The 119,782-nt window shown below is 45.0% G+C and overlaps 4 protein-coding genes across 9 annotated transcripts; 3 read left to right on the top strand and 1 right to left on the bottom strand.

Moving 5' to 3' along the window:
* Positions 1-6,039: 6,039 nt before the first annotated feature.
* LOC133381431 (zinc finger protein 383-like) lies at positions 6,040-16,841 on the bottom strand. Its single transcript, XM_061620539.1, has 7 exons — positions 16,730-16,841; positions 13,322-13,872; positions 13,037-13,157; positions 12,743-12,825; positions 11,470-11,596; positions 7,598-8,793; positions 6,040-6,142 (listed from the first exon to the last, which is right to left on the bottom strand). Exons 2-6 carry the CDS (start codon positions 13,739-13,741, stop codon positions 7,628-7,630), a joined length of 1,917 nt encoding a protein of 638 aa, XP_061476523.1. The 5' UTR covers positions 13,742-13,872; positions 16,730-16,841; the 3' UTR covers positions 6,040-6,142; positions 7,598-7,627.
* A 5,647-nt stretch (positions 16,842-22,488) lies between these two features.
* LOC133381420 (zinc finger protein 420-like) lies at positions 22,489-53,973 on the top strand. Of its 3 annotated transcripts, XM_061620522.1 has the most exons (7): positions 22,489-22,624; positions 26,105-26,612; positions 26,801-26,927; positions 29,462-29,544; positions 31,099-31,225; positions 32,785-33,975; positions 53,106-53,973. In XM_061620522.1, exons 2-7 carry the CDS (start codon positions 26,208-26,210, stop codon positions 53,900-53,902), a joined length of 2,730 nt encoding a protein of 909 aa, XP_061476506.1. In that variant the 5' UTR covers positions 22,489-22,624; positions 26,105-26,207; the 3' UTR covers positions 53,903-53,973. The 3 variants fall into 3 exon arrangements, with proteins under 3 accessions (XP_061476506.1, XP_061476504.1, XP_061476505.1); XM_061620520.1 differs by lacking the exon at positions 53,106-53,973 and having other exon boundaries at positions 26,110-26,612; positions 32,785-38,678; XM_061620521.1 differs by lacking the exon at positions 53,106-53,973 and having other exon boundaries at positions 32,788-38,678.
* A 1,732-nt stretch (positions 53,974-55,705) lies between these two features.
* On the top strand, positions 55,706-73,360 carry LOC133381410 (zinc finger protein 24-like). Of its 4 annotated transcripts, none has more exons than XM_061620497.1 (7): positions 55,706-55,793; positions 62,991-63,495; positions 65,471-65,597; positions 66,719-66,798; positions 67,385-67,511; positions 68,551-68,982; positions 69,784-73,360. In XM_061620497.1, the coding sequence occupies exons 2-7, from the start codon at positions 63,088-63,090 to the stop codon at positions 71,616-71,618; spliced, it is 3,009 nt and encodes a 1,002-aa protein (XP_061476481.1). In that variant the 5' UTR covers positions 55,706-55,793; positions 62,991-63,087; the 3' UTR covers positions 71,619-73,360. The 4 variants fall into 4 exon arrangements, with proteins under 4 accessions (XP_061476481.1, XP_061476483.1, XP_061476480.1 ...); XM_061620499.1 differs by lacking the exon at positions 55,706-55,793 and adding an exon at positions 56,989-57,033; XM_061620496.1 differs by lacking the exon at positions 55,706-55,793 and adding an exon at positions 57,675-57,838.
* Positions 73,361-80,859: 7,499 nt separating this feature from the next.
* On the top strand, positions 80,860-108,899 carry LOC133378929 (uncharacterized). The gene is made up of 7 exons (XM_061613542.1): positions 80,860-81,014; positions 86,167-87,227; positions 89,007-89,133; positions 91,484-92,571; positions 99,627-100,457; positions 102,322-102,448; positions 105,501-108,899. Exons 2-7 carry the CDS (start codon positions 86,418-86,420, stop codon positions 106,565-106,567), a joined length of 4,050 nt encoding a protein of 1,349 aa, XP_061469526.1. The 5' UTR covers positions 80,860-81,014; positions 86,167-86,417; the 3' UTR covers positions 106,568-108,899.
* Positions 108,900-119,782: the final 10,883 nt, after the last annotated feature.

The raw sequence follows: 119,782 nt of genomic DNA, 5'->3' as shown, positions 1-119,782 counted from the left end.
TCCCATTTGTAACCGAACCTCCCCTGCTCCTATCTATCCTTTGTTCCTCTGACTCTGAGTGCTTATCTCAAGGTCGTATAAACTATGCAAGTCTATGTCTGACAGAAGGCAAGATGTTCCTGGCTTTTGTTATCCTAAGCACCCCTTTTTCCATCTTAGATATTACTATGTCTAGCAGTGTTTTCTATTCTTTATGACATCCGCTCCCCACTTTTGTAACTGTTGGGGAAACTATATATATCCTGTGTTATCAATAAACGTGGTTCCCACTTCTGAAAGGCTACTTGCTGGCAGGTCTTGGGACCCCTTTGCAAAGGTAATATTGTGTGTTATTTCCTGGCCTCTGGCAATAGGTTCTTGCTCTCAACTCCGCACCTTCCCAGGTGTATGTGAGCTGAGTAGACAGTGACAGCTTGCGTGTTGGGTTTGGACCTAACAGAACCATGAGCACTGGCATCTTACTTTATCTTTAAGGGAAGGGGCCACAACTCAGTGGTGGAGCTCCTGCTTTGTATGCAGAATGGTCTAAGCCTCAGACCTCGGCCTTTATCCCCTTTATCCCCCTGGGATAAAAACCAAAGAAATGACGAAATTTTAAAAGGGGTAGGCCTAGAAGTAGGCATTGTGAGAGCAGGGGCACAGGATATAAATTCAGAAGAGCAAAATTACCACAGGCCTAACCACAAGTGCCAAAGACACTTGAAGAGAGACACTGCTTACAAGTGCCTGTACGCTAATGCTAGGAGCCTCCGAACCAAGATGGGAGAACTGGAGTGCTTGGTCTTAGAGAAGAGCATTGATATAGTGAGCATAACGGAGACCTGGTGGAATGGAGAAAACCAGTGGGATATGGTTATCCCTGGATATAAACTATATCGGAAGGACAGGGAAGGACGTATTGGTGGCGGAGTCGCTCTATACGTGCAAGAAGGCATTGAATCCAGCAAGCTCGAAACCCCCAAAGAGGCTGACTCCTCCACAGAATCGTTGTGGGTGGTGATACCGTGCCCCAGGAGGGACTTAATACTGGGAACGATCTATCGTCCCCCTGATCAAAATGCTCAGGGAGACCTTGAGATGAGATATGAAATTGAGGAAGCATCCAAACTAGGAAATGTGGTAGTAATGGGTGACTTCAACTACCCGGACATAGACTGGCTGCATATGTGTTCCAGTCATGACAAAGAAGCAAAGTTTCTAGATATTCTAAATGACTATTCCCTAGATCAGTTGGTCATGGAACCGACCAGAGGGACGGCAACCCTGGACTTAATCCTCAGTGGGGACCGGGACCTGGTGCGAGATATAAGTGTTGTTGAACCGATTGGGAGCAGTGACCACAGTGCTATTAAATTAAACATACATGTAACTGGCCAATTGCCAAGAAAATCCAACACGGTCACATTTGACTTCAAAGGAGGAAACTTCACAAAAATGAGGGGATTGGTAAAAAGAAAGCTGAAAACAAAGTCCAGAGGGTCACATCACTCGAAAATGCTTGGAAGTTGTTTAAAAACACTATATTAGAAGCTCAACTGGAGTGCATACCGCAGATCAGAAAAGGTACCGCCAGGGCCAAGAAGATGCCAGCATGGTTAACGAGCAAAGTCAAGGAAGCTCTTAGAGGCAAAAAGTCTTCCTTCAGAAAATGGAAGTCTTGTCCGAATGAAGAAAATAAAAAAGAACACAAACTCTGGCAAAAGAAATGCAAGAAGACAATAAGGGATGCTAAAAAAGAATTTGAGGAGCACATTGCTAAGAACATAAAAACCAACAACAAAAAATTCTATAAATACATTCAAAGCAGGAGACCATCTAGGGAGACAATTGGACCCTTGGATGATAAGGGAGTTAAAGGTGTACTAAAGAACGATAAGGAGATTGCAGAGAAGCTAAATAAATTCTTTGCATCTGTCTTCACAGTGGAAGATACAGGGCAGATCCCTGAACCTGAACTAACATTTGCAGGAAGGGATTCTGAGGAACTAAGACAAATAGTGGTAACGAGAGAGGAAGTTCTAAGCTTAATGGACAATATAAAAACTGACAAATCACCGGGCCCGGATGGCATCCACCCGAGAGTTCTCAAAGAACTCAAAGGTGAAATTGCTGATCTGCTAACTAAAATATGTAACTTGTCCCTCGGGTCCTCCTCCGTGCCTGAGGACTGGAAAGTGGCAAATGTAACGCCAATCTTCAAAAAGGGATCCAGAGGGGATCCCGGAAATTACAGGCCAGTTAGCTTAACTTCTGTCCCTGGAAAACTGGTAGAAAGTATTATTAAAGCTAGATTAACTAAGCACATAGAAGAACAAGCCTTGCTGAAGCAGAGCCAGCATGGCTTCTGAAAGGGAAAGTCCTGTCTCAGTAACCTATTAGAATTCTTTGAGAGTGTCAACAAGTATATAGATAGAGGTGATCCAGTGGACATAGTGTACTTAGACTTTCAAAAAGCGTTTGACAAGGTACCTCACCAAAGGCTTCTGAGGAAGCTTAGCAGTCATGGAATAAGAGGAGAGGTCCTCTTGTGGATAAGGAATTGGTTAAGAAGCAGAAAGCAGAGAGTAGGAATAAACGGACAGTTCTCCCAATGGAGGGCTGTAGAAAGTGGAGTCCCTCAAGGATCGGTATTGGGACCTGTACTTTTCAACTTGTTCATTAATGACCTAGAATTAGGAGTGAGCAGTGAGCAGTTTGCTGACGACACTAAATTGTTCAGGGTTGTTAAAACAAAAAGGGATTGCGAAGAGCTCCAAAAAGACCTCTCCAAACTGAGTGAATGGGCGGAAAAATGGCAAATGCAATTCATAAGAACATAAGAACATAAGAAGAGCCTGCTGGATCAGGCCAGTGGCCCATCTAGTCCAACATCCTGTTCTCACAGTGCCCAACCAGGTGCCTGGGGGAAGCCCGCAAGCAGGACCTGAGTGCAAGAACACTCTCCCCTCCTGAGGCTTCCGGCAACTGGTTTTCAGAAGCATGCTGCCTCTGACTAGGGTGGCAGAGCACAGCCATCATGGCTAGTAGCCATTGATAGCCCTGTCCTCCATGAATTTGTCTAATCTTCTTTTAAAGCCATCCAAGCTGGTGGCCATTACTGCATCTTGTGGGAGCAAATTCCATAGTTTAACTATGCGCTGAGTAAAGAAGTACTTCCTTTTGTCTGTCCTGAATCTTCCAACATTCAGCTTCTTTGAATGTCCACGAGTTCTAGTATTCTGAGAGAGGGAGAAGAACTTTTCTCTATCCACTTTCTCAATGCCATGCATAATTTTATACACTTCTATCATGTCTCCTCTGACCCGCCTTTTCTCTAAACTAAAAAGCCCCAAATGCTGCAACCTTTCCTTGTAAGGGAGTCGCTCCATCCCCTTGATCATTCTGGTTGCCCTCTTCTGAACCTTTTCCAACTCTATAATATCCTTTTTGAGATGAGGCAACCAGAACTGTACACAGTATTCCAAATGCGGCCGCACCATAGATTTATACAATGGCATTATGATATCGGCTGTTTTATTTTCAATACCTTTCCTAATTATCGCTAGCATGGAATTTGCCTTTTTCACAGCTGCCGCACACTGGGTCGACATTTTCATCGTGCTGTCCACTACAACCCCGAGGTCTCTCTCCTGGTCGGTCACCGCCAGTTCAGACCCCATGAGCGTATATGTGAAATTCAGATTTTTTGCTCCAATATGCATAATTTTACACTTGTTTATATTTAAAAGGGGTAGGCCTAGAAGTAGGCATTGTGAGAGCAGGGGCACAGGATATAAATTCAGAAGAGCAAAATTACCACAGGCCTAACCACAAGTGCCAAAGACACTTGAAGAGAGACACTGCTTACAAGTGCCTGTACGCTAATGCTAGGAGCCTGCGAACCAAGATGGGAGAACTGGAGTGCTTGGTCTTAGAGGAGAGCATTGATATAGTGAGCATAACGGAGACCTGGTGGAATGGAGAAAACCAGTGGGATACGGTTATCCCTGGATATAAACTATATCGGAAGGACAGGGAAGGACGTATTGGTGGCGGAGTCGCTCTATACGTGAAAGAAGGCATTGAATCCAGCAAGCTCGAAACCCCAAAAGAGGCAGACTCCTCCACAGAATCGTTGTGGGTGGTGATACCATGCCCCAGGAGGGACTTAATACTGGGAACGATCTATCGTCCCCCTGATCAAAATGCTCAGGGAGACCTGGAGATGAGATATGAAATTGAGGAAGCATCCAAACTAGGAAATGTGGTAGTAATGGGTGACTTCAACTACCCGGACATAGACTGGCTGCATATGTGTTCCAGTCATGACAAAGAAGCAAAGTTTCTAGATATTCTAAATGACTATTCCCTAGACCAGTTGGTCATGGAACCGACCAGAGGAACGGCAACCCTGGACTTAATCCTCAGTGGGGACCGGGACCCGGTGCAAGATGTAAGTGTTGTTGAACCAATTGGGAGCAGTGACCACAGTGCTATTAAATTAAACATACATGTAACTGGCCAATTGCCAAGAGACTCCTTGCCCGAAACCCTGGGGAGCTGCTGCCAGTCAGCGTAGACCATTTTGAGCTACATGGACCAATGGCCTAACTCGGTATAAGGCAGCAGGGTGCATGCTTCACCCGCAGAAGGCCTCAAGTTAGATAAGCCCCAGAGAGCCTCTTGTCTCAGTATAAAGCAGCTTCATATCTCCCTTGCTCACCCTCGCCTACCTCACAGGATTGTTGTGTGGGTAAAATGGGGATGGGGAAGGTTCAGTCCCCCACTGAGCATAGGGAAAGCCCAGTCCCAGGGAGATTAAAATCTTCCTGCTAGAATATGGGGGTCATTACTTCTCTTGTTGCTATCTGAACATACTACGATAATAAGACTTGTGCGGGCACGTACACAGCAATGAAGATTTGCGCACATCACAACCTGCCTGCCTAAATATGCTGGAAGGCATTAATGTTAGCATCAAATCCAGCAATTTGTTACCATTTCTGATTGCTGCAACAGTTAGCTGTTGCACTGGAGGGTTCAGATCTGGGCTTGTAGTTTTTGCTGGTGCTAAGGGGCAAGGAGGCTCTGGAGAGATTTCATGCAATATGGCACAGCTTTATTGAATCTCTTGGAAGAGAATCACACACACACCCTTCAGAGGTAGAGACAAGCCTGCCTGTTTGGGGGCACTTTGAACCCAGAACCGATGGATTCTGACCTTTATTTAAGCCTTTCATTTGTTAACTTATTCAGATAAAGCTTTTGATAACAAAAAATATATATATTTTTTACTGCACGCCTGCCTAGAATTCCTCCAGCACTTTCAATAATCTCAACACAACCCTACGGAACTGTGGTGATTGTTATCCTCAGAGGAGATGGGCACTCTGCATGCATTCAAAGGCCCTTTGTCTTTAGATCCATTTTCCTGTAAACAAAACAAAACACATGCATTCCTTGGAGCAAACAGGCAGATGATGGGGATAAATGACTACACAAAGTTGTCTGCCTGCTGGCCAAACAAAGAGTGTGTCTATAGCTCTCAATGTGGCATAGGTGCTAAATTGCCTTCTTAAGCATTTATAACTGCCCAATATTTTTAAAAAATATCTTAAGTGGTGTGCAATACCAAAACAATAAACAATGTCACTGAAACAGAACTATAGCCTAAAACCAGAAGCAAAAAAAAAAAAAAAACCCACACAAATAAAAGCAGGGTTTCAGGAATTCAAATACATAAAACAGGATCCTGGACAAAAAGGTATTCCTGAAGCAACTGAGGGTTGATGTTTCACCAATGGCAGAGGGCAGGGCATTCAGCTGTATAGGGGTAACAGCAGAAAATGCTCAACAGCAGAACATTTCCTATGATACTCTGTAGATTACGGTACAATTTCCCCAAATGATCTAAGCAGTCTTACAGGTCTATACAGGCAATGCACATAATTATTCATTATATTAATTTTACATCCTGCCCTTTCTCTAAAAGAGCCTAGAGTGGCAGACATATTAATACTAAAACAAGCACTGAAAACGTCTTAAAACAGTTAAGAACAACCTTCTGCAAACAGTTAAAAACTCCTGTGCGTTTGTTTGCATTTGTGTATGTCATTATTCCTCCTCATTACTTGCATCTTGGAATATTGCTTTCTTCTTAAACCTTTCAGAAAAAAAAACAAAATAGGTATTAAGAAACTGGCAACACAGAGACCATTAACCACTGTTAAAGGGCTTATCAAGCCCACCATCCTTCATAAAAACTACAGAAACTGGTCCACGGAGGCAGACATACTGTGTCTAAACCTGGAGGTTCCATATTGCCATTATGGCTAGTAGACCTTGATAGGACACATCCTTGAAGAATATATCTAAAACCCATGGAAGGCAGGGGCTGACATATCTTGCGGGAACAAATTCTGTATGTTTTGTTGTTGTTATGTGCCTTCAAGTCGATTGACTTATGGCGACCCTATGAGTCGGCGACCTCCAATAGCATCTGTCATGGACCACCCTGCTCAGATCTTGTAAGTTCAGGTCTGTGGCTTCCTTTATGGAATCAATCCATCTCTTGTTTGGCCTTCCTCTTTTTCTACTCCCTTCTCTCTTCTCATTATGTGTCCAAATGTTAACTATACCTATTCAAGGAAGCAGTACAATTTCTTTTCTTGTTCTTTTCTTTTGAGAATTTATTTTTGCATTTTCATAAAGAACAACAAAACGGAACCCCAGTTCAGCAACCTTCCCCCTTCCCCTCAGTCAGCACCCCCTTTGTGTCCAGCCATTGCGCTCATTCCCCCAGGAAGAGATTGTAATATTGTCAACATGAACTGCAGAAAGCAGACATGACATCCACAGTCTGGTAAAGGGTTTGAGGACTTTGTTGTTGCAGTATGTTCTCCGACTGGGATCTACTACCTCTCTATTTTAGTGAATGTGACTCTCCAGGAAAGATTACCTTGGGTTTGGAGTGGATAATTCAACATCAACACCCCTAGATTCATCAGCAGTGAGAAAGGTGCATTCCACGGTAGGAATCAGCAGAGGGAAACTGAAAATATAATGGATTGGAGCACCTCTCTTACTTGTCTGATTTTTTAGTTTAGAACAGTGGTGGGAAATCTTCAGCCCACAGGCCTAATTAGACCATCTCAGGCCTTCCCTGAGGCAGTTCTGGTCAAACCACGCACACCTGCCCTACACCTGATGTCAGGTGTGGGGCAGGTAAAGACTTGGCGGGGTGAAAAGTGGGTTTGCAGCACCGCAATCAGTTCATCTTTGGGACTTCCAAAACCCAAACCCAAGCATCATAGTGATGACATCATTGTGAAATGAGATGACTGACAGGTGGGCAGCCCCAGCCCCCTGTCAAACTTGGCCTATAAGGAGATGGGGGAAGGATTTCGCCTGCATGCCATATCCAGTTCCCCACCCCTGGTTGGGGGGGGGGAAGAGACAACATGAGGGGCATGACAAAAGTCAAATAGTTCTTTTATTGTACGTTCTTTTATTATAAGATAGGGAGAAGACTCTTTTCCCCACCCTCAAACCTGTATAAAAAGGCAAGATGTTCTGTGAAATCTTTCTCTGTGATCTGAAAAACTGAATAATTACTCGCCTTTGTGAGTTCTTTGTTGTGGAGTGAGGATCACCCTGAAGCTCCCTTCAGAGTCCCTGTTACTTCTCTGATCCTGATTGGCTCTCGGCATTTATATGATTTCTCTATTGTATGGGCTCTTTGATGGGAAGTAAGGCTTGAGTTCACAGTGTAGCTTTTTCCACACTCCAGGCATTTATATGGTTTCTCTCCTGTGTGCTTTCTTAGATGAGTAGTAAGGCCTGAGCTAACATTGAAACTCTTTCCACACTCCAGGCATTTAAATGGTTTCTCTCCTGAGTGAATTCTTCGATGTGAAGAAAGGCTTGTACTCTGAGTAAAACTTAATCCACACTCAAAGCATTTATATGGTTTCTCTCCCGTGTGGATTTTTTGATGCGAGGAAAGATGTGAGCTCTGAGAGAAGCTCTTTCCACATTCAGAGCATCCAAATGGTTTATCTCCTGTGTGAATTCTTTGATGTGAAGTGAGGTGTATCCTCTGTCTGAAGCTCTCTTTACACTCTAAACATTTATATGATTTTTCTCCAGTGTGAATCTTAATATGTTGTTTAAGGCCTGAGTTACAACTGAAGCTCTTGGTACACTCTGAGCATTCATATGGTTTCTCCCCAGCGTGAATTCTTTGATGTGAAACAAGGCTGTTACTGTGAGCAAAGCGCCTTCCACACTCCAAGCATTTATATGGTTTCTCTCCTGTGTGTATTCTTTGATGAGAAGTCAGGCTTCCCTTCACGTTGAATCTCTTTCCACACTCCAGGCATCTATATGGTTTCTCACCTGTGTGGATGCTCATGTGTTTTTGAATACTTCCTTTAGCGAGGAAGCCCTTGTCACAGACGGAGCATTTGTATGGTTTCTCCCCTGTATGAATGCTCTGATGTGAAAGAAGGCTCACTTTCTGAGCAAACCTTGTTCCACACTCCAGGCATTTAAATGGCTTTTCCCCAGTGTGGATTCTCAAATGACGTTTTAAGCCTGATTTTCTACTGTAGCACTTCCCACACACTGAGCATTTACACCTTTCGTTTTGTTTGTCAATTTTCCCTTGGACGTCACCAGCCCAAGAAGCAGAGGATTCATTCGTCTTTCGAGTTCTTCCCATTTTTCTTTTTTGCTGTTGTCTTGGATTATATTCAAGTCTTTCCAATAGCACTCTGCAGAGTCTCTCCACTTTCTTGGTTTCCTTCACATTAGCTGTTGAATTCAGAGGGGGGGGGGAACTGGTAAACGCAAGTGAGATTTGGAGGCTCAGATCAGGGAGACAAGCAAATTAATTAGTGTGAATGACTAGCTATGCACACACGACATTTTATTATAGAATCAATGGAGGCTGAGTACTTGTTTTTCCTACATAGTCCACACACAATCAACCTATTGCATACCCCCCCCCCCCGGAAAAAGTGTTTCTTGAAAAACTGGTTTCATTCTGAAAATAAAAGCTAATTGCAGATTGATTCTGCATTACCCTGCAGTTTGTCCATTTGAAAATGGATGTAGGTGGTCTTGGCAATGCAGGGAGGGCGTTTCCACACCTCCCCAGTGATGTTGTGGGTAGGCACATGCTAAGATCAAAATTGTAACTTCTTCATTCACCTGGGGCATGTGCAGAAAGGAAAAGGGGTGGATCGCCTGATCAAGGGGAGGGTTTTCCAACACGGATCCAGGAACTACACCTACCCTTATGGACCGCAGGATGTACAATCAGTCCAGACTGAAAGCAGCCTGTTGGACACGAGGATGAACAATTCCAGATTAAGAACAAGGACATGTTTGTGCTACAAACAGGTTAGCATGAACGCAGCCAGAATAACCCGTACACAGATTGGAAGCCATCCTGCTACATTTTAAACATTAGCATGAACTGACCGGCAGTATGGTGTAGAGCATAGGTGGGGAACCTCAGGCCCCAAGGCCAAATATGGCCCTCCAGGACTCTGTTTGGCCCTTGGAGTTCTCTGCCTAGCCACACCCCTCACTACTCCCACCACTACATGCTGGAGCATGTCCTTGAACTCTGGGTGTGCAGACCTTCTCTGAGGGGTTTTAGCCTGGCTGGAGCATGTCCTTGAAGACAGACAGAGAGTGTGTCCTTGAGGTGTGTGTGTGTTAGAGAGAGAGACAGAGAGCTCCTAAGAGGAAAGGTGGGATATACATGTAATAAAAATAAATAAAAATAAAATTCATATCTGTTGCTCCACCCAGTTTCTGCCTCTGCCCCTCCCCCCATTGGTATGTGGCCCCTGGAAGGTTGTCCAGAAGGCAGTATGACTCTTGGACTGAAAAAGGTCCCTCACCCCAGCATAGAGTGCTGGACCTGGATTCCGCTTCCAGCTCAGACAAGAAGCTCCCAGCATAGCTTGGGCCCAGTCCATATTTCTCAGTCAAGCCCACTTCATAGGGTCGGTGTGCAGATAAATGGAACAAATCCATGCATGTTGTGTAAGAAGGGTGGGATACAAATGTGTGAAATAAAAAAGGCGCAAGTTCATCACTCAGTGGCAGAACATGTACTTTATACACATGCTAAAGGCTCCAACTCCCTGGGCAGAGACCCCTCAAACCTGAGTGGAAGAAGATGATTTACTGGGCTATGTGGAAGAGAATTGTACACCAAGGAGTCAATGTTGGTCAACCACACTTGCTCCTTTCATACCTAGAGATCCCTCTGGGCCGAAGTCTTCTAACAGGTTAATTCTTATTTTCGTATTATTCTTCAAAATAATAGTTCTGTGTGGAGACAGCCCCATTGAGGAGAGCCTGGGAATGCTGGCAATTTATCTCGCAGGAGAGAAGCCTAGCATAATCCCACAGTGTCCACCTGGGACTACAGGCATACCCTGCTTAAACGTTCGCAATGGGACCGGAGAGTATACTTTAAGCAAAAATAAACTTTAAGTGAAGCAATTGTCTTTACTTGTACTGCACGCAATCACCACTAGATGGCAGCGGCGTCATGGCAATAAAGTGTATGTTATTGCGAAGCGCGCGCAAATGTTAAGCGGGGTATGGGGAAGTATGGAGCATGTACATTATAGCGAGGCGATGTTAAGTGAAGCAACGTTAAGCGGTGTATGCCTGTAGTTAGTACAAGGCTGGATAGCCTGTTAGCTATCTATTTTGGCTGTTCGCTATAGAGGAAGTGCTCTCTTGACTTGCGGATGTATAAGCATTGTCAAGGCAGCAGATGGTATAGCCAAAATAGCAGGTGTGATTAATTAAAACCTAATAGTATATAAAGCCCTGCAAATCCCTCCAATACTAGAACCTCAGCATAGATCAGAAGATGCTATGCACCAGACTTCACAGGAGTTTGGCCCTCACTGTTCTGAGGGGTTCCTGGTGACTGTAAGTACATCTCCTCGGGGAGGGGGAACTCAGCGTAGACCAGAGACCCCAGGATGGTGCTCTGAGTCAGCTTCAGGAGTTCGTCTGCTGTCGTTTCAGAGGGTCCCCAGGCAGCAGAAGGAACGTAAGATTTGTAATCATCGTTCTTTGTCCGCTTTTCTTAGTTATTCAATAAAACCTTTAACTTTCACCTCATTTCCTCTTCTCCCAGGCATTTTAGCATGTGTTTTTAAATTGTTTTTTAAAAAAATTAAATTGTGTTTCTAATTGGTTTTTTTGTTTTAAAATTTGTATATTTGTTTTTATTGCTTTTAATTGCTGTAAACCACCCAGAGAGCTTCGGCTATGGGGCGGGATATAAATGTAATAAATAAATAAATAAATTTGTGTGATAATTGCCTCGAGATCCACTAAGAACCATTGCCCTTTGGCAATCTAGATGGTGCAGAAACCAAGCCAGAGTGCAAAAAGGGAAATGGCAAACTTTATATACTAACGTCAACCAAGAGAAAAAGGTATCTTTACCCAGAGAGGCTACATTTGCAGAATTCTCAGCCATGACTTCCTGGTGCAGAGCTCTCTGGTCAGGATCCAGCAGAGCCCACTCCTTTTCCGTGAAATACACAGCCACATCCTCAAAGGATGCCGGACCCTGAAAGAAAGGGAAAACATTTTCTCCTCACAGGTAATGCATGTTTTTCTGCTTCTGACACCATTTGAAAGGGCAATGAAGATTTTTGTTGGGGCAGGGGAATAAAGGCATTCTGCTGCAGGATTCAGGCATTCATAAGCACTACTCAGGGCCTTCCCCATGGGCAGCTTTGATATGGACAAAGGGAAAGAGGCAGATTATTTCAGGTGAAGGGAGATTTGCCTCGGAAAGATAGATTCTTTCAGCTTCAGAGAGTCTTGACTGGGAAAGGGACAAATTATTTCAAGCCCAGGTAAATATGAAAGTAATAGGGACAGATTTTTCCAGTCCCAGGAAGGCTTGCATGGAACCAAGGAGTCCTCTGCTTTTCATAGAATAATAGTGTTGTTAGGGGCCTATAAGGCTATCTAGTCCAACCCCCTGCTCAATACTGGAATCCAACTTAAAGCATACCTGACAGGTGGCTGTCCAGTTGCCTCTTGAATGCCCCCAGGGTTTATTTATTTATTTATTTATTTATTATTTAATTTGTATCCCACCCTTCCTCCCAGCAGGAGCCCAGGGCGGCAAACAAAGCGCTAAAAACGCTTTAAAAATCATAAAAACAGATCTTAAAATACATTAAAACAAAACAGCATTAAAAACATTTTTAAAAAAACAACTTTAAAAAAGGGTTAAAAACATTATTAAAAAAACATATTAAGCAATTCTAACACAGACGCAGACTGGGATAGGTCTCAATTTAAAAGGCTTGTTGAAAGAGGAAAGTCTTCAAAAGGCGCTGAAAAGATAGCAGAGATGGCGCCTGTCTAATATTCAAAGGGAGGGAATTCCACAGGGTAGGTGCTGCCACTCTAAAGGTCCGTTTCCTATATACAGAACAAACCTCCTTGTACAGAACAAACCTCCTGATAAGTTGGTATCTGCAGGAGGCCTTCACCTGCAGAGCGCAATGATCGACTGAGGATATAAGGGGTACGACGGTCTTTCAAGTATCCTGGTCCCGAGCTGTATAGGGCTGTGTACACCAAAACTAGAACCTTGAACTTGGCCCGGGAGCAAAGGGGCAGCCTCTCGGTTGAAGAGCCCACCACCTTCCTGGGGAATTGGTCCCATTGTTTTACTGCTCTGACATTCTTTTCCTACCTCATCAAGCTGCACTGACGCTGCATCCATTCTACCACCAAGAAGAATTGACCCAATGCCTGTTGCTGGCTTCACTTTGTCACCTGAAAGGAAAACAAAAGGTGGCAGGAAGAGGTTTTATCGTTCCTATGCATTTGGCATCTTTATACACATTTTATATCTCAATTGTAATTGGGGGGAAACTCTCCCCATATTACTTTTCCTACGCAGATGGATTGGGGGGGGGGATTGAAAAACAGGCCAATGCTCTTTAAAGAGTGGAGATGAAGTAAAAAATATCCCAACAGTCCTTACCCAAGGAGGCGCCACCTCCATCCTCCTGGCCAATCTCTCTGAACGACATGTTCTGTCCAGGGTCTGAGGATGGGTTCCCTGCCTTCTGGAAACTACCAGCTGCTTCTGACTGCTCCCGCACCTGGGTGAAGAGACCATACAGAAAAGGAGGATTTAAAAAGAAATGGTACAAGAAAATGCTGCCATGATTTTTTTTTGGGGGGGGGGGGACGGCGGCACATGATTTATTGAAAAAAAACCAGGCTAGTTCTCAGCGCCTTGGAACTCCCTGGATGAAACTCTCACCTTTTGCTCTTCCCGCTTCTTCTCCTCTGGCTGGCTCAGGAGGAAACCTTCGGCCAGGGCCACCGCCTGCGAACTGGTTTCCGCTCCACATTCCCTCACCCAGCTCGCCATCTCCAGTGGGAGGACAGCCAAGAACTGCTCCAGGATCACCAGGTCCAGGATCTGAGCCTTTGTGTGCCGCTCTGGCTTCAGCCACTCACGGCAAAGAAGGTGGAGTCGGCTGCAAACCTCTCGGGGGCCCTTGGCTTCTTCCTGGTAGGGGAGCCGCCTGAAACACTGGCGCTGCGCATCTGAGCTGAGGGAGTCCTCCTGACTCGGCATCTGCAGCATGGCTCTGTCCCAGAATCCCCCACTGCTCCCGGCCTGGATGACTTTGAGGCCTTTTCCTCCTTCGTGGTCAGCTGAGTTTTGCCTTCGCATCTCCAGTCTCGGCTCTAAGGCAGCCTCCAAACAGACTGAAGGACCTCTTGGTGCTTCTGCCGATTTCCTTCTTACGGCAAGGGAGGCCTCCGACGGTTGGGCTTTTGTCGGTCAGACAAAGCCAAGGCGACCTTCACAGCAAACAAGGCAGGAAAATGTTTCACTGAAACTGAGACTCTAGCTACAGACTGCGGAAAAGGCATGTACCAAGATGGAGAGAGACTGGGAAGGGCCGAAGCTCAGTGATAGAGCCCCTGCTTGGCATGCAAAAGGTCCCAGGTTCAACCCCCAATAATAATAACTGTTTTAATTATGGGTTTTTAAATTGTTATAACCTGCCCTAGGACCTCTGGGTGAAGGGAGGGTAACAAATTCAATTATTATTATTATTGTTTGAATTTGTTACCCTCCCTTCACCCAGAGGTCCTAGGGCAGGTTACAACAATTTAAAAACCCATAATTAAAACAGGTAAAAAAAACCTAATCAGCATCACAGACAATAGGGCGGGTCCTAAAATTATACCTCTCAGGTGTCGAAGGACAGATTAAAGAGGTCTGTCCTCAGCATTCACCGAGCATTGCATTATTTATTTATTTATTGCATTTATACCCCGCCTTTCTTTTCATGATAGAAACCCAAGGCGGCTTACATATCGTTCCCAGGCGGTCTCCCATCCAGGCACTGACCAGACTAAACATAGATTCAGTTTGAAACTCTCCAGGCCAACATGCCTAGGAAAATATAACATTCGTTTTCCCACAAAAGCAGAGTGGGGTGGGTGATGGTGGAAGTGAAAATGAGGAGCAGGGTGGCCATCTTTAAGCGTTTACACTCCGGCTCTCTCTCCAGATTCACTCACCTGGATTTTTTCTCTCTCATACTCCTCAGCTAAGAGCCTTTCCTTCTGCAGATGCTGCCCTGAACATCGCAGAGATTCTCTGTTTTACTGTTTTATGTAAATCACTTAGAAGTTCTTCTTTTAAAAAATAATTAAGTGGTGGTATCAGAGCTACACTGGGACCTGGGAGACCAGGGTTCAAATCTCCACTTGGCCATGAAGTTCACTGGGTGACCTTGGCCCAGTCACCATCTCTCAGCCTAGCCTACCTCACAGGGTTGTTGCAAAGATTAAATGGGGGTAAGAACTGTGTATGCCACCTTGAGCTCCTTGGAGTGAAGGCGGGATATAAATGTCATAGTAGCAAACTTGTTAAATAGGAATTTAAAATGTTTTCTGACAATCAGGCAACATAACCCTTCTTTCCCAAATACCCATTTTCTAACTTTCCATCTTCTCTCTTCCCCCCCCAAATCTGGCAGTCTCTTTTCAGTTAAAACCAGTGTGGTATGTAGTGGTACCGTTAGAGTGTTGAACTAGGACCTGGGAGACCAGGGTTCAAATCCCCACTCAGCCATGAAGCTCACTGGACAACCTTGGGCCAGTCAGTGTCTCTCTCAGCTTAACCTACCTCACAGGGTTGTTGTGAAGATAAAATGGAGAGGGAGGAGGATCATGTTTTTTCACCACCTTGACCTCCTTGGAGGAAAGGGGGGGACAGGAATGTAATAAGTAAACAAACAAATAAAATACTGACCCCCTTTTTACTATTCTGCAGATCTGGATCTGGGAAGGCAGACAGATTAGGCAGGAGGAAAGCAATTTAAAAACAACCTAAAATCCCCAAATAGGGTGGGTCCTAAAAATGCATGCCTCAGGTGCCAAAGGCCAAGGTATGTATTTTGCTGAACTACAACTCCCATCAGCCCCAGCCAGCATAGCCAATGGTCAGAAATTATGGGAATTGTAGTCCAGCCACATCTGGGGACCCAAAGGCTAAGAAAGGCTGACTAGATTATTTCTTTTGTAATACTGAATTTATGCTATGTTTGCTAAATGGATGATTGTTTTGGTCCTGTTTGAATGTATTGATCTGTTCTGTAAACTGACCTCTCCGCCCCCCAATGTTTTGTATTTTGAATGTTTGTTGTAAGCAGTTTGGGCACAGTTCACAGGGAGGGGTGTGTGGAAGGATGCAGCATGTAAATAAACTTAATCAATCCACAGGATTTTTTCCAGAGGGAAGAAGGGAAATGTAAAACACTGAAGGGAGAGGGGGCAGTCTAATTTCTCAGAAAACAAAACAGCCGCCCTGGGCTCCTGCTGGGAGGAAGGGCAGGATATAAATCAAATAATAAATAAATAAAATAAATAAATAGAATAGAATCTGCACATTTTGCCTCACATCTGCGGTTCTACAAATGCTAGAAACTTACTTTTTTAAAAGGAAAGCTGGGAATCTGGGGATTAGGATTCATCCACAGGGGCAACTGCCTCCCTCGCCTCCCCCCCAAAAAAACTGTGGAGGATAGATAGATGGATGGGCAGGAATGATAGAAGAGCCTCCAATGATATCCATTTCCAAATGTAGTTAGATGAAATTCTGTTTGCTATTATAACGAGGGCTGGCTATTTTAATTTTTTATTATTACATAGTGATTAAGAAATGAATTGATGTTCTTTTGTCTAATTCATCATGTTTAACAATAAGTTTGATTTTTTTTTAAACGCGATTTTTCTTTTTAAAAATTCTTGAAGCCTAGGGGATATTTTGTTCAGCCTACTAGGTTTGTTATGATTTTTCCTTGTATTTTTTGGAGTTCCTTTTTACATGCAATGTTTATACTAAATGTTGATACTAAAGATGTTCTGTTCAGTTATTAATTGTATTTTATAGATTGTGCAGTCATGTGCAGTCACTTGTGTGTATGCGTGCGATTTAAGATGTTTTAACCTATATTGTATACCGCTTAGTTTTATTTAAATATAAGTGGTGCATATAAATTGTCTAAATAAATAAATAAATAAAAATAATAAAATAGCATTTGGAAGGCTCCAAGTTGGCTACCCCTGTAGGGTTTCCACGTCTCCCTTCCCAAAGGAGCAAGGCTACTCTCTGCAGCCCCCCACTTTGACCCCATTTCCTTACCAGATCAAGAGGACCCCATTTTACGGACTGCAGACTCCATCCTCGTCTTGAGTGACTCTCTGTCTCCCTCCCTCCTAGCCTTAAACCCAGAGCTTAGAGAGCTCCGCCCCCGCCCAATGCCAAGGCTGGAAGGTGAGCCAACGGCCAATAACAGGGGGAGGGCGGGCTCCCATGGCCCGTCCCATGGCCCGTCCGCCGGAGTAAGGGCTGCCTCCGTGGCCCCCACAGGGTCGCGGGGTTCAATGCCCTGAAATGGCTCTTCTGGTGTTGGTGGTGGCTGGGTGGCTGGTACCACTTGCGGGGAAGCTGGAGCAACAGACACTTCCGGCTCCCAATCGAAAGTTTGCAAGCATTTGCCAGAGGACCAAAGTGGCTGCGGGCAACTGAGTGCTGGATTTGGGCTGAACTGCAAGGAAGTGGCGGAGCAGGAGGGAACTGGAGAAGGCTGACCTTTTGCTGCAACCAGAAGGGGTTTTGGGGGGGTAGGGGGGGAAGGGCGCCCCGGCATCCAAACCAGTCGCGAGGAAATCCATGGAGGATCAAGCGATCAGTGGCTCCCAAGTCAAGTCTCAGCCTAAAGAACCTCCAGAGTCAGTCGAAATATAACTGTGAATACCAGTTGCTTGGAAACATCAGCGGGAGTGAGCTATTGCCCTCACGTCCCGCTTGGGGGGCTTTCCATTGGGGCATCTGGTTGACCACTATGGGAAACTAGGTGCAAGGCCAGAAGGGCCTGTTCCAGCAGCCAGGCTCCTCGAATGTTCACTACGGAAAGTGATCAAGTGGGATATAACAGCCACAGCAGCATTTTTAAAATACTAATTAACAGTAGTGTAGTGGGAAATCTAAAACAGCAGGGTCCCTTCACAGCCACACACCCCTTTTTTTTTTGCTGCGGGGTTGAGAATGAGATCCTTGTGAATGTCTTCTCCCACGATGACAGAAGTCCCTCAGAGCCATTCAGCATGAAAGGGGAGAGTGTTAGCTACTTAAAGGAGTCTTCTCAGTGCCTGACTCAGCTCTTTTCACTCTGGCTTCAATCAGCATGAAAGGACAAAGAAGCATGGTAGAAGACTCTTCTCGGTGGCCAACACACTGCCCTTTCATGCTGATTGGCTTGTAAATGTAAATGTACTGCCTTCCAGTCAATTCCAACTTATGGTGACCCTATGGATAGGGTTTTCATGAGGAAGAGAGGCAGTGACTGGCCCAAGGTCACCCAGCGAGCGTCATGGCTGTGTGGGGATTCGAACCCTGGTCTCCCAGGTTGTAGTCCAGCACCTTAACCACTACGCCACACTGGCTGTAGTGAATGGCTTGTAGGATCCTGGAAACATTGGGTCTCTGCTCTCAAAAAAGTAAGGGTGTAAGACCCCTCTGAGACCCTGGACGACTACACCCCCGCTGACAACTGTTCCCTGGGGCTTGTGTGTATGTGTATGTTTAAAGTTAACAGTTAGAGGCACTGGGGAGTCGTGATTATCCAGAAGAACATAAAGAGAGCTTGACTGCTGGATGAGGCCAGTGGCCCATCTAGTCCAGCATCCTGTTCTCCCAGTGGCCAACCAGATGCCCCAGTGGGATGTCCACAAGCGGGACCTGGGTGCAACAGTAACTCTCACCTCCTGTGGTTTCCAGCAACTGGCATTCCAAAGTATATTACCTCCAACAGTGGAAGAAAAACATAGCCATTGTGGCTAATAGCCATTGATCGTCTCATGCCCCATAAATTTCCTAATCATCCTTGAATTCCATAGTTTAACGAAAAGTACTTTCTTTTGTTTGTCCTGAATCTTAGGTTCAATTTATTTGTTTTTGCTATGAAAATGTATCTTCTCCTCCTCCACCACCAATATGAACATGCTGCAGGGTTGCTGCACATTCTTTTCCAACCTTTTCTTTCCCATAATAAGGGTATAAACAATGCTGTTCTTGCTAGCTCTCAGCTGGAGCTCCTCCCATCTATAATCACACAGGGGCAAAGGGACTGTATGGGTATGATAATTTTAATGCCTTTAGAAGGGGGAAAACCACACACACCACTTTTCATATGAAATAGACTGGAATTAGGCACAACAGGAACTCCTGGCATTGGCTGCTACATTGTTGTTTTTGAATAGGCCATTCACAGATATGCTAAAATCCTGCAGGTCACCATTGTTTTCCACGAACAGCTCTCAATTCTGGCTTGGGGAGAGGGGAAACAGCACATTAAAAGGAAACAGGAAAATTCCCTTTTAAAAATATATCCTTGCAAAGGCATTTAATGCTCTAGGATTTGATGCACTCTTTTAATGTGTTCCTGGTGAAATGTCTAAAATATTTGGTTATTCAAAACAAGATGTTCAGTGTACTCCACAATTAACTTTACTGACCTTTTTTAATGAAGAATGAAAGGATCTTTTAACATAAGGAACTGATCACATTCCTTCTATAACAAAAACTTGGAAAGGCCTGCATAATCCATATCTGGACATTTAGGGACAAAAAGTGTGGTCTATTGCTCACTGTTATTGTGAAACTTAACAAACAATTAAAACCTCTGAATGGTCAACAGAAAGATAATGATTTCAAGGAGCCATGGTGTAACATTACTTTTCCTCCCAACAACCCTGTGAGGTAGGTTAGACTGAGAGACTGTGACTTGTTCAAGGTCACCCAGCAAGCTTCACAGCTGAGTGCAGATTCAAACGCTGGTCTCCCAGATCCTGGTCTGACACTCTAACCACTACACCACACTGGGTGACCTATATCTCAGGTGTCAAAGGCCAGGTAAAGAGGTGCAACTTCATCACAAAATGGAAGCCATACAATGAACGTGCCAGATGCACCTCTGTGGGGAGGGAATTCCACAGCTTAGGGGTCACCACAGACAAAGAATGTCCTCTCCTGGGCCACTAGTCCCCAAACATCTGAGAAAGATGAAACTACCACGAGGGCCCCTCTGCTGATCATAACACCCAAGAGGTCTGTAGGGAAGGACTTTGACATATTTGGGGCCTAAGATATTTGGGACCTAGCTACCTGTCACCAGTCAAAAGGGTCACACGGAAGTGGCATATAATGGTGCCTGGGAAAGGTAAGGAATTTATATGTGTTCTTGTGTGGTGCAGTGGTTTGAATGTTGGACTACAACCTGGAAGACCAGGGTTCAAATCCACACACAGCCATGACGCTCACTGGGTGACCTTGGGCCAGTCACTGCCTCTCAGCCTTAGAGGAAGGCAATGATAAAACCACCTCTGAATACCACTTACCATGAAAACTGTATTCATAGGGTTGCCATAAGTCGGAATCGACTTGGAGGCAGTCCATTTCCATTTTCCTGTGTCCCCCAAATCTACGACTGCATAACCAGAAAAGTGACGTTCCCCCTAAACAGAATAATGATGCATTCTCACCTTTATTGTAAAAATCCAACATCAGAGACCTTTGCTATTCACTAGCAAATGGTGTGAGTGAACTAAAATGGACAGGAATGAGACATTTCCAATCAGGCAACTACAAAATATTTTATGCAGGAAATGAGAAATTAAGAAGAAATGGGGTTGCTTTAACAGTGAGAAGTGATGTAGCAGAGCAATTAGGAGCTACAACGCAAGGTCTGAGCGAGTGATATCAATGAGATTAAATGGGAAACCTATCAACATAACCATCATCCTAGTCTATGCTCCGACGGCAAACGCAGAAGAGGAGGAATTGGAGAGATTTTACACAGAAGTACAGGAAGAAATTGATCACACACCAAAACAAGATGTGCTGATAATCATGGGGGATTGGAATGCAAAAGTAGGGAACAGAGAAGAATTAGGAATTGTGGGGAAATGGGGCCTAGGAGACAGAAATGAAGCAGGAGAAAGACTTATTGAATTCTGTGAAGCCAATAATTTGTTTCTTGCAAACACATTTTTTGAACAACCGAAAAGACGACTGTACACATGGACATCACCAAATGGTCAATATAGGAATCAAATTGATTATATAATTGGTAGCAGAAGATGGAGAAGTTCCATACTTTTTGCAAAAACAAGACCAGGAGCAGACTGCGGTACAGATCATGAACTGGTCGTATCGAAAATCAGAGTAAAGCTAAAGAAGAAGAACAAAGACTCATAATGCCAAAATACAATTTAAAAAACATCCCAGAAGAGTTTAAAAATCAAATAAGGAACAGATTTGAGGCTTTAAACTTAGTTGACAGAGAACCAGAAGAACTATGGAGTGAAGTCAGAGACATTATCAGGGAAGAATGCAAAAAGACAATACCTCTAGTTAAAAAGAGAGAAAGACCTCAATGGATGACTGAAGAAACTCTTCAAATGGTTAAAGAGAGAAGGAAAGCAAAAGCAAAAGGAGATAGAAACACGGTCAGAACCCTAAATGCAACAATACAGCAACTAGTATGTAGGGACAAAGAGAACTATTACAATAGTTATTGTATAGAAATAGAAGAGGACAACAAAAAGGGTAGAACAAGAGCCCTGTTCCAAAATATTAGAGAAATGAAAGGGGAATTTAAACCACGAGTAGGTATGTTGAATAATCAACAGGGGAACACACTGATTTACTGAGATGAAATAAAAGGAAGATGGAAGCAATACACTGAAGAACTCTGTAAAAGAGATGCCAGGATGACAGATTCATTCACGGAGGAACCATATGATGAAGAACCAGAAATTTTAGAATGCGAGGTGAAAGCTGCTCTTAAAATACTTCCACCGTGAGCTTTGGCCAGTCACACTTTCTCAGCTTAACCTACTTCACAGGATTGTTGTGACAATAAATTGAAGAACCACAGACTCCACCTTCAGGTCTGAAGATGGAGGGGCAGGGATAAGGACATAAAATATAAATAGAAAAGAAAAGAAACAGGCCAACCCTTTGCATGACAGGGAGAACTGCAACAGGCATAGCTCATCCTTTTATTAATAAATCTGTTGAATATCTGTTTAATTTCTGCCTTATATGTACTGCTAAAGGCAGTGTGGTACAGTAGTTAAGGTGTTGGACTAGGACCTGGGAGACCAGAGTTCAAATCCTCATTCAGCCATGAAGCTCACTGGGTGGCCTTGTGCCAGTCACTTTCTCTTAGCCTGGCCTACCTTATAGGGTTGTTGTAAGGATAAGCTGGAGAAGAACCACATACACCACCTTGAGGTGGGCTATAAGTGTAATAACAGATAAATGAATAAATAAATAAACGTGGGAGCACTCATGACAGTTTGTCCCAATAGTTCATGAATCTGGACAGGGGTGTACTGTAGTTTCCAGGGTCTCTGGAGACTTAGACCTCTTATTTTTGGGGGAGCAGAGTCCCGGTAAGCTCCCCAAGTCTCCAGCATCTTACAAGCCAATCAGCATGAAAGGGGTGGGGGAGTGGGTTAGCCACTGAGAAGAGTCTTCTAATATGCTTCCTTGTCCTTTCGATTGAAGTGAAAGGAGGTGAGTCAGCCACTCTTCTCAGTGGCTAAGACTCTCGGCTTTCATGCTGAATGGCTCCTACGGACGCCTGTTGTTGTGGGAGAAGGCACTAACAAGGATCTCATTCTCAACCCAGCATAAAAAAACAAAGGATGGGAGGAGGCGTGACTATGGCTATCATGAAGGGACCCTGCACTTCTGAATTGGCCACTACTCTCCTGAATCTGGAACGAGAGTTGGGAGCGCGCTTGCTTTTTCCTTTTTGCCAGTTTGGGCGACGTGCCCTCTTAGGGTTAAAGCCAGGGCGTTCGTTGAGATTCCTAGAGGGGCATAAAGGAAGGAAAGAGAGCGACATCCGCTTTCCTGTCCCGCCCCTCCCTTCTCTTCCCTGGGGGGGAAAAGGGGGAGGGGGGGTCTTTGTCCCTTTTTTTCCTAAGCGCGAGGCGCTTTTTAGCACGCCTGGAAAGGAAGCGGGTGAGTTGGAAGCGCCTTTGGATGGATGGATGGATGGATGGATGGAAGGGGGGGGGAGAGGGAGGTTTGCTTGGAAAAGGCATAAGGAGAGCCTGGGTGCTGGAAGGAGAAAAAAGCCCTTCTAAGAGCGTAAGAGCTTGGCTGCTGCAAAGGGGGCCCATCTCGCGTCCAGCATCCTGTTCTCACAGTGGCCAGTCAGATGCCCCAAAGAGAAGCACCCAAGCAGGATCTGAGCACAACAGCAGCACTCTGCACACTTGCGGTTCCCAGCAACCGGCGTTCCAAGATATGCTGCCACTGAACATGGAGGTTCTATTTAGCCACCGTAAGAAGAGCGTGGCTGCTGGATCAGGCCAAAGGGATCTAGTCCAGCACCATGTTCTCGCGGTGGCCAGCCAGGTGCCCCACAGGGAAGCCCACAAGTAGGACCCGAGTGCAACATTCTCCCTACTTGCAATTCCCAGCAACTGGGATTCAGAGGCATTTACTGTCTCCGACAGTGGAGGGAGAACAGAGCTATTTGTGGGTAGTAGCCACTGATAGTAGGCTCTGAAGTAGCACTCTCCCCACTTGTGAGTCCCAGCATCTGGCATTCCAAGATAGGCTGCCTCTGAACATGGAGGTTTTATTTACCCAACATAAAAAGAGCCCAGCTGCTAGGTCAGGCCAAGGGCCTGTCTGGTCCAGCATCCTGTTTTCACAGTGGCCAGCCAGATGCCCCAAAGGGACGCCCGCACAAGCAGGACCTGAGCGCAACAGCAACTCTCCCCACCTGCAGTTCTCAGCAGTGGGGATTCAGAGACATTTACTGCCTTCAACAGCAAAGGGAGAACGTAGCCATTATTGCTAGTAGTCATTTGTTTGATCCTCTTTTAAGGTCACCCAAGTTGGTGGCCATCACTGCCTCTTGTGGGACCAAATTTCATACTTCCAACTATGAGCTGTGCAAAGAAGTGTTTTCTTTTGGCTGCCCTTGATCTCTGACTGGCCAGCTGCATAGGCCACCAGTGCCCAGACTGAAATGTGTTGGAAGGGGCACTTTTTTTTGCACTTCTCAGATCCCCTCCCAATCAGCAGATGATTCCCCCCCCTGCGCCTTTTGTCTCCACCCCTCATCCCATTCCCTCATTGGGCGCCTGTCACATTGGGGCCTTCACATCCACAGACCTGCTTGTGTGGCTTGATGGCTGTATTCTCAAGGCATGCAAGCTGAAAAGTGCAGGAGGCGAAAGTGCTCTTGTACTTTGGTCCTGCTGGTGAGCTGCCCATAACCATCTGGTTGGCCACTGTGGGGACAGGATGCTGGGCTAGGTCCATTGGTTTGATCCAACAGGGCTCTTACACTCTTAGAATTGTTTCCCCCTCCGTTCGGCAAAAGCCAGGAGGTCCCTTGAGTTTTCAAGCTAGTTTACATTTGTAGGACGTATATGTTGTAAAGGGGGGTTGGGCTAACCATGCTTGCTTGACCTATATTGGGTGGTATGTGTTTTTTTAATCGGAAAAGCTGGGATCTGCCCACTGAAGTGAGCCCCAAAGCAGTGACTTGAAGGGTGGAGCATCCTTCAGTTTCCTGCTCCACCCTATAAACTCTAGAAATGTGCCTGTGAGTTGCACCTGATCACCGATTGTACCTTCAGCCCTGAAAACGAATGCAGAACTAGGTGGGCCTTTGGCTTCATCCAGTAGGGATCTTATGTTTGAACCAGGGGGAACTGCAGAAAGATTTGGTCAAAGGTAAGTGATTAATATTCCCATTTTATTGCTGAGGAACACTGAGGCTTCCTAGTCTTTGAAGAAATGTCAGATAAGTGGATGTTTGTTTTTCATTAATTTTCATTGTTAAACAACCTCTAACCAAATATGGAGTTGAAAAAAAGATACCTCTTGCACTGAATGTCTGTCATTTCAGTGGGAAAATCAGACATGGGTGGGATTTCAGTGAGGTTTGTATAGTGTTCAAAGTTTAGTATTAAAAGTTTAGGGTTTTCTTTAGTTTGTAGTTTATTTATACATACCACTTTTTGGCCAAAAGGCCCCCAAAGTGGTGAACAACATATTAAAACATATTACAAAAAAAAGAAAAGAAATTACATAAGAAATAACCAGTAAAAAATATACAGTAAAATTACAATACACTGAAGAACTCCACAAAAGAGATGACAGGATGACAAATTCATTCACGGAGGAACCATATGATGAAGAACCAGAAATTTTAGAATGTGAGGTGAAAGCTGCTCTTAAAATTCTTGGAAGAAACAAATCACCAGGAATAGACGGCATACCAATAGCGTTGCTACAAGCTACTGAGACTGAATCAGTCCACATTTTGACTAAATATGTGGCCCTCCATGCCTTTCTCTCTGGCCCTTAGGAGTCTCCCTAGACCACACCCCCTCCCCAGGCCACACCCTCCTTCTGTGTTTTTGCCTGAATGGAATGTGTTCTTGAACCCCAATCTGGCCTCATTCTTTTGTGGGCAAGCTTCCAGGGGCAACGTGCTAGGTGTGGGCAGGGCCAGAGGCAAGCGGGCGGAGCAATAGATGCAACACTGCAATAGGGTACACGCTGCTTGTGCATTAAATGTCAGAGGGTTCTACGCAATCTCTCACCCCTCGATCCAAGCAAGCAAGGCATTGTCACCATTAAGCACTCAAGGAGTGTGGGACTAGAGATGTAGAGATGTGAAGGCCTGGGGGGGAAAGGAAAAAATAAGGAGAGAAAAAAATCTTGTTTCTGTTTTTTCCCCAAAGCCTTTTGAAAAATATTGGGTTATGACTTGGGAAAGAGTATACAAGCTTGTTTCAGTCTGCGCAAACCTTCCAGTTTTCAAAGTCCATGATAAATAATGTTTTAAATTGTTTTAATTCTGTAGATAGTTTAATTACATTTTAATCATAACTTTCTCTACGTTTTACTTGTATGTTTTAGCTGGTTTTTTTTTTACATTTTTGTAAGCCACCTTGAGTCCCAGTTTTGGGGGAAAGGCTGGATATAAGTGAATTAAAATAATAATAATGATGATGACAAAAATGAAGAGGCAGAAACTGACAGTGGTGGCTCAGAAAAGGTAACCAATTAAATTTTGTGTGGTATTCAGTGACTTAGCTGAGTGCTTTATGTCTGCTTGGAACAGTGGAGGAGCAGACATAATAATTTCCAGAATTCATAATTCCCCCTTTTTTTTACTGTTAAATAACATTGATGGTTTCCTTCTCTTTTGACTGTTCTTTCCTGCTCCTCATAAACTGGCAAATTGAGACGTTACGTTCTTTACAGTTCAGCAGCATTTAAAGAACCCTCACTTTTCATTTTAATTTCACTTTTGATTGGCATTTGAACACTCCTGTAAGACACAGGAGTGACTTTCTCAATGTAAGCGGTCAGTATGTCCAAACAGATATCCAAATGAGATGGACAGTTATATCTTACTGCTTTGGTAGTGTAATGTATCGCTTCAGAGTACACCTTTGCTGTCTGCAGCTTAGAAGGCCCACCAGCTTGGGCCCTCTCACAAACGAAGGTGGAAGAAGAGGAAGACAGCCTTTCAGCTCTGTTGGAGGCATCTTTGGCGCACCGCTTGGAAATGGGAGAGCAAGACTTGGCTGGGCCAGAAGCGGGAAGAGGCTGGCATGCCATCCAGGCTGACAGCAGTGTGGGATCCTGGGAAAGAACCTTGCAGAAGATTCAGGACAAGGAGGGCACCCTCAGCTCAGATGCGCAGCGCCAGCGGTTCAGGCATTTCCGCTACCAGGAGGCCAAGGGCCCCCGAGAGGTTTGCCACAGACTCCACCATCTTTGCCGTGAGTGGCTGAAGCCAGAGCAGCACACAAAGACTCAGATCCTGGACCTGGTAATCCTGGAGCAGTTCCTGGCTGTCCTTCCAGCAGAGATAGAGACCTGGGTGAGGGAATGTGGAGCAGAGAGCAGTTCGCAGGCAGTGGCCCTGGCTGAAGGTTTCCTCCTGAGTCAGAAGCAGGAAGAGCAGCAGGTGAGAAGGTTTCATCCCAGTAGTTCCAATGTGAACAAGGCTAACCTAAAACTCCTCACTAGCTGCCCACCGTTCTTCCCCCTTGCAATAACTCAAGGAGACACCCCAGCCCCCTAACCCTTTCTTCGTACCCTTCTATTTCTAGTCCCCATCCCATATCCTACACTGGATTCTCATTTCTCTTTCAGGTGGAGGGACCCTTAGCGGAAGTTGCTCCTGATTCCCCTGAGGCAGTGCCGGCTGCGTCAGCTCCCAGGCGGAGGCCGCTGTTCAGGTGGATCGTGCAAGAGTGTGACAAAGTTGCCACCGCGCTGGGTAAGGATAACTGGAGCATGTTTTGGTCTTACATGAAAGAGATGCCTGCTTCCAGCCCTTCGCAGTTCCACGTTATTGGTTTATTGAAGAAATTTACATACCACCTTTTGTCAAAAAGCCACAGGGTGGTTTACAAACGAGGAATATAACGAATAACATAACATACGTATATGACATAGTATTCCTCTAACGGACAAAAAGTTAACAAACAAGATAACCAACATATTGTACATAACATCCATAGCAGACAAAAATGCGTAACATAACAAACAAGATAATGGGAATATATAACATTCATAGCATTATTGATATGATTGCTTCCTCCCTGCTAAAACAAGATCAGCACAGCACATGTCTTGTTTCTGTTATTTGGGCTGACTGCAGGTGTTGGCACCACTCACCATATGCTCAGAGGCATGTGTTACCACATTCTTCCAAGCTACACAGGAAATGGATTGGACTGTGAAAGACCAACCCAAATGGTGTTTGCATTTTGACAAATTTGTAGGGCAGTACAATATCTCAGAGAGGAGGTCAGGTCTCCTGCTCCCCTGGTGCATTCACTATAGCTGCCCAATTTCCCTGCTTTTTAAAGTTTGATAGAAATATCTGTGGGCTGTAGGTGCGTTCTTAAACCACAAGGTTTTTTTTGCCTATTAGTGAATATGTAATTATGTTGTTTGTTATGTTGCAAATTACCCTGTGGCCTTTTGGTGAAGGGTGGTATGTAAATTTTTAAATTAATCTTTAATCAAACCATTCATAATAAGAAGTAGTGTCAAACTATTCGTAATGTCAGTCCAGCAATAAACTCCACAGCTTGACCTATTCTCTATTCATTCATCTCAGGTGCAACTATAAAACATCATATGTGTATAACAGCAGCAGCAGCATTTTTATTTTTTAAAAAAGCATAAAAAATAATCAGCAACGGCAGCTCTAAAGTGCAGAAACAGTGTACAAGAGTGGTCACCAACCTGTTGCCTGTCCCATGAAAGCATTCAATGGTGCCCCCAGTAGGTGGCCCAGAATCTGAGCTTTAATTTTTTTAAAAAAGGTAAATCTCTAGCCCTCCTAGAAATACAGTTATAGAGCAAAACATGCAGGCACCCTTCTAAGCAATTTCTGTGATGTAAGCCAGCCTGGCTGGTGCTACCTGTAAGTCTTATTAGCCAATGAGTGAAGTCAGATCTGTGATTGATAAGTGAGTTGTTTGCACACCAGGCAATCAGAATCCCTGGGGTCCTAAAGGGCTGCTGTTTTCCCCTCCCTTTTAGAGCACACTTCCTGCTTCTGTCTTTTTTTCCAGTCCTTGGACTCCACAGTTTTTCCTTGGCAGCCAGGATACATCTTTGCTCTGCTGGGTTCATCTGAGATCAGGTAGTGCCCAGAATAGAGGTTCTTAACCTGTGGTCCATGGACTCTAGGGAGTCCATGGATGGACTCCAGGGGGGTCCATGAATGGGATACAAAAAACCAATTTCCAATGCAGTGAAATTAATTGTATTTGTTTATGGGGGTCCATAGCTTTCATCAGATTCTCAAAGGGGTTTGTAACCCAAAACAGGTTAAGAACCACTGGCCCAGAGGTTATTTTCTGCAAATACCACTACACAGTAAGTGTGGGGGAAAGTTAAAGAATCCCCCTCCCCGCCAAAAGGCAAACTTGAAAATTTGCAAAGAGGTTTAGGCATGTCTCCAGCTTTGCAGAAGCTAAAGACCGGGAGTCATTAAGAATTCAGTTAATTTACAATACAATGGTATATACGTTAAACTTAGTCTCTTTGTGTTTAATGGGGCTTACTTCCAGGTAAATGTGTACAGGATGGCAGCCTAGTCTTTAGTTTAGGGTTGGCATTAAGGAAAAATGGGGTTCTTGTGCCAGTGTGGAGTAGTGGTTAAGGTGTTGGACTACGACCTGGGAGACCAGGGTTCGAATCCTCATATAGCCATGAAGCTCACTGGGTGACCTTGGGCCAATCACTGCCTCTCAACCTCATGAAAACCCTATTCATAGGGTCTCCATAAGCTGGAATCGACTTGAAGGCAGTACATTTACATTTTTTTGTACCTTGAACAGCTGTGTGGCAGGCAGAAAATAAATAGGTCAAGCATTTTCAAGTATGGAAATATAATTATGGGAAAAGCTTCACCATGAGTAGTATAATTTTCTGTTATGCCATGCCCCCATGGCAGCCATTTTGTGACTGGTGCCCCAACATTCTCTCAACATTTGAAATCCCTCTGGTCCAACAAGGTTGATGACCTCTGCACTAAGCCGTGGTTAACATTTATGGAAGTTTACCAACTACAAGCATTGGTTAACAAGAAATCTTTAACCATAGTTAAGAAACCATTGTTAAGCTGTTGAGCTGGATTCACAAATAACGCCAAGCTACGGTTTAATAACCCATTGTTTAGTAAACCATAGTTTAGCGTTACGTGTGAACCAGGCCACTGTATATTAAAAGCAGGCGAACAAGGTGTGTAAAGGGGGATATAATATCTTCCCACCATTTCTGTGTCCTTCACAGGCAGCGGAGTGACACCAGCGACCCACGCTCTGTTGTCTCCTCTTTGTGGTGGAGTGGAAATAGTTGCTGTGCAGCCTGATCAGGTAGGTCGGAATAAATCTTGGAGGAATCAGTGGACGCAGATTGGGTGTCTTGGCCAGAAAGATTTTATTTCTGTCCCGTTGCTCTGTTGAAAACAGATGCTAGAAAGCGTGGGAAGGGCCCTCATGACATCCCCACCCCATCCGCCAAGCACTTTGCCACAGCTGGGGTTTCAGATTGTGAACATGAGAAGAAGAGCCTGGCTGTTGGATGAGGCCAGTGGCCAATTTGGTGGCCATCGCTACATCTAATTATTATTATTATTATTATTATTATTATTATTATTATTATTATTATTATTATTATTATTATTATTATTATCATTATTATTATTATTATTATTATTATTATTAATAATAATAATAATAATAATAATAATTTATTAATTTATATGTTGCTTAGTGCCAAAATAGGCTTCTAGGTGGTTTTCAAAATATATTAAAAAAAAACAGTTTCACAATAATTGTTAAGATACGCAATAATTACAAATACGCAAGAAAACAATCCTATTAAAATATAAGCAAGAACTCAAATATGCAAGAAAACAATCCCATTAAAACAGTGCAGCGGCTAAAACAGGAGACTCAGCTCGGGAGATCAAAAGAATACCTGTGTAAGCAGGTGCGTCTTCAAAATCTCATGGGAGTAGTTTAACCACGGGCTGTGTAAAGAAATCCTTCCTTTTGTCTGTGGTGAATATCCCCAAATTCAGCTTCGTTAGAGGCAGGGCTGTGGAGTTGGTACACCAAACCTTTGACTCCGACTCCAACTCCTTTATTTTTCTACTGACTCCGACTCCACCCAAAATTGCTTCCAACTCCACAGCCCTGGAAAGGGCTGTAAATGTCTTTTTAAATTGGAAGCTCTCATAGGAGCATTTTTATCGCTGCCGGAATATGCGCTGATCTTGGCATCACAGCATTTGTCTTCATCTGGGTTCTGTGTCATACACTGACACACAAAATGTTTTCCATCTTGAGTTATGGTGAAATGCTCAACTACAGCTGACTTCATGGGAAGCTGCTTTGACATTGTGAATTTATATTTTAAAAAATTTGTCAATCAAAATTTATTTTGAAGTCGGAGTCAGTATATTTCTACCGTCTCCGACTCCACCCAAAATTGCTTCCAACTCCACAACTCCGACTCCACAGCCCTGGTTAGAGGGTCTCGGGTTCTAGAATTATAAAGGGGTGTGTGTGACAAAAGTCCCTTTCACCGCTTTTCTCCACGCTGTGTATAATTTGTTTACAACTCTTCATCATTTATTTTATTTGTTTTTACATTTATATCCCCCCTTTCCTCCAAGGAGCTCAGGGTGGTTCTCCTCCGTCTCAAGTTTATCCTCACAACAACCCTGTGAGATAGGTTAGGCTGAGAAATTGTGACTGGCCCAAGGTCATCCAGTGAACTTCCTGGCCAAGCAAGGATTTGAACCCTGGTCTCCCAAGTCCCAGTCCAACACTCTAACCACTATACCACACTGGCACTCTCTTTGTCATGTCCCTCACCTTTCCCCACCACCCGAACTAAAAAGGATCGTTTTCTTCCTTTAGGATCAGGTGTCTTTTGAGGATGTGGCTGTGTATTTCACGGATGAGGAGTGGGCCTTGCTGGATCCTGCCCAAAGGGCCCTGCATGTGGAAGTTATGGAGGAGAATTGTGGGAATCTGGCCTCTCTCAGTAAGACTTCCTGTTTTTTCTCTTTGGCTTGGTAGATGCTGAGTAGAAATGAATCATAAAACAGCAGAGTTGGAAGGGGCTTGTAAGGCCATCAAGTCCAACCCCCTGCTCAGTGCAGGAATCCAAATTAAAACATATCCGACAGGTGGCTGTCCAGCTGCCTCTTGAATGCTTCCAGAGTTGGAGAGCCCACCACCTCCCTAGGTCATTGGTTCTATTGTGGTACCACTCAGACACTAAGGAGGTTTTTGCTGATGTTCAGTTGAAATCTGGCTTCCTGTAACTTGAGCCCATTATTACATGTTCTGCACTCTGGGATGATGGAGAAGAAATCCCGGCCCTCCTCTGTGTGACAACCGTTCAAGTACGTGAAGAGTGCTATCATATCTCCCCTCAGTCTTCTCTTCTCCAGGCTAAACATGCCCAGTTCTTTCAGTCTTTCCTCATAGGGCTTTGTCTCCAGTCCCCTGAGTGTCTTCGTTGCCTCTGAACCAGGAGGGCCTCTGAACCTGTTCTAGTTTGTTTGCATCCTTCTGAAAGTGCGGTGTCCAGAACTGGATGCAGTAGTTGAGATGAGGCCTAACGGGTGCTGAATAGAGATGGCTACTTTTGTCTGATTATCAGCACCCAGCATCCTCTTCTTGGGGCTAGTTCTGCTGGCAGAGTTGTGAGGTCTCTTAAGAGGGAGATATATTCCATCTTGTATGCTGAGGGTGGGAAATCTCAGGCCAGGGGGCCAAATGTGGTCCTCCAGGCATATCTACCTGGTGCCTGGAACCCTTCCCAGGCCGCACATCCTCTCCACAGGCCTCATCCCTTACCAGCCTTCCTTCACACCCTCCTTGAGTGTGTTTGCCTGGCTGGAATGTGTTATTGAACTCTGATGATGCTTCTTGCTTGCTTCGACGGAGGATAGAGATGGGCATGTAGAAATTAGCCTACAGGAATACCCCGCTATACGGACCTTCACTTTAAGGACACTTGCGAGTACGGACGTACTTACAGTAGCACCATTCCCCTGTTTACGTACGTTCCCTTCGCAAAAACGGACACTTAACCTTTGGTTGTGGCCTTTCGGTGCATGGGGGGGGTGGAAAGAGATGCGACCGCGAATCAGCTTGGAGGTGCGGTGGCGGAGCAGCAGAGGCTTTAGCGCGGGGCTTTGAGGCTCCGCATGAAGGAGAGGTGGCACAGTGGCAGCGCAAGTGAAAAAAAGTAGTGCTTCACTTTAAGTACATTTTCAGTTTACGTACTCACTCTGGACCCATTGCGTACGTTAATGCTGGGTATTTCTGTACTGAACAAAGGTAGAATTTATATGCGTTGCTCCACCCACTTTTGCTTCTGGCTCCACCCACCACTGGTATGTTGCCTCTGGAAGGTTGTCCTGAAGGGAATGTAGCCCTCAGCACCCCTGCTGTATAACCTGAAAGGATATGCCTCCCCACTGAATGTCTTCAGTTCTGTGACTCATAATGGCAATAAAATTGGATTTGTTCCCTGGTATGGGGGCTGGATTTCTCTCTCAGGCTCTTACCAGTTTTCTGTTGCTATTCCAGCAGGTGATGGTTGGGAGAGCAGCGCTCTGAATGATGGAGAAGCTCACGGGTTATCGTTGGAAGGAGTTGCATGTAAAGAACAGAAAGAGCAGAGCAGGAAAACGGAAGGGAAAGAGAAGAAGAGAGACATGTCCTCTGCTGCTTTCCACAAAGCCCAGATCCAAGGAAAAAGAGACAAAGGAAAAGAAGGCAGTGAGTGCCCGGTGTGTGCGGAAAGTTTCAGTTGTAAATCGAGCTTTAATGCTCATTTGAAAATGCACAAGGAGGAAAAACCGTATAAATGCTTAGATTGTGGAAAGAGCTTCTCTCAGAGGAAAGGCCTTATTAGACATCAACGAATTCACACGGGGGAGAAACCATATACCTGCTTGGAGTGCGGGAAGAGCTTCCGCCAGAGTGCAGCACTAATTACACACCAGCGCATTCACACAGGGGAGAAGCCATATACTTGCTTGGAGTGTGGGAAGAGCTTCTGTCAAAAAACCACGTTAGTTAGACACCAGAGAATTCACACAGGCGAGAAACCGTATGCTTGCTCAGAATGTGGAAAGAGCTTCAGTCACAGATCCCAGCTTACTTCCCACTTGAGAGTGCACACTGGGGAAAAACCATATAAGTGCCTGGAATGCGGAAAGAGCTTCAGCCAGAATACAAACCTTACTTTACATCAAAGAACTCACACCGGGGAGAAACCATTTAGATGCTTGGAGTGTGGAAGAAGCTTCAGTCATAGCTCAACCCTTATGGCACATCAAAGAACCCACACAGGGGAGAAACCATTTACATGTTTAGAGTGTGGTCAAAGCTTTGCTCAGAACGCAAGCCTTATTTTCCATCAACGAACTCACACAGGGGAGAAACCATATACATGTTCAGAGTGTGGGAAAAGCTTTAGTACAAGCACAAGCCTTACCTCACATCGACGAATTCACACAGGGGAGAAACCATACACTTGCTCTGAGTGTGGGAAGAGCTTTTGTACAAGTACAAATCTTGTTACACATCAAAGAATCCATACAGGGGAAAAACCATACAAATGCTCAGAGTGTGGAGAAAACTTCCGGAAAAAAGCACATCTGCTTCGACATCACATGACGCACACAGGGGAGAAGCCATACAAATGCTTGGAGTGTGGAAAGAGCTTTAGTGAGAAACGAAATCTCATTTCTCATCAAAGGATCCACTCGGAGTGTTGGAATGAGGATCCTGTAAACAGTCATTGGATTCCTCCCTCTGTAGTGCCAGAGTGTGTTCCTGTTCCCCAGGATTCCAGTTCTTTCCAGAGCCCTCTCAGTCATAATTCTAACCAAGGAGAAAGATTAGAGTGTTTTACTATTTTTCTAAATGAGTAGATGACAATTGGTCCAATCTTGACTGGATACAAATAAAATAAGGAGGCAGGTAAAAACAGTAAAGTTACCATACAAAAAAAAGTTTAAAATATATAAAAATAGGAATATGTCTAAATAAAACAAATGCCAATTTAAATGAAAAGGTTATTGATGGAGTAACTGAAGAATAATACAACTAATCAAGTTTCTAGTGTATGATTTCATATTAATCCTTATCAACCCAACCACGTCAGTTCAGAGTTCCCGATGCACAGCCAGCATTGATGGCGGCCTGGTACAGCCATGTTTGGGCTGGTTCAAATGTGTCTGCTTTGCTATTTTCATGCATTTCAGGAATATAACTTTATCTGGGGGCTTTTCTGCACTTACCTTTTATAGTTGGCATAGTTGCCGTTTGATCTGATCTTTTTTGGAGCAAAGGTGGAGCTTACCGTGTCTCTGCATGTGGCCAAGTGAGGGTGTCTTTTCTTGTCTGCACCAATGGCCGATTGTGTCCAGTTTGAGAAGAGTTTCGTGACCTCTTACGTACCATCCCTTTCTTGTGTCTACTAACCAGTGAATATTGAAGTTGTGAGCCTGCACGTAGGGTACTGAGAGCCCTTCCCTGTGTGTGTGTCAGTCACACCAGGTATTCCACAATTCTAACCTGTAGGAGGTTAGGCGAATAGAAGGAAGGAGTGACTTGTGTCTGTGTGGTTATCAGGATTACATTATAGCTGTAGCTGATGATCACTGTCATGGGCAATATGTTGACACAGTACCAGTTTCTGCATGCACGACTGAGAAGAAGACAGTTGTTTCTCAGTCTAATGTCGAGCCTGATAGAAATCCTGATTAAAAACCACAGAAGGGCCACCAACTCCCAACTCCTCCATACAGAAAGCAGGACAAAGCATTGATCCATTCCAGATCTTTCACACATGTCAGACTTTTTGCAGTAGAAGGCCACATCACCGTTGTATCACTCTTATACCACCTTAACAGTCATGGCTTCCCCCTGAAGAATCCTGAACACTGTAGTTTAAGGATGCTGAGAGTTGTTAGGAGACCCCTATTCCCCTCTCAGAGTTACAATTCCCAGGGTTTGCTGGGAAGAGTGATTGACTGTTAAATCACTCAAAATTGACAGCCAGTGTGGTATAATGGTTAGAATGCTGGACTATGACCTGGAGGGACCAGGGTTCAAATCTCCACTTGGCCATGAAGCTCTCTGGGTTGCCTTGGGCCAGTCACCAACTCTCTAGCCTACCTCACAGGTTGTTGTGAGCGTAATAGGGAGAGGGTGACAGCCGTGTAGCCCATCTTGAGCTCTTGGGAGAAAAGGTGGGATATAAATGCAAATAAAAATTGTGGCTTTGAGAAGGGAAATCAGGGGTCTCCTAACAACTCTCAGTGCCCTTAACAAACAACGATTCCCAGGATTTCTTGGGGGAAAAGCCATGACAGTTTAAAGTGGTATAAGAGTGCTTTAAATGTATGATGCAGATGGGGCGCAAGAAAAAAATGGTTTTATGAGTACATTACTCCAGAATAGCAGCTAAATAATGACAACGCCATGTACACTTACGCCAAGAACTAAAAATCAGAACAAAACCCAGCAACTGTGCCACTATAAAAAAGTTAAGTGTGGAAAGGCCCAGACTCGGAGCATGGAGTTTGAAAATGGAAATGGACTGCTTTCAAGTCGATCCCGACTTATGGCGACCCTATGAAGAGGGTTTACATAGTAAGCGGTATTCAGAGGGGGTTTACCATTGCCTCCCTCTGAGGCTGAGAGGCAGTGACTGGCCCAAGGCCACCCAGTGCGCTTCATGGCTGTGTGGGGATTCGAACCCTGCTCTCCCAGGTCCTAGTCCAACACTCTAACTACTACACCACAGGACTACGACCTGGGAGGCCAGGGTTTCGAATCTGCCCACACAGCCATGAAGCTCACTGGGTCACTCTCACTCTCTCGTAGAGTGTTACTCAATACCAGCCCTACTCAGGGTAGACCCATGGACGTTAATAGACATGACTAACTTGGATTCATTAATTTCAACAGGTCTCCTCTTTGTTGAATACAACCCTTAGTTACAGTTCTTTCAGAAGCAAGTTTGAATTTGGTTTCAGAATTGTCTCCACAACTTTTTTTAGCGTATAGTTTAGTGCAGATTAAAACGGCTAGTTTTTGTAATGTAAATATTGGAAATGGTCGATCTCATATAGATTTTATGCATTATTATTGTTTGGACTAGCGGTAGGATGTAAAACCTTTTTGGAGTTTGGTGCCCTGGAATATTGAAACAAAAGGTAAAGTGTTGATGCCTTGTTCAGCTCGAAAAAGGAAATGTGCACTGCAGTCAGTTGCGTATCTATTCAGAAGTAGGCTGTGGTCTGAAGGCACATGAGGCCACCACCTTGCTGAAGCTAAGCAGGTTTGGGTCTGGTCAGTGCCTGTATGGGAGACTGCCTGGGAACATGTATGCCTCCTTGGGTTCCATGGTGAGAGAAAGGCGGGGTATAAATGTAATCAATAACAGCTTTAGAGCTTGCACTAATGTGCTAACATAATCTCTTAGTATTGGAAAAAGGAGATCTCCTCACCTTTGGAGGAACCTGTGGCCCTCCAGATGTTGCTGGACTCTTAACTCCCATCATCCCTAGCCATTGGCCATGGGGAGCGGGGGAGGCCAATGGCAGTTGGGAGTCCAGCAGTCTGTAGAGGACCACAGCTTCCCATGAGGCTGTTTCAGTGAAAAGCGAGTATTACATTTGGGATTGAGGTGAACTACCAAAAAGGGCTCTTTGTACAATGATGGTATGTCTTTGCAATGTTTCAGAATGACAATGTTTGTGGTAATACAGGACTTTCTGTGGTGGTTTCTCTTTTTGTCACTGTAATTAAAAATCATGGTGGTGTTGTGGGGTGTTTTTTTTTTTTACAGAGCATTCCACACTATGCTGGATCACTTACCTACTCTTTATTTTTCCTTTTTTTTAAAAGAAGCAGCCAAATGTAGCAACTCTCTCTTCTAGCCTCCTGAGCATTTAGTGTAGCTGATGAGTGTTTTTAACAATCTATTCAAGCTGGAGCATGCATTTTAATCTGATTTTTGTAAAAAAATAAAATACAAGTGCATGAACACTGGGGAAGCAATGCTCCTGTTGCCTCTCCACATTCCTTACCTGGTGACAGGATATTGCTCCATTGGTGGTACTGAAGGGTTACTCGTCATGGAGGCTGGTCCATTAAGGTGAGTGGGGCACTGCCCCATCAACCTCAGTCTGCACTCAGCCAGTCCCCGCCCGCCTGGGTTCCTGCTTACAACCAGTCCAGTGAGGAGATAAAGGTAGAATAAGTTGGTCCTGCCTGTGATTGGCTCTGGCTGTACCTACTGTTGGGCTTCCCTGTCGTCTGCCCCACCATTCTCATTGGGCACCAGGACCACCACTGGCTGCTGCATTGCATGACTTCCAACCAGTTGAAGGCTTTGGTGTCTGGCGTTCTGGGGAAGGAAACCTTTTTCCGCGTTTCCAACATCTCCCAATCTTTACTCCCTCTCTGTCTTAATATTCACCTGCCCTTTTTCTACAGGGAAAAGACTCAGATGGGAGGTGGAACCAGTAGCCTAGTGGCAAATTCAGAAGTGCAGGGTCCCTTCATGATAGTCATAGCCACACCAAACCCCCCTTTTTTCGCTGCCAGGTTAAACATGAGATCCTTGTTGATGCTTTCTTGTCTCCCACAACAACAGACGTCCCTAGGAGCCAATCAGCATGAAAGAGGAGAGCATTAGCTTCTGAGAAGACTCTTCTCAGTGGCTGACTCACCTTTCACTCTGATTGGCTCCAATCAGCAGAAAAGAACATAGAAGCATGTTAGAAGACTCTTCTCATGGGCTAACACACTCCCCTTTCATGGTCATTGGCTCATAGGATGCTGGAGTTATTGGGGCCCCGCTCCCAAAAAAGTAAGGGGTCTAAGACACCCTCCCAAGACCCAGGGTGACTACACCCCTGGGTGGAACAAATCCTGCCTGGAGAGCATACTAGTTCATATCTAGAGTGGTATACTGACTTCACAGGACTTTCTGGTCCCACCAGTCTTTGTCTCAGACAAAGAAACACTCTGGCTCTACCTGCCGTTGGCCTTCCCTGACTTCCACCCCACCAGTCCAGATGAGCACCAGGTGCCACTGTTCACCTGACTGGATCTTTATGAGAACGGTTCTTAATTTAAGCCAAGTTTGGGGATGAAGTGTCGCTTTTAAGAAAGGTAGGGGCCTGGCACTACACAAGGGGGAGCGGCAGAGATGGAGTGAGATTATTTAACAAAGTGAGGAGGACAGCCGGGCTTTCATGGTAGCATAGAAGTGGTCGTTTTATTGTTTTCCCTCCTGGTCCTAGGAATTGGCTGAGGCTAGAAAGTCGACCCTATGGTACTCACCAATATAGACTCCTAAATCTGTTGTTGTCCCTCAATCTGAGCTGTTCATCCTTGAGACAGACCACTAGGCTACTCCATACCGAAAAAAGAGAGGGGATGTCCCCAGAATGTCAAGGAGGGAAGTTCCAAACTGTATAGATTTGTTTGTTTATTTTCTTTAAAAGAGAAAAAATTCTTCTTAAAATACCCAACGCGTTTCAGCCTTATAACTAGGCTTTCATCAGGGGCTACAAATCAAATATAAAGAACATCATTTTGACAGACATATGTAGGTATAAATTTTCGTTAAAATATCTTGAAAAAACATTCTTCATTTGATACACTTATAATCTTTATATATGCACAAATAATTTTTTGTTGTTATAAACAACTCCTTAAAAATATTTTGTTTACCTATAGACTATATATATACCTAGGTGCACAAATCCATATAAGATACCTTATCTTTCTATACAGTATCTAAAAGATTTTATATTATCAGAAACACTTACATTTATGTTGTTGAAATGCTTTATTCAATAGAGTACTTCTCACTTTCACTATGGATGGCTTCAATATCTTTATGACTATTTCAAATCAGTGAAAACCCTTTAAATCTTTTTTTCATTGAACTACCATATGACCAGAAGGATAATTTTCTTAACCTTTTAGAAGTATAATAGAAAACACCTGTAGAATACTTATGAGTAAAAAAAATTTTGGACTTGAGAAAACCTTTACAACAAAGGAAGAAATGAACATTCTTCATTTAGACCATACCAGGAGCACCTTTGGTATCTCATTGCCTGCAATGTTCTGAATATATAAAAATAGGTTTAAAATTTTGGGTTTTACAACAAATACAAGGATCATTTCCCAGTTCTCTTTTATACAAAAAAGAAATAGGATGGATCTTAAGACTCAAGACAGTGACACCTAATGGTCTAAATGAAGAATGTTCATTTCTTCCTTTGTTGTAAAGGTTTTCTCAAGTCCAAAATTTTTTTTACTCATAAGTATTCTACAGGTGTTTTCTATTATACTTCTAAAAGGTTAAGAAAATTATCCTTCTGGTCATATGGTAGTTCAATGAAAAAAAGATTTAAAGGGTTTTCACTGATTTGAAATAGTCATAAAGATATTGAAGCCATCCATAGTGAAAGTGAGAAGTACTCTATTGAATAAAGCATTTCAACAACATAAATGTAAGTGTTTCTGATAATATAAAATCTTTTAGATACTGTATAGAAAGATAAGGTATCTTATATGGATTTGTGCACCTAGGTATATATATAGTCTATAGGTAAACAAAATATTTTTAAGGAGTTGTTTATAACAACAAAAAATTATTTGTGCATATATAAAGATTATAAGTGTATCAAATGAAGAATGTTTTTTCAAGATATTTTAACGAAAATTTATACCTACATATGTCTGTCAAAATGATGTTCTTTATATTTGATTTGTAGCCCCTGATGAAAGCCTAGTTATAAGGCTGAAACGCGTTGGGTATTTTAAGAAGAATTTTTTCTCTTTTAAAGAAAATAAACAAATAAATCTATACAGTTTGGAACTTCCCTCCTTGACATTCTGGGGACATCCCCTCTCTTTTTTTGATATTAATGAATGTCCACACCCTATATATATTTTGATATTCCTCCATACCACCAATCTATCTTACCTTATTAGTAGCCGCCTTCCCCAGGTGCTTTTCTGCACTGACCACCTGAACATGATTTCTACTGAGATGGCTGGAGGTGTAATATTTATGATGTTCTGATGTAACAATTGTTCCAATGGCTTGAATAAGGTTTATGCTTAAGTTTGTTAGGTGACGTTTTGTCAGCCACCTTTTGAGCATTTTATATTGAAAAAGCCAGGTATAAATATATTGAAATGGAATAAAGTAAATAGCAAAAGGCCATGTGTGTTAGACTGTATAGAGGGAAAGGGGGGATTTACTTATTGTTCTGTAATAACCAAACCAAACTCCCACTACAGTGGTTCTCTAAAACCCATCTCGTTTATTACCTCTGAACTCTTAACTTACCACTAACCCAGTAACGGTGAGGTACAGGTTGCGGTACAAAGTCAGTCAGATACAGATATTATTATTATTATTACTACTACTACTACTTTTACTACTACCCACCCTTCACCAGCAGGTTCCAGGGCAGGCTGCAACAGTTTAAAATTCTGTATCAAAAACAATCACAGGAATAGGGTGGACATATTTAACAAGGGTATTGGCATTTATTTATTACAAGATTATTAAGTATACAACTTGTATCTGGTTACTTTAAAAAATAGTCCTGTATCTTTAAATGAGCATATACCGAGCGTGGAAAGAGATGGATGACCACAAGCACCAGCGTAGTCACACATGGAAAAATCCTATAAATGCTCAGAATGTAGAAAGAGAACCGATAAGAACACAGTCCTTCCAGTGAAAGAACCCACACAAGGAAGAAGCCGTATAATTTTCTGGCAGTTGGAAGGAGTTTCAGCTGGAGCGCAAACCCTTACGCCACATCACAGAATCCATACAGGATCATAACAACCCTGTGAGGTAATGACTGGCGGCAAGGTCACCCAGGGAGCTTCGTGGCTGCGTGGGAATCTGAGCCCTGGTCTCCCTTGCATTGCTTGTTTTTTTCTTTTAACGGACAGTTTAAAAATTCAAAAAAGATACTTTCCACGCATGATAAGGCTTGCATTGCAAAGAACTCAATCTGCCTTTCCATTTAGTCTTGGGGCAGGAAGGCTGCGTGCTGCTGATTACCGCTTGGAGTCCTGGATTTATCTGTAATTTCCTATGAGCAAGTGTTGCTTGATTGATCGATTGAGTACATTTCTGTCCTATCTTTCCTCCAAGGAGCACAAAGTGGTGTACATGATCCTCTTCCCCCCCCATTTTATCCCCCCAACAACCCTGTGAGGTAGGTTAGTGTGAGAGATGGTGACTGGCCCACTGAGCTTCATAACTGAGTTGGGATTTGAATCCAAGTCTCAGGCCCTAAGTCCTTTAGCAAGAGAAAAAAATGGTGTCAAAAGTAACGAGGATGCCTCATTTCCAGCCAAGAGAAGCAATCAGTTTAGTTCCAAGGACCAAATGTGTTGCTATGGCAGAGTCTGCTGACTAAATGGCTCACACATTTTACAACATTGTTGTTGTTAGGTGCCTTCAAATCGATTTTGACTTATGGCGACCCTATGAATCAGCAACCTCCAACAGCATCTGTTATAAACCACCCTGTTCGGATCTTGTAAGTTCAGGTCTGTGGCTTCCTTTATGGAATCAATCCATCTCTTGTTTGGCCTTTCTCTTTTTCTACTCCCTGCTGTTTTTCCAAGCATTATCATCTTTTCTAGTGAATCATATCTTCTCATGATGTGTCCAAAGTATGATAACCTCAGTTTCATCATTTTAGCTTCTAATGGTAGTTCTGGTTTAATTTGTTCTAACACCCAATTATTTGTCTTTTTCGCAGTCCATGGTATACGCAAAGCTCTCCTCCAACACCACATTTCAAAGGAGTGGAGTTTACAGTGTAATGCCACACTAAATTTGTTAGTTTGTAGGCATTTTTATGACTTGAGGCAAAGGAAAAGGTGGTGCCCTTCTCCACTCCATGTGCAATAGTCAACTGGAGTGACATTTTAGTTCAACGCTGGTACGGTGGAGGCTAGTTTATTAGGGCAATTGGAGCATGCCCCAGACCAACGACAGTCTTCTCTCAGCCAGCCCCCACCTGACTGGCTTCTTACTTACAACCAACCCAAAGGGGCACTGCCAATCAGATTCCTCCACTGTGGATTCCCATCTGTGGTAGAAATTCAGCAGCTGTCCCCTTACCTGAGGACATGAATCAGAGACTCTTTTGATCCTTTCCACCTTTGCATTGAGTTATGGGAAGAACTATTGTTGAGGTTTGGTGGGGCTCTGTTCTGGAACCTTGGCCATCCCCAAGATGGTCTATAGCAGTGATTCTCAAACGGTGCGCCCAGGCACACTGTTGCGCCCTAAGAGGTGGCTAGGTGTGCCTCAAATATTATGAAAGTATATTTTAAAAATGAGAAGAAACCCATTTGTATAGGGTAAGTAATAGGTTTCTATAGTTTATTTCTATTCATAGTTTAAAATATATTATATTTTTAATTTTATACACAAAGTGCGCCAGAATTTTTTTATGTTTTACAGTGCGCCGCAAACAAAAAGGTTTGAGAACCACTGGCCTATAGGGTTGGGAGTCACAAAACATGGGTCCTGCCCTCAAAGGGTGAGTTTCGAAAGGCCTGGTTTGGTTGAAAATGTCTGAAGGTGCACATATCTTTTTAGAACTCAGCAGGGAGGAGAATGGGGACATAAACTAGAATGAGTTGGCTCTGGCATCAGCCATGATTGGGCTCCTTAGAATCATAGAATCGTAGAGTTGGAAGGGGCCTATAAGGCCATCCAGTCCAACCCCCTGCTCAATGCAGGAATCCAGATCAAAGCATTCCTGACAGATGGCTGTCCAGCTGCTTCTTGAATGCTTCCAGTCCCTTCCACTCCTCCAGTTCCAATGGGCACCAGCCACCATTGCACTGATGACAGGATAGCGTCCTCTACAGCATTTGAGGGCAACTGGCTAGGCAGGAGCTACAGAGGTGACCAGATGGTGTCCTCCAGCATCTCACTGCTGCCCCGCCTTCAGCTTCTGCAGCCATCTCACTGCCTAGTGGTTGGCCCAGCTCCGCACAGGACTCTCACTGTTCCTAATCTAGGAAAGTATACAGATGTGAACTCGTTCTGACCCACTTCCTACTTCACCTCTGCTAGCTCCCAGCTTCCACTTGCGGCAAATTCAACGAAACATAGGAGCATAAGAGCCTGAATGGTGGATCAGGCAGAGGCTTATCGTAGTCTTACAGCCTGTTCTCACCGTGGCCAACTGAATGTCTCTTCTGGGAAGCCCCCAAGCAGGACCGAGGGGAACAGCAACATTCTCCCTGCTTGTGATTCTCAGCAATTGGCATTAAGAGGCATACTAGGAACCATTGATAGCTCTGTCCTCTGTACATTTGTCAACAAGCCTTTTAGGTAGAGACCTTATCCCAGTCTGCATCTGTATTGCTTTTTAACGTGTTTTTAAAGCTTTTTTCAAAGATGTTTTGTTTTAATGTTTTTAAGGATGTTTTCTTTTAATATATCTTAAAGCCTGCTTTTATGATGTTTTAGAGTATTTTTAGTGCTTTCGTTTGCCACCCTGGGCTCCTACTAGGAGGAAGGTCAGGATGTAAAGCTAATCTATTAATTAATTAATTAAATGCTACTAGCCATGATGGCTATGCTCTGCCTCTGTGGTTGGAGGCAATATGCTTCCAAAATACTAATTTCTGGAAACCACAGGAGGGGAGAATGATGCTCTTGTGCTCAGGTCCTACTTGCAGACTTCCCACGGCCACTGGTTGGCCACTGTGGGGGCAGGAAGCTGGACTAGATGGACCACTGGCCTGATCCAGTAGGCTCTTCTTATGTAGAACCTGAGTGCAACAGCAACACTCCCTGTTCAGTATTCTGAGGCATGCTAGTAGCCTTGGATAGCCCTGTCCTCCATGAATTTGTCAATCGAGGAAAAGGCTATCAGCGGCTACTAGCCACGAGGAATCACAAGTGGGGAAAGTATTATTGTCGCACCCAGGTCCTGCTTTTGGGCTTCCCATTAGGGCGTTTGGTTGGCCACCATGAGAACAGGATGCTGGACTCGATGATGGGCCTTTGGGTTGATCCAGCAGCCAGGCTCTTCAGTTCTTACGCTTTCCTCTTTTGCAGGCAAGAGAAAAGAAAGGGCCTGTTTGTTTCTCATGGCATTCCATGCAGGGGTTAAAGTCAGAGAGCTGGACTTCCTAGAGAAGCGAATAGGAAGAAACATAGACTTATAAACATGGTTAGGAAGAGAGGGCAGTGCGCTGGTGGCAATCACTTCCTGGTTAGCCTTCTGCCTGGGGAAACCATCGTTTGTGTTCCCATCGCATCTCAGCTCCCTTAGAGATTTGGTGAGTCCCAAGCAAGGGCCTTTGGGTGAAAGGGGTGCAAGACTGCAGGCGGCAGAAGTTGGTGGGAAATGCTAGTGAGGCAAGTGAGTGGGTGGGAGGACCCCCAGCACGACAGATATGGAGAAGGGCCATACCTCAGTGGCAGAGCACCTGCTTTGCATGAAGAAGGTCCCAGGTTCAAACCCCGCCTGGCATCTTCAGGTAGGGCTGGGAATGTCCCCTGCCTAAAATGCTGGAGAGCTGCTGCCAGTCAGAGTAGACAACACTGAGCTACATGGATGAAAGGTCTAATTCAGCATAAGGTATCTTTCCATGTTCCTAGATCCCCAAACCAGTGAATGGGGATGGAGGGAGGGGCACCTGCTTATGGGGAGGAGGGAGAGGCCAGGAAGACAAAGTGAGATTTCTCTACAAAGGAAAATGCTGAAATCAGAGAAGACTAGTTTCTCACAAACAATTGACAAGAATAGTGTCTGTACATTTGGCTTCGTATCTCAGGTGCTAGAAACATTTTTAACTGAAAGCTGGGGATGGGGAATTATACTTCATCCGTATGAGGGGGTTGCAACTGTCATCTTCCCCCACCCTCGGGGATGCCCTCGCATGAGTGCAACAACACTCTCCCCACTTGTGGTTGCCAGTGTAACAGCTGTAAGGCCACGCTCCCCGTTCCCAGTCTTTTGAGTTCTGTTCCAATCGCTGGTGGCCGGTGTCCATTGGGACTGATGGAGCAGAAGTCAAGGAGCCCAAACAGGAGGTGCAGCCAGAGCCAACGATAGGTGCAGCCAGAGCCAATCGCAGGATGAGCCCATTAATTCTGGTTTAGTCTCCTTCCTCCATGCTGAGTTCTACAAAGGCAACCCTAAGGAAGAGGTGGAGGAAGGTGACAGCCGGTGCCATGCCCTAGACTGGTTGTAAGCAAGGAGGTAGGCAGGTGGGGGCTGGCTGAGGGCAGATTGAGCTTGGTGCCCCACTTGCTGTAATGGACTAGCCTCCACTGCTTCATTGGGCCTATCCGCATTGCTTCTATGATGTTATGAAAGGGCTCTGTCATGAACTGGAAACATCCTTTCCCCTCTATTTTTTAAAATTATTATTATTATTATTCCTGGCCTTGACATTTCACTCATTCACAGGATGCTGGCGTTGCAGGACTTAGCAGCCCCACTGATCATGAGAGTCCCTGCCTTAAGAAAGCATTGGGTAAAAGAACAAGGTGATTCTTCCACTCTGACAGAGGCTGCATTAGAGTACAGAATGGGGATGGAAGAGCAAAAATCGGCTGATTGTGAAACAGGAAGGGGTCCTGTTATCCAGGTTGAGGCCAGTGGGGAATTCTGGAGAAGAACCATGCAGAAGATCCTGGGTAAGGAGGACAACCTCAGCTCAGATGTCCAGCGCCAGCGCTTTAGGCAGTTCTGCTACCGGGAGGCTGAAGGACCCCGAGAGGTTTGCAGCCGACTCCACCAACTGTGTCATCAGTGGCTGAAGCCAGAGCAGCACACAAAGACTCAGATCCTGGACCTGGTGATCCTGGAGCAGTTCTTGGCTGTCCTTCCAGCAGAGATAGAGAACTGGGTTAGAGAATGTGGAGCGGAGACCAGTTCCCAGGCGGTGGCCCTGGCTGAAGGTATCTTTCTGAGTCAGGCAGATGACAATGACTGGGAAGAGCAGAAGGTGAGAGAGAGTTTCATCCTGATAGTTTCAAAGGGCTAAGAATGTAAGGGAGGATATCCTTAAATAAACAGTAACAAAACCCCCAGTTGCTCAACTGTTTCTTGAAAGACGTTAAGAAGGGGAAGATACTGCACCCTTCACCCAGTGGAGGCTGATCTATTAGGGTGAATGGGGCACTGCCCCACCAGCCTCAGTCACCCCTCACTTACCTGACTTCTTTCTTATAAGCAGCCCAGGGGGGCGGTGTGATGTTCCTATATATTAGTGTATATATGGTAAGTGCTGGTTGTTTAGAGTATACATGGTAAGTAGTGAAAGAGGAGGGGGAGTGAATGGGCAATAGAATGCTTGATGATTGGCTGAATGTTTAAAATGGCTGACAGTATAAATGAAAGGATGACAGGTAAATCTGGGTAAATGTGAGGTGGTGAATTGTGGAATCTGGGGGGAGAAGAGAAAGTGGATTGCTTGGTGGGGTTTAGAGAGTTGTTTACCAGGAGGGAGGTGGAGTTCGGATTAGTATTGAGTAAAACCATATGCTTATGTGCCTTAAGAAGAAATCTTGTTAATCTTGTTAGCTTTGTTATCTGTAATAAATACTTAATTTGGTTTACCAAAGGCCTGATCCTTGGCTGGGGTTTCACAGACCAGAAGGGAGGGTAAGGTAATGACCAAGGCTGAAGGGGAACTGTAACAAATGGTGGCAGCGGTGAAGAGAATAACAATACCAGTATTCAGAGTCTCTGGGAATACTAGTATTGGGACGTGACTGGTGGTTGCCTAGCAGGGGGATCTGTTGAGATCTGTGCTAGAGCGGGGAGAGAAATCATAAGAGAGAGCGGTCCGGACTGGTGGAGTCCCTGGTGGTGCCTAGAGACAGGCAGTAACCACGAGCAGGTAGGAACCTGACAGGGAGAGCCAGGGAAGGACGCATCACAGGCGGCACAGCCTCCTTCGTGTCAGTGTTGCCCTTGTAGAATCCAGCAGGAAGGAGGATGGAGGCTAAATTAGAATTAGTTAGCTCTGCCTGCCTGTCATTGGCTCTGGCTCCACCTACTCTTGGCCTCCCCGCCTTCCGCCCCATCAGCCACTACTGCCTTCACCCCAGACCTTTCCCCCTGTACCACCCCTTTATTCATCCGTCTCCTCACTCCCTGCCTGGGATTCTTGTTGCTGTTTCAGGCCCAGGGCTCGTTGGGAGAAGTGGCCACTGATTTCCCCAAGGCAAAGAAAGTTCCACCAATTACCAAATGGATATGGCCATGGAGGTGGATTGGGCAGGAGGGTGACCAAGATGCCACTTCGCTGGGTAAGGTTCAATTGGCCTGATGTGCATTTATTTATTACATTTATATCCCGCTTTACCGCCATACTACCCTGAACACCCCTGATCTCGCCTGATCTCGGAACTAAGCAGGGTCAGCCTGGTTAGTACTTGGATGGGAGACTGCCTGGGAATACTGGGTGCCGTAGGCTTAGAGGAAGGCAATGGTAAATCATCTCTGAATACCTCTTACCACGAAAACCCTATGAATATATCCAAAAGATTCATAGGGTCACCATAAGTTGTAATTGACTTGAAGACATATAACAACAACAACAGCTCCAAACAGCTCAAGGTGGCATACATAGGTTGTCTCCCCCACTCCCCATTCGATCCTTAAAATAACCCTTTGAGGTAGGTTAGGCTGAGAGACAGTGACGGGTCCACTCTGGGCCTGCATGGGAAATTTGAAGATGGGGAGGTAGAGCATATGTTTGGTGTCAGGTCTCAGGTTCAGCTCCCAGCATCTCCAGGTTTGGCTAAGGAACATAACCTAAGAAGAGCTCGGATGTTGGATCAGGCCAATAGCCCATTTAGAGTCCAGCATCCTGTTCTCACAGTGGCCAACCAGATGCCCCAATGGAAAGCCTGCAATCAGGTCTTGAGCACAAGAGCAACTCTCCTCACTTGGGATTCCCAGCAACTGGTATTCAGAAGCATATATGGCCTTTGCTCTGGTGGCAATATAGCCACAATGGGTGGTATTCAGTGTTAGTCCTACTCATAGTAGACCCACTGAAGTTAATGGGCTTTGTTATGTGCCTTCAAGTCAATTTCGACTTATGGCGACCCTATGAGTCGGCAACCTCCAATACCATTTGTCATAAACCACCCTGTTCAGATTTTGTAAATTCAGGTCTGTGACTTCCTGTATGGAATCAATCTGTCTCTTGTTTGGTCTTCCTCTTTTTCTACTCTCTTCTGTTTTTCCCAGCATTATTGTCTTTTCTAGTGACTCATGTCTTCTCATTATGTGTCCAACGTATGATAACCTCAGTTTCATCGTTTTAGCTTCTAGTGATAGTTTGGGTTTAATTTGTTCTAACACCCAATTATTTGGGTTTTTTTGCAGTGCATGGTAGCTTAGGTTCATTCATTTCAATGGATCTACTCTGAGAAGCACTTGGTTGAACGTCATTTATTTATTTAGAATACAACGCAGTGACTAGGTGCTGTTGACTGCATATAGATATCTTACAGGGCAATCTTAGAAGCGAAGACCCACAGAGTTAATTTGGGCTCCCTGCTAGGTAACTCTTTACAGGGGGGGGGCTGAGGCCCACCAGATGTTGCTGGACCCCCCCATCAGCCCCAGCCAGCTCGGCCAATGCTCAGGGATGATGGGAGTTGGAGTCCAGCAACATCTGAAGGACCACTGGTTGCTCAGTCTCTTTGTTTTACAGGATGCAGCCTCAGCCACTTATTCTGTCCATATCACCTTAATATCAAGTAAAGTGTTGAGACTAGACACATAAAAGCATAAAAAGAGCCTGGCTGCTGGATCAGGCCCAAGGTCCATCATAGCCCAGCATCCTGTTCTTACAGTGGCCGATGGGATGCCTCAATGGGAAACCCACAAGCAGGACCTGAGCGCAACAGCATCTCTCCCCACTTCCAGCAACCGGTATTTAGAAGCATTCTGCTTCTGACGGTGGAGGCAGAACATCGCCATCGGAGGCAGAGCATAGGAAGGTGCCTCTTGCTCCTCATTGGCTACGCTGACTTGGCAGAGGTTCTTTCAGACAGGGAACATTCCTAGCAATGGCTGGAGATGCCAGGGATTGAACTGGGACTTTCTGCAAGCCTCTGACTTTGGAAGGAGGACAGAAAAACTCCTGCCAGTTCCCAGCTTCTCCAGGTAGCGCTGGGAGAGAACCCTGTCTGATGCCCTGTGTGACATCCTGAAAAGCTGCTACCAAACATCACTGAGCTAGGTGGGCCATCCATCGGACTCCGTATGAGGCAGCTTTCTACAATTGTCTCCAGCCCCTCTCAAAATGTATTTAGTTGTTGAAAATCATGTTTCGTTTCAGTACGTTTTAAGTCTTTTTATATCTCTCCAAATGTATCGCTTGATCCATGTCCAATAGCCTGTTTGCGGGAGGTATATTCGTTTAGAATGGGAGTTCCAAATGAATATGAACTGTAGCTCAACGGGCAAGTCTGATCACCTTTCATCTCCCTATTAGGCAATGAAATGAAGCTGGCGATATGTACCGGGTCATCTTCTCTGGGCGGTGGAATGGAAAGAGATGCCCTTCAGCCAGACAAGGTAGGGAAGAAATCATTGGGGAGAGAGCCTAAATGTCTTCGTCACTTAAATGTCTCTCTGGCTGTATACGCCTCACATTTTATTCTAGAATCAATGGAGACTTTGGTTTTCTCTCATGTGGTCCACACACAATCTAGATCTAGTGCATGTTTTCTTGTCCCTTAGAAGCGCATCTTGAGAAACTGGTTTCATTCCAAAAACAAAAGCTCATTGCCGATGGATGCTGCCTTACCTTTGAAAACAGATTTAGGTGGACCTGGCGATGGGGGGGTGTACATCCACATCTGCCCAATGATGTAGGGATGTGCTAGAATTCTGCCCAAGTCAGATTTGGTACCAAATTTTCCATTAATTTGTTTAATCACTATAGTTGCAAATCGGATTTTTATAACGTGATTTTCTGCAGCTGTTTTTGGAAATTGATTTTTTTTTAAAGGTCTGCGTCTAAAATATTGATATTAATATCAATATTTCCTTCAATTTATCGATATTTCTTCTGAATTATCAACAGTTTCTTTCAAAATTTTGATATTTCCTTTCAAAATATCAATACTGTTATCAATATTTTTTCCAAGGTGAAAAAAATGCAGATCAGTAAAAGCCACAGATTACAAAACCCAAATTGATACCAGCCTGTTAGGTCGATGGAATGCTTTTGAACTGGCACTGGCCAACAGAGCCCATCCTTACTGTATACGAAGTGCAGAGCTTGGAAAAGTTACTTTTTTGAACTACAACTCCCATCAGCCCCAGCCAGCATGACGCTGGCTGGGGCTGATGGAAGTTGTAGTTCAAAAAAGTAACTTTTCCAAGCTCTGAAAGTGTATACCAATTGCCACTTACTTTTTCATTTACCAGGGCCACATGTGTGCAGAGAGGAAAAGGCCAGATGACCTAATCAAGGGGAGGGTTTTCAAACAGGTATCCAGTGACCAAGCCCACCTTTATGGACCGCAGGATCTAGAATCAATCTAGATTGAAAGCAGCATGCTGAGGATGAACATAAATGATTGAGAAAAACATTTTTGTGCTACAAAATGGGCTTGTGTATACGCAGCCTCTGAGGCTGAAAGACTGCCACGTTGCCTTCCCTGTTGTCCAAGCTGCTCGCTAGAAAGGCTGAGAATGTCCCTCACCCCAAGGTTTTTGTTGCTGTTATTGTTGCAATAACAACAATAGGGTCACCATAAGTCATAATCGACTTGAAGGCACATAATAACAACAACATCGTTGCATTAATTTATGAATCATCTCAAGGCCATTTATAAACCATCCATAAAACCAGCTGAAATAGTTTAAACCCCAACAACAGAAGACAGGTTTAAATACAATACAAAATGAACACCTACGACACAGGGACCTTTTCATCCAGCTGGAAAAACTTGTTGAAACAAAAATGCATCCAGTTATTTCTGGAAAGGACAGAGAGCGGGCGCCAGTTGTATCTCGACAGGGGTGATGTTCCACAAAACAGGGGTAGGCACATGGAAAGCCCTGCTCTGAGTTGTTATGGGGCGGGCTTCTAATATTTTAGGGATCTGAATTAGATGGTCTACGGCAAGAACGCAGTGATCTGCTAGGTATATAAGGTGCTCTCTCAGGCTCTCTTGAGAGTTCTGCCACTGAACCCAAATCCTCCTTGCCTTCACTACTTGTTTTGGAAGGGTTTAACTTTTTATTCTTTCAGGGTCCGGTGACTTTTGAGGATGTGTCCGTGCATTTCACCGAGGAGGAGTGGGCTCTGCTGGATCCGGGCCAAAGAGCCTTACACAAGCAAGTCATGGAAGAGAATTACCAGAATTTGGTGTCTCTGGGTAAGGCTCCCTCCTTGTCCAGGAACTGTTGTTTGTCTGTTGTTTGTCATAGGCCCAGGGTCCAAAGACGGTCCTCCAGGCCTCTCTGTCTAGTCCTTGGGACTCTCTGCAGAGCACACCCCTCACCAGCCCTGTTCTGCTTCCTCCGTGACTGTGCCTGGCTGGAATGTTGTCATTGAACTCTGATAATGCCTCTTTCTCCCCTGGATGGAGGATAAGGAGGGATCTGTGATTGTGTGTCAAAACTGTGCTACTCTACAAAGGTAAAATCTACGGTGGTTGCTCTGCCCACTCTTGCCTGTGGCCCCTGGAAGATGGAAGGTGGCCCTTGGGCTGAAAAAAGGATCCCCACTCCTGGCTTATCAGTACCCAGCATCCTCTTCTTCCCATCAATTCTGCTGGCGTGAGTGTCCGTCCCCTGTATTGGATGGGGGACCCTCTGGCTGAGGAGCTTTGAAAGCTGCCTTACACTGAACCGGACCATTGTCTCCATCTAGCTCTGCACTGTCTACGCCACGCTGACTGGCAGCAGCTCTCCAGGGTTTCAGGCAGGGAGTCTCTCTCTCTCAGCCATACCTGGAGATGCCCTCGAGGGTTGAACCTGGAACCTGCTGCATGGAAAGCAGATGCTCTGCCACTATGCTACGCCCTTTCCTTGTAAGGCTCCTGGTTTTTAGATGTGAATGTCAGGGGTAGATCCCCACACACACTAGAAAAGGCACTCCCCTATCCTGCACTGAGTTACGGCTAAGAAGTACTGTTTTTTAAACATTCCTCTTTGTGAGGTTACCTTCTCAAGCTGGGCAAGCAGTGCCATATTCCAGGAGCAGGGAGATGCTCCTGACCCAAGCAGTTACCCCGGTACACTGAATATTTAGGAACCATAAGAGATCTCTGTGGGGGCATGGAGCAAATACACTAATACAGTGGAGGATGGTCCAATAGGATGAATGGGTCACTGCCCCACTAACCTCAGTCTGCCCTCGGCCAGCCTTTACTTGCTTGTCTTCCTGCTTACAACCAGTCCGGGGGGGGCACTGCCTTCAGTCTCCTCCTCCATAGTGTCAGTGTTGCCCCTGTAGAACTCAGCAGGGAGGAAGAAGGGAACAAAACTATCATTACTTGTCCGCCCATCATTGGCTCTGCCTTCACCTCCTGTTGGGCCTCCCTGCCTTCTGCCCCATCAGTCCCAATGGGCACGATTCACTGCTGGCTCTTTCTACATTTCACTCTCTCTCTCCCTTCCTTCCAACAGTTCATGAATGGAAGACCAAGAATGAGGAAGATCCACCCAGGATGTCATTGGAAAGAGCCAGAGGGAAAGGGGGAAGACACCAGCAAAAGAAAACCAGAGCAATACGGAAGCAACAAGATGAATCTTTTTCACCTTTTCAGGGTGTTGGCATCCATGAAGTCTTAGTCCAAGAAAAAATAGTCAAAGGAAAGGAAGGATTTAAGTGCCCAGTGTGTGGGAAAAGCTTCGGTTGTAAATCAAGCCTAAGTTATCACTGGAAAATTCACACAGGAGAGAAACCTTTTAAATGTTCTGAGTGTGGAAAGAGCTTCTGTCAGAGGACAAACCTGATTAAACATCAGAGAATCCATACAGGGGAGAAGACATTTAAATGCTCTGAGTGTGAAAAGAGCTTCTATCAGAAAACAAACCTAATTAAACACCAAACTATCCACACAGGAGCAAAACCATTTAAATGCCTGGAGTGTGGAAAGAACTTCAGTCGGAGGGAAAATCTTATTGGGCACCAGAGAACCCACACAGGGGAGAAACCGTTTAAATGCTTGGAGTGTGGAAAAAGATTCACGTGCAATGCACAACTTACTTCCCATCAAACAATCCACACAGGGGAGAAGCCATATCAATGTGTGGAGTGTGGAAAGAGCTTCTGTAGGAAGCAAAGGCTTACTAGACACCAAACAATCCACACGGGGGAAAAACCATATAAGTGCTTAGACTGTAACAAAAGCTTTTCTGATCAATCCTGTCTTACTAGACATCAGAGAACACACACGGGGGAGAAACCATTTAAATGTTTTGAATGTGGAAAAAGCTTTACTCAAAAAACGAGCCTCACTTGCCATCAAAGAATACACACAGCAGGAAAAATCTATAAGTGTTTGGAATGTGGAATGCGCTTCAGTCAGACTACAGCCCTCACTTCACATCTGAGAATCCACTTAATGGATGCCCTGTGTAAAGAATCAAAGCCAACTTAATCTATAGCAAAAGCAATGAAGACTCATGTTGCATTTTAAAGTCTAATAAATGTGTCGTGGGATCAGCTTTTGAGGTTCTTGTCTTAGGAAAGTTCATACCACACTTCTCTTATAAATGTTCATGCCACATTTCAGTGCTAGAACACTCATCCAGACTTCATTTAAACTGGTGAAGGACCTGCAGGACCGATCCATTACGTAAACCTTTAGTTTCTATCTTAAAACTGAGATCAAAGCAGCCTTTATAGCTTTAACACCAAACTAGCTACACACATACACTATAACTCCCATCAGTCCCAGCCAGCACAAGCATTGGGGGTTGTGGTCCAAAACCTCTGGAGGGCACCAGGATGGAGAAGGCTGATCTAAAGGAATGCCTCCTCCTCCATCAAACTGTTCCTTCCATAGGATTGTCATTGGAGACCCTTCTTTGGGTGCCTCTGCCATTAGCAGTTAAACTTTCCCTCCCCAGGAACATAGGAAGCTGCCTTATACAGAGTCAGGCCATTGCCGATCTAGCTCAGTATGGTCTACACTGACTGGCAGCAGCTCTCCAGGGTTTCAGGCAGGAAATCTTTCCCAGCCCTACCTGGAGAATGCCATGAATTGAACCTGTGACCTTCTGCATACAAAGCAGATGCTCTGCTACTAAACTACAGCCCTCCCCCAGCAGATGCTCTACCACTGAGCTCTGAATTTGTCTGTCCATGGCCACTACATGTGATGGTTATACTCTTCCTTAGTTATTGAGACCTTGGAGGTCATGGTGGATAGCTTGATGAAGATGTTGGCCCAGCGTGAGGAAATTCCATGCTAGGGATTGTTAGGAAAGGTACTGAAAATAAAACTGTCGATATCATAGTGCTGTTTTATCAATCTGGGCAGCTGCATTTGTTGTACTGAGTACACTTCTGGTCGCCTCACCTTGAAAAGGATATTGTAGAGCTGGAAAAGGGTCAGAAAAGGACAACCCAGCTGATCAAGGGGATGGAGCAACTCCCCTATGACGAAAGATTGCAGCATTGGGGGCTTTTTAGTTTAGAGAAAAGGCGAGTTGGAGGCAACATGACTGAAGTGTATAAAATGACGCATGGCATGGAGAAAGTGGATACAGAAAAGTTTTTCTCCCTCATGACACTAGAACTCGTGGACATCGCAGGTGCAAACATTATTGAAAGTGGGATCATGTATACCCACGCCGATGCCATCATGAGCACAAATCATCATGAATGCACAATAAAAAGGATGTCTGGAGAGGCAATTTGCCAAGGCATTTAGTGTATTACTTGATGCTGCTTTTGAGTTTTGAATCCATGAATGTTGATTGAATCAGGTTTAAGATTCTGTATTTAACATTGTTTTGTCTACTAGTGGATGTAAGCTGCTTTGGAGATTCCTTTTATGATGAGGCAGAGTGTAAGTGTTTCAAAATAAATTAATACTGGTGCCTGCAAAGGTCTACGTGGTTGGCTCCTGACAAACTGGAGTGTTTCGTTTTATTTATTGAAACACACTTATAAACCACTCAATATTTTAAAAATATAGGGTGTGCAGTATGAAAACAAACAATCCCATTAAAACAAAAATATAACCTAAAACAAACAAAAACAGCAACATAAAAGCAGATAAAAACTTGAGCTGAACTTAATTGAGAAAGATAGTCTGTTTGTTTAAGTCAGAGTGCATTTTTTTTCGGCCATCTATGGAGTGCAATACACAAGTGACATCCATTGTACAGAGAACCCATCTCAGGGTTAAAGTGAGCGAGTTGGGTTTCCCAGAAAGGCAAAGGCTTTGGTTTGTTGCAGTCACTTCCTGTCCCGGGAAAGGGGATGCTTTGATTGTTACCTCGCCCTGGCAAGAAAGGAGGAGGTGGACTCTCGGGGATCAGGTAAGCTCCACGTGCGGTCGTGGGAAGGGGGACTCCCAGGGTTGCAACGGAGAGAAGGAAATGGGGGGGGGGAGGAAAGGAGGGGAAGCCCCAGCAGGAGAAGGAGATTCTTTCTTCGGAAGGCTGAGAAGAGGAAGTGAGCACTTGCCCACCTCTCCTCCGCACCCATTGACGGAGGCGGTTTGCATAGCTGAACTAGGTGGGGAGTGTCTCATCCCTTAACTGACACTTGCATCGGGATCTTCTAACTCCTTTTCTGCAAAATGTAAATGCCCCTTTCCCCCTTTGGGATCTAAACTTGAAGCAGTTTCACACTGTCGTTACAGCTATAGGTGATTTTTAATATGTATGGCCGCGCTGGACTTAATATGTATGGCCGCGCCGGAGGGAAAAGGAACACAAAGAAAGCTCAAATCAAAAAATAACTTGCTAATTCAATTAACAAAAAAATACTCTGAGCACGTGCAGCTTTTCATTGCTCATCGCTTAAATTGTAGGACCGGCTAGTTGAGTTACTCAGCTACAACTCCCATCATTCTTGACCATGCTTGATGGGGCTGATGGGAGTTGTAGTTCAGCAACATCCGGATGGCCAGAGGTTCCCCAACACCTGATTTAGATTGCTGGACTTCAACTGGTGTGATAGGACCCACTAATGCAGGTGTGGGGAACGTTTGGTCCTCCAGATGTTGCTGAATGTATCAATGCCCATCAGCCCCAGAAAGCCTAGGTAGGGATGTTGGGAGTTGTAGTTCACACGGCTAGTAGTTCAGGCAAGGTCAAGAGGCGGTCCGAGGTCTGGTCACAGGGCAGCAGTAGTTCAGGTCTGGTGTCCAAGGATGAAATTGTTGCAGCAGCTAGCTCGTCCTTGCACTAAGGCTATTAAGCTAAAGCTCCCAGAACCCTACCCAAGGACTAGCCAAAACCCCATAGAGGTTTGTGTAGAAAGACCTCCTCATGAGGAGGGCACCACTCTTGAGTGGCCCTCTGTTCAGGAGGAGCCCTCCTCTGCAGCTGAGCACTTCTCCTGACTGTGAAGATCTCAATCTTCCTCTTGAGGTGCTGTCACTTGTAGGGGGCTGGGGGGGGTATGTGTGTTGCACCTCTGCTTCAGAGGCCAAACTCCCTTTCTGCTGAGAGAGTTCCCACCAGTCTCCCCTGAGAGTCCCAGGACCTCTTCAGCCATTGTTCTGGCCTTTCCTGAGTGCTGCCAGTTTCTGGGGGCTCCAGATCATTCTGGGTAAGATTCTCCTCAGAAGATGAGTTGTGGGCATGATGAATGCTTTGGAGGGAAGACAGCAGAGAGAGTGCAGCAGGGAAGGGGAGAGAGAGAGAGACTGCATGGGATGTGGGAGCAGAGGGCTTCTGAAGGGTAGATCAGTGGAAGTGATGCTGCATTCTGTAACCTCCAACCAGATGAAGGCTTTGTTCTCTGGTTTGTAAGAAAAGGAACTTTCTCACCATAGTTCTCCTGTTCTACTTCCTGGATTGATCCTCTACAGGAAAAAGACCTGGTTGATAGGCCAGGCCTTGTAAATAATCCCACAAAAGTTGCTTTAAAAAAAAAAAAAGGAACTACTACTTCATTCTGTCTACAAAGGAGCTAGTTCCAGTTCATGTTCATCCTTTTGCAAAATGAACTAGTTCAAGTTCCTCCAAATGAACTTTTTAGTTTATAAAATGTTCGTCCTTCCCCCTCCCCCCAAAACAAAACCAGCATTCAGAATGTTACAAGCTGCTATTCTGAAGTATAGGGTCCAAAAGTAAATCACGGGTCAGGTAATTAAGATGTCTGACAGACATAATGACAAGTGATATTTTCTCTATAATTGTATTTCCTTACTAGACAATGCTTACCCTGTTTAATTTGTGCTGCTCCTGTTGGAAGCATTCAGAATGTTACAAGCTGCTCCTGTTGGAAGAGAGTGAATCTCTTCAGCAGGAAAGATACAGGAAGAGCCTCGCCATTACTTCTTTCTGATTGCTTGGTAATAGTGATTAAGTGGCGGTGGCCTTAGCAGCAGCACCACCTCCGTATCAGCCTAGTAAGTCTTAGAACGTTGTGTCCATGTTTTGTTTTCTACCTTTTGAATAGATGTCCAATTGATTTTTCTTTATTATTATTGAAAGATAAGAGTCCCAGTCTCCTGCTAGGTGGAGGAGGGGACAGAATGAATGTGAAGATGAACTAGAAATCATGCAAAGTTTTACTTCGAAATAAAGTTAATTCACCGTTACTTCACCCAGCAGTCATGGGAAATACCTTCAGATGTGGTTCAGAGATCTTTGAACTAGTTCAATGAACTTCATTCAAGTGAACTCGTTCATTCCAAGCCATTGGCTTACGTACAAGTCTGTGTTAGGTGGGACTGTCTATTTTCCTTGTAAATATCCTTCCCACCTAAAGTGTAATGGTTCATATATGGAATGTGTTGGTGTTTGCTCTGGCAGACATACACTGGCGTACCCGACCGTAGTCATTCCCTTACTTTGCACCTTGCCAAGAATAACGCAACGCACGTGTAGAAATATACAGTCTTTTATCAGCAGAATAACATAAAGCAGTTCCAGCATCGAATACACAAGTTACACAGTCCGTCCTTCTCCTCTTTACTTCCCCCCACACACAAAAACACATCCTTTTCTTTTCCTGTCTTTATTCCCCATCACAGTCATTTAGTCATTAGGTGCTTTAGGGTCTGCACCTGTATCGCCTGAGGGTTTTGATTTACTCTTTACTGTCAGTTAACCCTTTCATGGCTGGTTTTCCTTCTTTGTGAAATGTACATGCTAACAGCCTCTCCTCATTTCACACAGAATGAATACATGCACGTCTTATATCATACATTATACATTCCCAATAGTTGTACAAGTTTGTCATGTTTGTCAGCACACAATGGTTTTGTCAGGACATCTGCTGCCATTTTACCCGTTTCACAGTATCGGATATCAACATGACCTTGTTGTACACAGTCTTTTAGGTGGTGGTATCTAACACTCACATGTTTGGTTTTCTGGTGCCACCTTCTGCCAGCGCCAATCGTATACAGGCTTGATTGTCCTCATATATAATAAATGGTTTCTGTACAGTTAGACAGGTATCTCGAAGCAACTGTTCATACCACAATAGTTCATTGCAGGCTGTTGATAGACTTATGTATTCCGCTTCTGTACTTGATATAGCAACAACATTCTGCTTTACGCTACACCAGTCTATCAACGACCCTTGAAACATTATTGCTACGCCTGATGTCGATTTTCTACAAGTCTCATCAGACGCATGATCTGCATCGGTATAACATACTATGCCATCCCTTTTGCTGGTGGATAAAAGTAGACACTTGGTGGCGGTGCCTTTTAGATATCTCAGTATTCTTTTTATGCCTTCCCAGTCATGCTGGGTTGGGTGTTCTACCTTTCTGCTGAGGATACTGACCGCGTTACATATATCTGGTCTCGTCACTTTTGCTATGTACAGTAACTGTCCAATAATGCTTCTATACAGTTTTGGTTCTTTACATGCCTTGCTTTCATGCTCTCTCTGGAAATCCACTAGCATTGGCGTTCTCACTGGTTTACAGTCTGCCATGCCACAGTCTTGTAGGAGCTGTTTTATTTTGTTTGTTTGGTGGAGCATAAAGCTGCCGTCATCTTTCCTCACTATCTCTGTGCCTAAATAGTGGGTTACTGGCCCAAGGCATGACATGTCAACATGTCGCTTTAGTTGATCATAAAATTCCTCTTGCTCTCTGTCTGTATAACAAAAGTACAGGATATCGTCTACAAATACAAGACAGTATACAGTTTCAGTTTGCTGTTGTACATACAAACAAGGATCAGCAACACTCTTTTTGAATCCTATTGACTCCAATACCTTATTAAGTTTGGTGTGCCAACACCTGGCACTTTGCTTGAGACCATATATTGACTTATGCAGTTTACATACTAGTGCAGGATTCTGCACAAAACCAGGGGGTTGCTCCATAAATAAAGATTCTTCTAACTCACCATAAAGAAACACAGTTTTAATGTCATAGTGGTATACCTGCATGTTCTGTGTTGCAGCAACTTTCAACATTAGTCTTATGGTCTCATGTCTGACTACGGGTGCAAATACAGCGTCAAAATCCTGTCCATACTTTTGATTGAATCCCTTAGCCACCAGCCGTGCTCTGTACCTTTCCACCTCCCCCTTTACTGTTTTCTTAATTTTATATATCCATTTGCAACCAATGGCTTTCCTATTTGGAGGTAGCTGTGCTAAAGTCCACGTCGCGTTTTTGTTCATGGCGCTTATTTCTTCCTCCATGGCTATTTGCCACTTTTGGGCTTCCTTGGGCGACAGTTTGCTTACATCAGCATAAGAAGAGGGTTCTACCTGAGTACACAATGCTTTTGTCACACCTATTTTAAATCTGTCAGGTGGTTTGCCAAGATTAGCCCTTTCTGACCTCCTCAGCTCTGGTTCTGGGTGAACCTTTTTGTCTGTACCCTCTTGTTCAGACACATCAGCTTCCCCTACTTCTTCTTCCTGCTTAATGTCAAAACCTTGGTCAGAACCCTTCCCTTGTGGGATTGCGTCCACTGTTTCTTGCATTTTGTCACTAGGGGTACTGAGGTTTACATCTACAAAACATCCTACGTTCTGCCAATTTTGCTCATGTGTTTTGACACTTCTGCTCACTACCACACTTCTTTCGGTTGGCAACCACACCCTATAGTAAGCCTTTTCGAATCCTAATAAAATACCCTTTTTTGCTCTGGGTGCTTGCTTTCCTTTTCTTTGTGCTTTTGGCACGTGTACCCAGCACTCGGACCCGAACGCTTTTATGTGCTCTAACCTTGGTTTTACTCCATGGAATCTTTCGAATGGAGTAGACAGCACAGCACTAGAAAACAACCTGTTTTGTATATAATTCGCATAAACAATGCATTCACCCCAAAAAGCCGGAGATAATGGTGAAGCATTTAGCATAGCTCTCACCATGTCCTGAATATATCTGTTCCTTCTCTCTGCGGTTCCATTTTGATGTGGGGAATATGGTGCGGTTAACGCATGATTTATCCCTCTTGTGGTTAGATAGGTTTCAAACGTATGCGAGGTAAACTCGCCTCCTCTATCAGTTAACACCTCGGCTATGCTCGTGTGATATTTTGCCTCAGCCCACCTTACGAAATGCCTGAACTTCTTTTCTGCCTCCCCTTTGTGTTTCAACAAGTACTCAAAACAAAAACGGGAATAGTCATCCACGAGCAACATATAAAATCTGGCGCCACCTAGTGTTTTTCGGAATGGACCGGCAAGATCCATATGTACCAGCTCTAAAACTCTTTTAGTGCTGCGTTCACATTTTATGTTGATAGGTGCGGCTACTGATTTATGTCCGTGGCATATATCGCAGTCTACAAACGTAGCACAGGGTTTAATCCTTAAATCAGCACTGTATCTCGGCATTTTGCTTATTGTGCTGAAACCTGCATGCCCAAGCCTCCTATGGTATAGATGTATGCATTTATCATGGGGGGGGGTTGTTCTCTATAGTGCTTACCACAGCTTCTGAGGTTTGTTTTATAACATATAAAGCATCTTCTAATACGCCTACTGCATATACCTGATGTGCCTTTGTTATTTCACATGTGCCTTTTCTGAACAGGACTGCATATTCCATTACATTTAATGTGGACACAGACATGAGGTTATTCTCTAATTGGGGCACAAACAGAACGTTCGTAACAGTTGTTTTTAGGCATTTTACAAATACAGTCCCCTTCCCTTTTACCTCCCTATGGGTTCAATCAGCAAGCACGACATGTCCACACGTAGGGGACAGTGATTGAAACAACTTCTTGTCTTTTGCTAGAAAATGGGTAGCCCCTGAGTCAACCACCCAGGAAGTTCCAGTTTTCTCCTCTGGTTTCTTAACACTGGCTTTGACCACGTGAACAGAGAATGGCTCCTTTCGCTGCCGACCTCTTCCTGCCACATTAAGAGTCCCTCTCATCACCGGGCAATTTTTCTTTATGTGTTTTTCGGACCCACAACGAAAACATCGTCGCGCACCGTATAGTCTTGACTTGCCTTCTCTCTGCTTTCCTGACGTTTCTCCGCTGCGCTGCTTGCTTACTGCGGAACAATTCTGCTCTTGTTTTCTATCCCATTCTTGTAAGAGCTTTCCCGTCACATAGTCCAGGGTTAATTCAGTCTCAGTCATGGCTTCCATTGCGCACACAATAGTGTCCCAAGAAGCATCCAAAGAAGACAATATAATGTATACCTACTGCTGGGGCGTATGCTCCACATCTCTTTCCTGCAGTTCCGCGAAAAGCCCTTTCATTGTCTGCAGATGTGCAGCCATAGTTACCCCTTTGCTTAAACGTGTTTGATACAGCCGTCTCGCTAAATAAACTCTACTGCCAGCAGTTTTTCTTACGTAAACATTCCTTAGAGCAGACCAGACTTCTTTTGCTGTAACCAGCCCTCTTATCAACAGCAGCTGGTTATTCTCCAAACCCAAAATAATGGTCACTCTCGCTTTTTCATCTTTGCGAAGCCATTCCGGAGAAGGGGGGTCAGTGGGGGGATCTCTTTCGACGGACACCCACAACTCTTCCCGGCGTAATAACATCTCCATCTTTACCTTCCAACTCGTATAGTTCGTGTCATTCAGCCTTTTCAGCGGCATTGCTGAACTCAAGGATACAGCCATCACGTTCTGGCGTTTACCAAACACGCTGTCCACTTGTGCTTGCCTTGGTCTGGATTCCTCTCTGCACCTCAGCTACTCTTCGCAGTCTGGGCCCATAACCCTTGTTGGTGTTTGCTCTGGCAGACATACACTGGCATACCCGACCGTAGTCATTCCCTTACTTTGCACCTTGCCAAGAATAACGCAACGCACGTGTAGAAATATACAGTCTTTTATCAGCAGAATAACATAAAGCAGTTCCAGCATCGAATACACAAGTTACACAGTCCGTCCTTCTCCTCTTTACTTGCCCACACACACAAAAACACATCCTTTTCTTTTCCTGTCTTTATTGCCCATCACGGTCATTTAGTCATTAGGTGCTTTAGGGTCTGCACCTGTATCGCCTGAGGGTTTTGATTTACTCTTTACTGTCAGTTAACCCTTTCATGGCTGGTTTTCCTTGTTTGTGAAATGTACATGCTAACAGAATGATCCCTTGGCTTTGCAGCACTTTATGATTCCACCAAACCTTGTCTGAACAAAGAAATTGTTGGAAGAGTATAATCTTCCACCCTGTTGGAAGCTGCCCAGACCACAGATCAGAGATGGAAGAGGAAGGTTCATCTGGCTTTGAAGCAGACAGAGGCCCGGATGCCATCAATGCTTGGAACAGTGGAGAATTCTGGGAAAGAGCTATGCAGAATATCTTGGATGGAGACACCCTCATCTCAGATATACAGCGTCAGCGTTTCAGGCAGTTCTGCTACCGGGAGGCTGAGGGGCCCCGAGAGGTTTGCAGACGACTCAGTGACCTTTGCTATCAGTGGCTGAAGCCAGAGCGACTCACAAAGAACCAGATTCTGGATCTGGTGATCCTGGAGCAGTTCCTGGCCATTCTGCCTGCAGAGATGGAGAACTGGGTCAGAGAATGCGGACCAGAGAGCAGTTCCCAGGCAGTGGCCCTGGCTGAAGGTTTCCTCCTGAATCAGGCAGAGAATGAGGAGGAAGAGCAGGTGAGAGTGTTTCATTTTGCTAGTTCCAAGGGACTGCAATGTGAAGTATTTAATTTTTTTTAAAATAAATATTATTCCACTTGGCTCTAATTTTAGGTTGCATTTTATTTTATTTTTATATTTGTATGCCACTCAAATCAGCTCACAACAATAACAAAACATTAAGAACACTGGAAGCAGCTTTAAAATGAGTCGGAGCATTGGTCCATCTAGTGCAGCGTTTTCTACTAGACTGGGCATGTTAGACCCGCAACAGGTATGACCTTCAACCTCTTGGACAAGGACTAGAATGGGAGACATGAATTGCCGCAAAACTGGAAAATCCTATCTCTCCCATTTGGTTTTCAGCAATTATTCATGCTGTATATTTTATTTGTACTATATTGATACAATTCACTAGAAAAGACAATAATGCTGGGAAAAACGGAAGGGAGTAGAAAAAGAGGAAGGCCAAGCAAGAGATGGATGGATTCCATAAAGACCTGAACTTACAAGATCGGAACAGGGTGGTTCATGACAGATGCTATTGGAGGTCGCTGATTCATAGGGTCACCATAAGTCGTAATCGACTTGAAGGCATAACAATAGTGATACTTGTAGTGCCATCCTACTGCTTTCTACAAATAATTTTTTTTTAAAAGCAAAACAATATATTTTGTTGTCTCCACTGACTGGCAGCATCTGTTCGGGGTTTCAGGCAGCAGTCTCTCCTGGAGATGCTAAAGACTGAACCTGGGACCTTCTGTACGCAAAGGAAATACTCTATCGCTGAACAACGGCCCTTCCCCAACATTTATTTAACAACTTTTTTTATACCTACTATAACAAAAGACTTCTAAGCTGTCTACAATAAAATAAACAAACATAAAACAATGACTTTCTATTAATGTAACAATATGATCGTATTTATTTATTTATCATTTGATTTACATCCCGCCCTTCCTCCCAGCAGGAGCCCAGGGCGGCAAACAAAAGCGCTAAAACACTTTAAAACATCATAAAAACAGACTTTAAAATACTTTAAAACAAAACATCTGTAAAAACATTTTCAAGAAGCTTTCAAGACATCTTTTTTTTAAAAAGGTTAAAAAATCTATTGTGTTTTTTTTTTTTTTTAAAAAGGTTTAACAACATATTAAAAAGCAATTCCAGCACAGAGGCAGACTGGGATAAAGTCTCAACTTAAAAGGCTTGTTGAAAGAGGAAGGTCTTCAATAGGCGCCAAAAAGATAACAGAGATGGCTCCTGTCTAATATTTAAGGGGAGGGAATTCCACAGGGTAGGGGCTGCCACACTAAAGGTCCATATAAAAGCATATAAAAATCATATAAAAACCCACTAATATATCAAGAAAGCGCAAACACACAATTCAAAGAACAGTGCACAGAATCCTAGAATAGTAGAGTTGGAAGGGGCCTATAAGGGCATCAAGTCCAAGCACCTGCTCAGTGCAGGAATCCAGTGCACTTCAACATGAATGCATAACTCCATTTTTGTACACCACTCGGGTATTTTTTAAACGCAGAGTGGTTTATAAATTCTGAAATAAATATAAGTAAATCAAATAATTCAGAACATTTGATTGGAAGTGGCTGATGAATATCAGTGATGTCGGCTGAAATAATCACTTTGGGAAGAGGCTTCCTCACCCAATACAGGAAGATGAGGCTCTGATTTTCCTTCCACCAGCACAAAATATCAGAAAGATCTCTGCTCTTCTTGGCTTTTAATGTTTTTTGTTTTGATTATGTTGTTGGTTTTGTGATACTTTATTTTCATCTAAATAGCCTGAGGAGGCCTGGTTACAGGCAAAAGGTTGTGTAAAAAAAGGTTTTACAAATTAATAAGATATTCTAAAATCCCTGTAAGCTGCCCAGTCTATTCTGGATAATACCCAAAGAGAAGATGTCCCAGACCTTGAAGGTCTTTCTTTATACTCTTCTTTACTTGACTAAGATCCTCACTGCTGTTTCAGGTCCAAGAACTCTTGGTGAAAGGGACCACTAATTTCCTCGAGGCCGGGCAGGTACCTTCAGGCACCAGACAGAATCTACCGTTCAGGTGGATCGTGCAGGAGGATGACAAAGGTGCCACCTCACCTGGTAAGGGTTAATACCAATAATACTTGGTAAGGTTGAATGCCCGTGTGGTGTGGTTAGAATGCCATTCTGGGACTTGGGAGACCAGGGTTCAAATCCCCACTCAGACTTGAAGCTCACTGGGTGACCTTGGGCCAGTCACACTCTCTCAACCTAACTTACCTCACAGGGTTGTTGTGAGGATAAAATCGGGAGGGGGCGAACCATGCTTGTACACCACCTTGAGCTCTTTGGAGGAAAGATGGGATATAAATGTAATCATGGTAACCAATGAATATATGGTTATTTTTCCACTTGGTCTTCTCTCTCTAGTGTGAACTACTTTTATGGTGCTTCCCGTGAGACTGGGATGGAAGGTGCAGTTAGTGCAGAATGCTGCAGCCAGGTTGTTGAGTGGAGTACCTGGATGCGCACATGTTACACCTGTGTTGGGGGAACTGCATTGGCTCCCTGTTGCCTATTGTGCTATTTTCAAGTTCTTGTTACTGAAGTCCCAAACAACTTGGGTCCAGGTTGCTCGAAAGACCACCTGCCCCTGTTGAGATTTGTAAGATCACTTAGTATAATCTGGGGAAATTTTACTCATGGCATTGAATCCTACAGAATATCATGGGGGGGGGTGAGACCCCAAAATGTGCATTTTTTGCACTGTGGAATGCCCTTCCTTCTGCCATATGTGAAGCATCATCCATCAGTTGCTTCGGATGTCTTCTAAAGACATATCTTTTTTGCCCTTAAGATAGGACCCTGTTATATCTGAATTCCTGTTTTTGTAATGCTTTTTAATGATACTGTTTCATTGTTTTCTTATTGTTTTTGTATACTGCTTACAATTTTCTTAACATTAAGTGTTTTAGAATAAGTGTTCCTTTGAGCTTGTACGTGGCATTTGCTTGACTGCAGCATATTTCAAAATGTGTGAACTGCTGTTAAAATGTATTTAGTTTTCAACAAATTTCAGTCTCTAGATAGAACAATTCACAGTTTGAATAGCTATCACGAGCCTGCAGAGGGGCATGGGATATCTTCTTTTTCTCACACAAAGAATGGAAATGCTAAATGTGCACAGAAATATTAAACGTGAATAGATCGCTTTCCAGTCACCTCTGTGTCTCTTTTTACAGGCAGTGAAATCCAGCTGGCAATGTGTACTGCGTTATCGATGAGTCATGAAGTGCAAATATCTGACTGGCAATTCAATCAGGTAGGGAGAGGTAAGGGAAGTTTTTCAGTGCCTCTGTTGCCTGCACACCTCCATCGGCATGAAAGAATGCCTCTTTATCAAAGCTGCCCTGTAGGAAGATTGCTTTGCGCATACCATGAACTGTGAAAAAGACAAATAATTGGGTGTTAGAACAAATTAAACCAGAACTATCACTAGAAGCTAAAATGATGAAACTGAGGTTATCATACTTTGGACACGTAATGAGAAGACTTGATTCACTAGAAAAGACAATAATGGTGGGGAAAATAGAAGGGAGTAGAAAAAGAGGAAGGCCAAACAAGAGATGGATTGATTCCATAAAGGAAGCCACAGACCTGAACTTACAAGATCTGAACAGGGTGGTTCATGCTATCGGAGGTCGCTGATTCATAGGGTCGCCATAAGTCGTGATCGACCTGAAGGCACATAACAACAACAACAGGAAGATTGCAGAGGCTGCTTGTGAGGATTTATTTCTTCCAGTAGCAGAACATCTACCCCATTTGCCTTCATTATACTGTCTGATTGTGCTTAGAAGGGGACGAACTGTTCATGTCACCTAAAAGAAGAATGTGTGTTCTTTCAGGGTCCGGTGACCTTTGAGGATGTGTCTGTGCATTTCACCGAGGAGGAGTGGGCTCTGCTGGATCCGGGCCAAAGAGCTTTGTACAAGGAAGTCATGGAAGATAATTACGGGGTTGTGGCCTCCTTGGGTAAGACTTGGTATTTATTTATCAATACCAGGGACCTTCTCATTTTCATCCAGTTTCTGTTAGATTTTGATGTCAGGAGCTGCCTCCTAGATCACGTTTTAGATAGAGTTAGCTCTGATGAGGTGCTTCCTTCCCGGAAGTTGTTACCGAGAAGTTGATAGCTCTGATGAAGTGCTTCCTTCCCAAGTAACCGAGAAGTGAGTTCTTCCCCCCCCCCTTGACTGCCTTCTTAGCTGCTATGCAAGAAAGGTCCAGATTCTAGCAAGAGGGTGCTGATTTCGGTCCAAGCACTCACTGACATGCTTGGGATGATACAGCTATGCTTGGCAATTGTTCTTTGGAGGCGAAAAGATAATGAAGTTGATTTTCTTTAACATGTTACGAGATTGTAGGGGAGGAGGAACTGGCTATGCTACTGCAAAACTGTTCCCTGTTATGAGAGCTTGTGGAACTGGGAATGTGGTGGGAGAGTGATTCAGGATAGACCAAAGAGGGTAGTTCTTCACATAGTTAAAACTATAGAATTTGCTTCCACCAACTTGGATGGCTTTAGAGGAGGATTAGGCAAATTAATGGAGGATAACACTATCAATGGCTACTAGCAATGATGGCTATTTTCTACCTCCATTGCAGGAGGCCCTCACCTGCAGAGCGCAGTGATCGACTGGGTATATAAGGGATAAGACGGTCTTTCGGGTATCCTGGTCCCAAGCTGTATAGGGCTTTGTATACCAAAACTAGAACCTTGATCTTGACCTGGTAGCATATGGGCAGCCAGTGCAGTTTTTCAGCAGTGGGGTGACATGTTGGCAATACCCTGCCCCAGTGAGCAGTCTCACTGCCCCATTTTGCACCAGCTGCAGCTTCTGGACCAACCTCAAGGGCAGCCCCACATAGAGTGCATTACAGTAATTCAGACTGAAGGTTCATAAACTGAACTTCCCAAGATTCTTTGGGAGGAAGCCAGACTGTTGGTACTGTTAAATGTAGAGTGCAGATAGGGCCTTGAATTCTTACTAGTTTTTACTCTTTATTCCAGCGTGCGATGGGTTGCTAAGTGAGAATGAAGGACGGCTTTTGGGGATGTCATTGGAAAAAGCGAATTTTAGAGAATGGCGAAGGAGAAATAGAGCAGGAGAAGCTGAGAAGACCAATGAATTCTCCACCTTGCATGATGGCATCTTCTATGAAATGGTGATCCAAGAAAAAATGGACAAAGGAATTGAAAGGGAGATGTGCCTGCTGTGTGGCAAAAGCTTCCGTTGTAAATCCAGCTTAAATTATCACTTGAAAACTCACACGGGAGAAAAACCATATAAATGCCTGGAGTGTGGAAAAAATTTCATTCGGAGATCGGAACTTAGCTACCATCAAAGAATTCACACAGGGGAGAAACCGTTTCAGTGTTTAGAGTGTGGAAAGAAGTTTAGTCAGAAGACGAGACTAATCAGACATCAGAGAGTACATACAGGTGAGAAAAACGCGCGACATATTTCAGGTGGCAGGCACACCTTAGCTTTCCCAGCAGACAACTTTGACCATGGAGAGACCATTTAAATCAACGTTGCCAACATTTCTCACCCATGGGTGCTAAATCACCTGCAGAGGCATGCTGGGTTGTGCACAAGGCCCCCTGCAACTTTGTCGCCCAGCATAAAGGAAGTGTGGAACTCCGTCCTCCAGGCCGCTGCAGCTTGTCTCTCTGCCTGAGCAGCCACAACTCCTACTCACACATAGGCCAGCACATCCAGCCCAGTTTGGTGCATGTTGGATCAGAGGGTTGTATCCAACAAAATCATTTACAAACGGGATGCCTTTTGCAATGGAACCTCCCTTCTGTCCTCCACCCACGCCCCCATCTGCTCTGGATGGTTGGGGGTTTACTCAGAGCAGATTTTGGGGGTGTACGTGTATGAAAAAGAGAGAGTGATTGAGCCTGGGTCCCTTGTGAACGCCATAGCTAAACCGGGTTTAAATCTAGGTTTTCTAGATGCGATGTTCATTTTGGGCTCTTTGCTTTTCTATGCAGTGATTTTTTTCGGCTTGGGTGACTGACTTTGCTGTTTTCTGGAGGATTTATTTGTTTATTTATATCCTGCCCTTTCTCCCAGTAGGAGCCCAGTAATATTTGTTCCTACATAAGTTGTTCCAGTGCTAATGACTTCTTTGCCTGTGGATTTTAATAATAAATATTACATACACAGATATGTATATCTGCTTGTGTTGCACATGAGTCGAACTGAAATTTCTGTTTTTCTCCCCCTGCCTGCAGTTGTCAAAATGAACGAGTCAGCCAATAAGAGACAAAGGGCTTACTTTTTCCACCAAGAGTGGGAAGAGATGTATTGTTTTGTGGAGTTGAAAGGCAAATACATGTGCTTGCTCTGCTCTTCAAGCATTACAATCCCAAAGAAGTACAACTTCCGGAGGCATTTTGAGAAGCATCACAGCACTTTTGCTGAGAACTACCCAGTTGATTCCGAGCTTCGGAAAAAGGAAGTGAATGAATTGAAGTCAAAATTGGCCATACAACTGTCGCTGCTCACTCGGGCTGTGGAGCAATCCAAGAATACTATGATTGCATCTTTTAAAATTGCAAGCTTACTTGCTAAGAGACAGAAATCTCTTGAGGATGGAGAACTGTTAAAAGAGGCATTTTTGACGGACGGTGACTTACTTTTTGAAGATTTTTCCAGTAAAAATGAAATTATTGCCGCAATTCAAAATGTGCAGCTGTCGGAAAGCACAGTTATCCAAAGTATCAAGGCAATTTCAGGTGACTTGGCACATCAGCTGCAAAGCGATTTGCAGAAATGTCTTTGGTTTTCACTTCAGCTCAACACATCTGCAAACGTAAAAGACTCTTTGCAGTTGGCCGTCATTGTGAGGATGGTATTTAGTGATATTTCTGTGAAGGAAGAGCTGCTCAAAATGCTGCCTCTGAAGGGAAGAACAAGAGGTGAGGATATATTTCAGGCTTTCAAAAATCATGCTGCAGAAATAAATTTGCCTCTTCACAAACTGGCATCCATCAGCAGTGATGGGGCACCAGCAATCGTGGACCACATCAGTGGGTTCATTACCCACTGCCAGAAAGATGACTCTTTCCCAAAGTTTGTTTCATATCACTGCATCATTCACCAGGGAGCACTGTGTGCTGAAGTTCTCCAGTTTAAACATGTCATGGATATTGTCACAAAAATAATAAACTGTATCCGAGGCGTCTCCTTGCAACACAGGCTTTTAAAGGCGCTTCTGAAGGACGTTGATGCAGATTACCACAGTCTCCTTTTGCACACTGAAGTTAGATGGCTGAGTGATGGAAAAGTTCTGGCCAGTTTTTTAAACCTGATTGGTGAAATAAAGCAGTTTTTAAGGACTTATGTTGAGCAACTTGATAATAGACTTTGGTTGATGGACTTGGCTTTCCTTGCTGACTTCATGCAGAAACTAAACGGTTTGAACATTGAGTTTCAGGAAAAAGGTAAGCATATATCTGCCATGGTCACTTTGGTCAATTCATTCAAAGGTAAACTAAAGTTGTGGAAATCTCACTTGCAGAGAAAATCCCTTCTTCACTTCCCTTCAATGAAACAAGTTGTTGGCGAAGGTGATTTCAACAATGTGCCATTTGTGGGCCGTCTCCAGACATTTGAGGAACAACTGCATGCGCGATTTCAGTTGTTCACTGACATTGAACCTGCTGTGTCATTTTTAGTAAACCCGTTCAGTCCAATTGGCGTCACAGAAACGGCGGCATCCATTGGAGAATTGTGTCAGGCGGGAGTTGAAGAAATAGAAATAGAGATTGTGGGCCTTCAGAATGATCTAATTTTAAAAGCTAATTCAAGTGATGACAACTTTTGGAACCTGGTGGATTCACAAAAGTTTCCTTTGTTGAAAGAGACGGCTGCAAAGGTAAAATCTTACTTTGGATCAACTTATCTGTGTGAGTCACTCTTCTTAGCCATGAATGTAGTCAATTCCAAAAACAGAACACGGCTGACTGATGAGAACCTGGACAACTACTTGCGAGTGGCGATCTCATCGTACACCCCCAATTATGGCAAGCTTGCAGATGACATGCATTGTCAAGCATCATGCTAGTCTGGAGCAATTTGTCCAATTACTGGTCTTGTATAATTTTCCATCATTCTGTCACTGGCTCTGCATTCCCCCATCTCCCCCGGCTGCAGCCACTTTGTGATGGCTCTCTCAAGATTTCTACTCCATATTCACGAGCGCTCTGTCTGGGTCTCAGGTGTAACTAATGGGTCCAGGTAAAGTGGGTTTGAGTAGCCTATGTAATACTTTACTGCTTCGTGTCATTGCAGTAGGCGCTTCGTAGTGACTTTTACTCACTAAGTAAATAAATACTCAGTGGCACATGTAAATAAATACTACATTACTCTAAATTTACTTTTCCAACAAGTCTTTTAAGTAGAGATCTTTTAAGCGACCTTGATAGGCTGGAGCATGGGGCTGAAAACAACAGAATGAAATTCAACAGGGAAAAATTCAAAGTTCTACACTTCGGAAAAAGAAACCAAATGCACAGTTATAAGATGGGGGATACTTGGCTCAGCAATACGACATGTGAGAAGGAGCTTGGGATTGTTGTTAATCACAAGCTGAATATGAGCCAACAGTGTGATGTGGCTGCAAAAAAGGCAAATGCTATATTAGGCTGCATTAACAAAAGTATAGTTTCCAAATTGTGAGAAGTATTAGTTCCCCTCTATTCAGCACTGCTTAGGCCTCATCTTGAATACTGTGTCCAGTTCTGGTCTCCGCACTTCAAGAAGGATGCAGACAAACTGGAACAGGTTCAGAGGAGGGCAACAAGGATGATCAGGGGACTGGAAACAAAGCCCTATGAGGAGAGACTGAAAGAACTGGGCATGTTTAGCCTGGAGAAGAGAAGACTGTGGGGAGATATGATAGCACTCTTCAAGTACATGAAAGGTTGCCACACAGAGGAGGGCCGGGATCTCTTCTCGATCATCCCAGAGTGCAGGACACTGAATAATGGGCTCAAGTTACAGGAAGCCAGATTAAGACTGAACATCAGGAAAAACTTCCTAACTGTTAGAGCCATACGACAATGGAACTAATTACCTAAAGAAGTAGTGGGCTCTCCGACACTGGAGGCATTCAAGAGGCAGCTGGACGGCCATCTGTTGGGAAAGCTTTGATTGATTGAGTTTATTTGTATGCCACCTTTCCAAAGCAAGCTGTGCCCAAAGTGGCTTACAACAAAGAGAAGTCAGTTTACAAAGCATAATAAATTCAAGCAGAACAAAAATCAACAATGTAAAAATATAAAATAAATTCAGTATTACAAAAGAAATAATCTAGATTGAAATACATTAAGTACAATGTGAATAAGTACATTTTTAGCTTAACTGAGATAAAATACAGCTAAATTAAACTATTACTCTATTTACATACCTAAAATACAAATTTTGTTCACATTTATACATTTGCAAAGTGAGTGAAGACACACAGATCAAAGTAAAAGCAAATGGATTATAGAACATTTCCTAAAACATTATTCAGACTTCAGTGTGGTGTGTTTCCTGAAGTTGGTTTTCTCAGCTGAGAACCATGGGCCATGTGGTGGAGCCACTAGTAACCAAAATCTACTCCAAGGCATGTCATATACCACGTCCATGGCAAGTCCCATAGTTTTCCCACACCTAAATATATGCTGTCAACTCAACAGTTCTAGACAACATATAAGGCAGAGCAAATAATTCAGACAACCCAGTGTCTAAATGTTTCCCATCATCTATGATTTTTCATCCAAGTATTGTATATAAAAAAATAAAATGCAGAATTCTTAAAATGCTCTGATTTGGATTCCTGCATTCATGGCCTTATAGGCATCTTCCAACTCTACTATTCTATGATTCTGTGATCTTTCCCAGTCGGCATCTGAATTGAAATTGTTTTGAAGGTGTTTTTCTCTTTTATCGCTCACCATTTGCCCCTCTGGGCTCCTTGGGGAGGAATGGTGGGGTAACAATTTAATGAATAAGTGTGACATTGATTATTGTTTTTCTTGTACCCCCAAGTAAGCAAGAGTGCTTGGGCATTGGTAAAAGGGAGTTGAAATAATGTAATGACCTCTGTGGTGATCTCTCGCTCAGTGATTCCCAAGCTTTTTCCCCTCCATGGACCACTTGAAAATTGCTGACTGTCTTGGCAGACCACGTATTGATTTGTCCCCTGTTCCAGCAATTGTAATGTGCTGTGCTAGACATGGTATGATTTTTAATTATATTTTTAGTGCTGCTTTGATTCCTTACGTACATTTTTATTGTGTTACAATTTGAATGCCATAAAACTCAAATTGTAATACAATAATATACAATATAAGAAATAAACAAGCAATAAAAATGAAAAATTAACCCTATGAACAGTGTGTCCAAAATGCAACACGAGATAGTGCTGGAAGATGAGACCCCCCCCCCAGGTCAAAAGGCATTCATCAAGCTACTGGGGAAGAACAAAGGACAAGTACGAGTAGCACTGTGACTAATGACGCAGCTGGGTCAAAGCCGAAAGGAAGCCCAGAGGCTGATGTGCACAGATGCGAAACGAGAGTCCAGAGTTCTACGATGCACACAATAGGAACATGGAATGTGAGAAGCATGAACCAGGGAAAGTTAGAAATTGTCAAGCAAGAAATGGAACGTATCAACATTACGAAATGAATTAAATTAAAATGGACACGAATGGGACATTTTCAATCAGGCAACTATAAAATATTTTAGGCAGGAAATGAGAAATTAAGAAGAAATGGGGTTGCTTTAATAGTGAACAGTGGTGTAGCAAAAGCAATTAGGAGCTATAATGCAAGGTCTGAGCGAGTTAATGAGATTAAATGGGAAACCTATTACCATATAACCATCCAAGTCTACGCTCCAATGGCAAACGCAGAAGAGGAATTGGAGAGATTTTACACAGAAGTACAGGAAGAAACTGATCAAATACCAAAACAAGATGTGCTAATAATCATGGGGTGCTGGAATGCAAAGGTGGGGAACAGAGAAGAATTAAGAATTGTGGGGAAATGGGGCTTAGGAGACAGAAATGAAGCAGGAGAAAGACTTACTGAATTCTGTGAAGCCAATAATTTGTTTCTTGCAAACACATTTTTTGAGCAACCAAAAAGACAACTGTACACGTGGACATCACCAAATGGTCAATATAGGGATCAAATTGATTATATAATTGGTAGCAGATGATGGAGAAGTTCCATACTTTCTGCGAATACAAGACCAGGAGCAGACTGCGGTACAGATCATGAACTGATCGTATCAAAAAACAGAGTAAAGCTAAAGAAGAAGAACAAAGACTCATAATGCCAAAATACAATTTAAAAAACATCCCAGAGAGTTTAAAAATCAAATAAGGAACAGATTTGAGGCTTTAAACTTAGTTGACAGAGAACCAGAAGAACTATGGAGTGAAGTCAGAGACATTATCAGGGAAGAATGCAAAAAGACAATACCTCTAGTTAAAAAGAGAGAAAGACCTCAAGGGATGACTGAAGAAACCCTTAAAATGATTAAAGAGAGAAGAAAAGCAAAAGGAGATAGAAACACAGTCAGAAACCCTAAATGCAACAATACAGCAACTAGTCCATAGAGACAAAGAGAACTATTACGATAGTTACTGTATAGAAATAGAAGAGGACAACAAAAAGGGTAGAACAAGAGCACTATTCCAAAAGATTAGGGAAATGAAAGGGAAATTTAAACCAAGAGTAGGGATGTTGAATAATCAACAGGGGAAGACACTAACTGACCGAGATGAAATAAAAGGAAGATGGAAGCAATACACTGAAGAACTCTATAAAAGAGATGCAAGGATGACAGATTCATTCACGAAGGAACCGTATGGTGAAGAACCAGAAATTTTAGAATGTGAAGTGAAAGCTGCTCTCTTAAAATACTTGGAGAAACAAATCACCAGGAACAGATGGCATACCAATAGAATTGCTACAAGCTACTGACTGAATCTGTCTTACCATTGCTTTCCTCTAAGTGTATGGCACCCAGTATTCCCGGCAGTTTCCCATCCAAGTACTAACTAGGCCTGACCCTGCTTACCTTCCGAGATCAGACGAGATTTGATCAGACTCTGTCTCACACCTTTTCCGATTGGGAACCAATCGGTTTCTCCATGTTCTGTCCTTACAGTAGCCTTGTGCCAAAGTATAGGTTACACATCACAACAATCAGATGCTGTGGTACCATTTCTTTTAAAGCATTCCATAGTTTTTAATGATCTACACAAAGGCTTTGCTGTAATCTATAAAGCACAGGGTGATTTTCTTCTGAAATTCCTTGGTCTGTTCCATTATCCAACGTATGTTTGCAATATGATCTCTGGTACCTCTTCCTTTTCTAAATCCACCTTGGACATCTGGCATTTCTCGCTCCCTATATGGTAAGAGCCTTTGTTGTAGAATCTTCAGCATTACTTTACTTGCATGGGATATTAAGGCAATAGTTCGATTATGACTGCATTCCCTGGGATCCCCTTTCTTTGGAATTGGGATATATATTGAACGCTTCCAGTCTGTGGGCCATTGTTTAGTTTTCCATATTTCGTGCTAAGAGGTAGTCAGAGGTGGTTTACCATTGCCATCCTCTGAGTTTGGATGCATCTTAGTCTGGTGTCTCAACTTTGACCATTTTGCCTTGGGTGACCCTGCTAGGAGTCTAGCCTCCTAGTCTCCTTGGACTCCTGACAGCATTGCTCTCAGCTTCTTCTACACTCAAACCCTCTCACCACGTTATGGTGTGCATCCTAGAGGAGGGTTAGAAGAATTTAGGAATTACAGTTCTGAACATCAACAATGGCACAAAGCACCTTAACTTAAGAAATGTGTACAATAAATGTGTACAATAATGTTGGCTATGTTGTTGTTGGTTAGATTTATTAGTTGCTTGTTGCCCGAAGGTCTTGAAGCAACTTACAACACTGTTAAAAACAAAAGCAATATACCATACAATGAAAACAAATTATAAAACAACAACAGCTACCCCCATAAAGTGACAGAAAGCTTTGCCAGCACACTAATACAAAAAAACATATCAGTCTCTCAAATGCCTGGAAAAAAATGTGTCAATGAAGGCACCAGGCAGACCCCACTGGGGAGTGCATTCCACTGTTAACAGTTTCATCATTTTCATACTGTGTTTGTAAGCAAATATAATATTAACTATTGCCCCAGCTCTAAGTATAGTTTTTTTTAACAGAAACAACCTAGAATGTACATTCAGAAGCTTCATGAAATGGCACTTCAAATAAGGTTGCCAGCTTTTCAACAAGCCTCAGATGCTATGCCTTTAATAGCAGCTTCACATGCAGCATTTAGCAAGGGTAGCATTATCTCCCGATTCCCACAGGTGAAGCAAGTGTTGGAGGTGCAGCTACAGAGGCTGGTTGAAAAGTGGCAACCCTGGCTCAGGACTGGACAAGCATAATGCCACACTACACTGTCCCTTCAAATAATTCATTGTTCATTGGAAAAAGAACCCAGAGCCTCTGTTTCTCAAGTAATACAGACAATCTTCCCCAGTATCAACTGTCTTGAACCCTATGATTGGCAGGTAAGGCCTTGGTGATGGTGCCGCCACGGAGCACTGGCTAGTTGGTGCTGACCTGTGACAAGGCCTTGTCAGTAGTGGCTTCCCATTTTGTGGAATGCCCTCTCCAGTGAGGTGCATCTGTCTTCATCACTATTAACTTTCAGGAGGAATTTTAAAACATTTTTCTTTACCTAGACATTTGATGGCTCTTGCAGACACCATCTCATCAGGATGTGTCTTCCCCACAACTCAGGAAGCAAACCTTTGCTGTTCTGGCACTGACCCTTTGCAATTCCCTCCCCTTAAATATTACATAGGCGCCATCTCTGTTATCTTTTCGGCACCTACAGAAGAACTTCCTCTTTCAACAAGCCTTTTAAGTAGAGACCTTATCCTAGTCTGTATCTGTGTTCAAATTGCTTTTTAAGATTTTTTAAAGATTTTTTTTGAAAATGTATTATTTTAAAGATGTTTTTAGAGTTATATCCCTTGTTTGCCTCCCTGTGCTCTTTCTGAGAGGAAGGGTGGGATGATGATGATGATAATAATGACAGTTTACACTCCTAGAGGTGGGACCTCTTAGATTCCGAAGAATCCCTGCACTGATTAAACATCTTTTTTCCCACCCATGAGGTCAACTTCTAGCTATCTGTTCCAGCTCAAATATACGTGCCACCTGGACCTCCTCCTGAGATCATCCCTATTTTTGTATGTCCCCTGCTCTTGTGGTTACATGAGACCCTACTTCACTGCCTTTTGGGGCAGTATGCTCCCTACGGTGTCCCCTAAATATCCTGACCTCAAAACTCACACTTAGATCCCAGGCATAGGTTCTCTTTGGAACATAGGAAGCTGCCTTATCCTGAGTCAGACCATGGGTCTATCTAGCTCAGTATTGTCTACACTGACTGGCAGCAGCTTCAGGATTTCAGATAGATTGGAATTGGACCTTCTGCATGCTCTTGTGCCTACATAAAGTTTTCCCAGACATGAGTTATCTTGAAACTAAATGGTTCCTTGTCATGAACTTGCCCTTCACCAGGGATTATCCCTCCTGACGCCCCATGCTTGGCTCAGGAAATCCCCACCCAGCAGGACGCTTGCCTCAGCCTCAGCCAGATACTCTGTCTGCACCACAAGCTTCAGCCTTTCCACCTGACCACTGGTATGCCCTGTTGGCACAATAAGATGTAAGTACAGGAACTGAATAGGACCCTGATATGGTAGCACACGTCACCAGACGCGCAGGAATTTACATGAACAATATAACTTTATTAAAATACTAGATGTCAAACACCATATTGATGTATAGTCCCTATCTTCCCTACCTGTCCTACCTCGTCTAACTAATATGTAATCCATCCTTTTCCACCCAGCTCACTCCCACAACACAACCTCCCTCCTTCCTCTCCAAATCCCAACAACAAAAAACTCCCAACGGACAAAACCAACCGTCTTTTTATTCAAATCTCCCTTAGAACTCTCACTCACACACCCCCTCCCACCTGGCAGCCTTACATCACTTGTACTCCCAGGCATTAGCACAACCAATGCATTTATTAAAATAGTGAGCTTAAAACCAAATTCCACATATGATTCAAACGAAGTTACTGTGGTACTTCTGAATTTCTTTCTAAAGAATTCAGGTCCAAACCTAAACCTTTGATAGACAGCAGCCTTAAAGGTATCAAAATCCCCTGCCTCTTCAACTGAGAAACTATTATATATTTCCGCCAGTTCTCCTTTTAATAAATTCAGAATATACCTCATATATTCCCTAGGATCCATATTCCACATTTGAGCAGCTTTCTCAAAGGTGTCTAAAAAAAATCTGGGGATCCTCCCCGATTTCATAGGAACTGAAATGCTTAGGAGAAACCTTGACAGGTCTGGATTCCTCAACCCTCCTCCCTCCTTCCCTCAGCAGTTTTCCTTTTCCACTTGGAGTCTTTCAAATTCCAATTCTCCATCCAACTCTTTGTCTAAATTCTGCTTCTTTCTGTTGCATTTCTGCCCTCAGTTTCTCCCTCTGAAACTCTAGATACTAAGGATTCATTTCTATAGGTGTGGATCTATCTGGCGTTCCCTCAGCACCTTCACCTCGGAAGTAATCTAAAAGTATCAGCTTTAACTCATCTGCTGATTTTCCTTCACAAGGAAGATTTAGTTGTCTACATTTGTCAATTAAGCTTTCCTTCTTCATTGGCTTGATCTCCATTTTCCTCTTTCCTTTCACACCCACTGTTTCCACTTCACATTCTCTGAGGGTTTGATATGTTGTTTCACCAGTGCACTCCTTACATGTCACCACCTTGTGACAAAACAAAATTCCTTTTTATTCAGTAGCCTAAAGCTGACCAGGAAATAAAACCCTTTTATTTTGGCTCCCGCTGCCATTGCTGCCGCTTTGTCAGGCACCCGCCCATCACCAGAAATTATTATCCCCCCTGACACCCCACACTTGGTTCACCCCAACTGTCAAAACCAACTGTCTTTTTTTCAAACCTCCCTTAGAACTCTTTGGAAAAGTTACTTTTTTGAACTACAACTCCCATCAGCCCAATCCAGTGGCCATGCTGGCTGGGGCTGATGGGAGTTGTAGTTCAAAAAAGTAACTTTTCCAAGCTCTAAGTATTACATCACTCATACTCCCAGGCATCCCATTAACCCCTTCAAACCCATAACGCATTTACTAACCATTCTCAGCAAGTGGTTTCCTTACATTCCTCTTTCCTCACCCTAGCATTCATCTTAATCTAGCCATTAAGTATGTATAGTTTTAGCCCATGTTTTTTCACTCGCCATCCCAGGATGTTGCCATTCTAGTTTATGTTGGCTTCCTGGTCCTTTCTCACTTTTTCTTTTAAGCCTAGAAGCAGCACTTTAGCAAAATCCAGTTGTTTCTTTTGCAAGCAATCGTTTAGTCTGTTCTACCCATGTTCCCTTGAACAATCAAACATAAGCCAATAAAAAATCATGGGGTTCAGCGTCTCACACCCAGCAACTGGTATTCAAAAGCGTACTGCCTCTGACAGTGGAGACAGAACATAGCCATCATGACTAGTAGTAGCCATTGACAGTCTTATCCGCCATGAATTTGTCTAATCCTGTTTCAAAACCATCAGGATGGTGGCCATCGCTACATTTTGTTGGCGTGAATTCCACGGTTTAACCACACTCTGCGTGAAGTCTTAAAACTGCCAACATTCAGCTTCATTAGATGCCCGCGAGTTCTTTGTGTTAAGAGAGGGAGAACAACTTTTTTTCTCTAGCCACTTTCTCCACAGCCAAAGGAATGGTACAGGCAAATGCCTGGAGTGGACAGAAATAGGGAATGGAGGCAGGCCCTCCCCTCAAATGATTTGCAGGGAAAGTACGTCACAATCTTAGCCATGTGGACTGCAGCCTTAAAGCACAATCCAAGATATGTGGATTGCAGCCTTACAGCCCAATCCTAGCCCTGTGGATTGCAGCCTTACCGCACCACCAAGGTATGTGGGTTGCAGCCTTGTAGCGCAAGCCTAGCCACGTCTACTCCGAATGAAGCCCTATTGAACTCAAAGGGCCTGACTCCCAGGTAAATGGCGTTAGGATTGCAGTCTTCATCAACAGCAGCCTGCTATTGGCTTTCTCTCTCCTCCCCTCCTCCCCCGCCCTTTCATCTCATCCTTTGTTCTTCGAGAAAGAAGATGATGTGGTGGTGGTGCACTGAAGGGTTAAGCAGACAGAGCCTCGCTTCCCAGAGTGGACGAGAAAAGTCATTGGAAGAGGAGATTATGCGCCTGCCCAGCCATCATTTCCTCTTCCTTGCCTTTTGTGGAGGAGGAGAGGAGCCTGTGGAGTTTGGCCCTCTTGGGTGCCAGCCTCTTGCGGTGACTCCAGCGCTCACAGCCAGGTAAAGGGGGGAAAAAGTCGCCTGTTGCATCCATGCGCTCTTGCATTGCAGCACTTGGGAGGCTGCAAAGCGTGTTTGGCGCAGCCCAGAGCGTTTGTGCGCGCGACATTTGGGAATGGGGGGCCAGAGGAGAAAGGCGGGGCCATTGCTCAGTGGCTGAGCCCATGCTTTGCCCCCACTCCCCAGTGTCGGGAGTGGAAAGGTGATGGGAAGACAGGAGTGGGATAGGGTGCATGGGAAGCTGCGTTTGAGTCACTCCATTCATCCACCTGACAAGGCAGAAGGGAGACGGGGGTGTCTGCGTGGTGGAGGAGAACCATAATGATAGGAACACAGGAAACTGCCATCTACCAAGTCAGAGCATTGGTATATCCAGGATTTCAAGCAGGGGGTACCCCCCAGCCCTACCTGGAGATGCTGCCCGGGGATTGAACCTGGCACCTGATGCTTGCAAGGTGGATGTTCTACCAATGAGCTATGGACCGGTGAAAATATCTATGGTGGCAAGGGGTCTGCCGCTGGTCAGAGGAGGTAACACTGGATGAGATGGAGGAGTGGAAATAGAGTTGGCACCCAGGCTGCTTTGGGGAAGGGCCGTCGCTCCATGGTAGAGCATCAGCTCTGCGTGCAGAAGATCTCGGGTTCAGTCTGCAGCATCTGCAGGTAGGGCTGGGAAAGACTTAATGTCCGATGCCCTGGAGAGCCACTGCCAGTCAGTGCGGACAGTACTGAGCTAGATGGACCAATGGTCTGACCCAGCATAAGGTAGGTTCCTGTGTTCCTTAGTTTGACAGGTCAAATATTTGCCCAGTGTTCCATGATGCTTGGAAGATGGGTTTGCAGGACACTGATTAAAAGCAGGCTTTTCTTTAAAAAAAAAAGAGAGAGAGATTTAAAAACCAAGTAACAGGAACTATTTTAATTCCCTTTTTTAAAAAAGCTTTTTAACTGCAAGTGAAGCCTTGTGCGTTCCAGGATTAAAGTGAAAGAAGAATTATTCACACGTTTCTAGAAAATGTTTAAATATTTTAATGAATTATGTCACAAGAGTAATTTCATCAACAGTTGAACTGAAGTGTTTTTGTGATTGGCATAGATTTGAAACCTATGTTTAACAGCCGACTCTTATGCTTGTCTTCTCAGAAATAAGTCCTTTAGGCTCACTTCAAGTTAAGCGGGTATGGAATTATTTTCTTTGACTTTTGTTCAAATGAAGAACATCCCTGTTATAGTCTTTTTTTCTTTTTTAGTTACTAAAGCTCCACTAGAAACAGTGGAGCCAAGTAAACATATATATGACCGTTAGCTTTTTGCTATGTTGTTGTCATTTCAGTGTACTAATGTATATTTATAAATGTGGTAAACTGCCTTGACCTTTCTTGTTGGAGTGGAAAGTTGGGATAGAAATCTGGTATGCAAATAAAAAAAATATTTGACTAGCCAGTTGACCAGGAGTCTTGTGATAGGGTCAAATGCAGAACTGTGGGTTGAAATAATAGGTGGGGAAGAGTCATATCTCATAAGAAAATAAAAGGAGTCCGCTGCCTCAGGCCAATGGGCTATCTAGTCCAGCATCCTGTCCTCACAGTGGCCAACTAGTTGCCCATGGGAATCTCACAAGCAGGACTTGAGTATAAAGAGCATTCTCCTATAGTTTCCAGCAACTGGTATTTGGAAACATACTACCTCTGATTAGGGTGGCAGAGCATAACCATGATGGCTAGTGGTCACTGATAGCCTTTTTGTCCATGAACTTGTCCAGTCATCTTTTAAATCCATTCAAGTTGGTGGCCATTCCTGTCTCTCGTGGGAGCAAATTCCATAGTTTTAACCAGGGCTGTGGAGTCGGAGTCGTGGAGTTGGAGTCGTAAGCAATTTTGGGTGGAGTCGGAGAAATGTTCCGACTCCAGCTTCAAAATAAATTTTGATTGACAAATTTTTTAAAATATAAATTCATATTGTCAAAGAAGCTTCCCATGAAGTCAGCTGTAGTTGAGCATTTCACCATAACTCAAGATGGAAAACATTTTGTGTGTCAGTGTATGACACAGGACCCAGATGAAGACAAATGCTGTGATGCCAAGATCAGCGCATATTCAGGCCGCGATAAAAATGCTCCTATGAGAGCTTCCAATTTAAAAAGACATTTACAGCCCTTTCCAGGGCTGTGGAGTCGGAAGCAATTCTGGGTGGAGTTGGAGTCGGACAGTAGAAAAATAGAGGAGTCGGAGTCAAAGGTTTGGTGTACCGACTCCACAGCCCTGGTTTTAACTATGCACTATGTGAAGTATTTTATTTTTTCTGTTCTGAACCTTCCAACATTCAGCTTCACTGGATGTCCATAAGTTCTGGTGTTATGAGAGAGGGAGCAAAACTTTTCTCTATCCACTTTCTCCATGCCATGCATACTTTTATACGCTTGTGTCATGTCACCTTTGACTTGCCTTTTCTCTAAACTAAAAAGCCCAAAAGCTGCAACCTTTCTTCATAAGGGAGTTGCTCCGTTCCCTTGATCATTTTGGTTGTCCTTTTCTGAACCTTTTCAAACTCTACAATATCTTTTTTAAGATGAGTGGACCAGAACTGTACACCATATTCCAAATGTGGCTGCACCATAGATTTATATAATGGCATTATGATAGCAGTTTTATTTTTAGTACCAATTTTCAGTTTTCAAGCTCAATGGTAGAGGTTTTGCTTTGCATGCAGAATGTCCCAGATTCAATCCCCAGCATCTCCAGGTGTTATTATTTTATTTATTTGTTTGCTTGTTTGTTTATTTATCAAATTTGTATACCGCCCTTCGTCCCAGAAGGAGCCCACGGCAACAAACAAAAACACTTACACTTTAAAACATATTAAAACAAAACAGCTTTTAAAACATCTTAAAAAGCAATTCCAATGCAGATGCAGACTGTGATAAGGTCTCTGCTTAAAAGTCTTGTCCTGTCTGAAAACCTGGAGAGCTGCTGTCAGTCAGTGTAAACAATACTGAGCTAGATAGGCCAATGATCTGTCTCAATATAAGGGATTTTCCTATGTTCTGATATAAAAGGAAGAATGTCTCAGGGGACAGAATGTTGTACTTGGACCAGAGTTCAGATCCCATGCTGGTTAATTACTTATCAGCACTATTCCTGTCTTGTCCTTCTTCCAAGGAGCAGCATACATTTGTTTGTTTATAGTATTTTTACCCTGCTCTTTAGCCAAAAAGCTTCCTAGGCCAGATCACAAAAATTAGTATTAAGACAATCTCCGCCTGTAGCCGTGCAATCTAAAAAGACACAGCGTAAAAGGAGAAGAGGTTGGGGCGAAGAAGAAAAAGGAAGCTCAGGTCAGTTGTTAAAGTTACCATTTTGTAATGAAGATAATGGTGGTGGTGGAACTTTAAAGATTAAACAATTAATTGCGACTTTCATGGACTGGAGCCTGCTTTTTCAGATAAACAAAGAACCTGTACATTTTGTCTAAATGGCAGTAAATTATAGAACAGCCTTTAAATGTGGACAGAATACAGACAAAGAGGGGAATAAGCATTTGAACGCTGTTCTTTTTTTGACTGAGCCCTTGAATTGACTACTATTTAGGTAAAATGTGCAGATTCTCCCACTGGGCCCAGCCAGCATGGTCAATGGTCAGGGATGATCACAGTTTGCAGTCCCTCAATGTCTCCAGGGCATCAGATTTGGGGAAAGGGCTGGTCTAACCATGGAAGCTTGCTGGCCTATTTCTTATTGATATACTGCAGATCTACATGGTTATATCTATATTGGCTAGATTGGTGGTGAGCCCTTCTAGATCAGACCATTGTTGTACGGGACGGTGCCATTTTGGCTATTGGAACTTGGCACTCACCTCTGAACATCAGGAAGAGGAGGAATGATAACTGCTTCTGAAGCCGGAAGTTTAGTCGTTTTGGCTAATGACCGTCGTGACGTGGGGGGGAGGCTTATTATTATTAATTTGATTTATCACCCACCTTTTCCCCAAAGGTCCCAATGTGGGTTGCAACAATTTAAAATACAACGTTAACAACAGCTACAAGCACAAGAATAGGGTGCAGCCTAAAAATATACATCTCAAGAGTCAAAGGTCTGGGTAAAGAGGTAATTTATATTTATTTATTTAAAATATTTCTATCCTGCCTTTCTACCCTACAATAGGGCACTCAGGGCGGCTACAATAAAATAGCACACATATATAATAAAATTCACAATAAAAAGTCAAATTAAAATGTAAATTAAAATGCATAAAATACTATTAAAATACATTAAACGCATTATGCATATACATACACACATACATGCATATACACATATAAAAGAGTGAGAATAAAAGAACTTAAAAGATAAAAATAAAAGATAAAAAGACTTTAAACAGTGTCAGGCTGACCCATCAGTCCCAACCAAAGGCTCTCCGGAACAAAACAATTTTTACAAGTTTCCGGAAGACCATCGGGAGGGAGCAAAGCGGGCTGCTTGGGGCAGGGAATTCCAAAGTCTGGGAGCCACAACTGAAAAGGCTCTCTCCCACGTGCCTGGGAGAATCTAACTTCTTCCATTCCAGGCACGCAAAGGAGACCAGAGGCAGATGACCTTAAATCCAGGGTAGGAACATATGGACGTAAGCGGTCCCTTAAGTACACTGGTCCAAGGCCGTTTAGGGCTTTAAAGGTCTAAAGCAGCACTTTGAATTGGGCTCGGAAACAAATTGGGAGCCAGTGGAGTTGAGAAAGCACTAGGGTGATATGCTCCCTGTGCCGCGCTCCAGTTAACATTCAGAAGGTACTTCTTCAGCACCCAATGAAAACTTAGTGCCGGATGCACTCTGTGGGGAGGAGATCCAACATCTTGGGGAAGAGTAGTAGAGCGTCTGCCTTGCATGCGGAAGGTCCCAAGTTCAGCCCCCAATTTCTCATGGCAGGGCTGGGAGAAAACCCTGTCTGAAACCCCAAAGAGCTGTTGCCAGTCTGTGTAGGCAGTACTGAGCTAAATGGGTCAGTGGGTCTGGCTCAGTATAAGGCAGCTTCCTATGTTCCTAATTTAAGGACCTAAAAAGCGCCCTATGTGTCTTTTCAACAGTTGACGCCAGAGCTGAATTTTCATTTCTGTCTATTCTCGTCTGTGTGCATCTTCTTTTGTTTACCTCCTAGGAAAAACCCTTCTCATCAGCTCTCTGGCGAAACAACTTGGCTGCCGACGGGCTGCTGCACTCCACCAGTACGACTGAAAAATGCCTGGTGGCTCTTGTTGGACCAGCCTGAGGATGGGTAGATAATTCGAGCCAAGTCCGTCCGTGTGTGGTTTTGTTCTCGTTTTGTCTTTATGTTCTGGCATTCCCAGTCAAATCCAAGCTTTTTACGGGTGAGAGCGTGTGCGGAGTGGGTGCTGAGACGAAGCCATCATGAGACACAAGATGGTCCCAGAGAAGGGGGAAAGTCAGAACGTGGGCTTTCAGGACCAGGCTCTGTCTGACCAGGGAGCACCCAGAAGGGGGCAGCTGCCAGAGGAGAAGCGGCGCCGTGCAGAGTCCGAACCTGGTGGGGCATCGGAGGGAGCCGGTAGGACATCTCCTGAACTCAAGGCCAAGAATGATGAGGGTCCCGTGAAGAAGGAAGCTTCTGTGAAAGCGACGAGCGAACCAGGCGAGAGGCGGTTGAAATATTTAGACCCGCGGGCAGCCTTGAAGACCATGCAGTCGCGTAACGCGGGGTGGGGGAGCCCAGAGCCACTGGAATCTGAGCCGTGGGAGAACTCAAAGGCTTGCCTGGCCTCCTTGGAAGGAGCGGCTGAAGCTTACCGGCGGTTCAAAGGCCTGGCGGATCTCAGCAGAGAAAGCCACGGGGACTGCAGGAGGAGCGAATCCCCAAAGATGGTGGACGACAAGAAGGCGAGGGAGGAGCTCCTTAGAGATGACTCCGTCACCATGGACGTGCAGCGGACGCTCTTCAGGGAGTTCCGCTATCAGGAGGTCGAGGGGCCCCGTGAGGCCTGTAGTCGCCTCTGGTACCTCTGCCACCGGTGGCTGAAGCCGGAGAGGCACACCAAGGAGCAGATCCTGGAGTTGGTGATCCTGGAGCAGTTCCTGGCCATCTTGCCATCAGAGCTCCAGAGCTGGGTCAAGGCTGGTTGCCCTCAGTCCTGTGACCAGGCGGTGGCCCTGGCAGAAGACTTCGCACCGCGGCGGCGAGGGAATAGATGTCTGGAGCGGGAGGTGAGAGCGTTCTCATGAGGCAGTGGCCTTAATCTTCGTTATTTTATCGATTGTTGCTGCAGTGTTGTGTGAATTGTAAACTGCTTAGGGGAAGAGTCCTAGCTTGGTGGTAGAGCGCCTGCTTTGGATCCAGAAGGTCCCAGGTTCAATCCCCTGCATCTCCAAGTAGGGTTGGGAATGTCCCATGCGTGGAACCCTGTAGAGCTGCTGCCAGTCAGTGTAGGCAATATTGAACTACGTGGACTAGATACAAGGCAGCTTCATCTGAGAGTGGAATATCAAATCCTTGCAAGCAAAATACATTTAACAGCTGAGTGATACGGTACCGGCAGGAAGTCCCAGGTTTGATCTGTCGTCTCCACTTAAAACAGATCTTGGACAGCAGCATTGCCCAAGAGCAGCTGCCAGTCAGAGCAGGCAACACTGGGCTGCATGAACCAGTGGTTGCATTCTGTGTAAGAAGGAGCAGGGGGAAGGGGTGACCACCAAAATCAAGAAGAAGAAAATGTAAGAACAGCCGTGCTGGATCAGGCAAGTGGCTCGTTCAAGTCCAGCATCCTGTTTTCACAGTGGCCAACTGATGCCCCAAAGGAAAGGCCACAAGCAGGATGCAAACCCAAGGACCCGCTCTGCTCACCTGTGATTCCCAGCAACTGGCATGTGGAGTCATAATGCTTCCAACAGTGGAGGCACAGAGCATGGCTATCATGGTTAGTAGCTGCTGACAGTCTTTACCCTCCATGAATTTGTCTAATCCTCTTTTAAATGCATCCAAGTTGGTGGCCACCAGTACTGCATGTGGGAGCGAACGTCATATGTTACGTGTGAAGAAGCACCAACAGCGTTAAATTCATTGACACCTCTGCCTCTCATTCAAAGTACCATACCCAGGGCCGGTTCCAAAGGACGGCCAGGTCAGGCCCTGGCCGAGGGCCCCTAGAACCAAAGAGGCCCCTGAGGGGCCTCTCAATTGGGTGGGGGAGGAGTAGCGCTCCTTTTTTGTGATCTGTGGGAAAGTAGTTGCCGCGGATCACAGGGAGGGAGCTTCTTCCGCCCACCCGTTCGTTCGCTGGCTCCACCTACCCGTCTCTCCTGCGTTTTGAGGCTGCGTCCGCAGGACTGCCATTAACCAAGATGGCAGCCGAGGTTTCCTTAAGGGGCTGAAGCCTCCACCGCCATCTTGGTTGATGGTAGTGATGCGTGTGCGTAGCAGCCCACGCAGCCACAAAAGACAGGAGAGACGGAGCCAGCAAACAGGTGGGCGGAAGAAGCTCTCTTCCTGCGAGAGACAGGTAGGCGCACAAGCGTGCCGGTGCAAGCAGGTGCCCAAGGGCCCCGGCATGTCTGGTGCCGGCCCTGACCATACCGCCCATATCTTTGGGTTGGGATTCATAAGAACGTAAGGAAGAGCTTTGGTGCTGGATCAGAGGCCCATCTAAAGCACTGTTCTTCGACCCTTGGGTCCCCAGATGTTGTTTTATTACAACACCCATCAACCCTATCCAGCTTAGCCAACAGCCAAGGATGATGGGAGCTGTAGTACAACAACATCTGGGGACCCACGGTTGAAGAACAGTGCTCTAGAGTCCAGCATCCTGTTCTCACAGTGGCGGCCAACCAGACGTAGCCCCGGGAAGCCCACGAGCAGGACTGGAGTGCAACAGCAACACTCTTCCCCGCTTGTGATTCCCAGCAGCCAGTTCTCAGAGGCATACTTGGCATCCCTCCTTCCTGCTCCGCTTCCTCAGTCGTGAATGCACCCTTTTGCTGCTATTTCAGGGGCCACCGTTGATCCAGGCGGTGGGTTTGAATTTCCCCACGGCTGAGCCACCTCCAGCAGGCGCTGAAGAGAAGCCGCTTTGCGCCAAGGCCAAGCAGGAGGGTGACGGCAACACTGATTCGGAGGGTAAGGGTTCCCTCCTCTTCTTTTTCCTTCACTCTTTCCTTTCTTTTTTTGGAGGTGGGGGCGGGAAAGGGCTTTGTCTCTAGCTCCTTCCCCAGTGCCTGATAGTTTTCAGATTCAGTATGCAGTCTCCAGAACCTGCAAGAAATGGGTGCCCGTTGTTGTATCTGCTCAAAAGGAGTTGCAGGAGCACCCCAGAGGGAGACGCAGATGAACTTAAAGCAGGGGGTGGGGGACATTTCCTTCTTCCTGCAGGCCAAATTTCCTTTAGGGGAGCCTTCTGGGGGAGGGGAGTCACATGCCAGTAGTGGGCTGTTGGAGATGCTGGGGTGTAACTCAGCTTGTACTGAGAGGCTGGTGGGTTTGCACGGGGAAGGGGAGAGAGAGAGAGAGAGAGAGAGGAACCTCCGTGCTTCCTAGACTGTCTTTCTGACCTAACCTGTGCTGACCTTCCTTCAGGGATGCTAGGCTGAGACGCTTAGGGGTCACGGACCTCATTTCCCGAGTCCTCCCTCATTTGTTGTCCCACTTTGGGAGGGGAGACATCTTTTCCTTTTGTCTCTCTGCCCTGTAGAGAGCCAAGACCAAGCCTGGCTATCTGTGTCTCCAGCTTTGCCTAGCTAGACCTAGGATCTTTCTTGTCCAGTATGTAATTCCAATAATAATAATAATAATAACATTTGTTGGTTACTTGTTACCCAAAGGTCTCCAAACTACGTACAACATTATTAAAAACACATATAAATATATCATACCATGACAACAACCACTACCCCCATGGGGCCATAGGAGGTTTGGGCAGTGCCCTAATAACAGAGCCGGGGGTGAGGGGATAAGTCTTTACCTGGCACCAAAAAGATGTCAACAAAGGCTCAGGCGGACCTCGTCGGGGAGTGCATTCCACAAATAAATGTCAGCTTTATTGTTTTCTTAAGAACAGAGTCTCAGCGTGACTGTATCCAGGGTAAAGCGTGCTCCTTGGACAGGGATCCTGTTAACGTTCAGCTTCTGCCAGCATTCTGCTCCAGTGCAAACATGGGAGGGGCCAGAGGCAAAAGTGGGTGGAGCCCTGAATGCGGCTCTTCCCCTTGTACAGGAGGCTGCGTTCCAGCCATGCAAAAAGCCTGAGCCTTCTACAATACGCTCTTCTCAGTTCCCCATCCAGGCAAGGAGAGGCATTGTCGCAGCTCAAGGGCACGTTCTAGCCAGGCAAAACCACTCTTAAAGAGCGGGGAGAGCAGGACCGGTGAGGGGGCATGGCCTGGGAAGAGCCCAGAGGGCCAGATAGAAATGTCTAGAGGGCCTCATTCAAGCCTCAGGCCTGAGGTTCCCCATCCCTGTCCTAAAGCTTGCCTCCCTTGGAAAGTGATTGCTTGAGCCAGGATCCCTTCCCCCCCCCCCCAATGCTTATGACAATTTATCTATTTGTTTTTGATACTTGTATCCCCGTTGTTCCTCGAATAGGTCAAGGTGGCCTACCAAACAGCAATAGAAGCAAGCCACCGTCGGTGTTATGGCTGGTGTTTAAAAGCAACTGCAGTCAAAAATAGCATGAAAGCAGCAGCAGCATCACGATGTTGATGATTTATTTGCATTGTTGACATTTTGTTAATTTTTTTACTGTGGACGCTTTGTTAAGCTTTTAGGGCGGTATCCGAGCAAAGCAAGGACTTCCGCTTGTGCAGTGGGATTTTATTATTATTATTATTATTAATAGCATTTATTAGTTGCTTTTTTCCAAAAATGGGACTCAAAGCGACGTACATAAAGGAAAACAAAAACGCGCTGCGTATGAAATAGCTTACAGCAAGTCAAACAACTGCAAGAACAATTTCAAGCGAAATAATACAACAGTAGAGAAAATAACAAATGGCAGATGTAGCAGCAGCACAAAAGCCATACCAACACTATGAATATAACATAACATATTATAACAATCCTATTACACAACTAGTCAATATGGCAAAGGTAGAAAACACAATTTCAGCTTCAACTTAGCTACTAAAACGACTCTTCCTCCCACACATGCCCCGCGGCCTCCCCAGATCTTCTCTGAAGGGTGGGAGGAACTCCTAGAACAGATTTAGGGTGCACACAGAGGAAGGAGAGGGGGGATGTTCTGTTGCGCTGATGGGGCATGTTGCGTACCATTATTGGATGCAACCCTTACTGTTCGAACCTGCGTCGGACAGACACTGTTTGGAAAAGTAGCCTCAAAATATCTTAAGTATGTAAAATCTGGCTAGGGGCTGCAGTAAGCCAGACGCTGGATTAGATGGACCTTTGCTCTGTTCAGGCAGGGCTCTACTCTATGTTCTTGTGTAGCTTCTCAGATTCTACTCTCTCCCAGCAGGTGATGAGTGGGTGATTGAGACCAGGCAGGAAGACCCTCAGCTGGAAGATCCTGAGCCAGCAAAGCTTTGTGAGCCCTGGGAGAGGCTCCCTTGGTCACAAGAGGACAGAGAAGCTTCTTTGAGTAATGATGGACCAGAGAAGAGGAAGGAGAACTGCCAAGAGCAGAGAGTGGTTGAGATTGTTCCTCGTGCTGGCGAGGATGGAGACCAAAGCCAAACTGTCGTCGTCAAGAGGAGGCGTAGAAGCAGAGGGAAGAAGACATGCGGAGTGTGCGGGAAGACCTTCAGTCGGAGCACCGTCCTTGCTGCACATCAGAGAACCCACACAGGTGAGAAGCCGTTCATGTGCCAGAACTGTGGGAAATGCTTTAGCTTTAAATCCACCCTGGTTGCGCATGAAAGGACCCACACAGGGGAGAGGCCCTACACATGTGATCAGTGTGGGAAGAGCTTTACTGTCAGCTCGGTCCTCACCAGGCATTACCGAGTCCATATCGAAAAGGAACTGTTCAGCTGCTTGGAGTGCAACAAGACCTTCACTCAGAAATCGCAGCTTCTCAACCACCAGAAGGTCCATGTGAAGGAGAAGCCCTTCAAATGCTCGCAGTGCGGAGAGGGGTTCAGTCGGAGCTCGAGCCTCAGGAAACATGAGGGCTCCCACACAGGGGAGAAGCCCTTTAAGTGCCCGGACTGTGAGAAATCCTTCAACACTTCCTCCCAGCTCGTCAAGCATCACCGGGTCCACACGGGGGAGAGGCCGTACACTTGCTCGGAGTGCGGGAAAAGCTTCAGCCAGTGGCAGATCCTCATGGTGCACCAGAGGACCCACACGGGTGAGAAGCCCTTCAAGTGTGCCACATGCGGGAAGTGTTTCTCTGACCGAGCTGTCCACATCCGGCACCAGAAAGTCCACACGGGGGAGAGGCCACACCAGTGCACAACCTGCGGGAAAAGGTTCACTCACCGTACGGTCCTGGTGAAGCATCAGAAGATCCACATGCGAGAAGCTCTGAACATGCAGAGACTGGAGGAGGAGCAGCAGCAGCAGCAGCAGCAGCAGCTGCCACCACCGCCCGAGGAAGCCTTGTAAAAACTTGGGAGCATCACCGAATGCCTTCACTCCGGGGTGGTGGTGGGGTGGTTATATAGGCAACCATTTACTCCAGTGGTAGGGAAGCTGTGACCCTCCAGATGTTGCTGGACTGCTAACTCCTGTCAGCCCCAGCCAGCACATTCAGTGGTCAGGGCTGTTGGGAGTTGCAGGCAAGCAGCATCTGGAGGGCCATGGTTTCCCCATCTCGAGCAAACCACAGTTTCCCCAAGTTTGGACATAATGGGGATCTGTGCTCCTGTTCAAAAGCAGAAGTGGATGTCTCTGATCTCCTCTTGGCTCTGAACATAACAGGGGAAGGGAGTGGGAAGAGCCTGTGATCTTAAGGCTGATGCAGACTTTTCCCCATAAATTGGGAAACCGTGGTTTTTCCATTACATCTGAAAGGCCACAGCTTCCCTGTCCTGGATTTACCCCACAGTAGCCCACTGCAGTGTATGCCTATAACCCAGCCTGATGCCCTTCAGACGTTTTGGAGTACCCAACGCCTATGACGCCAGTGGTCAGTGGTGATGGGAGTTGGGAGGGCACTAGATTGGAAGAGGCTTCATTACCCCTCCCATGATAATCTACTGCCTGTAACCAGATGGGAAGCTCCCCCGTGGAGCTACAGACATACCAAGGGATGGTCTCCCACTCTCACCTCTGAGTAGGGGAGTGGCAAAAATGTTCTTCACACCCTATAGACTGATCCCCAGCATACCTGTACGCCACCATAAGTGTCAGTGGCAGGGCCGGCTCCAGGCATGCGGGGGCCCTTGGGCATCAGCTTGCCCTGGCCCCCTGGTTGGTGTGTGTGTGTGTGCAACCGCGTGTACCATTGCCCTTAATGAAGATGGCGGCCACGGTTTCCCTAAGGGGAATGAAGCCTCCACCGCCATCTTTGTTGATGGCACACGGGCATGCTACGCACGCACATCTCTGCTATCAACTAAGATGGTGGTAGCGGCTTCAGTACCTTAGGGAAGCTGCAGCCGCCATCTTCATTAAGGGCAATGCTAAAAAGCCGACTGACAGGTAAGTTGGGTGTGGGGGGGGCACGGATTGCGGAGGGCCCCTCAGGGGCTCCTGTAGCTCCAGGGCCCTCGGGCCAGTGCCCAGCCTGGCCGCCCTTTAGAACCGGCCCTGGTCAGTGGGGTAAAATCAGGGATGGGACAGGCCCGTAGCCAGGGGGAGTGTCTAGGGGGGTCCATCCCCCTAAAACTTTTCTGTCCCCCTAATTTTTTTCATAACAAATAACTTTATTGCATAATCTTTCCAGGCCCCCTATTTTTTTGGTGCCCCCCCTCGAACTGTTAGGCTGGCTCTGGGCCTGGATGGGGAACCTGTGGCCCTCCAGCTGTTGCTGGACTCCAGCTCCCATCAGACCTGTTAGCCAGTATGGCCAATGGTCAGGGATGGCTCCCATCGTCCCTGACTATTGGCCATGCTGGGAGTTGTGGAGGTCGCCATGTTGGCGGAAAGTGAATGTGCCTCTAAACCAGCCTTCCCACCCCCACCCTTTTGCCCTCCAGTTGTTTCTGGCTACCGCGTTGGCTGGGAGTTGTAGTCCAGCATCCTCCGATGGGCAACAAGTTAGGGAGGGCTGCTGGGCTACCACTCACATCAGTCCCGGCAGCCAATATGGCCAGTGGTCAAGGATAATGGAGTCCAACGACATCTGGGGGGCCACAGGCTCTCCACCCCTGGGGCAAATGGCTGTGTGCAAACCCCTTCATTATAAAAGGTCTTGGCCTGGCGATGGAAGAGCTGGCGCGTTTGTGGCATGCCAGTGAAGCCAACCGTCTCTCGGGATTAGCCTCTTTAAGCGATGCACTAGAATGAATGAACAAATGATGTTTCTAGGTAGTTAATGGAAGGGGGTGGAGTCCGTTGGGTTTGTGCATGTGCATTGGCTAGTAGTAGGTAGTTGGGTTTTTTTGGGGGGGGTATCATTTGTGTTCTTCATTAAATTTGACATTTCATTGCTTCTTTGGGGTGAAATCCTGCTTTTCATTTCTGACTCTGGAGAATGATGACATCCTGTCCTCTCCTGCTTGTAACAATAAGAGGATATAGTATATGATAGAAACTAATTAAAAAAAATTAAGAAGTGCCTAATAATTGGGCCTGTCTGTGAGAGGTTTCCTGTGGCTCCTTTTCATTCAGTGAAGCTGAGGGGATGAGCATCCCTTACGATCCTGCTCGGGAGGTTGCCTGGGCCTAATTTTGAAGTGCTGAAGGAGTAAATTCACCCATAGGTTTCCGTCTGTGTACTGACACCTTTCTCGTCTTGAGGATACTCAGCAAAGTGACTTGTGGCATCTGAAAGGCTAACAAAGTTATTATGGCATAAGCTTACATGGACTAGAACAGAGATGTAAAATTTCTGGAAATTTTGAAGACATGGAAAAAAACTTTCCCCCGGGTGTTTTTCAGAAAAGAAATTGGGAAAATTGGGAAAATGCAATATTAGCACAATTGAAAGTCACTTTGTTACTTCAGGAACATCAAATGTAATTATGTACAAGTTAGTTTGGCATAAAATTATCACATTTGGTATATTAAAAGTACATTTTATTCAAACAATTATTACAAATGGAATTTACTTCTTAAAATTTTTACTTTTTTTTGTAACAAATGGATCTACCAGATCCTGAACTGTAAGGAACCTCTTACGTTTATGAGCAGGCAAAAAACAATTTAAAAAAACAGTAGAAACCATCAACATTAATAACAAAGAAAATTATTTGTCTCCGCTAGTCCTCCAGTGTCAAGCAGACATAAAGCATCCATTCCCATAAAAAGAACTGAGAAAAAGGGGTGGCGGGGCCAAGATTCAGTGAAACATTTTATTCGTCATGCTAAAATAAAACATTCAATAATCCATATTTTCTTCATTTTTTTCAATTTTTCCAATTTTTCAGAAAATAAACAAGGCTTTGGAAAAAAACAGGAAAAAACTCTTTTTTCCTGAATTTTTCTGGGCCTTCACATCTCTAGACTACAGTTTACTCCATCAGGTGCATAGCATGGTATCCTCAGCTCCTAATGGAGAGAGGGGTGTGTGTGTGAGAGAAAGAGTGTCAGCGGATGGAAGGCTGTATGTGTGTGAGAGAGAGACAGTGGAAGGCTGCATGCATGGGAAGGGCGGAAGGCTGGGTGAGAGTGGGTGGCTATGTTTGTGAGGAAGGCTGAATGGGTGGAAGGCCACATACGCACGTATATATCCATAGTGGTAAGAACATAAGAGACCTTCTGGATCAGGCCAGTGGCCCATCTAGTCCAGCATCCTGTTCTCACGGGGTTGGACTCGATGGCCTTATAGGCGCCTTCCAACTCTACTATTCTATGATTCTATGGCCAACCAGATGCCCCAGGGGGAAGACCCGCAAGCAGGACCTGAGTGTAAAGAGCACTGTTGCGGCTTGCGGCAACTGTTTTTTAGACTATGGTGGCAGAGCAAAGCCATCATGGCTAGGAGCCACAGATAGTCTTATCCTCCCTGTGTTTGCCTAATCCTCTATTAAAGCCATCCAAGTTGGTGGCCATCACCGCCTCTTGTGGGAATGAGTTAAAAACAACACGGGCCTTGTTTGCAGCGTTACAGTCTGAGAATAAAGTCAAGACGTATTAAGAAGGGACAGGAAAGGAGGGGGAGAGAAGTGGGTCAATCAATTTAAAAAACGCAAGCCCCTTCTTTCAGCTCTCGCTGTTCCATTCCTGCTTTTCATCCTCTCCCGCGACACAAGGCACAAGAGCCCTGCCAGGAGAAAAAAGTTGGCAACCCATCTGTGCTTACGTCGCGCACCACTCCCCCACCGCGTGCATGCCCATTCTGCTGCTATGCGTATTGCAATTGGCAAGGCTTGCCTTTCCGTTCCCTCTCTTCTCCCCTCCCCTGGGAGAACAACCCCCCCCCGCATTTGTCATTGCATCCATCCCAGGCACCTCTCCACCTGAGGTTGGGGCCGAGGAGGTGCGGGAGAGCGAGAGCTGCACCCGTTAAATTTCTGCCTCTCCAAAAAAGCAGCTGTTGAAGGCTCCAGGCGCCCTGCCAAGGGAAGTCAACAACTGAAACGGACGGCAGCAGCTGACAGCCTTCAGTTAGCCAGTCTCGATCCGCCTGTCTCTTTCCTTTCCTTTGTTCTTTTATTTATTAATTGAATGAAGAGGTCCTCTGAAGGGTTAAACGGACAAGAGAGCTTCTATTCCCAGAGTGGACGCAAAGGAGCCCTGCTGGAAGACTGAGTGGAGATTGGCCTCTTGCACTGATACTTGCCAATGAACATTTCTTCTTCCTTTTCCCCCCGTTTTTTTTTTGGTTGGCTTTGAAAAACTGAGTAAGGGAGCGATGCCATCTTATTGCACAGGTACAAGCCTGATCCTGATGTGCACGTTTTGGGGGGAGGGGACTGCAGGGAGCCCGGTCCGTGTGGCCCAAGGCAAGGCAGCCTTTCTTTTTTCTTTCTTTCACATAACACCGCAGAACAGAAGAGGCATCTTGAAGCGCTCCAGGGCCGCGGGTCTGGGAAAAATAGGATTTTGCGTGCAGGAAGACCTTGAGTTCATTGCCCCGTTCAGGGAGCATAGGTACCGCTAACTGGGGGGAAAATATAGACTCAACCTTTTTCCGGTTAGACTGGCCAATAGCATTTATAAAGGTTGTGTCTGCAGGGTTAAAATGGAAATGGCCTGCCTTCAAGTCGATCCCGATTTATGGCTACCCTATGAATAGGGTTTTCATGGTAAGGGGTATTCAGAGGGGGTTACCATTGCCTCCCTCTGAGGCTAGTCCTCCCCAGCTGGCTAGGGCCTGCTCAGCTTGCCACAGCTACACAAGCCAGCCCCTTCCTTGTCTGCAACTGCCAGCTGGGGGCAACTGGGCTCCTTGGGACTATGCAGCCTGCCCACAGCTGCACAGGTGGCAGGGTATGTAACCCCTGAGCCACTCCCTGTGGGGTGATCTTTAGCTGGCCCTTGATGCCCAGGAGACACGAGCGGGGATTTGAACTCACAGACTCTGGACTCCCAGCCAGGCTGTCCTCCCCACTGTGCTATACAAGCTGCCCTCTGCTGGGTTAGCATGCCCCTTAATGACCAAGATGACCTGTTGCAAAGGGCCCTAGCTCAGTGGCGGGGCATCTGCCTTGCATGCAGAAGGTCCCAGGTTCATCCCACAGCATCTCCGGGTAGGGCTTGGGAGTGTCTCCCTGTCTGAAACTCTGGAGAGCTGCTGCCAGTCAGCGCAGACAGTACTGAGCTAGATGGACCAATGGTCTGACTCAGTATAAGGCAGCTTCCCATGTCCCTGTTTGTTGTGCATTCGTCCAAAGGTGCCTGCACGGAAATTAGCCCACATTTGCTATTTAATGAGCATTTGCCCTGATTTGTTTGCGGGGAGATTAGGTGACGTTATGTCAAAGCAAATGTCATCGCACACTTTCCGGTGTGCATTTCCCCGTCCCTTTCCTTATTGCAAAAAGTCTGATCTTTTGGGAAGTGGGTCTGTTGCACGAGAGGTCCAAATCAGCTATGGTCTGAAGGCACATAAGGGCAGCTCCCTGCTGAGGTCAGTGCTTGGATGGGAGACCGCCTGGGAACCATATGTCAGCCGCCTTGGGTTTCTATCATGGAAAGAAAGGTGGGGTATAAATGTCATAAATAAATAAATAATGGTGTGTCCTGCATTTATGAGACAGACAGAAAGCCTCTTCTCTATTATACATGCTCTCCACTATGGGCCTTTCCAGACCTGTTTTGATTGAGCATCCATCCTGATTTGCTTTCACAAAGCTTGCGCAGCAGCTAGACTGGGATTCCCAAACTGTGGTCCGTAGGCCACCAGTGGTCCGCAAGCTTCATTCAGCTGGTCTGTGGCGTGTCCGCATCAAAATATTCATACTGATTTTTAATTGTATTTTTATTGCTACTTGTCTTTCTTATGTTGCATTTTATTGCGCTGCAATTTGAATTCACAAACTAATACCGTGTAAGAAATAAAAGCAGCAAAAAAATTCATACAGTGTCTAGCACAAGGCATGATAATTGCTACAATAGGCAGAAAAATCATTCAATTGTCCACCAAGACAATCAGCTACTTTAAAGCGGTCCGTGGAGAAAAAACTTTGGGAGCTACTGGTCTAGGCCTCAGTTTCCCCAAAGAATCATTTCATCATTTGTGGTGTTACTTACAATCTCTCCTGCAGCAACATCTTAGACAAGGTTACCAAAGGCAGGGGGTGGCGTAGCTGCAAACACTCTTCCCATGGTGTTGCTAACGCAAACAACTTTATATTTCTTCTATTCAGTGTTTGTAGTACCCTCATTGTAATGATTTCATCTTTTATATTGTAATAATTTTAATATAATTTTACATAACGTAGCATTGCGATTGCTACAACAGGCAGAAAAATCATAAAAACAGTCCGCCAAGATGGGGGGAAAAAGTTGGAGAACTGCTGGGTTAGACAATAGCCGGTCTTTATTGAGCATCCATCTTGATTTGCTTGTGCAAAGCTTACACGAAGCTTAGACTGTGGCTTCATTCACACCATACATTTGTTCCGCTATTATTCCTCTTCAGTCGGTCATGGATTCCCCCCAAAGAATCCTGGGAAGTGTAGTTTGTGAAGGGTGCTGAGAGTAGTTAGGAGAGACTCCTATTCCTCTCACAAAACTATATGCATCAGAGTGGTTTAACAGTCAGTCCTTCCCAGAGAACTCTGGCAATGGTAGCTCTGTGAGGGGAAATAGGGGGTCACTTAACAACTCTCAGCACCCTTCCCAGGATTCTTTGGGGGAAGCCATGACTGATTAAAATGTGCACTGAATAGCTCTTACATTCCCATATTTTTTGAATGTCTGTCTCTTTCTCAGGGTAAGTCCTCTTCAACAGCTCTTCTTGTGAAACATCTTGTTTTCTTGAGAGATCCCTGTTCTTCATGGCCACCAAAAAAATGCTCCATGGATCTCATGGACCTGGCCTATGCATGGGCAGATAGTCAGAGGCTGCACCCTTGGGGAGGGGCATTTTCAATTAAATATGTTTTCCCAAGGCGTCCCATGCTGAGGTTAAGCTGAAATACAAAATGGCAGCTGACAAAGAGAAGACGGCAAGTGTTGGTCTCCAATTCCAAGCTCTGTTGCAACAGGAGGTTGAGGCCAAGGAGCAGCTAGAAGAGGGAGGTCAAGCAGACCGTGAGCTTGGAGTGGCAGCAGAGAGACCAGGAAGAGCCCCTCACGAAGTCAAGGCTGAGGAGAATAAGGATTTCCTGAAAAGGGAGGCCCCAGAGCTGGTTATGGATGACTTGGCTGGAAAGCCATTGAAGCATTTAGAGTCATCTGAGGCCCTGAAAGGAACGCGGTTCCCTCACTATGAATGGAGAACCCCCCCGTTATCAGGATGTGCACCTTGGGAAAATACCAAAGCTATCCTGGCCTCCTTTCAAGGAGTGGCAGATGCTTACCAGAAATCCAGGGGGCTGCCGGTTTTCAGTGGTGAAGCTCAAGAAGAAGCCACTAAGACAGATATCAGAAAGATGGAGGATTACTGGAAAGCAAAGGAGGATCTCCTGGGAGATGACTCTGTCACCATGGACATGCAGCGGACGCTCTTCAGGGAGTTCCGCTATCAGGAGGTCGAGGGGCCCCGTGAGGCCTGTAGTCGCCTCTGGTACCTCTGCCACCGGTGGCTGAAGCCGGAGAGGCACACCAAGGAGCAGATCCTGGAGTTGGTGATCCTGGAGCAGTTCCTGGCCATCTTGCCATCGGAGCTCCAGAGCTGGGTCAAGGCTGGTTGCCCTCAGTCCTGTGACCAGGCGGTGGCCCTTGCAGAAGCTTTTTTACTGAGACAACGAGAGTCTGGGAAATTGGAACAGGAGGTGAGACTATTTTTCATGGGATAATCCCATGAAGGCGAGGGTGGGGGTTGCTACCAAATTTGGGGGTGATTCTCAGTGATGCTTTGAGAGGGTTCTGAATCCCATGAAGTTCTCATACATCACCTCTGTGGTATGGTGAGCATAAGAAGAGACCTGCTGGATCAGGCCAAAGGCCCCTCTAATCCAGCATCCTCTTCTCATAGTGACCAACCAATCAGCAGATGAGGCCTTACTAGTAGTGCCACCATTGGGGGCTGCCCAGTTTGTGTTGACCAGTAACAGGGCCTTTTCAGTGGTGGTTCCTTGCTTGCGGAATTTGCTGCCTGGTGAGCTGCGTCTGTCTCCCTCGTTATTGACTTTCTGGAGAAATTTAAACACATTCCTGTGTAAGCAAGCATTTGATGGCTGAAATGGCAACCCTGAGATCAATGGATGAGATAATGTTTTTAACTAGTTTCAGAATGTTATTATTGTTGTTGTTGTTGTTATTGATGTGCTTGTCACCTTGGGCTCCCTCAAGAGGAAGGGCAGGATCTAAATTGAATGAATGAATGAATGAATGAATGAATAAAAAACCACCAGATGCCTAATGGCATTGTTTCTAAAACAATGGGCCTGAGTCTTGCAGCCTACCCCCCACTCCTCACTTGACTGTCCCACCCTCTAGTCATGCCTTGCATATTGAATAAATGTGACCGGGAGACAGAGAGGTTCAAGGGGCGGCAATGGGGAGTATGGAAGCAAGGTCTCTTCTGAGGAAAGGGACTAGGTGAGTATCGAAGGAATCTAGAACATGAGATAAAAGTTGTTGTTTGGTAATCACCTTTCTCGTGTGTCTTGTACAAAATTTAATAAAAACAACTAAAAGACGGTTGAAACCAGCACAGAAAATAACAACAAGTGAGTTTTTAAAAAACCAAATAGACACCCACGGCAGATACCTATTCATCTTGCTGGAAAAGCTTGTCAAAACAAAAATGTCTTCGATTGTTTCCGGAAAGCACAGTCGGCAGGCTCCTGTTGTGTCTTGACAGGAAAACTGTTCCACAGCATAGGGGCAGCCACACTGAAGGCCCTGCTTCGATTTACTGTGGAGGGGGCTTCTGATCCCTTGGGAAACTTCAGGAGAAACTCTTCCACAGCCCGATGATGATAAATAAATAATATAGGAATAAAAAGGAAGGGGATAAGAGAGGGAAACTGTTAATAGGAGAAAGAAAAGATTGTAAAGAGACCACGAAGGAGGAATGAAATAAACATGCAGGGGGTTTTGGGCTGGGTGGGAAGAGTTGAAATTCCAGCACATTAAAAAAAAAAGCAAGTACAATAGGCTGGAACCCTTAAATTCCCCATCCCATCTGGACCACTTTTGATAGGAGGGTGGGGCCACCCACCTGTCAATGCTGACACCGCAATGATGTCAAGTGGCCCATCTTTGCTGACAGATTATTATATTTATATCTTGCCCAGGGCAGCAAACATAACAAAACGATGGAACAGCAGCTTTCTAAAAACAGTTAAAAACATTCTTCCATCCAGTGATTTCCCGGTTGCCAGGACTGGTCCCCTTCAGCCATCAAATGCCAGGGAAATAGGAACGCTTCTGACTTCCTCCTGAAAGTCAGTAGCCATGTAGACACTTCACTGGGGCCTGAGACTTGACACACTACACTTGATCTTAGCCAAAAGGGCCGAGACTTGACAACGTTGCTACCAGGCGATCTCCCATGGGGAGAGTCGCTGCACAGGCGGGAGTGTGAGGGCCACCACTGAAAAGGGTCATTTTTTTGCCCCTCTGAATCTCCTCTCCCCTCCCCATTTTGTTCTGTTATCCTGAAGAGGATCTTTGGTGCTGTCATTTCAGGGTTCAGCGCTGGTGCAAGAGGTGGATTTGAACCTCCACACGGCTGAGCAACCTCCGCCTGTCCCTGAAGAGAAGCAGCTCTGCTCTGTGGCCAAGCAGGAGGGTGACAGCGACACCAGCTCACCGAGTAAGGCTGACTTGTGTTGATGGCCCTCTTTCCTTGAATGGTTTTCTCTTGCGACTGCTTCTGTTTTGAACGAGTGTTTGGGATTCACCATGCAAGGGGTGGGGAACTGCAGGCCCGGGGGCCAAATACAGCCCTCCTGGCCTCTCTCTGAGATTTTCCCCAGGCACCACCTTCTCTGTGCCCTCTTTGAGTGGTTTGCCAGAATGTGTGCTTGAACTGTGATAATGCCTCTTGCTTGCCTACGCGCCCCTCCAGACTGGTGGGTTTTTGCAAGTCTTTTCTGCAACATGTCACTGACGCAATAATAGTGGTGGATTTATACTGGACTATCCATGCATTATTCAGCTTCATTAGTTGTTCTGAGATGCCGCCCCAATGTTATAGCAATGTTACAGCCCCAGTGTTACAGTATCATCGCTGTCTGAAGGGGAGCTTTTGCACTGTACGACAACAAAAGCGGGACAAAAAATAATCCAGAACATTTCCAGGAGAAAAAGTGACTTTTTTGCAGGAAGTTACGGGACGTGCACTGATCAGGGTCTCATTCGCGGGATCTCCTGGTGGTGCCTCTGTCTCTAAACTCTTCAAAAACCCTTTAAGGCAATGTGCTTATGTAGAACCCTTCCCGGCATGCTCCCCAAAAAGTCAGTTGGTCCCATGATTTGTCTTGGAAAATAAATAAATAAATTCTCCCTTTCCATTCGTGGACTGCTTTCCATAAAATACCTTGCTGCGATTTCAGAAATAAAAACATCAGCGATCAAAAACGATGGCAGAAATTTCATATAAAGGCAATACAGGAGAATTTAATGTAAAACATACTTAAAAACATTTCATATGTAGAAACAAATTGAAATCCAGTACTGATACAGACTGGCATAAAGATCTCAGGTTAAAAGGCTTGTGGAAATGGATGCGAGAGACGGTGTCTGTCTGAAATGTAACGGGAGGTGCTGTCACGCTAAAGGCCTAATTCTGACATCATATGAAACGTATTTGCAGAAGGCTCTTTCTTGCAGAGTGTAGTAGGGTAGTTGGGCATATAAGGGGTGAGATGATCTTTCAGGTATCCTGGTCCCAAGCTGTATAGGGCTTTATACACCAAAAGCAGCACCTTGAATGTAGCCTGGTATTTGTCAGCCAGTGCAATTCTTTCAGCAGCGGGATAACTTGTTGGTGATATCCTGCCACAGGGAGCAGTTGACCTTCTGCATTTTGCAGCAGCTGCAGCTTCCAAACGATCTCAGGGGCAGCCCCACATAGAGTGCATTGTGGTAGTCCAGCCTGGAGGTTACCAACGCGTGAGTGACAGTCATCAGTCTATCGTGGGCCAGAAACAGTTGTAGATGTCTCATAAACTGAAGCTGGTAAAAGGCACTCCAATTATGGAATAACTATTTTTGGAATAATTTCTCGAGTTTAATCATTTTTCAGGGGGTAGGAATGATTGTGGGTGTACCCTGGTGAAAGCAGGGAGATCCAGGAGTGGGGAGTGTGTAATTCCCCGCCGCCACCTTTTAGGAGGGCAGTGGCAGCACAACTGAGGATGCTGCTGGTACCTATAAATACGTGCTTGCAAATTTGGTAGGTGAGACTAATTGCCTCTGCTGTATTTTGGATCTGCTCAGTTGAGACTGGTCCATTGAGGCAAACAACCCAACAACCTCAATCTGCTCCCAGCCAATCCCCACCAGCCAGCCTTCTTACTTAACAACGAGCCCAGGAGGTGGTCTTTGCAGTCAGATGCCTGATGGAGGAGGATGGAGACAAATTTAGAATTAGTTGCCTCTGCCTGTCATTGGCTCTGGCAACCAGCCATCACCAGATCTGCTGTAGCTCTTGTGGTCCCCACATGTTCGTAGTTTTAGTTTATAGTGATGTTTAAGAGGGTATCTTATCTGCTTTCTGTTCTGCTCCAAAATATGGATTTTTAAAATTGGACTGTTTGTTCTTTGTATGTGTGTACAATATTTGTATGATGTTCTAAACCGCATAGTTTTTTAAAAAATATGAAACAGTATATAAATATGAAGTAGTATATAAAATTTTCTGTGGCAGTCCCTAGTTTGTGGAACTTCCTTCTCACAGAGGCGTGCCTGGCACCTTCACTATCTAGTTTTTGTCATATTTATTTTATTTTTTATTTTATTTATTATTTATTTATTATCATTATTTTTCCCCGCCCTTTTTCCAAAACTGGAACTCACGGCGGCTTCCAGATAAAAGTACACATATAATTAAAAACATACAAAAGTCTAGATTAAAATCAAATTAAACAATTTACAGTATTAAAACCATTCATACATACAGTTAAAATAATTCAAACTCAGTATTTATTCTGAAGATGCACCTCTTTACCCTGGCCTTTGACACCTGAGATGTATATTTTTAGGACCCACCATATCCTTCTGATTGCAATTTATTTTAAACTTTTTTAATTTATTTATTTATTTATTTATTAAATTTATATACCGCCCGACTAGCAATAGCTCTCTGGGCGGTGAACATAAAATAGCATAAAAATACAATGAATAACAAAATAATACTAAAATACAATCATCAATCCAATACAATAAACATTTTAAAAAGTAAATCAGTGTAACTTAAAATGCTTCAGAGAATAGGAAGGTTTTGACCTGGCGCCGGAAGGAGAGCAGAGTCGGCGCCAGGCGTACTTCCTCGGGGAGACTGTTCCATAGTTCGGGGGCCACCACTGAGAAGGCCCTAGATCTTGTCATCACCCTCCGGGCCTCCCTGTGAGTTGGAACCCGGAGGAGGGCCTTCGTAGCAGAACGTAGTGCACGGGCCGGTTCATATCGGAAGAGGCGTTCCGCAAGGTATCGTGGTCCCGCACCGTATAAGGCTTTATAGGTTAATACCAACACTTTGAATCTAGCCCGGAAACATATTGGGAACCAGTGCAAGCTGGCCAGAACAGGTGTTAATGTTGTATTTCAACTTGTTGTGACCCACCCTGGAACCTTGGGGTGAAGGATAGGTAATAATAATAATAATAATAATAATAATAATAATAATAATAATCTATTTCTAGCAGGCGATGAATGGATGACTGAGAGCAAAGAGGAGAAATCCCAGCTAGAAAATACTGAGCCAGCAAAAATTTGCAGGACCTCCTGGGGAAGCCTCCCTTGGACCCAAGAGGGTGGAAAAGCTTCCGCAAGCTACGGCGGATCAGAAAGGGGGAGGAAGAACTACCTTGCGCCAAGAGTGGACGTATTCTTTCCTTATTTGGGAGAAAGTGGGGAACGGAGCCAAACCGTCGTCGTCAAGAGGAGGCGCAGAAGCCGGGGGGAGAAGGTGTGCGGTGTGTGCGGGAGAAGCTTCAGTCGGACTACGGTGCTTGTTGCACATCAAAGAACCCATACTGGGGAGAAGCCGTTCATGTGCAAAGATTGCGGGAAATGCTTCAGCTTGAAGTCTACCCTGGTTGCCCACGAGAGAACCCACACAGGGGAGAGACCCTATACCTGCTCGCAGTGCGGGAAGAGCTTCACCGTTAGCTCGGATCTTACCAGGCACTACCGGATCCACATAGGAGAGAAGCCATTTAACTGCTTGGAGTGTGATAAAAGTTTCAGCCGGAAAACACAGCTCCTTAACCACCAGAAGGTCCACACGAGAGAGAAGCCATACAAATGCTCGCAGTGTGGGGAGAGCTTCAGTCGGAGCTCAAGTCTCATGATCCACGAGGGCTCCCATACAGGGGAGAAGCCTTTCAAATGCCCGGACTGTGACAAATCCTTCAACACATCCTCCCAGCTCGTCAAGCATCACCGGGTCCACACAGGGGAGAGGCCGTACACCTGCTCGGAATGCGGGAAAAGCTTCAGCCAGAGGCAGATCCTTATGGTACATCAGAGAATCCACACAGGGGAGAAACCCTTCAAGTGTGCCACGTGTGGGAAATGCTTCTGTGACCGCGCCGTCCTCATCCGGCATCAGAAAGTCCACACCGGGGAGAGGCCGCATCAGTGCATAACCTGTGGGAAGAGCTTTTCTCATCGTGCTGTCCTTGTCAGGCACCAGAAGATCCACACAAGAGAAGCTCTAAACATGCTTACACTGGAGGAGGAGCCTCCACCCAGAAAAGCCTCATAACAAGCTCAGGCTCAATCCCATATTGCCTTGACTCTCAACATGGATACAGGTGACCCCCTTAGTAGTTTGCTGCAGTGCACACTTAGCAATGTCGTAGCACTTTCTTCCTGGCTACAATTGCATGGCGGTAAGCTTATGTGTTAGTCTTCCAGAAGAGAAGAGAAGCGCAGTGGCACAGGAGAATGGTGAAACAGTTCCTTGCTACATGGATGGATGCTACATGAGACTGGTTTTCTGCACACCGGCATATCACAGCAACATTACTATGGGGGAAATGGTTGACTGTATTAAGAACATAAGAAGAGCCTGCTGGATCAGGCCAGTGGCCCATCTAGTCCAGCATCCTGTTCTCACAGTGGCCAGCCAGATGCCCATGTTCATTTTCATCCTGGGGTAGACACTTCACGGCTGTCTCTGGACTCTGGGCAGGCAACTGCTGATGGAGTTGCTGGGAGGTGGGGTGGAAATCAGTGAAATCCGACCGACTTGGGACCCCCCAAGTCTTCTGCAACATGTTCTTGGCTCAGTCATAGTGTACTTGTGGTGGATTTTTTCTGCCTCAGTTTGTTCTGCTATGCTTTCCCAATGCTACCACGTTCTTGCTGTCCAGAAGTGCTCTAGCACAACAAAAAAGGGGCAAAAGTATGTTCGAGGAATTAAAAGTGACGGGTTTTCCCAGGGAGGAATGGGATATGCTAAGACGAAGCGGTGTGACTGCCCCAAAATTTTTACAGGTGCAAACGATATTGAAATTGGAGTGGCAGCATCCTGATCTCAAGTCATCATGAATGGACCATTAAAAGGACACCCATTTCCATGTTTTTAAGCTAGTCACTACAAATTAATTGAATGAGAACATAGAATCATAGAAGAGTTGGAAGGGGCCTATAAGGCCATCAAGTCCAACCCCCTGCTCAGTGCAGGAATCCAAATTAAAGGCTACCTTAGGTCCATTAATTTTGGCGGGTTTACTCTGAGTAGAAGTTAGTTTGCAACCTTCGCTTTCTCTTTCTGTCGAAATATAGCAGAGGGGTGCCGTGTCACTTTCCCATCATTTCGTTGTGCTGGTACAAAGAGCTTTGGGGGTTTCGCTTCAGTTTGTAGCAGTCGGTATTTGATTTCATAGAATCATAGAGTTGGAAGGGGCCTACAAGGCCATTGAATCCAACCCCCTGCTCAATGCAGGAATCTGAATTAAAGCATACCTGACAGGTGGCTGCCCAGCTGCTTCTTGATTGCCTCCAGTGTTGGAGAGCCCACCACCTCCCTAGGTCATTGGCTCTGTTGTACTGCTGTAACAGAAAAGTTTTCCTAATGTTTCGCCAACATCTGGCTTCCTGCAACTTGAGCCCATTATTTCATGTCCTGCACTCTGGGATGGTCAAGAAGAGATCCTAGTCCTTCTCTATGTGACAACCTTTCAAGTACTTGAAGAGAGCTATCATATCTCCCCTCAGTCTTCTCTTCTCCGGGCTAAACATGCCCAGTTCTTTCAGTCTCTCCTCATAGGGCTTTGTTTCCAGTCCCCTGATCATCCTTGTTACCCTCCTCTGAACCTGTTTTAGTTTGTCTGCACCCATCTTAAAGTGTGGTGTCCAGAAATGGATGCAGTACTCAAAAGGAGGCCTAACCAGTGCCGAATAGAGGGGAACCAATACTTCACACGATTTGGAAACTATACTTCTGTTAATGCAGCCTAGAATAGCATTTGCCTTTTTTCCAATCACATCACACTGCTGGCTCATATTCAGCTTGTGATCAACAACAATCCCAAGATCCTTCTTACACGTCGTATTGCTGAGCCAAGTATCCCCCATCTTATAACTGTGCATTTGGTTTCTTTTTCCTAGGTGTAGAATTTTGCACTTATCCCTGTTAAATATCATTCTGTCATCTTCAGCCCAATGCTCCAACCTATCAAGATCCCTTTGAATTTTGTTTCTGTCTTCCAATGTATTAGTTACTCCCCCCAATTTTGTATCATCGGCAAATTTGATAAGCATTCCCTGCACCTCCTTATCCAAGCCACTAATAAAAATGTGGAAGAGCACTGGACCCAGGAAGGAGCCCTGCGGTACCCCGCTCGTTACCTCCGGTAGCACATACATGGTTATGTGGTGGATAGGTTGACCAATTTAATTTAGGCATGCGCATTTGCCAATGGCAGGCAGTATGGTTGAAACAGCCCTCGTTCTCATAATTTAATTCCCTGCATTTCAGTTCATTGTTGTGCCACTTGCACAACACCCCTGGCAGGACGGGGCAGGGATGGGGAGAATCCCTTCTCCTCTCATATCCTGGGAGCTGCTATTGACCTGCTGTTGCAATAATTAGTGAAAAGTGCCTAATAGTAATCATAATAGTTGGGCATGATCCAGTTAAAGAAATCGTAGTCAATTCATCATATTAATTGCAGTCCTATCCCTGGGAGGGCATGGGGGCCCTAGCATGCATAGGATCCCCCTCTCCAAGGACCAAGAGAGCGCTTGTACCTAAGAGAGGGAGACCTGTTGCCAAATGCTCCTTCCCCGAGGCTTGCAGACCCTTCCATAGCCTTTGCCCTAATAATGGGTAATGGCTATAACTCAGCGGGAGAGCATCTGCCTTGCCCGCAGGAGGCCCCAGGTTCAATCCTCAGCATCTCCACTTAGGGCTGGGAGAGGCTCCCTGCCTGAAACCCTGGAACCCTGGCTGCTGCCAGCTAGTGCGGACAATACTGCGTTAGTAGGGTTGCCAGGTTCAAGGCCTGAGACTGATCCTGTATCTTTAGGAGAAGAGAAAGTCAGCCAAGTAAGTGCAGGTGTTCTTGCAGCACCTTAATGGGAAAAACCACAAGGTGGAATTCTCCCTGCCCTCTGCACAAGATACAGAAGACCTCTTGGAGTCTAGGCCTGGCAACCAAGAGGTCTTCTGTATCTTTAAAAGTTGTGCAGGGGGAAGGGAGGATTCCACCTTGTGGTTTTTCCCATTACAGTGTTGCAAGAACACCTGCACTTGGCTGACTTTCTCTTCTCCTAGAGATACAGGATCAGTCTCAGGCCCTGAGCCTGGCCACCCTATGCGTGGTCTGAGTTGGTATGAGGCTGCTTCCTAGGTTCCTTTGATAACGGGAGCTTCGGCGTCAGTAAAGTCAAGAATGGGGTTGCTGGGGGCAGGCCAACGGAAGTCTGGATCTGAAGGATCCACCACCACCCCAGAGCCAGACCAGAGGGAAATTTTGCCAGATTAAGAGTTGGTGTCACTCCATTCACTTCCATCAATCCCAAAGGAAGGGGAATTGCTTATTTAAAAAACCCTGGGAAGTGATGGAGGTGTACGGTTCTGCCTTGCTGGCATTGGCTAAAGCGGATCAACTGCCTTTGGTTTTTCCCCTGCTGCTCTCCCAAACTTAGGATTGCAGCCTTACAGCGCTGTCTTAATCACGTCTACTAAGGAGTAAGTCCTATTGAATGGGGGGCCAGGGTTAGGATTGTAGCCTTAAGAGTGCAATCCTCTGCATGTTTATGCAGAAGTAGGAACACAACATCTGTCTCAGTCTGGGGATAATGTTATGAGGTTAAGAACATAAGAAGAGTCCTGCTGGATCAGGCCAGTGGCCCATCTAGTCCAGCATCCTGTTCTCACAGTGGCCAACCAGAAGCCCCAGTGGGATGTCCACAAGCAGGACCTGAGTGCAAAGAGCACTCTCTCCTCCTGTGGTTTCCGGCAACTGGTATTTGGAAGCGTACTCAAGGAGGAGGACAGGGGGAAAGTCCGATTCCGCAAGCACTTAATCCTTGTGCCTAGCGCAACTGTTTAGCTGAATACTGCCCACCGTCGACCAAAGCAGCACTGTTCTATTCAAACCCAATGGAAGCGGAGTGAATGTGTCAGTTGACATCCCTGGGATGAAAGGCCTAAAGGAACCCGCTTCCCAACCCACCACCTTGCCACTGCTAACAGCTCCCCCACCACTAAAAAAATATTTGTGGTAAAGAAAATAGGGATGGCTGGGAACACCAAAGGCACTTCAAGAGATGAAATAGGGCCTTGCAAAATTAACTACTAGCCATGATACCTCAGTGGTAGAGCATCTGCCTGGCATGCAGGTATGGCTGGGAACGTCCCCCATCTGAAACCCTGGAGAGCCACTGCCAGTCAGTGTAGACATTACTGAGTTAGATAGACCAATGGTCTGCCTCAATATAGAGGCAGCTTCCTATGTTCCTTTATTAAGATCAGGGGTCTAGGACTCAGTCTTGGACCCTTTACTTTTTTGGAAGCGGGGTCCCAGCAGGGTCCCTATGTCTCCAGTGTCCTAGAAGCCAATCGGCATGAAAAGGGAATATGTTAGCCACTAAGAAGAATCTTCTACCTTGCTTCTTTGTCCTTTCCTGCTTATTGGAGTCAACCAGAGTGAAAGGAGGTGGGTCAGCCACAGAGAAGACTCTTTTCAGTAGCTAACACTCTCCCCTTTCATACTGATTGGCTCCTATGGACATCTGTTGTTGTGGGGGAAGACATTGACAAGGATCTCATTCTCAACCTAGTAGCAAAAATAAAAAAGGTGATTGTGACCATCATGAAGGGACCTGCACTTCTGAATTTGCCACTACATTACTGCTTAAGAGTCTAAATGAATGGCCATAGCTCAGAGCACTTGCTTTGCCTGCAGAAGGTCCCAGGTTCAATCCCTAGCATCTCCACGTAGGGCTGGGAGAGACTCCCTGCCCGAAACCCTGGAGAGCTGCTGCCAGCCAGTGCAGACAAATCTGAGCTAGATGGACCAATGGTCTGATTCAATATAACGGCAGCTTCCTATATTCTGTTCTGGCTGCACGGCTGGAGGCAGGATGCTTCCGAATACCAGTTGCTGGAAACCGCAGGAAAGGAAAGTGCTCTTGTGCTCAGGTCCTGCTAGGGGGAATGTCCAACAGGCACCTGGTTGGCCACTGTGAGAGCAGGATGCTGGGCTAGATGGGCCGTTGGCCTGATCCAGCAGGCTCTTCTTACCTTCTTAACAAGAATGTGAGAGCCTGCAATGAAGAAAAATGATTGTCTAGAAAGGCAAAACAGGCTGTCATAGCTTGGAATGTGCACGAGACCTACATTTAAGCTGAGCAGCAAATGACTGGGCCTCTCTGAGTTTATCTGCAATAATCTGAGTCACCATGTTCCATTTGAGTGGTGAATTGGTAGTTGGTTCTTTTACAATAGTCAAGAAATCAGAAGGTGGCCAAGATTGGGGAGGGCAGCTGTGAGAGGACTAGGAAAGGTCCTCAAATGCAAAGATGTATCACTGAACACTGAAGTCAGGATCATTCAGACCATGGTATTCCTGATCTCTATGTATGGATGTGAAAGTTGGACAGTGAAAAAGGCGGATAAGAGAAAAATCAACTAATTTGAAATGTGGTGTTGGAGGAGAGCTTTGCGCATACCATGGACTGCAAAAAAGACAAATAATTGGGTGTTAGAATAAATTAAACCAGAACTGTCACTAGAAGCTAAAATGATGAAACTGAGGTTGTCATACTTTGGACACATAAGGAGAAGACATGATGCACTAGAAATGATGATAATGCTGGGAAAAACAGAAGGGAGTAGAGAAAGAAGAAGGCCAAACAATAGATGGATTGATTCCATCAAGGAAGCCACAGACCTGAACTTCCAAGATCTGAACAGGGTGGTTCATGACAGATGCTCTTGGAGGTTGCTGATTCACAGGGTCGCCATAAGTCGTAATCGAATTGAAGGCACATAACAACAAAACTCTGCAACCAACTGGATGTTGTACAGCCGGAAGCCATAATTAAAGCTGAGATTCGCAGGACACTTCCCCAGTCACTGGCTTTCCTGTGTTCTGGCAGAATTGCAGCATTTCCACAGGACCCGTCCAGGCGTCCTGTTTTGCTTCCTTTACATGGAGGTACGGCTATATCCGATCTTTGTTGAGCATTCGTTCTGATTTGTTTACAGGGCAGTTATATGACGATAAACATTCATGCAGCATTCATCTTTATTTCCCTGCAGGGTATTTATATGTCTTCCTGTTAAATCATTCATTCATCCCACACTTTTCAATGTGTTTCTCTGTCACTAACCGCAAAAAGTCACTGTTTATTTTACGAAAGTGGGTTTATTTTGCTAGAGCGGCAGAGTGCTTTTAATCCGCTTCAGATGTGCAAACCTAAATTTCCTGGTAAGTGCCTGAATCCCTCTCACAAAACACTGGCAGCCTGGAGGTGCTTCTGGTGTGAGTTAGGTAGGTGAGCCAGAATATAGATGTTGGTGGCTGAGACGAAATAGCCTTGCGAACCTGTTTTGCAGATGGTGGTGGTAAGTCTCCAGAAAGATTGCTTCTAAATCTCACTCAAAAGTGCAGAATGTAGTTGTGGGGTTGGGCTTCCATTCAGCCATAATCTGCCATGGATTGGGGCCTATTTAGTGACTTCCACCATTTTTTCTTCATTTTTAGAAGAAGGGTGGGTAACTTCAAGATATTGCTGGACTTCAGTTCCCATCAGCCCCAAACAGCAAAGCCAACAGCCAGGGATTATGGGACTTGCAATCCATCAACTTCTAGAGGGCACTAGCTTCCCTATCCTTGATTTATCCCATAGTAGTCCATTGCAGTGTGCGCATATATCTCAGCCTTCAACCAGATGCCCTCCAGATATTGTCAGACTCCAACTCCCATCAGCCTTAGCCACCATGGCCAATGGACAGGGATGATGGGAGTTGGAGTCCAGCAACATCTGGAGAGCACCCCACGCTGGCTACCCCTGCTGTACGCTGAGGCGACAATAAAACCTGGCCTGTGCTGCAAAATGTGTAGTCTATAACTGAGGCAGGCTGTAGGCCCCTGAAGACCTCTTCTGGCCTCACTGGGGTCCATAAATCTCTTCAAAGGCTTACAAACCTTCAGCCTCATCAGAAGGGATTCTGGAAAACATGAAAAAAATTCCAGAGAGTTGCTACCTCAGATCTGTATCAGCTGGTATGACCAAGGCCTAATTCTCACTGAGGCTATAATCCTGGGTCTGGGCCGTGTCACTTGTTTTAGCAGTAGATATAGAAATATGGGTCATTGGCGTCTTCCTTTTCTTGAACACAATTGTTTTTCAAAATACAGGCCATAAAAGCAGTATGCCAACAGTTTCCCATACAAAGTGTTTCCTATGAAAAGGGTATTATCTAGTCTTCTGTCTTGGGGTAGCCAAAGTGGGGCACTATAGAAGTTGTGGACTACAACTCCCATTGGCCATGTTGACCAGTGTTGATCATACAACACTTGGAGGGCACCATGTTGATTACTCCCCCTGTTCTGTCACATTTTGCTCTCTTGCAGGTGTGGGGAACCTTTGGCCCTCCAGATGTTTCTGAACTACAACTCCCACCATCCCTGGGCATTGGCCATGCTTGCTGAGGCTGATGGGAGTTGTAGTTCAGCAACATCTGGAGGGACAAAGGTTCCCCACACCTGCTCTATTGATGTTCATATATAACCAGTGCTTTTTAGGTGGCAGTTCTCATCAGTATGAAGTACCATCTCCTCTTTTTTTGCTGCCCATGGCAGCCATTTTAGTGCTGGTACCATTGTACTTTTATCAAGATATGGGTACCAGCACCTCATTTTCACCTTGGCTAGTGAAGGCTAGCAGGACTACTACCACCGGCTGGGCCAAGGAAGTGATAAATGCCTCCTTGAGTGAGGGAGTAGTTCCTAGTAGCCTCAAGGAGGCAGTAGTAAGACCTCTCTTAAAGAAACCTTCCTTAGACCTAGATGACCTGAACAACTATAGACCGGTAGTGAATGTCCCCTTTTTGGGCAAGGTTCTGGAGCGGGTGGTTGCCGGTCAGCTCCAGGTGCTCTTGGATGAGACCGATTATCTGGATCCGTTTCAATCCGGTTTTAGGCCTGGTTTTGGCACTGAAACAGCCTTGGTCGCCCTGTATGATGACCTTTGTCGGGAGAGGGACAGAGGGAGTGTGACTCTGTTGATTCTCCTTGATCTCTCAGCGGCGTTTGATACGATCGACCATGGTATCCTTCTGGGGAGACTCACCGAGTTGGGAGTTGGAGGCACTGCTTGGCAGTGGTTCCGCTCCTACTTGGCGGATCGTCACCAGAAGGTAGTACTTGGGGAACATTGCTCGACTCCTTGGACTCTCCATTGTGGAGTCCCTCAGGGGTCGGTTTTGTCCCCCATGCTTTTTAACATCTACATGCAGCCTCTGGGTGCCGTCATCAGGAGTTTTGGAGTGCGTTGCCACCAGTACGCTGATGACACGCAGCTCTATTTCTCCTTTTCATCTTCTACAGGTGAGTCTGTGGATGTGCTGAATCACTGCCTGACCGCGATAATGGACTGGATGAGAGCTAATAAACTGAGACTCAATCCAGACAAGACTGAGACACTGTTGGTGAATGCCTTCCCTGCCCAGATGGTGGATGCTTACCCTGTTCTAGATGGGGTTACACTCCCCTTGAAGGAACAGGTTCGTAGTCTTGGGGTTCTTTTCGATCCTTCCTTGTCTCTGGAGGCGCAAGTGCCACGGTGGCAAGGAATGCATTCTACCACCTTCGGTTGGTAGCCCAGCTACGCCCCTGGCATTATCAGCTATTTGGCACAGCATTTTAAAGGGACATTTTGGACAGCTTGGCAAGGGGCACTTCCTTTACTTCCTCTTATATTTGTGCCCAAACTTTAATCTTTTTATGCATCATAAAAGGCATCCTGGTGGAACGCCTCTCCCAATATGAACCTACCCGGACACTGCGCTCAACATCTAAGGCCCTCCTCCGAGTGCCATCCCATCGAGAAGCTCGGAGGGTAGTGACCAGAACCAGGGCCTTTTCCGTGGTGGCCCCCGAACTGTGGAATAGCCTCTCCGATGAGGTGCGCCTGGCGCCGACGCTACTATCTTTTCGGCGCCAGGTGAAAACCTTTTTGTACTCCCAGGCATTTTAAAGCGTGTTTTAATAGCATTTTCATCGTTATTTTGTTTTTTGGATGTTGTTTGGTTCTTTTTATTGTTTGTTTGTTTTGTTTCTTGTTTTATTGTATTATTGTATTCATACACTGCGCTTGTTTTTATCTTTTTGTACACCGCCCAGAGAGCCTCCGGGCTTAGGGCGGTATATAAATAAAATAAAATAAAAAAATAAATAAATACTGTAATGCGCTCTACGTAGGGCTGCCCTTGAAGACAGTTCGGAAGCTTCAGCTAGTGCAAAACGCAGCAGCCAGACTGCTGACGAGGACCAGCCGGTCAGCGCATATAACACCTGTTCTGGCCCGTTTGCACTGGCTACCTATTTGCTTCCGAGCCAGATTCAAGGTGCTGGTTTTGACCTATAAAGCCTTACACGGCGTGGGACCACAGTATCTTGTGGAACGCCTCTCCCGCTATGAACCGACCCGGTCACTTCGCTCAGCGTCTAAGGCCCTCCTCCGGATACCAACCCATCGGGAAGCCCGGAGGACAGTTACTCGATCTAGGGCCTTTTCTGTAGTGGCCCCCGAATTGTGGAATAGCCTCCCCGAAGAAATACGCCTGGCGCCGACGCTTCTATCTTTTCGGCGCCAGGTTAAGACCTGGCTATGCTCCCAGGCATTTTAAAGCGTTTAATGTTACAATTTTAAATCTCTTTGTTTCAGTTTATTTATTGTGATATTTTGTATTTCTGTACTTTTAATGTTTTGTACACCGCCCAGAGAGCTATTCGCTATGGGCGGTTTAAAAATGAAATAAAATAAATAAATAAATAAACAACTTTTTTACCAAAAAAAGCACCGTATATATATCCATTGTTGTATTCACTGCTGACCTTAGTTCTCAACTCATTCTTTCGTTCCCTCTTCGCAGCCCCTCAGATGGTCAGATAATTGTTCTCATAAGAAGCTTTTTCCAGATAAAAGTTATTTTTCCTTCTGGTCCATTCATATATTTATTTGTATTTATCTGATTTCCCAAGTAATGTTTCCTTCCCACCCCCTCACATCTCTCTCTTTATATATAACACATTACTGTAGTCTGGTTTCCTGGATAGCATTTTTCTCTTTCCCCGAGTGATGAGATGACTCTTGACAAACATCCATTTTTTTACATCTTATATTCCCCCTCCCTTAATCCCTACAAGCTTTTGACTGCCCTGACCCCCCAAAAAAAACTTCCTTTGTTCTTTCACTTGTAGTTTTAAATTATAATTTTTTTAGTTTCAATGCTAGTTTTGCCATCAGTCACCTTTTACTGCGGATTTTGTTACCACAGCTTTCCACACAAGCAGATACACACTCTACAAAACAATCTGTGGCACCATTTTGGGGGGGGGGAAGGTTACTCTGCTGAATATGGGGTACCCTTTGAATTCTGAAACAGGATTGCCCAGGTGAATCAGGATCTCTGTCTACACTAGACTTTCCCAAAGGCTTCTGGATCCTTAAAGTATGGAAAGGATCTCACCATCAGGGCTGAGAGGATACATTTTAGAGGTCTGGTATATACCCCTTGTTCTAATATAAAATATTCTGGAAAACTGGGGACAACCCAGTTCATGGTTTGTGAGCTATAGTAGTCTCAGAGGCCCTAGATGTTCTCATCTATTCAGAGTACATATGAGGTCACATAGACAGCATCATGGGAAGTGATGGTTGTACCAGCAACACAGTCCTAGATCAGACTTTGCCATCCTGGTGCCCTCCAGATGTTTTGGACTATAATCCTTTTAAAATCTCAGCTTGATTGTTGGCCATCTGCCACTACCCACCTAGCTGCAGCATCACACACGCATCGTATTTGCAAGAGATAAAAAATACTGGCCTACTTACCAGGACTTTTGTATTATTGAAATTATGAATGTTATGTGCTGGACAAAGAATCAGTCTTACTATTAATATGGTTTAAGATTAATGTTTTCAATCTGGGGTCCCCAACACTGTGCCTGTGGGCACCATGGTATCCTCAGATGGCCCTCATGACACCCACCAAGGCCCCTTGCTCCTCCCAATCTTAATTTTTAAAATTTGGGAGGAGGGGATTACCTGGGTTTTGTAGGGGTATTATCTGCTTTTTTGTCTTTGTTTTATTTGTGTGGGTGGGTGCGCGGTATGTGTTTTGCTTATTTGGGAAGGGGAGGTTCGTTCTTCTGTGAAATGGGTAATTTGTGGTGCCCACAACTATTTCTTAGCTTTCAAAATGTCCCCCCCCCAGTTCCAAAAAGTCTGGAGAGCCCGTTTTCGATACTTTCCTTTTATTTCTAAATGCCTTATTATGTCTTCTAGATCACCTTCAAATAAAGGCCTTGAGTTGTTTAATGGGAGTACTAGGTCTGAGTTGTTCTATACAGCTTTCTGGAAAACACACACACGTGGACACACACAGACATTTACCTTGCCAGTCTGGCAATATCACAATGTGTTAATAATACAGGGTGGTTTCAGTGCTATTCCCACTCAGAGTAGACCCACACTGAAATTAACAAACTGAAGTTTGTCATGTCTATTAAATTCAATGGGTCTACTCTAAGTGGGACTAGTGTGGAATGCCACCCTCACTCAGACTGCGATCCAGAACCGGCCCTGCTATTAGACGGTGAGACAACTGGGACTGGGAGCTCACTGCAGCCTGATTAAAGATGGTGGGTGGGCTTGGGAGACTGTGATAGAAACAGTAAAAGCAAAAAACATGAGGGTGATGAGGAAGGGTTGTTGGTAAGTGCACAGCAACAAAGGAGAGACAAGGAATGAGGAGGGGGAGACGCTCTGGACCAGTGAAGTAGCTGGAGCAGGACACTCGAGAATGGAAGAAGAGAGAGAAATAGAGACAAAACAGAGGCAGCGACAGCTGTGAGAGTGAGAGTTGTGAAAGACAAATAGGTAGCTGAGGGAGGGAGTCTGAGGTTATAAACTATAGTGGTGAGCCAGGAAAAGCATACAGAAGTTGTAAGGGTTGCTTATCACAAAAGGAGATCCTGTGATGAGAACCTCCCAGGCAGAACCGAGAGTAAGGAACTATTCTGGGTCTCTAAGGTCTCCTGGAGTGGGAGGACGTTAAAGGGAACAAAAATCCTGACAGGCATAGTCACAAATAATGGCTCAATAATTTATTGACTAGTTAATAATTTAACTAGAAAAGGTCCTCAAATGCAAAGATGTATCACTGAACACTAAAGTCAGGATCATTCAGACCATGCTATTCCCAATCTCTGTGTATGGATGTGAAAGTTGGACAGTGAAAAAAGTGGATAAGAGAAAAATCAACTCCTTTGAAATGTGATGTTGGAGGAGAGCTTTGCGCATACCATGGACTGCGAAAAAGACAAATAATTGGGTGTTAGAACAAATTAAACCAGAACTATCACTAGAAGCTAAAATGATGAAACTGAGGTTAACATACTCTGGACACATAATGAGAAGACATGATTCATTAGAAAAGGCAATAATGCTGGGAAAAACAGAAGGGAGTAGAAAAAGAGGAAGGCCAAACAAGAGCTGGATTGATTCCATAAAGGAAGCCGCAGACCTGAACTTACAAGATCTGAGTAGGGTGGTTCATGACAGCTGCTCTTGGAGGTCACTGATTCATAGGGTCGCCATAAGTCGTGGTTGACTTGAAGGCACATAACAACAACAATTTATTGGGGCCCACACTAACCAGACCTGCACCTGGAATGCGTAGTCATAGGAACAAACGTGCTGCAAAGCATGTGCAGAGTGCCACAACCATCCTTCAGCACCACCCCGTCCATTTTCTCCTGTTCAGCCATCTCACTTTCCTTTCACTTAATGCTGCAGCCAAATATCATAATCATAATCCCCTGCTCTCTCCAACTGTCTCAGATATGACATCCACAACACGCATTTAAAGCACTTGTAAAACACTTTTTCACTCATGGCTCCCCTCAAAGAATCCTGAAAACTGTAGTCTGTTAAGGGTGTTGTTAGGAGACCCCCTCACAGTGTTACAATTTCCAGCACCCTTCAATTCCCAGGATTCTTTGGGGGAAGCCATGATTGTTAAAGTGATATGAGAGTCCTTTAAATGTATGATGTTGGTGTGACTTCAGTTCCAAGAGCCATGGGAGAATTTTTGCACAGAATATATGGCAGCCATTTGGGGAGAGGGCAGGCGTTTATTTATTCAGGGAACCAGGCCATGTATGCAGCACAGCCATTTTGGAAGAGGGAAGATGACCAACCAGATGTGGTTGTGAATGTGATCAAAAGTGGG

Source organism: Rhineura floridana, chromosome 3 (assembly GCF_030035675.1).
Source record: "Rhineura floridana isolate rRhiFlo1 chromosome 3, rRhiFlo1.hap2, whole genome shotgun sequence".
NCBI classification, from domain to species: Eukaryota; Metazoa; Chordata; class Lepidosauria; order Squamata; family Rhineuridae; genus Rhineura; species Rhineura floridana.
The sequence above is the reverse complement of the archived record's forward strand: the minus strand, read 5'-3'. Positions and strand labels throughout refer to the sequence as shown.

Coding starts and splice junctions, on each gene's coding strand:
- LOC133381431 (XM_061620539.1), bottom strand. CDS start 13,741: ATGCGAAGGCAAAACTCAGCTGACCACGAAGGAGGAAAAGGCCTCAAA. Junction 12,826..13,036: donor TGGAGGTGGCGCCTCCTTGG/GTAAGGACTGTT, acceptor TTTTCCTTTCAG/GTGACAAAGTGAAGCCAGCA. Junction 8,794..11,469: donor TGCAAATGTAGCCTCTCTGG/GTAAAGATACCT, acceptor TGAATTCAACAG/CTAATGTGAAGGAAACCAAG.
- LOC133381420 (XM_061620522.1), top strand. CDS start 26,208: ATGGGAGAGCAAGACTTGGCTGGGCCAGAAGCGGGAAGAGGCTGGCAT. Junction 26,613..26,800: donor AGAAGCAGGAAGAGCAGCAG/GTGAGAAGGTTT, acceptor TTTCTCTTTCAG/GTGGAGGGACCCTTAGCGGA. Junction 26,928..29,461: donor CAAAGTTGCCACCGCGCTGG/GTAAGGATAACT, acceptor TGTCCTTCACAG/GCAGCGGAGTGACACCAGCG.
- LOC133381410 (XM_061620497.1), top strand. CDS start 63,088: ATGGAAGAGGAAGGTTCATCTGGCTTTGAAGCAGACAGAGGCCCGGAT. Junction 63,496..65,470: donor AGAATGAGGAGGAAGAGCAG/GTGAGAGTGTTT, acceptor CTGCTGTTTCAG/GTCCAAGAACTCTTGGTGAA. Junction 65,598..66,718: donor CAAAGGTGCCACCTCACCTG/GTAAGGGTTAAT, acceptor CTCTTTTTACAG/GCAGTGAAATCCAGCTGGCA.
- LOC133378929 (XM_061613542.1), top strand. CDS start 86,418: ATGAGACACAAGATGGTCCCAGAGAAGGGGGAAAGTCAGAACGTGGGC. Junction 89,134..91,483: donor CGGCAACACTGATTCGGAGG/GTAAGGGTTCCC, acceptor CTCTCCCAGCAG/GTGATGAGTGGGTGATTGAG. Junction 92,572..99,626: donor CACCGCCCGAGGAAGCCTTG/TAAAAACTTGGG, acceptor TAAATATGTTTT/CCCAAGGCGTCCCATGCTGA.